Genomic DNA, 144179 nt, shown 5'->3' on the forward strand with positions numbered 1-144179 from the left:
ACCAATGAAGGCAAGTATACCAAAACTTTCTTCAAGGTAAAAACAATGACTGCAGATGCTGGAAACCAGATTCTGGATTAGTGGTGCTGGAAGAGCACAGCAGTTCAGGCAGCATCCAAAGTGCAGCGAAATCGATCTGATGAAGCGCTTTTGCCCGAAACGTCGATTTCGCTGCACTTTGGGTGCTGCCTGAACTGCTGTGCTCTTCCAGCACCACTAATCCAAAACTTTCTTCACCCTGTCTACCTGCAACTCCACTTTCAAGGAACTATGCACCTGCATCCTTAGGTCTCTTTGTTCAGCAACACTCTGCAGGGCCCTACGATTAACTGTATAATTTCTGCACTGGCTTACCTTAACAAAATGTAACACCTCACATTTATTTAAATTTAACTCTGTCTGCCATTCATCAGCCCATTGGCTTGACTGATCAAGGTTCCATTGTACTCTGAAATAACCTTCTTCACTGTCCACTACACTAAATTTTGGTGTCATCTGCAAACTTACCAAACATAACTCCTGTATTCACATCTAAATCATTTATATAAATGGCGAAAAGCAGTAGATCTTTGTGGCACACAGTTGATCACAGGCCTCTAGTCCGAAAAGCAACCTGGTTAAAATATGATAAAGAGAGCTGAATTCCAGAGGTGAGAGTGACTGTCTTTGCTATCAGTGCCACATTTGGCTGTGTGTGGCATCAAGGAACTCAGTCAAAACTGGAGTTGAAACTCTTCACTGGTTGGCCCATATCAGGAACAAAGGAAGATGATTGTGGTGTTTGAAGTTCTATCATCTTATCTCCAGGACATCTTTACAGGAGTTCCTCGAGGTAGTGCCCTGGGCCCAACCATTTTCAGCTGCTTCATCAACAACCTTCCCTCCATCATAAAGTCAGAAGTGGGAATGTTTGCTGATGACTGCACAATGTTCACCCCCATTTGCAGCTCCTCAGATGCTGAAAGATTCTATGCGTAAATGTAGCAAGACCTGAATAATATCCAAGTTTGGGTAGATAAGTGGCAAGAAACATTCATGCCACACAAGTGCCAGGAAATGGCCATCTCCAACAAGAGAGAATCCAACCATTGCCCATTTACATTCAATGACTTCACCATCATTGAGTCCCCCACTATCAATATCCAGAAGGTTGCATTGAGCAGAAACTGAGTTGCACTAGTCACTTAAGTACTACAGCTACTAAGATCAGTCAAGAGGCTTGGAATTGTGTTGCGCCTCATGGCTCCCAAATTCTAACCACCATTTTCAAGGCATGAGTCAGGAGTGTTGTGGAATATTTACCATATTACTGGAGGAATGCATCTCCAACAACACTCAAGAAGCTTAACACACATCCAGGACAAAGCAGCCCACTTGATTTGCACCATGTCCATAAAGGTTTGGTACCTCCACCATTGATGGTCAGTAGCATTTGTGTGTACTGTCTACAAGATGCACTGCATACATTTATCACAGCGCCCTGTAAAACACCTCCCAAATCCAAAATCACACATCTAAAAGGAAAAAGATAGCATTTACACGGGAGCACTGCCTATCGTTGAGTTCCACCTCCTAGTAATTCATCATCCTAATTTGGAAATATATCACTGTTCCTTCATTTTTGCTGGGTTAAAGTCTGGAACTCCCACACTGCCCCTCTCTCCCTATCAGCATTTGGAATATCTACACCAAGTAGACTGCAGCAGTTGAACAATGTGGCTCACTGCCACCTTCCCAAGGGCCATTTCCTATGGGCAATAAATGTTGGCCCAGCCAGTGACATCCACATGAATGAATAAATAATGAGTATGATATGAATGCCAGGTATGCAGCACTTTGCAAGAATCTCAGTGTCGATAATCTTGGCCTGACACCTGATGCTGAAAGTAACTGTCAGACACAGCGAAGATGAAATGCTTCCAGTTATTTTATGTGATGCCAGTTGGTTGTCCAAATCCCAAATCCATAAAGAAGTGATGGAAACACCACTGCCTGGCAGACTTTGATCTTTGTTCTGACACAAACACAATACTCTTTCCAAAGTCTGTGAGTGAGCCTGCTATACACTGAGTTTTCTTTTGACAAGTGATAATTGATTTTGTCATCCAGCATAGTGTTATTAGAGAGAATAGTGCCAAGACAGCAGAATGTCTGTAGAAACATGAGGGTGTGTTATTGATAGTGACAGTTGTGGGATTTTGGAATATGTGGCCAGGAGTGTGTTGATGCTATACCTCTGTCTTCTGCAGTCTTAGTTTCTAAAGTATTCAGACATTAAGTCGAAGTGATCAGCAAGCAACTGAAGTCCTCTGGAGAATATGCCAAAAGAATGCAGTAGTCCACACAAAAGAGAGCACCTAAGAACTATTCAAGAGCTCCTATGCAAGCTTTGAGTACTGTATTTGCAACTTGAAGAGAATGCCATCTCTCCTGAATTGATTATGTACTCTTGTGTCAAAAAATTCAATGCATACTATGGTGGAGATGTCTATGGCCAGAGCCAAGATGCAGCCTTGCTTGGTGCTGCTGGTAACTGGAAAGGCATCCAATGATATGCCACATTTGCATCATCTGGCCATTGGTGCCATAAGTGAGTGACACCAATCATCCTTTCAGGTCAGCTACAGTATCAAAAATTACACAGCACCAGGTTATAGTTCAGCAGGTTCACTTGGAAGTATTAGTTTTTGGAGTGCTGCTCCTTCATCAGGTAGCTGTGAAGCAGGATTACAAGACACAGAATTTATAGCAAAAGACCTTTGCTATTGATTCTGTGTCTCATGATCCTACTCCATAGCAACCTGATGAAGGGGCAGTGCTCTCAAAGCTAGTACTTCCAAATAAACCTGTTGGACTATAACCTGGTGTTGTGTGATTTTTAACTTTGTCCACCCCAGTCCAACACTGGCACTTCCACATCACAGTGCCAAAGGAATTGGTTACATCAATAAACAACATATGAGGTCTTTATTCTGTTCATGGGTCTTTTCTTGAATTTGACATGCTGCAAACATGTCTACTATTCTCACCCTATATTGAAGCCAAACTGTGATCACATAGAGTCAATGAGGTTAATGACCATCAAACTTACAATCCCCCTTGCAAGACCTTTCTTGCTGTTGGTAGAAATGATGTCCCATGATGTTTGTCACAGATGGACGCACTCCCTTTCCGTTGGTAGATAGATAACAGTTATGAAGACATCCTTGTATTCAACTTCCTGGTTCAAGATCAGAAGGAAGAGACAGTGAGCTCCTAACCTTGTGAATCTCTCTGCACTTGAATACTTCAGGTTGGAGGCCAGCAGCTTACTTGCAAAAAAATTGCTTTATGAGTAACTTTGTTCTTTAGTTTTTAAAATTTACCTGTTGTGGTGTCTTCCTTCATCTTGAGTCACTCTCACTTTGTTAGAAATAACGCTGCATGACTAAATTATCATCACGTTCTTGCAGAATTGGTAGAGCATTTCAGGATTAAACCAACCATTGTGCTTCTGTGAAAAACAGGCATTGTCACAATTTTTGAAAATCACCTCATTTATTAATTATTCTGCCGTTGCTGTGAGATGTGGCTGCATCTTGTGTTTCACTGCCTTGTGCTATCTTATTTCAGGGAAGATCAGTTGTGGTTTCCGAGCTAATATACCATGACATCTACAAATTAATGACTCCACTTATGATCTAACAAAATTACCTATTTAATTAATTTAGAAAACAATAACATAAGAACAATTTTTAACAAATTACCAGTTTTGAAGAAGGGTTATTCGATGTGAATGTTAACTCTGATTTCTCTTCACAGATGCTGGCAGACCTGCTGAGCTTTTCCAGCAAATTCTGTTTTTGTTCTCTTAACAAGTGACATCACTTTTCTTCATCTTCCAACACCGAACTGTAAAAAGAAGCATCGATAATTTTCATTACTATAGAATCTTAAAGAGTCTACTGCAAGAAACAGTGAAATGTATTTCAATAAAGGTAAGTATCAACCAAAAAAACTCTGACTTGCTATCGTTTTATACTGTCACCTCAACATTTGCCTTAATGTCAAGGGTATGGTGCTGGAAAAGCACAGCAGGTCAGGCGGCATCCGAGGAGCAGGCGAATCGACATTTCAGGCAAAAGCCCTTTCCTGATGAAGGGCTTTTGCCCGAAATATTGATTCTCCTGCTCTTTGGATGCTGCCTGACCTGCCGTGCTTTTCCAGCACCACACTCTCGACTCTAATCTCCAGCATCTGCAGTCCTCACTTTTGCCTTAATGTTCCAATTGCAAGAAAGTAGGTCTATCCCAAAGCAGTTTAAACTAGACAAATGCATTTATACCATGAGGATTGCTTTTAATTGCTAAGACATCAACCACACGTCATTGGTAGTATTCGCGTCCCTGAATTAGACAATTGTGAATTCAAGTCCCACTGCAGAGATTTGAATATGTAAGCTCGAAAAACATGAAAATATGACACTGAGGAAATTCTACATTTTAAATGAGACATTAAATGGGTGAAGGGTATGTCATGAAAATAACCCCTTTCAAATATTTCAGGGCAATGATTGGCAAGGTTGGTCACAAATGCATTAAAATGACCTGGACTGAAAATACAACTTTTATGCAATTTTTCTGAAATAATCTTAGCAGGACTTATACACTTAATGGTAAAGTCCTAGGGAGTGGTGCTAAACAAAGAGACCTTGGAGTGCAGGTTCATAGCTCCTTGAAAGTGGAGTCACAGGTAGATAGGATAGTGAAGAAGGCGTTTGGTATGCGTATTGAGTACAGGAGTTGGGAGGTCATGTACAGGACATTGGTTAGGCCACTGTTGGAATATTGCATGCAATTCTGGTCTCCTTCCTATCGGAAAAATGTTCTGAAACTTAAAAGGGTTCAGAAAAAATTTACAAGGATGTTGCCAGGTGTTTTCCGTGGAGCATCAGAGACTGAGGGGTGACCTTACAGAGGTTTACAAAATTATGAGGGGCATGGATAGGATAAATAGACAAAGTCTTTTCTGGATCGGGGAATCTAGAGCCAGAGGGCATAGGTTTAGGGTGAGAGGGGAAAGGTATAAAAGAGACCTAAGGAGAAACTTTTTCATGCAGGGGGTGGTACATGTATGGAATGAGCTGCCAGAGGAAGTGGTGGAGGCTGGTACAATTGCAACATTTAAGAGGCATTTGGATGGGTATATGAATAGGAAGAGTTTGGAGGGATATGGGGCAGGTGCTGGCAGGTGGGACTAGATTGGGTTGAGATATCTGGTCGGCATGGACAGGTTGGACCGAAGGGTCTGTTTCCATGCTGTACATCTCTATGACTCTAAACCTGACCAAAATCAGAGACTAAACAAATGCTATCAAGAAAACTACCAGGCCAGTCAGAAACATCAGTATTTTAGTGATGAAGACTGGGCCTGGTATTGAGATAAGGATATTCTGAGGAGAGGCAATCACAATTAGATTGCCACACCACTTATTTTTACAGTATTAGTACTGAGCTCCACATTTCTAGCCAAGAATTCTGATCACAGCTCCTTCAGAAATGTGAAACACAGCTGAAGTCAACACTGTTCTCCCACTGTTCTGATGTCAAAGTGAAGGCAAACAATGTCTCTGTTTGCAGCAGCGTGCTGTGTTTTGAGGTTTAAAACACATCCAGATACATTGAAAGGAAAAGTATCCATTGGATTCTTCAGTTTCCTGGCAATGCCCACAGAGCCTGCTGCAGCTAAGATTCTACAGGGTCTCGACATGCAACTACAGTCAACATCGCTTCAATGACTCCCTGTCCATTTGAATATAGAGGCTCAAATGTAAACACCCTGTACGAGAGGGCTGGGTTCAAGTCCCACCTACTCCAGAGATGTGTAACAACAACTCTGACCAGGTTGATATGAAAAATAGGTTAATAAAATAAAGGCATTTGACGTCCCAGAAGATTCACACTATTCAGAGGATAGTTCAACTTGTGGATGTGGAGAAGCAAGCTATAAAGGTTAAGATCGCTGTCAGAAACCAGAGGCTCACACAGGATTAATGCTTCTCGTCTGAGTGAGGATAACCAGAAGAATCCAGCAAAGTTATGGCTAGCATTGTAAAGTCAGTTTAATATCAAAGTGAATTTCAAGATACATTGGAATGTAGACAGAAAGGCAGTGAAAGACGATTAAACAATGCAGAGAAAAGACATATAAATTGATTTCCTTGATGCTGAACACTCAGGGCAAACTTTGGTATTATTTATCGCAATTGAAATGTTCCAGAAAGACCTTTTGGAAAAACCAAAAGGACAAGGCATGGCTAATGTGCTACAAGGTGAATACAGATGTGAGATCATTTTAACAGGGAGAGAGTGCTTTTGTGCTTCAAGGTCTGAAATGCTGTAGAATGTCTGATGAATGAGTCAACATGTTGTGTTCAGATGTTCTTACGTAGCACATATCTCAAAACCAATAGTACCACAGTTGTTGCCATGCAATCATCTGAAAATGGTCACTATCCATGAACTGACTCAGTCTAAGGACCACAGCACTCAAAATGAACGCGCACACTCACAGAATGGGCAACGCACAACAACCAACAGAGAGGAGGATTCCCTCCCAGTTGGGGAACACTTCAGTGGTCCAGGACATTCAGCCTCGGACCTTCGGGTGACCATCCTCCAAGGTGAACATCGGGACAGGCAACAGAGAAAAGTGGCCGAGCAGAGGCTGATAGCGAAGTTCAGTACCCATAGGGAGGGCCTCAACCGGGACCTTGGGTTCATGTCACATTACAGGTGACCACCTTTGCACTATACACACACACAGATATTCCTACACACACACACACTCTCACACACACACAGGCACTCCTATACACACAGACACCCACACACACCCTTACAGACACACACTCCCACACTCTCACATGCATCCCCTCACAGACTCAAGACACTCTGCACTCACTACACACACACATACACTTTCTCACACTCACAACCCCCGACCCAGACAGACACACACACAGATAGACAAAGACCCACATGCACACATCTATTTTGTGGGGTGAATTTGTACTTGCAGGGTTACATTGTTCTTTGCTCAAAAACTGATTGAATTTATGTAAAACTCCATTATCTCACGTTTTAGATTAGAATCAATCTAAACATCATGGCATAGACAGAGAACACAGGGGGCCAACACCTTCAACATATTGTCTAGCTATCACCATTATTGACAGCTAACCCGAGAATGCAACCTTTTTAAAAAAGGGTTTTGTGATTTACACATGAAAGAAGTGAAACTATCACTGTATTCTAACAGATGAAAGGCTTAACAATCAATTTTTCAATGTATAATTTCAGTTACATCACACTGTAAATTTTTGCTATAAATTCTGTGTTAGGATTGAGCCCTCCACTATCGCCTGGTGAAGGAGTGTCGCTCCGAAAGCTAGTGTGCTTCCAATTAAATCTGTTGGACTATAACCTGGTGTTGTGTGATTTTTAACTTTGTACACCCCAGTCCAACACTGGCATCTCCAAATTAGATTCAGCCCATATGCCTTTTGGTCTGTCAAAGAAATGTCAACTGGGAATTTCTCCTGCTGTCCAGCCAATAACCAGCAGCCAAATGGAATGGAAACAATAAATGATATGATTTGTGACAGATAGAGAAGATTAGACAACTTGCTCATAGTCAATGTTTGGATCTGACACCAGCAAGAACATTTACCAGGTGATGAGATCTTGCAATATGTGCCCAAACATCAAGCTATCCAACAGAAATGATTCAATTGTGAGACATACCATCATCACCATGGGTTTAGTTCAGTGGTGCTGGAAAAGCACAGCAGGTCAGGCAGCATCCAAGGAGCCGGAAAATTGATGTTTCGGGCAAAAGCCCTTCATCAGGAATAGATGAAGGGCTTTTGCCCGAAATATTGATTTTCCTGCTCCTCAGATGCTGCCTGGCCTGCTGTGCTTTTCCAGCACCACGCCAATCTAAACTCTGGTTTCCAACATCTGCAGTCCTCACTTTTGCCATCATCACCATGGAGCAAGACAGACACAGATCTTTCCACAGTGGGTAAAGAAGATTGTGCTTAAGATCGACTACCTCTCAAAGCAGAAAATTTGTGACAGGTCAAGATCAGCATTACCAGCACCATCCTCAGTCAATATTGTGCTCCAGTGGAAGCATTACCTGACAATACTCCACAACACAATGGAAAACAAATCCAATAGTGATGTTCTGTCAACCATATCACACCATTACCCTGATATCTTTATTCAAATGCATGCTTAGGATAGTCAAATCCATGATCAAAAAATGTTTGGAAATCAGACTAAATGTCCAAGGTTCATTGTTGCCATGCACACAAAGCTATTGAGCTCTGGATTATCACCAAATTACATTTTGTTTGGTCAGCTGGTAAGAAGGATATGATTAAGTTATAGTTTCACCAAATCGTGCAAGATTAAGGCTGTGTGCATCAAGCAGGATAAAAAGAGAAGCAGTCATGAATACATACAATTGCAGAATTGTATTCCTGATGAAGAGCTTTTGCCCGAAATGTCGATTTTATTGCTCCTTGGATGCTGCCTGAAATGCTGTGCTTTTCCTGCACCACTAATCCAGAATCTGGTTTCCAGCATCTGCAGGCATTGTTTTTACTTAAGTGCAGAATTGCTATGACTATCCAATGCCAGAAGATGAAGGACCAACTCTGCAGTGGTGTTCAAGTTATGCAAGGATCCCCATTCATACAAGGTGACAACAACAAATAATACAATGAAGGAATTAATCTCACGTCTGCAAAGTCTCCACTAGCTATGTATAAAATGAACAAACAACAAGCCTGTACATTTTGCAGACAGATAGTAAGCAACATGCTGATCATCACAAAGACTATGCACAGTTAGGTTGAAAGCAATTCTTAAAGTGAAGAAGTAAAGAACCACATGTTACAAGGTCTGGTTGAGTTAGCAAATGATGGGTATGATTCCAAGACTATGAAGGTATCTCCATGCTTCAGGCTCTCTGCCTTTATTCCTGATGAAGGGCTTTTGCCCAAAACGTCGATTTCGCTGCTCCTTGGATGCAGCCTGAACTGCTGTGCTCTTCCAGCACCACTAATCCTGAATCCAAGAATATGAAGCCTACGCACCACCACAAAAAGTAGTGTTCTAAATGTTAACACATGTTAATAGATCGCTTTGTTGCAGGAACACAGATAGTAAATATTGTTTGGTTACGAACTGACAGCACACATAGAGACTCAGCTGAGTCTGTGGGGGCAGTACTTAGGAGGCAGCAATCTGTTAATATAGTATCAATATATGGCAAGACTATCTGGATTCTTTAATAAAACAAACTGCATATACTGGAGATGTAAAGTTTAAAAAAAAGCAGGTATTGTTGGTGAAGCTCAGCAGGTCTGGCAGCAGTGAAGAAAAAATAGAGTTAATGTTTTGAGTCCAGTAACCCTTTTTCAGAACTGGAAACAGCTAGGAAAAGATGGCATTTACGCTGATGACAAAGAGTACAGAAAGAAAAGAAATGGATAAATGGAGAGGGATCCCTGAGCGAGAGAAAGGGAGAGAGAGAAGAAATGAATAGGTAGACAAAGGGATTGTTGATAGTAAGCTGAGGACAAAGAGAAGCTAGATAGGTGCTAATAGGGACTGTGAATTGTTAAAAATGGATTTTCTGTGCCGAAAACAAGTTATTTCAATACAGGGGTTGTGGGGGTAGGTAATAAGTATGGAGGAAAGTGTTCACAGTCTGAAATTGTTAAACTCAATGATTTAAAGTATGTAAGTGGAAAATGTGGTGGTGTTCCTCCACTTTGTGTGGAGCACTGAAGCAGGTCTGAGGCAGAAATGTTGGCATAGGATCACGGTAGTTGTTGAAGTGCAGATGACGGGAAGCTCGGGGTCATTTTCACATCCAATTGTGTGCGTGTTCCACAAACCGGTCACCCAATTTTGTCTCCCCATTGCTGAGGAGAACATGTTGTGAGCAGTGAATATAGTAGACTGAATTGAATGAAGTTGCAGGTAAATTGCTGCTTCACCTGGAAGGTGCACCTGGAATCCTGAATGGTTAGTAGGTAACTGGGCAAGTGTTACACCTTCTGTAACTGCATAGGAAGGTGCATAGGAGTGTGGGAAAGTATTGGGAATGGAGGAGGAATAGTCCAGAGTATTTCAGGGTCCCTGCAGAATGCTGACAAGAGAGGGGAGGGGAATATGTGTCTGGTTGTGGCATCCTGCTTGAGTGATAGAAATGGTGGCTTGTGATCCTTTGGATTTGGAGGGTGGTAAGTGAGGACTGGGGAAACTCTAACACTGTTGTGAGAAGAAAGGGAAGGGGTGAGAGCAGAAGTGTGAGATATGGATCAAATACAGCTAAGGGCCATATCCAGAACATTTGAGGAAAAAAGTACATATGTCTGAGGCCCTTCCGAGAAGGTGTATCATCAGAACAGATGTGACAGAGATGGAGAAACTGGGAGAATGGAATGGAGTCCTTCCAGGAAGCAGGGTGTAAGGATGTATAATGAAAGTAACTGTGGGAGTCAGTGGGTTTGTAATGGATTTCAGTAGCCAGCTTATCCCCAGAAATGGAAACACAATATCAAGGAAGGGATGGAGAAGTTGGAGGTGGAACAGGAACAGGTGAGGAAATTATGGAAACTGGAAGCAAAATTGACACATTCTTTCATTTATAGATGAGAGAAGGAAGCAGTGGCAATTATGTCATTGATGTACCAGGGAGAGAATTGTGGGAGGCTTTCTTTTTCTGTTACTGGTTAATGAGGTGAAGCTTTGTTTGTGTTGCTGGCCATAACAATTTTGTTGCTTGAGTGTATGAATTGAATTTGCCTGTAAATTCTTTAACAGCTGGTATAAGGTTGCCAACTTCCATTCTGGAGAGAGGAATTTGCTGATATTTATCTGCATGTATTTGGTCTCATATGTAAATCTCATGAAGTGCAGACAAAATCTTTGATTCCATGGGGCATTTTTGCCAATTCTTTTAATCTAACTTGAGACCACCAGTCTCTGTGAGAACTATGAGACCTAGTGTGCAATCTGAAAATCTCTCATAGGTCCACAAAATCAAGAGAGATTTCTTTTCAATAACTGCATATCAAGATTCCTTACCACATAACGCTTGGGATACTTACTTTACTGGTTTTCTGTATCCCTCTGGCTGTTCTTAGAAGAGAATTATTCCAATGTTAGCAGCCAAGGTATTTGCAGCAATAATAGTTGGGAGTTATGGGTTGTAGTGTGCCAAAATATCTGCAGGAGTCAGCATTTCTTTAATCTCCTGAAATGTCTCTCCTTAACGTCTGGCCCATACAATCCTCGAGAGTTTTGAGAAAATGTCTTAAAGTTTGGTGATGGTTGCCTAATGAAGTGAAAAAATTGCTAACTCCTTTACCATTTTGTAAAGACCGTTTTTTGTTTCTATATCTTTAAAATGTGTGGACTGCAATGAGAAAGGTCAGTTTTCAAAAACATTGATTTATGAGGATGGTTGCATAATTCCACTGCACAGCATTCAATATTTAGTTTGAACTATGTTTTTGAAGCTTAGGGTTCTGCAATGTGCAGATGATCAGGAACCAAAGAGTTGTTTACAAGTGAAGCTGATTGGTTCTCAACTAATTGAGCTGGTTGAAATTAGAACCAAGTTACAGAGACGTAAGTAGACAGAGAGGGAAAAAGATACTGTATTCAGTTGCTCTCCTCAGCAGAAGCTGCCTGTTCTCTGCAATAACAAACTCAGTTTACATTTGAAGAAACCAATTACCTTTTCTGCAGCATTTACTGTGTGCTGTGACATTTGAATTGATAAATCAGAGACATTTTCCAAATGAATCAGTTGTCCTGTACTTCTTACAATCCAGTGGAAGCTTCCAGAGAAAAACATCTGAACACTAAGTGCCTGAATAGCTAAAGTAGGATCATCGCAATATTAGAACTGGGAAGCAAGATCAATGAACTAACTTGCTAGTTTTTCTCTACCTCTGCCAATAATCTATTTTCCCCTATTTAATTGTGTGTGTATGTGTCTGTGTTTATTGAAGGGTTTACAAGAGATTAAAGTTTTAATAACTAGTGTTATTATGTCTGGGACTTATATCTGTTTACCTGTAGCTATAGTCTAATTGTTCATCATAAGCAATAATTTTGGATTATTCTCTATACATGCTTTCTATCAACTTTGATCTGAAAGTCAGGTTAAATGGGGTACTGTGTGTACTTCAAAAAAATAACTTTAGCATTTAGTATATCTCCAGGAATAGCAGAATACGAAGCACTAACTAAGTGGGTTTTAACAATTTTCAGGAAGCTTTGCAAGTCATTTACGAATTTGGAGTGGGGAATTCTTTAACTGCTATTGTTTTCAGATGGTCTGGTTTTATACAATCTTGTCAATGAGATGCCAGATATCAAATAGAGTTCTTGGAGATCTCACATTTCTCATTGAGGGTAAACCCTTCTGCTTGCAGTGGTATTAAGATTGGATGTACTCCTTGGATATGAATTTCTATCATTTTAGTTTGGATCAGGACATCAGCCATACAACATATAATGCCCACAATCTCTTGAAGAATGTTGGACATATTACATTGGAATATCTTTAGATCTGAGTCAATTAAAAAAGGATGCCTTTGAAATAATGTCTCCCATTGAAAGAACAAAGAAAATTACAGCATAGGAACAGGCCCTTCAACCGTCCAAGCCTGCGTCAATCCAGATCCTCTATCTAAAATTATCACCTGTTTTCTAAGGATCTGTATCCCTCTGCTCCCTGCCCATTCCTGTGTCTGTCTAGATACATCTTAAATGATGCTATTATTCTCGCCTCTACCTCCTCCACTAGCAACACGTTCCAGGCACCCACCACACTCTATGTAAAGAACTTTTCATGCATATCTCCCTTAAACTTTTCCTCTCTCACCTTGAACTTGTGACCCCTAGTAATTCAGTCCCCCACTCGGAAAAAATACTTCTTGCTATCTACCCTGTCTATATCTCTCATGATTTTGTAGATGTCAATCAGGGTCCCCTAAATCTCCACCTTTCTTATGAGATTAATCCTAATCTACTCAACCTTACTACATAGCTAGTGCCTTCCATACCAGATAACATCCTGGTGAACCTCCTCTTCACCCTTTTCAAAGCATCCACACATTTGGTAATGTGGCGACCAGAACTGTACGCAGTACTCCAAATATGGCTGAACCAAAGTCCTATACAACTGTAACATTACCTGCCAAGTCTTGTACACAATACCCCATCTGATGAAGGAAAGCATGCCATATGCCTTCTTGACCACTCTATCAATCTGAGTTGCCACCTTCAGGGTACACCCAGATCTCTCTAACAATCAATTTTCCCCAGGGCTTTTCCATTTACTGAAAATTTTGCAGAGTGATGAATATGGTAAAGCAGTCTATACTCTTCATCTGATGGAACCTACCAGGAAACATTGTTGACTTCAAGCTTAGATCTTGCTTTTGGAAAGTTTGGATAAATTTTCATCTATAGTAACCATGGAGTGGTTTTCTTCAGTCACTGGTATATTGAATTTTGTAAAGTCAGCACATATTTGAATAAAACTGTTCTAGTACAGTGACCATACTATTATACCGATCTGTTGGCCTTGTAATGAGTGAGATGGCATTCAGCTTGGTCATTTTATGTATCTGTCTTTTAACTTGCTCCATTAAAGGATGAGAAATCTTCCTAGGTCTGCACAAACACAATGGTAAAGCATCTAATTTTAGAAAATGAATGTATATTTTCTGTTAGATTTATCCAAACCTATGACCAGATTAGGGTATTTTTTTCTTGAATCTATCTTGTCTCTGGTTACAGTCCAACAAGCTTATTTGAAACCACAAGCGTTTGGACCCTTGCTCCTTCTTCAGCACCTGATGAAAAGGTCAGGCTCTAAAGCTTCTGTTTTCAAATAAACTTGTTGAACGATAACCTGGTGTCGTGTGATTTTTGACCTTGTCCAACCCTGTCCAACACCAGAACCTCCACATCATATTTTCTCCCTATTTAAGAGTTCTTTTATTCAGTGAAGGATGTTAAGAGCAAATCCTGGTAATTACGATGACTTACATCTTCAGATTCTGTTGATTACAATGACTTATGCCTTCTCTGCATACTAATTACTATTATACTTTAAGGCCACTTTTAATATCCCTTGGTGATTGTTTCATCACCCCAGGGAATAAAAAGTCAGCCAGCTGCAACTTAATTTTCATCAGTCGGGGTTTTTCTTTTGGATAACACAATGACATTTGCTCTGATGTCAAGTTTCAAATGAACTGGATTACCATTAACCTCTAGAATTTGTGTCATATCTGGTATTAATGAATCATCTATCACCCTATGGAAGGGTTGATTTGCAACTTTTAAAGGTGGCTTGGCAGTATGTCAGATTATATGTTCCAATAAAGGTATATCCTGGTATTCTGGGTTTTCTCCCAGTGATGCTTGCTGTAAGGTGTGAAAACTCTTTGAGTAAGTAAGTCCCATTGGTTTAGTTATTCAGTGGCTGTTTTTGACTTTTGTGCTATATTAAGACTATCCCATTTTCTTCAGGAAGTTTCATTTGAGTGATAAAGGTAGGTGTTGATTCTTTTTGTGTGCTTATTTCTAACTTCATCATTGGAACAGTGAGTTCTGGCAAAAAAGAAATAAAGAATTCACTTGTCATGTGCTGCTGCATTGGTGTTTTGATGCCTTAGAAAGTTGATGAAGTCTTCCCATATTCTTGAGCTGCATTTTCTTTTTGATCCCATCATTCTCCTGTGTTGTTTTTGGTCTTCAGCTTCTACCATCATCTAAAATGCTTTTGATTATAACATCTCAGAAAGAAATGCATCCAAAACTCAGACGACAATTCTGTTTTAAATTACTTCTGGTTGCAATTCACCGTAACATCAAAAATCTGACAATATTTTGTAGATCATAAATAAAGTTGTCAATATATCCTGGAAAGTAGTATTCTTCTGTTAAATATTTCTCTTTCCATTATCCGACTGGCACTTAATGTAAAGCAGTTGCCAAATGCTCTTACAGTTGTCAAATGTATCTGTCTGTTTGCTTACATTCTGTCATCTTAAAACATGATCTACTTTGGGATCTAAAGAAGAAAGAAATGCATTCACTTGTTTTCTGAACTTCTTCTGTGATCTTGAAGTAATTCTCTGTCCATGAATTTTCTCTTCCAAATTGTCCATTTTAATTCCATTTGTATTGTGATTTTAAATCTGCTTGGTAGTTTAATCCTTCTCAACTATCCTGTCATTTAACTACTATTGTTTCTCCTACTTAAATGATTTACTTGAAATCTATTGTCAGAATTTTTAATTGTTTGTTACGTTATGATCCTCTTTCCATACAAGTCAGATTCCAAACTAAAATCGGGCTTGATTGATCTGATAATTTTTATCTTTAAAATGTCGGCCTTTACTGAAACACAAGTATGCAAATATTGCAGATTTGGCTTAAACAATATAACAGAAGTTTATTAGACAAAATAAATAAAGACAAAATAGAAGAAGATGAATAAAGATATTGAGGCTCTGGTAAAGACAACTGGGATCAAGTAAATCTCTTGAAGAGTATAAAGGGTGTTGGGGCATTCTTAAGAGGGAAATCGGGGATAAGTGATAGCTTTGGCAGGTAAAGTTAAGGATAATCCAAAGAGATTCTACAAGTACATTCAGAGCAAAAGTGTAACCAAGGAGTGAATAGGAACCCTTAAAGATCAATGAGATTGTCAAAGTGTGGAACCATAGGAGCTGGGAAAGATACTAAATAAATATTTTGCATCAGTTTTTACTATGGAGAAAGGCATGGAGGCTAGGGAACTTGAGGAAATAAATATTGATATTTTATGAGTAATCCACATTACAGAAGAGGACATGCTGGAGGTCTTAATAAATATAAGGTGGATACATCTCTGGGACTTAATCAACTATATCCCAGGATGGTGTGGTAAATTAGGGAAGAAATTGCATGTACCCTGGCAGAGATATTTGTGGATGGTTTGCTCGATGAGCTGGAAGGTTCATTTCCAGACATATCATCACCCTACGAGATAACATCTTCAGTGGGCCTCAGGCAAAGCAGTGTACATGATTCCTGCTTTCTATGTTTGGGTTTCTTTAGGTTGGTGATATTATTTCATGTGGTGATGTCATTTCCTGTTCTTCTTCTCAGGGGGTGGTAGATGGGGTCTAACCTGATGTGTTTGTTGATAGAGTTCCTGTTGGAATGCCATGCTTCTCGAATTCTCGTGCATGTCTCTGTTTGGCTTATCCTAAGATGGAAGTGTTGACCCAGTTGAAGTGGTGTCCTTCCTTATCTGTAAGGATATTAGTGAGAGAAGGTCATATCGTTTTGTGACTAGTTGGTGTCCATGTATCCTGGTGGCTAGTTTTCTGCCTGTTTGTCCTATGTAGTGTTTGTTGCAGTTCTTGCACGGTATTTTGTAAATTACACTGGTTTTGCTTGTTGTCTGTATAGGGTCTTTCATGTTTAATAGCTGTTGTTTTAGTGTGTTGGTGGATTTGTGGGCTACCATGATGCCAAGGGCTCTGAGTAGTCTGGCAGTCATTTCCGAGATGTCTTTAATGTAGACGATCATTTCCGAGATGTCTGAGACACTAAAACAACAGCTAATGAACTTGAAAGACCCTATACAGACAACAAGTAAAATTGAACCTCCCAGCTCAGCAAGCAAACGTACATCCAGTACCTCAACCTGAGCTACAAATCTTCTCAAAACTCACTTAGAGATATTTGTATCATCTATAGTCTCAAGAGAGGTGCCAGAGAACTGGAAAATGTCTAATTTTGTGCTTTATTTAAGAAAGGCTGTGAGGAAACTGGTGAGACTGACATCAGTGGTGGGTAAGTTGTTAGAAGAGATTCTGAGAGATAGGATTTGCATTCATTTGGAGGGGCAGAAACTGACTATGGATAATCCATGTGGCTTTGTATATGGAGAATCATGTCTCACAAATTGATTGAGTCATTTGAAGACATAACCAAAAAGATTGATGAGGGCAGAGTGGTAGATGTTGTCTGTGTGGAAATTAATAAAGCTTTTGACAAGATTCTGCATGCGTGACTGATGGTAAAGTTTGATCATGTGGATTTAGGGGGACATTGTTAATTGACTAGATGGTAGGAGACAAAAGGTGATGGGGGAGGCCTGTGACCATTGGTGCTCCTCAGGGATCAGTGCTGAGTCCACTATTGTTTGTTATTTGCATAAACAATTTGGATAAGAATTTCAGAGGAATGATTAGTAAATTTGCTGATGACACCAAAACTGGTGGTATAGTCAACAGTGAAGAAAATTTTCTAAGAATACAAGCATTTTGATCAAGTGGGCCAATGGGCTGAGGAGTGGCAGATGGAGTTTAATTTGGATAAATATGAAGTGTTGCATTTTGGTAAAGTGCACAAGGACAGGATTTTTACAATTAATGGTACGGTCCTGGGTTGTTGTCAAACAGAAAGACCTAGGTATGTAGTTCTTTAAAAGTTATGTCGCAGATAGAGAAGGTGTTTAGCATATTTACCTTCATTGCTCAGACCACTGAGTATAGATGTTGAGGTTGTACAGGATGTTAGTGGGGCAACTTTGGAGTATTGTGTACAGTCCTGGTCACCCTGCTATAGGAAGGATGTTCTTAAATTGGAGAGGGTTCAGAAAAGATTTACAAGGATGTTGCCAGATTTAGAAGGTTTTAGATATAAGGAGAGGCTGGACAGACTGGGACTTTTTTTCACTGGAATACAGGAGATTGAGGGGTGACCTTATTGAGCTTGATAAAATCATGAGGGGCTTAGATAAAGTAAGCAGCAAAGGTCTTCTCTCCAGCATGTGGGATTTCAAAATCAGGGTTCATATTTTTAAGGTGAGAGGAGAAACATTTTCACACAGAGGATGGTTTGGAAGTGTAATGAATTGCCAGAGCAGGTTGTAAAAGCTATTTGGACAGGTACATGAATAAGAAAGATATACAGGGATATGGGCTGAGCATATACAAGTTTAGGTTAGGAAACTTGGTCGGTATGGACAAGTTTGATTGAAGGGTCTGTTTCCATGCTGTATGACTCTATAAGCGAAGCTGTTAACATATAACCACAATTTAAAAGATTACAAAACACGCAGCAAAACAAAATCCCATCTACCCGTACACCATTGCTTTACATCATTCAAATTCTAGAGTGAGGGTTCCCTTTTCTGCTACTTCGATAGGTTTGATTTAAACCTTTCAGTTTCCAGTCCTGAGAGCTTGATAGCTTTTTCCTTAACTATTCACACAATTGAGCTTCAACTTTCAATAATCCCTTCAGGTTTTTAACCAATCAGTTCTAGTCTGGAATTTTCGAACTGAAAAATCCTTACAGTGAAGTAACCTATTTCCTAACTGTTTTAAACTAACCCTTACATCTGACCCTATCCAGTCTTCTGTGAACTATCCAAAAGTTTTCCAATCTATAGACTTTTTCCTTTGCAATAAAATAATTCTTCATTTTTCCTAATCAGAAGCTAATTCATTTCAATGTTTTTTCTATCTAATCATAAAACTCTCACAGTACAATCTCACTTACATTATCACTACTATCTGACACATACTTGTTTAAAATCATGGTTCCAGAAAGACTGACAATTTAATTATTACCCCTTTGTAAAGACAGACCAAATATCATATGCCACTATTTCAAAATGCAAATGGTAAAATAAATGATATTAGTATATATATAAATTATAGATTCTGTCACATATCCATCTGGGTTTTGCTGTTTAGTATTTTAAATTGGATTATCATTTTAAATGTTGAATCTCTTGCAGAAGGCTTGTTTAAATAGTTATAATTTTCTGTAATAACTGGATATTGACAATGAATTGCTAATAAAGCATTGAAATTCATAAGTTTTGTTGTTTTAATGATCAGCTTTAACTTGCTTTGTTTCCTTTTCCTTTTCAGTGATTTTTCTTAAATTTCTACAAATAATGTTGAACAATTTCTAAATGTTTCAAAATTATCATCGTATTTATGCTGAAAACAATTTCAAATATTTAAAGATTTTTGACATGCTTTAAAATTTGTGCATTTTCTGCTTCTTCTCCGAGATATTTGGCCATTTCAAATAGGAATAAAATGGCATCATGCTGTTATCATGGCTTTAAGAATATATTTGGTTACATAATAAAAAATATTTTCACTTCAAAATAGGATCTTGCACGACTTTTTCTGCTTTTGACTTTCTTAATGAGGGTCTTTCTTTTCAAAGAGTTTTTTGACAGCAAATTCTCTACAATTTTAAGCAATAATAACAATGTTGTGGTTCTGTTCGCCGAACTGGGAATTTGTGTTGCAGATGTTTCGTCCCCTGTCTAGGTGACATCCTCAGTGCTTGGGAGCCTCCTGTGAAGCACTTCTGTGTTGTTTCCACCGGCATTTATAGTGGTTTGTCTCTGCTGCTTCCGGTTGTCAGTTCCAGCTGTCCACTGTAGTGGCCGATATATTGAATCCGGGTCGATGTGTTTGTTGATAGAATCTGTGGATGAGTGCCATGTCTCTACAAATTCCGTGGCTGTTCTCTGTTTGGCTTGTTCTATAATAGTAGTGTTGTCCCAGTCAAACTCATGTTGCTTGTCATCTGTGTGTGTGGCTACTAAGGATAGCTGGTCGTGTCGTTTCGTCGCTAGTTGGTGTTCATGGATGTGGATCGTTAACTGTCTTCCTGTTTGTCCTATGTAGTGTTTTGTGACTGGGGACAGTGCATGGGACTGATGGTACAGAGAACACTGAATGGAGAATTCACCACAGAAGTATACAGGAAAGCCACACACACAGACCAAGTCCTGAACTATGAAAGCAACCACCCCAACACACACAAAAGAAGTTGCATCAAGACACTGTTCAAAAGGGCCACAACACACTGCAGCACACCTGAACTGCAAAAAGAAGAAGAACACCTCTACAATGTATTCACCAAAAACGGATACCCCTGCAATTTCATCAACAGATGCCCAAGGGAAAGACAACGGAATGAGGACATGCTGCAACCCAAAGGACTAGCCACATTACCATACATCAAGAACATTTCTGAACTGACAGCCAGACTACTACGACCACTAGGACTCATAACAGCACACAAACCAACAGCCACTCTCAGACAACAACTCACCAGGACAAAGGACCCGATACCCAGCATGAGCAAAATCAACGTAGTGTACAAAATCCCATGCAAGGACTGCACAAAACACTACATAGGACAAACAGGAAGACAGCTAACGATCTAAATCCATGAACACCAACTAGCCACAAAACGACATGACCAGTTATCCTTAGTAGCCACACACACAGATGACAAGCAACATGAGTTCGACTGGGACAACACTACCATTTTTGGACAAGCCAAACAGGGAACAGCCAGGGAATTCCTAGAGGCATGGCACTCATCCACAGATTCTAACAACAAACACATCGACCTGGACCCAATATACCAGCCACTATAGCGGACAGCTGGAACTGACAACCGGAAGTGGCAGAGACAAACCACTTTAAATGCTGGAGGAAACAACACAGAAGCGCTTCACAGGAAGCTCCCAAGCACTGAGGATGTCAACTAGACAGGGGACGATATGTCAGCAACACAAATTCCCAGCTCGGCGAACAGAACCACAACAATGAGCACCCGAGCTACAAATCTTCTCACAAACTTTGAATTATAACAATGCTTGTGTCCTAAACATATCCTTCCTTTGACTTCTCAGACTAGAATTTTTCCTTAAAAGTAATAATTTTCACCCTTTCTCTAAGGGACTTGCCTGGCTTGGGATGTCTGATATCAACCACTGTATTGTGGTTTTTGTAATTTGGACGTTTCTCTTGGCACTTTGATTAGATTGGATTCCCTATAGCATGGAAACAGGCCCTTCCGGCTAACAAGTTCACACTGACCCTCTAAAGAGTAACCCACCCAGACCCATTCCTCTAATAATATGGGCAATTTAGCATGGCCAATTCACCTGGCCTGCACATCTTTGGATTGTGGGAGGAAACCTGAGCACCTGGTGGAAATCCACACAACACGGGGAGAATGTGCAAACTCCACACAATCGACCGAGGCGGGAATTGAACCCAGGTCCTGGTGCTGTGAGGAGGCAGTGCTAACCACTGAGCCACCGTGTCGCTCTTTGGTCAGATTCTGAGTGGGCTTCACAATCATTTTCAATATTTTTTGCTATTTGTAGCTGCTTTACATTTCCACAAAAAGGCTAAGCACTGCTATCATTTCTAAGCCATTTTAAACTGCTGTAATCACTGGAAGCTGGGTTCTTTTGATATACGAGTAAAAAGTGAGGTCTGCAGATGCTGGAGATCAGAGCTGAAAATGTGTTGCTGGTTAAAGCACAGCAGGTCAGGCAGCATCCAAGGAACAGGAAATTCGACGTTTCGGGCCAGAGCCCTTCATCAGGAATCCTGATTCCTGATGAAGGGCTCTGGCCCGAAACGTCGAATTTCCTGTTCCTTGGATGCTGCCTGACCTGCTGTGCTTTAACCAGCAACACATTTTCAGCTTCTTTTGATATACCCAGAGTTTTCTGACTGGAACCTTTTCCTCTTTTCTCTTTGGATGGCTTTAGCTTTTGTAGATCTGAAGATTTCTTCAAGCTAGCATTCTTTGGTTAAAATCCGCACCACTCTGTATCATACTGTATGCTGTGGTCATATTCATCAAAACCTTTAGAATGCCCAGGTCAATTAACTGTCACAATTCTTAGTAGTCTTAAGCTTGTCCACACAAAGTCTTCAACAGAAGATGGGCTCAGTTTTAATCATAGGTGAAGGGCATATTTGATTAAGGACTGAGTGAACCTATAAAGATATTCAGAATGTGGTACACCTAACTGTACCATGCAATAGAAGATGAAAGTAATTCATGGGCTCCAAGATTCCCTCTGTGGGTTTGAGAAGTCCCTGGTCCACGTATTCACAGGTTGCATCATATTATATCTTCTCATTCATGATTTGAAGGAATGGCTTCTAAAGTTTTCGTTTTTGCACTTCATTCCCACACTCATGATCATTAGCCACCCAGTATGAAAAGGAGTGGATAAGTCAGACAACCTAGTCGTGGATTTGCTCTAGGGCCTTGCCAGGTTGGCCATAAAAATCCAGTTTTTCATGAACACAATAAAAGAAATTAAAGTTGGCATTTTATATTTTAGCTTCTAATGTGTATGTCCCAATTTTTATTTCATCGCTTGAACTCTATTAACAAACAGCTTGCACACTAAAATCAGTCAGCCAGAAGAAGAATATTTACTGGTCTCAGTAAAACTGAACGTTGATACCTATTACTGAATATTTAGATGTTTTCTAGATTGATTCAATATAATTACCAATAAATCGTTCTACTGCTGTATTTCAATTGGATGAAATAACCTGATGCACAATTTTATAAATTTAGTGTTCATTGTAGGTGAAATTAACACTGGGACTGTTATAGTTATTGTGACCTAGAATGAAACAATTTGACAATGTAGAGTCAAGAAATCCCGTGTGTTACAGAATTTCGCTGAATTATAAAATAGAGCAATTTAACATTTCCGTATAAAGTATACTTATTATAAAGAGTAAATTACTTAAACTTACGGAAAGACATCAGAACATACAAACTAGAAACAGGAGAATGCTCCTTGGCCCAGTCAGCATGCTTTGCGATTCAATAACATCATGGCTGACTTGATTATGGTCATAACTCAATTTTTCCACATTAATTCCAAAATTCTCAATTCTCTCCTAAATCAAAAATCCTTCCAACTTTGAACATATTCAATGATATATTTTCCATAGGTCACTGGTTGGGGAATTCTAAAGACAATAATCTTCTGAGAGAAACTATTCCTTCTCATCTCTTAAATGCCCTAGTTTGAAACTGTGCAACCTTTTTCTAGACTGCCCCATGAGGGGAAACGTATATGCTGCATCAAGTCCTTTTGGAATCTTATTTTTAATAAGATCACCTCTCATCCTTCTCAGCTCCAATGAGTATAGGCACAACTTGCTCAACCTTTTCTCATACTTCCAAGTGATTCATCTCAGGGATCAACCTGTGAAGCTTCTCTGAATTGCCTCCTAGGCAAAATATGTCTCCTCAAATAAAGTGATCAAAACTGTACACAGTAGTATACTGTAGACATAGTCTCACTAACAACTCCACCCCATCCCTCCTCCTCACACCCCCTCCCACCTCCCCCTCCTCACCCCCCCCCACCCCACCCCCCCACTCCCCTTACTGGGCACTTACTGGGGGCAGTGGAAATGCCAAGGCTGTTAGAGGACAAGGTGGTGCCAAAGGGAACCCTTTTCTAGGAAGGGGAAGGAGTGAGGCCACATGTTTCAGAAATGGGTCGACAAGACAGAGGGCCCTGAGGGGAGAAATCCTCCAATGAGGATAAAGCAGGGTGTATTGGAAGACATTCATTACAGTCAGCTATTATGTACAAACATTTCTTTCACAGGCGCGTTACAATCTGTGGGGCTAAAGTTGTTATGAAGTCACAAAGAGCAGCATGCTTTCAATAACATGTCATGCTTCAAGTGATCCACCAAGTAAAATGACATTAGAGACCTCCTTACACTCAGGTCATATGCTATGACACAGTTACAGAGTATGTCTTTTAAAGGAATACAGATATGCTGTGTCTCTTAAAAGCATCCTTCCACACTGACTGTAAGACATAACACAACAAAAACACTTCTGGAATCAAAGAACCAATGAGATGACACCAACTCCAACCATCTCTAAGTAGGTGACGATCCTTTCAAATGTTCTGGCTGGTTTGGTTGGCTAGATGGCAGAGTAACACTAACAGCACAGACTTGTGCCTGCTGTCTTTCTTTTCTCAGTCATAAAATCACAGCAGAAATTGTGGTTTGATGGTACTCAAATAATTAAGGATGTACCTGGAGAAGAAAAGCCCTTTAAAAAAAGGGATAAGGAACAAGACTAGGTAAAACCATATGGTCAATTGGGCCTGCTCCACCATTCTATATGATCATGGCTCGTGGTGGGTTTCAGCTTCACTTTCTCTTCTGCTCACCATGGTCTCTCGGTTCCCTCAGAGATATGACAAATGTAAGCTCAACCTTAAATATATTCAATAACGGGGCTTTCACAGCCCTCTGGGATAGGGAACTCAAAAAAGTTCACAACCCTTTGTATGAAGATATTTTTCCTCTCCAAAATAGATGATCAGCTTCAAACTCTGAGACAGTGCCTCTGTATTGTACATTTTGCTGTCAGGAGAAACAGTGCTTTTTTTTCAAAAAAATGAGCACAGAAGATACCAATTTCTCCCTCTTCATATTCTGTATGCATTTAAATTGAGGTTAAACATATTTAAAGAGTAAGTAGTTTAAGTGAACCCATGGTTTTCTTTTGCAAATATAACTCTTAATAATGTTGCATTTACTGTCTGTGCAGTATCAAACCAGAGTGTGTGAATCAATCCCCTCTAAGGAGTCTTGCTGTTTACTTTCAGAAGCAATTTGGGTTGACTCCAGATCTATATGGAAAATAGAAAATTCTGGAAATACCAGCAGGACTGTCGAGAGAGGAACAGACTGGGCTATTTCACCTCCTGCCCTACAATGCTGACAGCTTTCTCTTGACACAAACTCTGCAGATTTGTGGGAATGTTGCATCTTGTAAACTTTTCTGTCGCACTACACAGTGATAATGTCTTTGAAACACCATATTTTCTTAATCCTAATTGAAAGCATTGCCAGAACGTTGCCTGCGCGGACGCAGTTCTAATGAAAGATCATCGACCAGCGTGTCCCTCTCTCCCTCTCCAAAGACTCAACCTGACCTGCTGAGCATTTGCAGCACCTTCGGTGAGCGAATACGTGATCCTATTTATGTTCAACAAAACAACTCAACTGAAGTAAAGATTTATCTGAAACGAGAATGCCTACTTTCCCAGTAAAGTGACAAAGCAAGCATTAAGTTCCTTTTTGAGACTGGCTTTCGTTAAATGCAGCAATGTCCCTTGTCCCTTCAATCTTTTCTCCTGTGTTATCTGTGCAAAGAGGCTTGGCTCAGCTTTCTGCGCTGTGTGGAGCCAAAACACAACGCTGATGTCAAGAGGAGCAAATCTTCCTGAAGGCAGGCGAGCATAGTTTACAAGTCAGTGGAGCTATTAATAGGCCTGAGTTCTTTTACAATGTCAACTGTAACCAAAGCCGTTGTGTTAAAGTGTGTTTGCCTGAAATATCTACAGCCAGTAGTTGAGAGGTCTTGCTTCGGTAAACTTTAGACACACTAATGGAGTCGGCGGATAAAGTCCCCAACCAGCATTTTGCAGTCAGTTTACTGGGTCTGCCAGCTGAAGATGATGTTTTTGCTGAGGACGAAGACGCGAATGAAATTTGGATCAAGCCAAAATCTTCCCCGCTTCCACGAAGACGGAGTTCTTCCTCAGACGAGGGCCCAGAACCTCCCCCGACCCCGAATCGAAAAGTTTCCTTTGCTGATGCATTTGGTCTCGAACTTGTGTCTGTCAGAGAATTTGACAAATGGGATTTGCCCACCGGCACACTGGGTGGGGAGCTGCCAGGTGATCGCTTGCCCCTTGAGGAATGTCTTTTACTCCCGCTGTTTGAACTCCCCTTCTCCCCTGACGACCTGATGCAGAAACTTTACAGTCAGAAAGTGGAACTGGAATCGACAGAGTTTCCTCCGGGAACAACCTGCATGAAGGGACTCATCCGTGTCTTGAACATATCGTATGAAAAGCTGGTGTATATCCGGATGACATTGAATCATTGGGAGAGTTACTATGACATTCTGGCTGATTATGTGGCTGATTCCTGTGATGGTGAGACTGACCAGTTTATATTCAAAATTTCACTGGTCCCCCCTTACCTGAAGGACGGGGCCAAAATCGAATTTGCAATTCGCTATGAAACGCCAGGTGCTGTTTACTGGGCAAACAACGATCATAAAAATTACGTGGTTTTATGCCACAAGAAAGGTGACCCCAACGCCAACGGAAAATCGCCAGAAGAACTCGATGATCGAAACTTAAAAAGCTGCCTAAAGACATCATACAGGTGAGGAGACTGGAAGTATGAGCCAGTGTACAGCCCTTAAATATTGCATCGCTTTGCAGACACTGGAAGGGTTAATCATGTTCACTGTTTCCGGGCTTTGTGGACTTTCAGATTCCAAACAACAGGAAAATGTTTTCTGTATATAAGCACATTCGAATTAACAAAATAATTCTTCCCAATTAAAATTGTTTCGTCCTAACTGGGGATGGGGATGCTCATTTAATTAATTTGAAAAATCACGCAGAAAATATTATTATTCCTCTCAATGATGATAGTTATACTTCCTGTGTTCTGACATGTCTTGCTGTGCTATCACTAATATGATGGAAACGTTCCTTTGGCATCATTGCTCTTTTTAACTCTTGCCCCGATCAGACACCACCTCAATTAGGTCACGTGTGTGTCACTGACGTAAACAGATTGGAGACAGCAATTCCAGTTTGACCTGTGATTGACACTGTGTTAGTTGATAGCAGTGACAGTGTTCAAATTGAGTTGGCCAGTGGCTGAAATTCTGCTCCTGATCACCATGGTCATTTCTGCTGGCTGTGTGAACACCCATAGAAATAGGGCAAAAGAAGCTTGAGGCTTTAGTACTGTCCCATCAAAATCTGTATTCAACTAACAATGTATACAAAGTAAAACAGGCTCCCTGGTCAACCAATTCATTTGCTGGTTTGGGGAAACTTACCATGCACAGACTGGGTTATGCTCCTTGCCTCCTATATTACCCTTTAACAAGTTATTCATAGAGTGTAAAGTGATTTGGACAATTCTGAACAATTTCAGAATAGAAGTGACAGAAAAGCAAATTGGGTGGAAGTTGAATTTTCTGGGATTTTCTGGAAGCTGGGATTTTCTGACAATCATAAATAAGTCTAATTTCTCTCTCAATGACACAGAACTGCTTGACTGAATAATTGCTTTGTAATTTTCAACCAGCCATCCGTCTTCTTCTCTGCACTGATTGGAGAGTAGTTTCTACTGGTGGCGGGCACGGTGGCACAGTGGTTAGCACTGCTGCCTCACAGCGCCTGAGACCCGGGTTCAGTTCCTGACTCAGGTGACTGACTGTGTGGAGTTTGCACGTTCTCCCCGTGTCTGCGTGGGTTTCCTCCGGGTGCTCCGGTTTCCTCCCACAGTCCAAAGATATGCAGGTCAGGTGAATTGGCCATGCTAAAATTGCCTGTAGTGTTAGGTAAGGGATAAATATAGGGGTATGGGTGGGTTGCGCTTCGGCAGGTCGGTGTGGATTTGTTGGGCCGAACGGCCTGTTTCCACACTGTAAGTAATCTAATCTAATCTACTATGATAACGCATGCTGACAAAAAAAATCTGTTGACAGTAAGAAGACATAAAAATCCATATTTCAAATTGTACCTTTCCTTATACTTGGTATTTGAATATTTATATATAGGTTATTTGCTTAGAACAAAGGACATTGCTCAAAGGGTTTGACCAATATACAGGATATCAGAGTATGCATTGGGTGGAAATGAAGTTATGTTGTCAGTGTCTTATTTACATTGGAGAAGCATGGACTGAGGATGGATACAATACAGGTTTTAAAATGATGAGACATTGGGATATATCTGATTTGTTTGGCTGTTTGAAACAGCAAGAGATGTTAACACTGGTAATCAAACATGCAGGATTACTATTAGCTCAGAGATGAGTGGGAAGGCACTTTTGTGGCCCAGGGCTTTGGGGAGAGGGATTTTTCTAAGTCATGCAGTTTTTAACATTACTGAATTCTTCCCTCTTTTCTCAGAGGACTGCAAGTCTTTGGAACTCGTTGCTACAAAGAGCAATGTAAACACCGTTCTTGTGTATATTTAAGGCTAAGATAGATTTTTGATCAGTAGGAGAATCAAGGGTTCCAGGGAAAGGGCAGGAAAGTGGACAGGAGGAATGTTGGATCAGCCATGATCTTGTTGAATAATGGAGCAGGCTCGAGTGGCTGAAAAGCCTACTCCTGTACATATTTCTTGTGGTCACATGCCTTGATTTAACGGAAGTTCTATTTTTAACCAGAGTTGACCAGGTTTCCCATTGTTCAACCATCAGACCAACACACAGCACCATCTGCTCATCTATTTTGCGAAAGCATGAACACAGATCACCAACCACCTCTCCCCCAACCCCAGTGATCAAATCCTTTCCATAATTGGACTCTTCCCCCTCCCCACTTAATCTGATTCCCTCTGCCATCAGCTCTCCTGACCACCATCATTTACCCAATGATCACTCCCACCACTCCCAATACCAATGTCCTCCCCTCCCACCCTAACACGCATTTGGTCTACCTGCAAATCACTCTCATCAGTTTATCCATTTTCCATTTGAAAGATCATAAATTAGTCTGCATATTCCAGGGAATATCATCTCAAGAAAACTTTTTCTGGCGTTGCATTTGCTTTGTCAGCCAATCATTGTAAATTGGTACCCTCTCATTCTCGATCCTTTGGAACCAATTTATTTTTATCCACAATGCATGTATCCCTCATGAGTCTGAGCATTTCAATTCAATTTCCTCTCAACCTCCAGCATGATGGTTCAGTGGTTAGCACCACAGCCTCACAGCGCCAGGAACCCGGGCTCAGTTCCAGCCTTGGGTGACTGTCTGTGTGGAGTTTGCACGTTCTCCCTGTGTCTGTGTGGGTTTCCTCCAGGTGCTCCGGTTTTCTCCCACAGTCCAAAGATGTGCAGGTCAGATGAATTGGCCATGCTAAATTGCCTATAATATTAGGTGCATTAGTCAGAGGGATATGGGCCTGGGTGGGTTATGCTTTAGAGAGTTGGTGTGGACTTGTTGGGCCGAAAGGCCTGCTTCCACATTGTAGGGAATCTAATCTAATCTAATCATATTCTCCCTTCTCCTGGGAAAATAATGCCAACTTCTCCAAACTGTCCACATAGTGGGAGTTCCTTATACATGGAACCATTCCTATGAGTCTTTCTGTACCATTTCTGAATACTGTCCATTCTTCCTAAAACAAGACACCTAGAATTGGACACTACCCAACTGAGGCTCAACCAGATGTTTTTAAAGATGCATTATAATTTCATTGTTTTCAAGCACAATGCTTCTATTTATTAAATCCAAAATCCTGTATGTTCTAACATTATAACCATTCTGTCAACTATAATGATTTGTGAACATATTCTCCCAAGTGTCTCTTGTTCAGCATCCATTTTAGTATCCTACTCTTTGGCTTATATTGCCTTTTAATTTTCTTATCAAAATGTATCACTTTACCTTATTTGTGTTAAATTTTATCAGTGACCGCAAGTCTATACATTACCTAGCCAACACCCTTTTTCATGCAAAAGTTATGTTCACAGTTCAGAATATTTCATGTCATGTGCAAATTTTGACAGATTGTGTCTCGTACACTATGTTTAAACAATTAAAATATACCAAGAGAAATAGAGGTCCAAGTACGAATACATGGGGGATTCAACTGTATACTTTTCTCTAGACAAACAATCATTAACCTCCTTTGTGTTTCTTGTCACTGTTCTGTTCAGCAAACTTTGCATCCACTCTGCCACTGTCTCTTTTACTCCATCAGACCTATCATTTGTCACTTTATCAAAGGTCTTTTGGAAGGTCATGTACATCACATTAAACGCTTCAGCCTTGTCAACCTTGCACCTCATAAAAAAAACTGAAAAATTGGTTAAATATGATTTGCTTTTAACAAATCCAGCTTTCTTTAATTAACCCACATATGTCCAAATGGCTGTTAGTTTTGTCCTGATCATTGTTTCTAATAGCTTTCCCACCATTGGTTAAATTAGCTGGTTTTTAGATGCTGGAAGTATCCCTACAAGCTCTTGTGAACTCGTGACATTCTTAATGATCTGAAACCACCTCTCTATTTCAGATATACCCTGTATTAGGATATTATGATCAGTACCTCCATAAGTCTCATCTTTATTTCCATCTGCATCCTCAGATGCATTCCTTCTGGTACTGGTGACTCATCAACTTCAAGGAAAGCTAAACTTTTTAATATCTCATCAAATACCTCAATCACTATCTGATTCTCTGTGATTAAAGCAATACCTTCTTTGCTAAATTTGCAAAGTATTCACTTAACAGTTCAGCTGTGGTCTCTGTATTTATCTGTAGATCCCATTTTGCATAGATTCTGTTTTTGTCTTCAGTCAGCCTTCTAACATCCTTTAACTTTTACTACTGACCTGCCTTTAAAATTTTGGATTCCCTTTAATGTTTGTGGCTGTTCTTTCCTCATTCACTTCCTTTTGTCTTTTAATTTATCTTCTCAAGTTCCCACTCAGCCAACAGTCTGTTAATCAGCTAGCTGTGGCTGGGAAACCAACTGAAAGAAAGTAAAACAAAGAACTGCGCATTCTAGAGGTCTGAAACAAATACTGAAATTGCTGGCAAAACTCAGCAGGTCTCTCAGCATCTGCGGAGAACAAGTAAAGTTAAACTTTCAAGTCTGGTGATTCTCCAGTTGTGATGAGGAGTTACCGGACTCAAAATGTTAACTTTGCTATCTTCCTACAAATGCTTCTGGAGCAACAAAGTTTTTGACATCAATTTTTGTTTTTGTTTGTGAAGAAAGTTAAAGATGGTGTCCAGATCTCAAAATAGCAATTGCTTTACCACTCCTGCCCCAATTTCTCCCTGCCTCAGAGCAAATATTTACTCATTTTGTGATTTAAAATTCCCTCCATCAAATTTATTTCCATCTGCATCCTCAGATGCATTCCTTCTGGTTCTGGTGACTCATCAACTTCAAGGAAAGCTAAACTTTTTAATATCTCATCTAATACCGCAATCACTATCTAATTCTCTGTGATTAAAGCAATACCTTTTGGTTGGTATTTCTAAGGTTAAATGCTATTAAGCATTCTTTTTAACAGCATTTTATCATCTTTGTAACAAACTTTAGAGAGATGTGATAGGAACAGTGATTAAAGTCATTTAAAAAGGGACCTTGACATGTTTCAGAATAGAGAAAATTGCTTCATTGCTTTAAGCAGTGGCAACATTATTGTTAAATGAATGTAAGAATAGAGGAAATAGGGCTACTGTTCGTATGGATGTTAAACACCAACACAAAATGGTTAGATTGAATGTCAATTTCCATGTTGTAACTTTTATATAATTCTATGATTTCGATAGAATTCTCATAGAATTCTTCTGAGCAGACAATTAGTTTTTATTCTCTTTAATTTTCAGCAGTGAGCATGATTAGAAGACTTATTTGAGTTAGGAAATTAAAAGACATGCAAATAAAAGAAAACATGTATGTGCTTTATATGTGATTCATACAGATCTGTGGCAGACAATAATACAATAACTGAAGACAAAACGTCTACTAAATATTAAAAGTATATCGAAGTGAAAAAAGCTTTCTTCAAAAGAAAGTAAAAACATTTCCAATGCTGAAAGCAATTAAAGACATTTAAAATATGTAGAGTGAGTAATTACAATTCAATCTTATTGATTACTGTAATGTGTGAATTAACTGGCAAAATCTAATATACATGTGTCAGTAAACCAGAAAAAAAATTGGCAAAATGGTCTAACATTTTTGGTAATCTGTTGATGTCTTTTTAGCCCAGCTTTTATCAGTAAAAGTCAAGTCTAACTCCTTGTGATTTGAAACAACTTGGTTTAAGTCTTTTCTACTTCCATTTCATGTTCACATTTTAAATGGTGCATGAATTCTCCTGTGCATAGAGTTAAAATGAGAAATTTAAACATGAGAATTAAAATCACATCAGGAGCTTAATAAACAGCTGGGTATTGCTTGTAATCAAATGCTAGTCTTGAATCATGTAAATGTAAATCACCAGATTTCTTTTAGAAAAAAGTGTTTTGGGATCCAGTTTATGGGTTACTGGATGTGTTTGAGGATTGTATATTTGTGAAGATAAGCTGTGTTTGAAGCTATGTTTCTCATAGCTCCCTACCAATGGAGTTTTCCTTGTGTCAACTCTCAGTGAATTATAGATTGATTACTTGATTAATCAGTAACTCCAATCTCACTGCATCATGCAATCAACAGCATGTGAGATGGTGGACTGGATTCACTTTGGTCTTTACATATAAGAATTGCTATGTTTGAAAGTTCCTAGTAAAAGTTGCATTGTAATTTACTGCGGATGTAAATTTCTATACAATATATTAAAGGCCATGCAAAAAGTGCAATCTTCCTGCAAGTGTAGCACTTTCTTAGAATCAAACATTTCTCATTACGTTATTATTATTTAATACTATTTTTATCTCAATTTCTTTTACGTGCCTATAGCTGACTCATTTTTCCTTCAAAGGTATTATAAGTTTATGCTAAATTATTTATAGTGTATTTACATTCCTTTCAGTGGATTGCTTGATATACAAATGAATTTCCTTTCAAGTAAATCTCTGTCATGTTTTTGGGTGAGGTAGAAATGTATTCACCTGGTATTCTAAAATCTCAAATTGTTTCTAAAAAAAATCCAATTCCTTTCTCCCACCATTCATTTCCTTAAAATTTATTAATTATTAACTGAGTTTTTTTCTTAATTAGTAACATTTAGAATATTAAAAACACGACTTACCTTTAATAGTGCCATAATGGCCTCAAAATGTTAATAATAGTGTTACAACAAGCTCCAATTTATAAGGGGCCTAATATTGGGTGTTAAAAGCATATGACTGTTTCCGGAGTCAGGTCACATTTGGGTGGAAAATAGGGTTCAAGGTGGAGAAATGAAACAGAAATTTGGCAGAGCCTGCAAATAATGACCTTCATTGTCCCGATGTTCAGTTAGAGCTACTTTTATGTATCACTGACTTGACATCAGAGTAGATGTGAAGACAAGTTGAAGTGAGATGATGGATAAGTTGGAGCTGGGAATAGAATTCCTTAGTGTATGCTGAGGTGCAAGTAGCAACATGGCCAATGGACTTTAAATGAAATCTGCTTTCATGACTAAAACAAATAATTTTTAGTAACCAAGCTTTTGGATGCCGTCTTAATTAAATACACAAATATTATCAATTGAAGGAGTGCAATAAGTAAGTTTTTTTTGTTTACTAAGTTGACAATATTTGCAAGGAATGTAGCAGAAAATATTCACTTTAATTTCAGTGGTTTGTTTTAAGGACTTGGATGTTAAATGTCATTTGTCAATTATAGAAGGATTTAATGAGATTCTCATACAGTAGTAATGTCCCCACCTCTGGCTCAGGAGAACTGAGTTCAGATATGAGCAGAGATATCTTTGAGTAAGTTAACTTTTTTTAAATCACAGACAAATTTCATATAGTCAGCTTGTTCCTCAGGTTTGCGTTGTAGCTTACATCAATTTGTAACTAAGATGAAAGAATATTTTTGCTATATGCTGATGTTAAGTCAAGGGATAAGCCCTCCTGCTTAATTGAAAACCAGAAACACGGAAAAGATTAATCTGTAAAACTTTGAGTGACCAAGAACTATTTAAAGTAAAAATTTACAACTTTATTTCTGAAAGTATAAGAGAGAATAATTAACTCAACTATTTACATCTCCTTTCTCTAATCTATCGTTATCTTCTCTTCTATAATACTAGCCTGATAAAACACCCAATTAAGATTTCCAGGAAAATTCAAATTTTTCTGTAAATTTGACCAGCCAGTGGTTGAATCTTCTCTTTATCTTCGTCCGTAGATTGGCTCTCTAGGTCAGTGTTGAGGTTTTTCTCTGTGCAAACTCCTTCTCTAGACAGGTACATCTCAGAGAGTTGTGACTAACAGTCTATAGCTGTTGGTTTGGTGGCAGTTCTTCTCCCAACTGTTCAATTTTCCCCAGTCTTATACCCAAAAAACATCGGATTGTGTCATTGGCTTTTAAAATTGTCAGTATGCTCAATTCAAACTTGATTGGAATTTGGTATTTTTCAGGGTATAATTTAAACTGACTGACCTAATTCAAATCTCTTTTGTCCTTCCCAGGCAACTCGCTACCACAGTAGCTAGAGCTCATGTTACTCTGTGTGCCTTATTGAGAACACTTGGTGCTGTCATTGCTAGCTTTTAGTCTTTTAAAGGTATAGTACGAGTAAAAAATGAGGTCTGCAGATGCTGGAGATCACAGCTGCAAATGTGTTGCTGGTCAAAGCACAGCAGGTTAGGCAGCATCTCAGGAATAGAGAATTCGACGTTTCGAGCATAAGCCCTTCATACACCCACATCTTCATAATACTGAATTAATAGGGCTTTCTCAATTTTTTTACGTTAAATGTAAGCATTAAGATCTTACAGTTTATTGGAAGGGATCATTTGGCTCAATTAGCTGGACAGCTGGTGTGCAATACAGAGTAAAGCTATCAGCGTGGGTTTAATTCCTATACCAGCTGTGGTGACCCTTGGGTAAAATCACCATTAGTTATCTCTCTCAGTGGAGCCCAGTGATTTGGAGGGACCATGGTGTCTTACCATTTAGGGACTAATTTGAAATGTTCAGTTCATTACTTTAATCATCCAAATTAAGTTCAGCATTTTAAAGGTATGGTAACCATTCTTCTTTTGGAATGTTAGATGGAACATAGAAATCTACAGCAAAGAAAGAGGCCATTTGGCTCATCATGTTTGTGCGAGCATTTTGAAAGAGCAGTTTTACTTAGACCTGCTTTTTTGTCTGCAAATCTGGCAATACCTCATGGTCAACCATCTATGCAACACCCTTCTAAAATTATTCAGGGAGCCAACCTCTAATACCTTTTCAGGTAGAGCATTCAGATCCTCACAACTCTCTAAATGAAAAGAAATTCTAATTTCCTTGCTAAATCTGTTGTCAATATTTATGAATCTATGACCTTAAGTTAATACCCATTACCCATTAACCATTTATTCACTATTTATTTCACCAAAATCTCTCACAATTTTGAAAGCATCTTTTAGTCCAGAGAACTCCACAGAATTGATTTCTGGGTTAGGGTTTACCTTATGGGGAGAATTTAGGCACTTTAAGCCAATATCCATTGGAGTCAGAAGAAACATAATATCTGAAGGGGACTTCACAGGATAAGTTCTGAAAGGATGCTTCACCTTGTAGGAGAAATTGGAACTGGGGACAGAGTTAAGAATAAGTGGTCTCCTATTTAAAGTGAAGTTGAAGGACCTTTTCTCCCTGAGAGCCATATGTCAGTGAAAGTCACTTTCCTGGAGAATGGTGGAGGCAGGATCATTGAGTGTCAGAGGGAGATTGATTCCTTTGTTAGTCAAAAACGTATGGATATTGAGTGTCAGCAGGAAAGTGGATTTGAGGGACAATCAGATCAGCCATGATCTTTTTTGAATGGTGGACCGACAATCTAGATTAGATTCCCTACAGTGTGGAAACAAGCCCTTCAGCCCAACCAGTCCACACCGACCCTCTGAAGAGTAACCCACCCAGATCCATTTCCTTCTGACTAATGCATCTAACCAAGGGCAATTTAGCATAGCCAATTCACCTGACTTACACATCTTAGGACTGTGGGAGGAAACTGGAGCACCCGGAGGAAACCCACGCAAAGAATGTGCAAACTCCACACAGACAGTCGCCCGAAGCTGGGATTGAACCGGATCCTGGTGCAGTGAGGCAGCGGTGCTAACCACTGAGCCACCATACCACCCCACTTCTGTTCCTATTTGGTGTGTATTCATTAAGCCACGTTGTAGCAGTCCCTGTTTCACAGAGATCAATCCTGACTTTTCCAAACCCTCCATATAACTTAAATCTTTATCGCATCTTGTTGGACAAAAAATAGAAAGTAGTAATACAGGGGTCATTTCTGATTTGACAATCTATAACTAGCAGCATCTGTGCTTGGATGTCTGCTACTTACCATTTATATCTATAACTTGAATGAGAGAGTAGGTGTAGCACATCCAGGTTTACAGACAATATAGAGTTGTGTGGGAAAGTTTGCTAAGAGGAGGATACAAAGGGACTGCGAAAGAATATACTCAATTGAAATTATTGAGCAAGAACATAGCAATTGGGATATCATTTGGGGCAATCGTGCAGTTATTCATTTTGGATAAAAAAATAGAAAAGCAGAATTTTGAGTTAGCTTTTATTACAAAAGGATTGAAGTATAGATGTAAAGAGTCTTACTACAATTGTTTAGAGCCATGGTGAGACCACATATTAAGAACTTATATTGTTGTGGTATCATCTTACCAAAAGAAGGATTAAACTTGTCTAAGAGGAAGCATTATAAGGATTCACTAGACTGATTACTAGAATGATGGAATAGTCATATAAGGTGAGATCACGTAGACTAGGCCTTGAGTTTCAAAGGTTGAGAGGTGATCTCATTATAAATCATAACATTTTAAAGGGGCACAAGCTAAATACTAGGGGTTTGTGTCCCCTAACATGAGGATGAAGAACAATGGGAACACAGTTTCAGAATAACATGTCAACCATTTAGGACTGACACAAAGAAATATATTTTAATACATTGATTGTACGTTTTTGCAATTTGTTACACTAGACACCTGTGAGTGCTTAGTTTTTGAGTGCATATACATGTCACCATTAAGAAAAATAAATTCTGGGACTCAGCAAGATGGCAGCGATTCTGTAGAGTTGCTGTGGACAGCTCTGCCTAACAGCCAAGGCACACCGGTGTTTTTTGCCATCCCTGGCCAACTTATGTGGTGAAACTATTAGTTTAAAACCTTACAGGACACATATTTGTTAATATTTGGAGTGGAAAGGATGCCAAAGGGAAAAGGAGCAAGCAAACAGCAGCAGGGAGGACACTCCCCTGCAGCACCTACAACACCAGAGCTGCAGCAGCAGCACCCTCTCCTGATCCCCCCCCCCCGGCCAGGGGACCTGACAGACTCTCAGGAATTGGCTGCGGTAATGGAGAGACTTACCTTGAAAGTTGCGGCTGCGATTGAGGAAATCTGTGGGGAGATTCGTGCCCAGGTCCAACCTATTGCATCCATGCTGCAGAAGCATGAACAGGAGATCCAGGGCCTCGGGGAGAGGCTGGAGGAGGTGGAGGGTCGAACTAAGGCCTCGGAAGCTGCGATGGAGTCTTCATCCAGTTGGATCCAGGTGATGGAGCGAGAGGTGCGGGCCTTGCGAGACCATATCGATGACCTCGAAAATCGAGGTCAGAGGATAAATCTCCCAATTGTCGGGCTCCCTGAAGGTGAGCACCCAGTCAGCTTCTTTAAAAACTGGCTGCTGAAGTTTTTGGGCCTTCACATCGAGTCCAGCCAGCTTCATATTGAAAGGGTATATTGGGTTACAGTGCACAGGTCAGGGCCAGTGCAGCGTCCCCGTCTGATCCTAGTGCACCTGCACTCATATAAGGACATGCAAAAAGACATAGAAGCCTCCAGATCCCTGGGAAAAGATCCACAGGCACTGCTGTACAAAGGGTCAAAAGTCATGTTTTTCCAGGATTTTTCAGCAGCTGTAATCCGAAAGAGGAAGTCCTTCGATGAAGTTAAAAAGATGCTGAGGAACCTGGGCATCCAGTACTCCATGAGATACCCTGCAGTATTTTGTTTCAGCCATGAGGAATCAGTTTATACATTTGACTCGGTGGATAAGGCTAAAACTTTGTGGACACTTTAAAATAGACGGATTGGCCTGAAGAATATGGTTAATGTTTGTTCTCTTTTCTATTTTTCCCCATGTTTTCCCTTCCTTTTTTTATATTCCTTTCTTTCTCCCTAATAATTTCCTTTTTGGAAAGGAGGGAAAAGACTTTGGAATAAGTTGTTTCTTTTTTTTAATAACTGGATTTTCTGATGGGAAATTTAGTGGATGTTCTTTGTTGTCTCTCTCCCTTTTTTTTGTTTGTTCTGCTTCTCTTTCAGTCACAAGTAGGGGTGTCATGAAGCCAGGGATGGGTGGAGTGCTCATCCTGATTTTGTCTTTTGATTTAAGGATCATCTCCTTGTTTTTTTCTGGCCTAAGGCTGGGGCACAGTCCAGGTTTGAAGGAGCTGTGAAAGAGAGGATGGGTAGGATGAATGCCCCCTATGGGCAGGGGAAAGAATCTTCCATTCAAGGTTCTATTGTTGATTTTCTTTGTAGTTTTTTGGTCGTAATAGTTGTTTATAGTTATGGTAGAGTAGTTTTTTATATATATAGTTTTTCGATTCTATGAATCTTTATTTAATTATGCTCGGTGCTTTGTAAGCAGGGTTCTCCCTCAGAGGGGTTCAAGGGTGTCTGAAAGAGGATATGGCGAAGTGTGTTATTAAATGGTGCACCTAGAACATTAAGGGAAGTCATTCACCTGTTAAACAGAAAAAAAAGTGCTTTCTAGCCTTAAGAGGGAAAGGGTTGATATAGCTTTGTTGCAGGAAACCCATCTTGATGATGGGGAAACCTGAACTACAGCAGGAGGGTTACGAGCGGGTATTCTTTTTATCCTTTACGACTAAAAGTAGGGGAGTGGTGGTACTTATCCAGAAAAATCTTCCGTTCACGTTATTAGAGCAGGTGAAGAATGAGCAGGGACGGCTTGTGATATTTAAAGCCATGATACATGGGGAGGAATATGGCATTTTAAACGTCTACTGTCCTCCGGCGCATCCCCTCAAATGTTTGATTAGTGCTTTCTCTAAGTTGAGTGCTTTGGAACATGACACATTATTATAGGTGGGGGGGGATTTTAATTGTCTTTTGGATCCGACAGTGGACAGGATGCCTTGTGGACCCCCAACTATTTCTTCGCAGGCCAAGCAGGTGATTGACTTATGCGAGGAGTTGGGGCTGGCAGATATTTGGGGATGTCTTCACCCTACCGGCAGGGACTTCACCTTTTTGTCAAACCCACATAAATGTCACACGAGGATTGACCACTTTTTGGCTCCCTCGGCCATTCTGGGTTCAATTATGAGTTGTAAAATTGGGAATATAGCTATCTCTGATCACGAGGCTGTTCGAATATGGGGATAGGCCAGGGAAGTATTTAGCATACCTGACTAGGAAAAAGCGTGCTCCCCAATCCATTACTGCAGAGACAGTGCCGGGGTCCTGAAATGCGATGCTAAAAAGTTCAATGAGGTTTTTCAGAGCTTTTACTCTGAATTATATCGGTGTGAACGTTGCGAAGACAGGAGTGCTAAAATGGAGACCTTTTTTTAAGAACCTGGACCTTCCAGGGGTAACCTTGGAACAGGCCTCTCTCCTTAATACAGGAAATACAGGAGACTGCTAGGCAACGTCAGAGTGGGAAAGCACCTGGCCCTGATGGTCTTTATAAGGAGTTTATAGGGATTCTGTCAGGACCAATGTTGGAGATGTACAATCACTCCTATACGCATGAATGCCTACCACCATCTTTGAGAGAAGCTAATATTTCCTTAATTCTTAAGAAGGGGAAGGTCCTGAGAAGTGTGCCTCATACAGGCCTATCTCTCTATTAACTTCAGACTTCAAGATCCTGTCCAAGATCCTGGCGCTGAGATTGGAAAGGGTGTTGCCCCATATTATTAAAGAGAACCAGATAGGCTTTATAAGGGGCCATAGGTCCTCTAATAATATTAGAAGGTTGCTGAATATGGTCCAAGTTTGTCAGCAATGATTGATTCAGGGTTTGGTGATTTCCTTAGATGCAGAGAAAGCATTTGACTGGGTGGAATGCCCGTATCTTTTTTATGTCTTAGAACAGTTTGGGTTGGGTGGGGTCTTTGCTCGATGGGTGGAGGTTTTATATCGCCACCCTCTGGCCACAGTCATCACCAATGGGGTGAAGTCTGGGAATTTTGCGATTGGCAAGGCTGCCCCCTCTCACCGTTGTTGTTTACATTGGTGATAGAACAGTTGGTAGAGGCTACTCGTCAGAGCATCCACATAACCGCTTCGGAAGTGGGATCGAGGGCACACAAGATTGTACTGTATGCGGATGATGTCCTTCTGTTTTTATCAAACCCAATCACCTCCCTACCCCTTAAATACAATATATCACTTCATCTGGGGCTATTTCAGGATATAAGATTAACTTTGCAAAATCGGAGGCTATGCCTTTGGGGAATCTTAACGATGTGCCAGAAGCTAAAGGTGGCTCTAAGTTCCCTTTTAAGTGGTCACGGGCAGGGTTCCGTACCTAGGCATTTTTATTACCCCCAAGTTTGATCTGTTATTTCAGATTAACGTTGCTCACTTGCTCGACAATATTAGGTGAGATCTCCAGAGATGGGAGGCTCTTCCAATTTCATGGCTGGGCCGAAAATCTCTCATTAAGATGAATGTTCTTCCTCGTTGCTTTATCCCATGCATATGCTCCCTATAATGTTTCCCAGGTCAATGTTGCGGAAGCTTATGGGGTGGTTTGGTTCCTTTGTCTGGCATCATGGGTGGCCCCTCATCAAACTTACTAAATTGCAGTTGCCTCATGGAGGGGGAGGAGTTGATTTCCCAGACATCAGAAGGTATCAGTTGAGTTCCCTGCTGTCCTTTGTCAGTGATTGGGTAGGTAATGATCCAAACTCAATATGGCTGGATATTAAGGCCTCCCAAGTAAAGTGACCTCTTATTAACCTTTTGTTCATGGATAAGATGAGGACAGTTATGGGCCACTGCCAGAACCCCATTGTCATTAGTACAGTGAGAGGAGTTTCTAGTTTGGGAGACTTGTTTGAGGGGGAGGTTATGATGTCTTTTGAGCAACTGAGCCACAAATTCGGGTTGCCCAGCAGAGACCTTTTCCATTTTTTTCAGGTTAGGGATTTCATCCCGAAGTAGAATAGGCTTCTCCCTAAGCCTTATAAGCCCCAGAGAGGTTGTTGCTATGCTCCACAAGCACCCTTTTGGTTAATGCCCTCTATCGCCTGCTGGGTGGCAGGGCCTGGCAGGATATTAACCGGTTATGTGAGGTCTGGGAGCAAGGGCTGGGAGTGGAGATCTCTTCTGAAACATGGGAGACATATGGGAGAATACTCAAAAGATCTCAATCTGTAACAGGGCATGTGCTATGCAATTAAAAGTTCTGCACAGGGCTCATCTGGTACCAGACCGTCTGGCGAAGTTTAAAAAAGGGGCATCTTCAGTGTGCTCCAAATGTAAAATAAATGTAGGTACTCTTACCCATTGCTTCTGGGCATGCCACAGGCTCCATGTGTATTGGAGCGCTGTAGCGGGAGAGATAGGGAGGGTATTGAGGACTGAAGTCAAAGTAGACCCGATATCTCTTCTCTTATGTCTACCGAATTTACCATCTTTAGACGGGCATGGGAAGAAACTATTTAATATTCTTGCATACTGTGCACGGAAGAATATTCTGATGAGTTGGTGTCTGAGAACCCGCCGGGCTTGCTGGGATGGCAGAAATTAATTATGGAGCACATCCCCTTGGACTTTTTCACAAACATGGTGCACCACACAACAGACAATTTTTATAAGACATGGCAGCCCTACTTGAGTTATTTGAGTATAGATTTATCGGTTAGCTTAACTAGGGCATTTGTTTAACCAGGATGATTAGATTTGTCAAGCCCTGGGCCCTGGAGGGGGTCTCCCGAGTTAATACGGATATGTATATAATGCTCCCGTTCCTTTGTTTGGGAGCCTTGCGGCAAACATAGCTGTTCTGTATCTTATGTTTTTTTTTCTTTTTTTTGGTGTTAGGGTTTGCTTTGTATTATAGAGTAGGTTAGTAGTTAGTAGATAGTAGTTGTATTGTAATTTGTGTTTTTTTTTCTTTTTATTATACTGATATTTGTGATTTATTGTTTTTTGCAATAATTTTATATGTTTGTAAAATTTAAAAAAAGCTAATAAATATATTTACAAAACAAAAGAGAAATAAGTTCTGGAAAGTGTGCAAGAAGGTAGAGCACTGGATTAGCCATGATCAACCGGGTAGTGGAGCTCCCTTGTAGGGCTGAATAGCCGATTCCTGCTGCCAAGTCTTCCTTTCTTTTGACCTTATTCCTGATGATATCCTGGCACACATCTTCTACATTTTGTGAATGCCTTTACATTTGTTCTGAAGTGGAATTACCAGAATTGGGCATGATACCTCCAGCTATGGTCTCATCAGTGATTTTTAAGGTCTTCCTGTAATGTTAGCATTTATATTGTATTCCTCTGTTTATAAACCAAAGTGCTCATATGCTTTTTTCACCTCAACACCAATCTGTTCTAATAATATTAAGGATGTGTATGGAATTAGCAGTGTCTCTTAGCTCATCTACACTTTTCAAAAACATACTGTTTCTAGTCTGTTGTGTTTCCATTTTAGTCCAAAGTGTATCACTTCACACTTGTCCACTTTGAACTCCATTGAACATACTTCTGCCCATTTTATCATTCTATGCCAGTCTAAAGTCTGTAACCATCCTCATTATGATTGATTTTGTTAAGTTTAATATCATCTACAAATTTTATAAAATTAATTTATACCTCAAACCCTGGGCTATTTACGAAAACGAGTAATGGGCCCAAAACTAATTGTTTGGAACACCATTGCAAACATCCTCTGGAAAAGATCTATCTACATCTTCCCTTTTCTTCCCTTTATTGAGCTAAATTTACATCAAAACCATGATTGCTCTCCTGAATTCCATCTGCTTCCATTTCTTAATAAGCCTTCTGTGTGGTACTTTATAAATGCCATCCAAAATTCTCGATCTACATCATCTTCCACATTGCTGTCAGAAACTTTGTCTGTCACTTCAAAGAATTCAGTCAAGTTAATTGATGAGAAATTACAGTTAACAAATCCGTGTTGGCTCTCCTTGATTAACACATGCCTTTCTAAATAGAAGTTAATTTCATTCCAGATAATGGTTTCAGTAACTTTCCCACCCAACCACCGAGGAATGAAGGATTCTAACCAATTCCGCTGCTATTTTTACCTTTGCTTCTTTCAGCAATTTATGATTAGAATGCATTCCAACTGCATCCTTTTGGTGTATCCTTACTATTAATATGCTGATCATAACTTCAGCCAAGAGTGTGATGCTGGAAAAGCACAGCCGGTCAGGCAGCATCCAAGGAGCAGGAAAGTGGTGTTTTGAGCAAAAGCCCTTCATTAGGAATGATCATAACTTCAGTCTCCTTTAGCATAACTTTCACATCATCTGCTCTCTCTGTATAGAACTAATTTAATACTTTTGTCGTGTCCTTTGCCTCTACATAACAACTTTTGTGCATTTTCCCTGGCAAAATAGCCTACGTTTTAAATGGTTACAAAAATGTTTTGCAGCTCAATTTAATGTTGTCTGCTAATTGTTTCTAATAGTGACCCTTTGTTTCCTCTAGACCCATCTACAATTTCCTCTTGTACTTTCATTTAAATTTCCTCCTGTATATTCTTACTTCATCTTCCTGGTTACTAATTGAATTTTGCTCACGACATTTGGAGCAAGCCTCACTTTTGCGTTTTAACTTTGGTTTTTATTTCCTTTGTCATCGGGGCTTATTATATTTGGATATTCTAGCATTTAATTTTCCAAGGAAGGTGCATTCTATCTGAATTGTTTATTTCCTGAATACTTTACCATGAAATTGTTTTTTCCGACCTATTTGTGCTAGGCTTCCTAACTTGAAAGTAGCATTTTTCCAGTTGAACACTTTGTATTAGATATAGCTGTCCATAATTACTTTATGTCAAATTATGTTGTGGACACCATTAGCTATATGATCTCTCATTTCAGCATTTCAACTTGATTTCACAGGATCCAACCAAAAATTCGTAAGCATTTATCAGAAATTCTTCTCCTTCGCTTCCCTTCACAATGTCTTTTCCCCAATCTAGATTAGGTCAAAGACTCATAAGATTACTACTCTACGTTTATTACATGCTTTTGAAATTTGCCAATTAATTTTCTCATCTATTTCCTCAATGTTCAAAGCTCTGTAGAAAACCCCAATTAATGTGACATTTTCACTTACATTCTTCAACTGGAGTCAAGTATACTCAGTTCTAGAGACATTTTGTAAAACCATATTTAGAGTTGTAACATTATTCTGAATTAAACATCGTCACTCCTCCCCATTCTCCTTTACCTTCTCTATTGTTCCTGAATGCTTGGTAATGAACAGAACTGTTACGAATTCATTCCTGGCCTTTACTTCATCCATTAATCCTCATCAGATCCCTATTCGCTAACTACATCGGATATGAAAACAAACAGCCTCTGTAACACTAATCTTTCATGTAGGGAGCAACTAATGTTATTGGTGAAATGCAATTTTGCCCTGAACCTTTTCGCATTTGATAATTTAGATTTCACCCCAACGACTTCTTTGTCACACTCTTAATTTTTATCATCACACTGCCAGCCACTGCTTCTTTCATCTCTAACATTCTCAACAATTTCAAAACCAATAGTTCCAGAAATCTCCAATGCCATGCATTTTTATGGATATCTTATTCTGGTTTTGTTTCTGCATTCTGCCACAAACTTGGGTATATTTGTTTTTTTTTAAATGTTATTATTTTGTCTCTCAAGAAATGATTAGCTCCAATAGAATTATAAACATTGTCTTCTCTGATTTTATCCAATTTATGTTTTCCTTCACATTCCTATATCATTGCCAAGATATATTCTTGGCTTTCGGCTAATTCACATCTAAATGCTGTTACTCGATGACGTTACCTGAAAGCTGGCAATTCCCAGGTCTACCTCAGCGCCACCTCTTTTGACCCCTCAACGTAATTGTCAGGTTGTTTATCTGACATCTATTAGTGGGTGAGCGTAAATTTCCTCCAACTAATTAGGAATACTGAAGCCACCATCTTTGTGCTTTGCCACAAAATCTGTTGACTTGCCTCTTACACCATCCTTCCTCCTGGTAAACCTCTGAGACTGAACTAGACTTTGGCAAATCTGGAGCCTTTTAGCTCAGGATGAGATTCAAATCCACACCATCTCTGGGAGCCTATAATGCCCTGCCTCAGCTCATTTGCTGCTGAAACCTTCATCTAAACCTCTGGTAAATCTAAACATGACAGTCCTGCTGCTCTCCTCTTCCTTAGTAAATTTAAGGTTCCTATGGCACTCGACTGACCGCTCCCAAGCTTCATAGCACATAGAGTTATTGTGACAATTGTGACAAGAATGTGCAGCAAAATCTGTACTGCTGACTGCAAGCTAACTTGAACCAAGTCCCAGTCACTATTTTTGCAAGTTGACACAGGCTCTTGCTTAAGCAATAGTCTCAATTCTGAAATTATCACCTTGGCCTTCAAAACCCTCAGTGACCTTTTTAAATCTGTGGACTACAGCCTGATCCCCCCTCTCCACAGTGAACACAATACTCTCGCCCCCATACCTGTTGATTGCACCCAGAAGCTCTCACCAGTATTCTCTGTTAGACAGTCTCAGATGGCCCATCCTTCTACTGTTTCCATGCCAACCATGTTCTGTCACTTCCACATGACATTCCGACACCACATGCTGCCTTAATAGTTTCCAAAAGACACTATTTCCTTGCAGTTGTCTTAAATCAGTGACGGAGGACAGTTAATGGATGATCCCTCAGCATGTCTGTGTGTAGCCAAATGAGTTTTATGTAATATAGTGATCAGGGCAAATAGGGAAGTTTAAATCTTGTCAAAATTAGAGTGGTGCTGGAAAAGCTTCGCAGGTCAGGCAGCATCTGAGGAGCAGGAAAATCGATGTTTCGGGCAAAAGCCCTGCATCAGGAATGAGGCTGGGAGCCTCAGGGGTGGTGAGATAAATGGGAGGGGGGCGCTGGGGGGAAGGTAGCTGAGAGTACAATAGGTGCATGGAGTTAGGGGTGCAGGTGAGAGGTCGGAGAGGAATAGGTGGTGGGAAGGACATGAGGACAGTGCTGAGCTGGAAGTTTGGAACTGAGGTAAGGTAGGGGAGGGGAAATGAGGAAACTGGTGAAGTCCACATTGATGCCGTGGGGTTGAAGGATCCCGAGGTGGAAGATGAGGCATTCTTCCTCCAGGCATCGGATGGTTAGGGAGTGGTGATGGAGGAGGCCCAGGACCTGCATATCCTCGACAGAATAGGAGGGAGGGTTGAAATGTTCAGCCACAGGGTGATGGTGTTGATTGGTGTGGGTGTCCAGGAGATGTTCTCTGAAGCGCTCTACGAGTAGGCATCCGGTCTCCCCAATGTAGAGGAGACCGCATTGGGAACAACGGATACAGTAAATGACATGTGGGTGTGCAGGTTAAACTTTGATGGATGTAGAAAGTTCTTTTGGGGCCTTGGATGGAGGTGAGCAGGGGAGGTGTGGGCGCAGGTTTTGTAATTCTTGCGGTGGCAGGGGAAGGTCCCAGGAGCTGGGGGGGGGGGGGGGGGGGTGGGGGGGCGGTGGTGTGGAGTTGTTAGGGAGCGTGGACCTGACCAGGTAGTTGTGGTGGAATGGACTTTATGGAAAGCGGATAGGGGTGGGGAGAGAAATATATCTCTGGTGGTGAGGTCCGTTTGTAGGTGGTGGAAATGGTGGATAGCTGTGGATAACACCTCCTCCCACACTGCCTCCTGCAAAAATGCTATCCCTTATTCACAATTGTTCTGTCTCCTCTGCATCTGCTCTCAGGAGGACCAGTTCCACCAGAGAACACACCATATGCCCTCCTTCTTTAAAGATCGCAATTTCTCCTCCAACGTGGCCAATGATGCCCTCCAGCGCATCTCATCCACTTCCCTCACCTCTGCCTTCCACCCCACCAACCTCCATATACATCACATCATCCTCCACCATTCCTGCCACTTTCTGTAAAGTCCATTTCCTTCACAACTATCTGGTCAGGTCCACGCTCCCTAATAACCCACCCTCCCCTCCCGGCACTTTCTCCTGCCACCTCAGGAATCGCAAAACCTGCACCCACACCTCCTCCATCATCTCCAACCAAGGCCTCAAAGGAGCCTTCAACATCCATTAAAGTTTCACCTGCACTTCCACTCCCATGTCATTTACTGTATCTGTTGCTCCCAATGCGGTCTCCTCCACACTGAGGAGATGGGACGCCTACTCGCAGAGCGCTTCAGAGAACATCTCCAGGACACCCGCACCAATCAACCCCACCATCCTATGGCTGAACATTTCAACTCCCCATCGCCAGTTCCTCATCACCCGACTCCTGGAGGTATAATGCCTCATCTTCTGCCTCAGGACGCTTCAACCCCATGGCCTCAATGTGGACTTCACTGGTTTCCTCATTTCCCCTCCCCCCACCTTATTCTAGTTCCAACCTTCCAGCTCAGCACCGTCCTCATGACCTGTCCCACCTGTCAATCTTCCTTCCCACCTATCCATTCCCCCCTCCTCACTGACCTACCACCTTCATCCCTACCTCCATTCACCTATTGCACTCTCAGCTACCTTCTCCCCAACCCCACCCCCCCTCCCATTTATTTCTTCACCTCAGAGTTTCCCAGCCTCATTCCCGATGAAGGGCTTTTGCCCGAAACTTTGACTTTCCTGCTTCTCAGATGCTGCCTGATCTGCTGTACTTTTCCAGTACCGTTCTAATCTTGAATTTGATCTCCAGCATCTGCAGTACTCACTTTCGCCAAGTTTAAATCTTTGTGCTAATTTTTGTCTGCCAAGAGAAAGGATTAAAATGCTTAAAGCTAATATTTTGCATGGATGTAATGGGGGAGACAGCAATGAAGTGATCATTTCCCTGGATGGTAAATCAGAATACCATGTTGAGGGTATGCGGAAAAGGGTTGAAATCCAATCATGGCAGATGGTGAAATTTGAATTTAATAAAATTCTAGAATACAAAGCCAAACTAACGGTGACCAATATATTGATTGTCATAAAAATCCACCTGACTCATTAATGTCCTTGGAGAATGGAGATCTGCTGCCCTATTTTTGACTCCAGACTCATAGCAATGTAATTTTTCTCACCGTTCTCTGGGGCAATTAGGGATGAGTGATAAATGCTGGCTTAGCCAACGATGCTCACTTCCCATGAATGAATGTCATGGCAATAACCTTGTTCTAAATCATAATTTTTTAAATTCTTGACACTTCGTCTTGATGCTTCTGAGAACACTTTAGAATGACATATGTATCTATGTTGCTGGAGGGATAAAAGAAAAACAATTTTGTGAGAACAGACTTAAATGGAAAAATTGCCTTTAAAATATTGATTGGACATATTTAAACCATTGGTACCTCAGCCTCTTTTATACCATCATCACCCATTCCCTCGTCAAAAGGACTGGCAAGTGGCCTTTTGTGATGACTTTACTGCTGAAACCCGGTAAGAGTCCCAACATGTCAAAAGGCAAGATCTTACAACATAATAATGAGGCTTCAAACCTGGCTCAAGTCTTCTCCCCCTCCCCAGGAGCCCCCTCCATGACAACACACAAATACAGACAAAGCACACATAAACATAGCACCCGGAACAAACATCTCTGAAAGACTGTTTTCTGTAGTATTAAATTGATGGTTTCTTGAGATCTGACATTTCTGAGCTAACATCGTTTAACATATATAAAATTAGTATATTTTGGAACTACCACTTTAAATGAAGACTCTGTGAAGAGACTGCGAAGTTTGCCTGACAGTAGGATGGCTGGTTTGTTCGATAGCATGGGGGGGGCTTGGATTGTTTTGCTGAGAAAATGGTGCAACAAATTTACACCAAGAGAACATTTCTGCAGGCTCTAGGCTTGCCATTGGTTCACTCAAGTTTCCCACAGTCCCAGAAAGGGGTTAGAGGTATTGAATTTTTAAAAGTTCCCTGCAGTCTGTCCATTTACTTCTAAACTGAAAGGGAGCCAGAATCAATGATAGCTAATTAGCACTTCCATTGAGATGCAAGGCTAATTCATTTTACATCACCGTGGGGACAAATTCAGGGAAAGTTATTTTTAAGATCAAGTGATCCATTTCCTTACAAACCAATTAATATCCCTGGCAGACACCTGAAATTCTGTATGGTCAGCAGTGAGAAAAGACTGCTTAACATTGAAGGATACCATGAACAGATGTAAAATGGAGTTAGTCTCAAGTTAAAGAGAAACACCCTGTAGCCTTTTGTGGATTCTGGAAGATTTTATCTAACATGGACAGAGGGAAAAGTAATTATCAGTTTTAAAAGTAATGATGGTTGATTGTGGATTTATGGAAGTCTCGGAAAACTGAGGAAAGCACCTGGAATAATGTCAGTTAAAATCATACTTAGCAAAATTGCGGCACAGGGATGTCAGTGGAAGCCAGAAACAACCGTCAACTGCCTGTGAAAAGGACTATAATTCCATGGAGAGTGCAAGGGGTGAGAAATATAAAAGGCTTTCCCCCTTTCTGCTGCATAAAGTATAACTTGCCTAAAGAAGTAATGTTTAATCAATAGTTTTTTTAAAGTCATTTGTTATAGCAAATGTTTAGAGATTTTGATCATGGTGGCTCAGTGGTTAGCACTGCTGCCTCACAGCACCAGGGTCCCAGGTGAGATTCCAGCCTTGGCTGACTGTGTGGAGTTTGCATATTCTCCCAGTGTCTGCGTGGGTTTCCTCCAGGTGCTCCGGTTTCCTCCCACAATCCAAAGATGTGCACGCCAGGTGAATTGGCCATTGTGTTAGGTACATTAGTCAGAGGAAAATGGGTCTGGGTGGGTTACTCTTCAGAGGGTTGGTGTGGACTGGTTGAGCCGAAGGGCCTGTTTCCACACTGTAGGGAATCTAATCTAATAATCATCATTCTTTCAGCTATTAACTCGAAGTTCAAATTTCTTTTTAAAAGGTGTCTGTCTACAATGGTTATAAAGCTCAATTAACTTCCAAATCTCTTCCCTGGGACATCTCCTCTGATGGCTCCAAGGCGATATTCCACTTACTTTCAATATATCTGTTGGCCCACTCAACATGACACAAAGATTCAGGCCTCAAAGTTACATTCAAAGAAAACACCCATCACAGCCATGTGTTTGAAACTGAAACCTGTATTAAGGTTAGGAAACATAAATTTAAAAATTCAAGTGGCAATGGTGACTCTTCTTTCTGTGGATATAATAAGTTATGTGTAAATATATATTTGGATCATTTTCCTTACGTGTGTTGCATGGTCAGTATGCTGCGAATTGTACAAAGTGATAAGTTATTTTAAAAGTCTAACATTTCATTGATGATCAATAATGGTGCCATTTATTGCATGGCCTGGAAAGGAGCAGCATCTCTGAAAGTCTTGCCATATGTAGCTTTTTAATTAAGGAATCTTTGTTAGGTTTTGAACCTGGTTGTCAAGGCAGTAAATGATGTTGAAACCCTTACCATCCACCAGAAGCTATTGTCTAAACAACATTCAAAGCTAGACCATTCATAGTGTGTGAACATAGAGCTCTGTGCAAGGCCTCACCAGCTTGTGGAGCATGTGTCACTGAGATATGTACAACTTGCTTACAAACCACAAATTTATATGGCTTTGACAAAACCATATGTGTAGGTTCGCATTCCAAGGATCTGCAGCCTTTATGTTATGGGTGTTAAGTTCATGGGAGTGTTGGCTGGCATGAATGGAGTGTGCTGTATCTCCTGGCAGTTCCAGTATTACATTTATTGGGAAGGACAGCACCTTGCAGGGAACTCAGCTTTGTTGGAAATATGTTTCAATGAGGGTGTCATTGGGTAACTTGGTGCATTGCTCCATCATCTTCGTATCTGCAGGTATAGCAGTGCTGGACATTCCCTTAGGTTCCCCACCAGGCTCCTCCTCTTCTTCATTTGGAGGTCTGAAGATCCTCCATTTCTTACTTGTAGATTGTTCACACCTTTGCTGCACAGGTTTGTTTAGGGCACAGTGGATCACAGTGATCCAGAGAATATCTGTGGTGCATCATGCAGCCCTCCACCCAAATATTCCAGACAGAGAATTGTCATCTTCAGCAGTCCATTGGTTTGACTGTTACCCTTGTTGAGGCAGGGGCAGTTTTGCACCTTTCCCTACTGGCCTTGGTGATTCCACATAGGTATTATGAGAAGGTCCTTTTTAGATACCCCCTTTCCCCTGTAGAGGTGAGACATCCCTGCAGTTGCTGAGGGGAAAGTAAACAGTTCCAGCACATGAGAATCCAGTGTACACTTGCAGGATTCAATTCCTGTGCTTGCAAACCAAATTAAGAAAGTAAAAATTATTTTAGTCAGTGAATATTCAGTGGAACTCATAGCTGAACGTATGGGCAATGATTTATCCCTTATAATTGTAGAAATTTATTGATGTTACCAAATCTCAAAACTCTGTCTGCCTGGATCTTAGGGTCTGTGATGAATCTTGTAAATTAATTTGGGCTGTTCCGTACAGGGCATTGGTGATCTCCCTGATGTATTTGTGAGTGGCTGACTGCAAGATGCTACACATGTCATCAGTGAAATCTTGGAATGATCCAGTGACACAGAAATTCAATGCTGCTGTTAATTTTAAAGCTAATGGCATCAAATTACCTCCCAGACCACGAGTACCCAGGTCTTCCTGAAGTAGCTGACATCGGCTAGTAACAGAATCCCTTGACATCATTAACCATCTCCCACATTGGCTCCACCTGCAGTATATTTGATTACATGCATTGCTTGACATCTCACTGGCCCCTGGTTTCCATCCTCCTATACAGCCCGGCCCTTTGCTGGCATCCCTTTTTCTATTCTAGTCATTATTAGCAGCTGGTCCTGGACTTCCAAATGCCATTTACTTTCCAGGTGGACCACAGCCTAGAGAAGCGCTTTGTTTACTTGATCCATCTTGTCTGCCTGAGTTGAACTGCAGATGCAAGGGAGGCAAAAATCTGGTCAGCACAGTCATTATGGACCTCCCTGCTGACTTAGGAGTTTTCAATTAGTGGAAAGCCATGTGGTTTGTTTCATCCACATGGATTATGTACATCTCTATCCTTGACCTACACTACAGACCTTCACATTATCTCAGCAATGACTCTGAATAGTCCTACCTTGATCCGAGAGGTGGAAACCAATCACCTTGCATACTCACTCAGTCACCTTTCACCTTTATTCTATCATACTTACCTTGGCTTTATTGACCTTTGGGTTAGCACCAACATGCTTGATTAACTTTCATTTACCATTGATTTGCCTCCCTCAGCCCATTTTTGGGTATCTGGATTGCAGCTCCCATGTCCTCTAGTGTCCTTGACCTGCCACCACAAATATCGAACCTTCCTCCATGACATATCACTTGTCCTCTGTTGCAATCAACTCTCAAGATCTAATCGTTCACCTTCCTTCTACACCGTAGGATCTCACCCACAATTATGCTTGGCCTCCTGTTAGTAGGAAATGACAGTCTGTGTAATTCAGCTTCTTCCCTCTACCAAAGTGACCACTGCAGGTGCATTGTGAACCCCAACCCTCACTTGGTCATCTCTGTCTTGCACCATTACCAACTGATATCAATCCACCATCTGTATGGCCTAACAAAGCTCCCATTGAAAGAAAAGGCCTCCTATACATTTCAGTATTACCAGAAAGATTATCTCACTTGCTAAACACAAAGTGTAGCCAGTTGTGCATCTAAAGACATGTTTCTCATTTGCTGCAGAGTTCATTGCAAAGGAAATATTTAATCTGACGAAATGCTATTTTAATAAAGTATTCATCAAATGCAGGTGCATTAAAATTAGCCACAAAATTCTGATCAACTGTAGCTTTAGTTCTCTGCTTTACAAACTCTAACTCTTGCCTCCTGCACCATTAAGTGCACTCACTAGTTGCAGGCAGCACAAACTTCTGGCTGCAGAATATGATGACAAACCCTGTTAAAACTAAGAGCAATTGTGGACCATTAAGCCATAGCCTTTATTTTTGTCATTCCCCTTTCACCAATAATCCTGAATTTAGTTTGGAAGAAAGTTTTCATATCGAGGACAAATAAACCCTTAATATGGTTCTGTTTCTTAAAAAAAGGTTTTCTTAAAGATAATCACCACTGCTATTTGTTCAAGCAGTTTCAGAATGATATTTACGTTTTACTAATATCTTAAATTAACTAAAACTAATATCTTAAATTAACTAAAATGCTGGAAATCTGAAACAAAAACAGAAATTTCTAGAGAAACTCAACAGATTATGTTGCAGCTGGTGAGGCCATACCTGGAGTATTGGATGCAGTAATACCTGGAGTATTACTTGAGAAAGGATTTGGGAGCACTAGAGGGGATGCAGAGGATGTTCACTAGATTGATTCCAGAGTTGTGGGGGTTGGCTTATGAGGAGCAACTGAATAGACTGGGATTATAATGTTTGGAATTTGGAAGAATAAGGGGTGATCTTATAGAAACATATACAATTATGAAGGAAATAGATAAGATAGAAGTAGAGAAGATGTTTTCACTGGCAGATGAAACTAGGACAAGAGGGCATAGCCTCAAAATTAGAGGGAGCAGATTTAAGACTGAATTGAGAAGGAACTTCTTCACACAGATGTTTGTGAACCTGCCCAGTGAAGTAGTTGAGGTTTCCTCAATACATGTTCTTAAAGCTAAGGTGGATAATTTTTTGAACAATAAAGGAATTAATGGTTATGGTGAGGGGGTGGGTAATTGGAGCTGAGGCCACAGGAAGATCGGCCATGATCTTATTGAATGGTGGGGCAGGCTTGAGGGATCAGATGGCCTACTCCTGCTCCTAGATCTTATGCTCTTGTTTTGATCATAAGTACTGTGGCCTGTTGTCAGAAAAGGATAATTAGGAATAATATTCATTGAATAGAATTTCTCATCATCACTGGTTATCCTTCAGTTTTATTTTAAATTCAAAAATTAACTTGAGCTTTAATTTAATTCACTTTGATATTCTAATTGGCCTAAGGATATTGCAGCATGTTACTTCTAAGAATTGAAAGATCAATTAAACTAATGCCTTAACAACCTATAAAATAACTTGGGATTATAGAGTCATAGAGATATATAGCGTGGAAACAGACCTTTCAGTCAAACTCGTCTATGCCAACCAGATATTCTAAATTAATCCAACCTCTTTTGCCAGCATTTGGCCCATATCCCTCTAAACCCTTCCTATTTGTATACCCATACAGGCGTCTTTTAAATGTTGTAATTGTACCAGCCTCCATTTCCTCTGGCAACTCATTCCACATATGCACCACCCTCTGCATGAAACATTGTCTCCTAGGTATCTCTTAAATCTTTCCCCTCTCACCTTAAACCTATGCCCTCTAGATTTGGACTCCCTTACCCTGGGAAAAAGACCTTGGCTATTTACCCTATCGATGCACTTTATAAACCTCTATCAGATCATTCCTCAGTCTCCAATGCTGCAGGAAAAACAGCTCCAACCTATCCAGCCTCTCCCTATAGCTCAGAACCTCCAATCCTGACAACATCCATGTAAATCTTTTCTGAAAACTTTCAAGTTCCACAACATCCTTCCTTTGTCACTGAGACCAAAATTGTCATGCACTATTCCAAAAGTGACCAAACCAATGTCTTGTACAGCTGTAATATGACTTCCCAACTCCGATACTCAATACACTGACCAATAAAAGCAAGCGTACCAAACACCTTTTTCATTATCCTGTCTACCTGGGACTCCACTTTCAAGGTACTATTGAACAGCAAGTGATAGTACAGGATACTGGAAAGTATATGGAAGTAGGAAAATTCAATTGAATTTTCTTTGCGCAAACCACTTTTACTAGTGTTATTAATGTACAACCTTCCAAAATAAATGACTTTGGACAGTTTTAAGTTAATAGACTACCAATACAGATGTGCCTTAAGGGAACCAATTGTATTGAATGCTCCTTATTTGTATGTACATGGGTCGAATGTGTGTTTATGTTATGACCAACATACTATTTTTTGGTGACTTTATCAAATTGACACTCAGAGTCATAGAGATGTACAGCACAGAAACAGACCCTTCGGTCCAATTTGTTCATGCCAACCAGATATCCCAACCCAATCTAGTCCCAACTGCCCGTATCCCTCCAAACCCTTCCTATTTATATCCCCTTCCAGATGCCTTTTAAATGTTGCAATTGTGCCAGCCTCCAGCACTTCCTCTGGCAGCTCATTCCATACACGTACCACCCTCTGTGTAAAAACATTGCCCCTTAGGTCTCTTTTATATTTTTCCCCTTTCACCCTAAATCTATGCCCTCTAGTTCTGGACTCCCCCACCCCAGGGAAAAGACCTTGTCTATTTACCCTATCCATGCCCCTCATGATTTTACAAACCTCTTTAAGGTCACCCCTCAGCCTCTGATGCTCCAGGGAAAGCAGTCCCAGCCTATTCAACCTCTCCCTATAGCTCAAATCTTCCAACCCTGGCAACATCCTTGTGAATCTTTTCTGAACCCTTTCAAGTTTCACAACATCCTTCCAATAGGAAGGAGACCAGAATTGCAAATGAGCCTCCTCTCCTGTCCAACATAATGGAGACTTGGGCAGGGGCCACTTTACACTGAAGCAGTAACTGTTATTGCAGCCTAATGTCTTAGCCTGCATGACAAATTAAAAATGTTTAAAGATACATTCTCATCTGTTCTAACTGCAGACCCTGTATTGCATTCGAAGTTAAATGATTTTCCTATCGATAGAATATATAATACAATTTATTTTAGGTTCCTTCTTTACTCTGGCAAAACAAAATGCAACCGAAAATGAAATTAGTAAAGCTATTGTATGGTATGTAAAACTTTAAAGACCAGGATGAAAGGGAACACTCCTGGATAGAATGTCAGAGGAAAGAATGTAGATGAAAGAGTTAAATATTTACATTCCAGTGTCCCAAGATGCTATTCGAGAAGTGTCCGAGAAAATAACTCGAACTCTGTGTTGGAGCTAGCATCTTTTCGAAGCAAATGGAAATAGTTCTTCATTTTCTATTAGTATGGGATAGTAAACAGAGTAAAAATGCTTGATGCCTCAAAACCTCAGATCTGAAATTACACACAAAGATGCTGGCAAAAATAAAATCAGCAGTATAGAGCAGCATGGTGGCTCAGTGGTTAGCACTGCTACCTCATTATACCAGGGACCTGGGTTTGACTCCAGCTTTGAGCCACTATCTGTTTGGAGTTTGCACATTCTCCCCATGTCTGAGCGCTCCAGTTTCCTCCCATAGTCCAAAGGTGTACAGGTTAGGTGAATTGGCCATGCTGAATTGTCATAGTCTTCAGAGATGTGTAGCTTAGGTGCATTAGTCAGGGATAAATGTGGAGTAATAGAATAGGGGAATGGGTCTGTGTGGCTTACTCTTTGGAGGGGTAGAGTGAACTTGTTGGACCCAATGGCCTGTTTTCCACACTGATGGGATTCTATTCTATACATTTTATACCCACCAGGAGCTGTTCCAACAGCTTTTAATGGAGGCTTATGGATGTAACCAACTCAAAATTTAATTGGCATGATATGTTTTTATGTACAAATAATTGTACCTTTTATATGGGGCTGTTTATCAGTCTTAATATATTATACATTAAAGTTGTTTTAGACTTATGAAAGGAGCATTCATATTTGTCAATACCACTGCATCTCATGCAAAGGTGACTAATCACAATAGTTCAACTCTAATTTTGTGATCTAATTATAATCAAAACAAACCTAGCTTATTCTCAGAAATTGAGAATAGGCATATATCACCTCTACTGATTATAAGCTTAATAATATTGAAAGTTAAAAATTATTAGCAGCACAGATAAATATCAAATTCATAAACACAGTTCTTCAATGCACATCTAAAATTTCTCAGGGATATTTCACAAGTCTGTTCCTTAAGAAAATAGGTCTTGCTTATAAAAATCATATGCGTGAATTCATTTTGGATAAATAAATCTGTTTGAAGCTCTGCATAAGCCTATTTGGAGTTTAATAATAACTATTCTAAGTGCAGTATGCTGATACTGAGAGGACAGCATGACAACAGAATTCATTTTATGCAAAATGACAGATGGCTAAAGATAAAGAGATAGCAGAAAATATTTGCTTTGGATTTAGCAGGGAGTTAGAACAGGTGAACATGACATTAAAGGATGAGTAATGAGGGAAGTGCATTTGATTTTTTAAAATAACATATTAACTAAACTATTCAGTCCCAAAAAAGATAAAACACTTGGTTTGAATGGATTACCTCTATACATTGTACATAATTTAGGACAGTCATAGTAGGGAAAATGTTAGAAAATAATTTTTGCACCTGAGGACTGGAGGATAGCTTTTTAAATATCCAGATTTGGATACTGAATCCCTACAGTGCAGAGGGAGGCCATTTGGCCCATTGAGTCTGCACTGCCCCTCCATAGAGTATCCCGGCACTGTGAGGCAACAATGCTAACCACTATGCCACCATGCTGCCCTATGTATCTCTAGATCTAAAAGAGAGAGGGAAGGAAACATGTCTAGAAAATTAGAGACCAGCCAGCTGCATATAAGCAGTAGGAAAAATAATGGAATCCCTACTTGGAATAGAAGAAGGTGTAGAAATGAAAAATTAAAAGGGAGAATCTTATGTGACCAACCTGCTGGAGCTGACAGAGAGAACATATGTGATATTGCAGTAAGTATAATTTGCCTTCAATAGGATCCCTCATAATTTACTGATTGTTATGATTAGTGAGTGTATCGCTAGAGACAAGTGGCAGAACAGGTTGCTAATTAGCTTAAAGATGGTGAGCATGGAAGGTTTGAGTGATAAAGAAAGGCTGGATAGGCTGGGACTTTTTTCACTGGAGCGTAGGAGGTAGATAGGTGACCTTATATCGGACCTTTATAAAAGCATGAGGGGTATAGAAGGGTTAATGGTAGGTGTCTTTTCCCTAGCATGGGGAATTTCAAGACACTAGGGGCATATTTTTATGCTGAGAGGAGGCAGATTTAAAAAAGACATAAAGGGCAAATTACTTTGGGTGGTTCACATGATTTTGAAACGTCTCCGGAAAACTGGTTCCCATTCAGCTGTCAAGAGGCTGCCTTTCTTCACAGGTTGTGTTTAGCTCACCACTGGGCAACTGCTATTCAGACTTGGAGAGAGCCCTTAATAAACCCCTTTATAAAAGGGTTCCCTTTTTATGTGATCTGCCATTATCCCAGCTTGCCATGGGATGGGGCCATTTTTGAATGCTGCAAAGCACTACAGCATACAAAGCCATACTCTAGTTCTAAGTTTTCACGGTATCAAGGCGAGAGACAGTTTCTGCTGACAAGGAGTCAAGGATGAGGAGGTAAAATCTAAAACTTAGAAGCAGACATAGTGGGCTGAATTTTCCCAGAAATCGGCTGAGTGTCATTTTTGGCAAGTAGCCCTTCCACTTCATGTACGCTGTGAAAAGCTGTTCCTGTCTGGCCGTTCCTGACTTGGTGAATGGCTCGTCTTTAAGAACGGCAGCAGGTAATCCTGGCACTGATGAGTACTTCAGCCACTGGCAAGAGGCAAGATAGAGTGAGTGGGGCACTATAGAGGCATGGTGCATAGCTAATAAGGCGGACTGTGGAGAATAGCATGAAGAAAACCACAAAATTTTCTCAAGGAGCGAGGGAAACTAAAAAAAATGGTTCTGAAGGCACATAAATGACATTTCATTGTAAATACAAGCTCACATTCATAAATGTAATGCTGTTTGAGAATCAAGCTTCAGGTTATAAATTCTCAGCATCATGCCATCAGAGAACACTGTCTAAGGGAGTGCTACTCTTTCTCTGATGCGCAGTGTAATTTAAAACTTTCTCATTGTTCAATGTGGGACCATCAGATACTGGGAAGTCTTCAAATAATTGAAAATGTTCACTTTTGCTCAACAACAACAAAAATGAAGAAAAGTCAAATAAACAAAAGTTGTATTTGATTTTGAGAATATGCAGAGACTGCTTGCCTTTCAAGCAGCAGCAATTTTATAGTCAATAATTAAGTGATCACTGCACCCTGCTCACATCTATTGGAAACGGAAGTCAATTAAGTCCTTTCAGACTTATTATATCTGACACCACAGTGCTTCATCATGTGGAAGGTGATGTTCTTCCTGCTCACTGTCCTCTTCAGAAGACTACTGCTAATCGCTGAACCCTTCAGAGTCTATCATATCCCCTCTGTGGCTGCTGTAGTTGTACACTGTGTTTGGAGAGTGCTGTGAGGCCTCTTGTCCCATTTCCAACAGCTCCCCCCCAGTCAATGAAGAAAGGCAATGTGGCAGATAGAAGTATCTTGGTGAGTACTTTCAGTTCAAGAGTAGAGAAAATCTGGGCCTTTGTGCAGGCTAAAAGATCTTGTATTGACACCTGTGATCAATTCCAATTCCCAGAGACAGCAATGATTAAGCTACAATGAGCAATGACATGTCAAGATTGATTGTAATTAGGCTTTGTTTCTCACACAGTTAGACACTACATGCATCTCATATGCAGAGTACTATGATTACTGATGACTTCAAGCTTCAAGTGAATGTGTCAGATCAATGCTGTTATCCTTTGAAATGCCTCACATCCAATACAAATTGAATCTGTGTGCTCAGAAAGAAAACAACAATTGACTCCATTCACTCTAAGCGCAGTTGCAGCTATTTTTCGTTTTCATTGCATATGTATGATTTGCAGGAGCGTGGAAGGCAGATCATGTTTGGCATAGTAAGTCACAGGCTCAGCCTAGTAATCACGAGGCCCTCCAAAGCCTCCATGTTTCTTTCTTCCTTGCACTCCCTGTCAAATCCCATGTTCGATATGTTCCTACATACCTCTCGGAATTACCACTTAATCTCCTAACATTAATTCTGGAGCACCGGCCCTACAACTTAGTCAAGTCAACCATCATTTTCAACTGCCCCTGTTGAGGCCAGAATGGCTGTGACTGATGACACCCCTTCCTGTATTAACCTGTGTCCTCCAGTGCACTATAGTCTCCCTTTTCTGTTGAGATTCCCCATTTGTCCCCTCTGTGACACAGTAAGCTGCCTCAAATCGCCATAATTGATTTCTCCAAATTTCCCTACCACAACCATAACTCCTGATAACCTGCCTTGGCTTTCATTGAGCTGACCCTCAGGACTGACCGTGGCTTGACCCCTGACCTATTTGGACAGACAGCCCCGACTATTTGATGACTGGACCCTTGACTGATCTCTGTGAAGCTCCCCAACTGACTGACCAATAATTCATGGATCTGTCATAAGGCACTCACCATGTGGGGTAATCACACAGCAAACTCCATTGGGTTTACACACAGATGCTCCCTTGTCCTCAGAGACACCGAATGACTTGATTTGAATGATTTATTATCGTTTGTACTTTGCAAAAGTGAAAAGTGTCGTATGTTGCCACACTCCGGCTAAATCACATGGAGGGATCTGGCACCATTAAGGATAGGCCCAGCAGGAAGGAATGTCTTTGCCCTTGATGAGAACTAGGTAAGGGTCACATTAGGTTTAATTTCTATCAGGCTACCTGAATATGGCCGTGGCAGGGTTGCCACTGGTTTTGGCCAGTGGGCAGGTAAACTGCTGCTGCAGTTATTAAATTCCACTCAATTAATAAGTTGGAAATGCACAGACTGTCATTATGTAAACTTACTGTGAAAGACAATAATGGATTGTTTTTGTCCACTACTGGGGAGATCAAAACAAGGATCTTGTTGAAGAACATTAGTTCAAATGATTGTTTTATCCTTAGTTCGGAATATAATGTATAAATTTATATCCATTATCACTAATTTCATATGTGACATTTTCACAGATCAACAATAATATAACAAAGGGAAAAATATATCAATCTGTTCATATTATTTGGCACTGCATGTGAATATGTTCCTTCCCTATGAAATAGAACAGCCTTTCGAAGATCTAAGCTAATATTTTGTCCCAAATGATTTGGCTAATTGAAAGTCTGTTATATTTTGACAAGCTGACTTGCAGGAAGCTTTAAAGTTAATATTGTCTCACCTGACAATTGGCAACAGGAAGTTGAAGAGACAATTGAGACTTGAGCAGTGGAAGGGTTTAACTGAAATTCAGAGAATATGTAGATGACAGTTTATCTCCTTGCTGGATACTTTTAATGTTAATATCGCCAGCATCAATTGCAGTCGTCTGCTTGGTATTCATGAGAGGTGGAAATCAGTTTAAAGTACTATAGGGAGTTTGTCATGTTGAATTTGGAGGCAATTAGACCTCCAGTACTTAGCATATGGTTTAAACTGCATTGAGACTTACAACTAAGGTATGGATTTAAACTTGTTGCTATTAGTATCTAAGGTTCAGGTAGTATTGTTAGGCATGATGACGATCTTTTCCTTTTGATGGCACTTTGTAGAAGCAGGACTAGACTTCTGTCTGCTCCTTTGAAGCTGACATAAACCCAGAGAATTTTCATGCATTGGGGAGATCTTTTTGCCTGCGGGGCAGAATCTTATTGGATTCTGTCATGAAGAAGGAGCATGCAAGTTCTGGAAACTGGAGCAAGGAAAGCTGTTGGTGGAATGGACGCGTGCTGCAGCCTCAAACCCAATGGCAAGCAAATGCAGAAAACATCTTCAAAGATAGAGAAACATAGTCCTTTTGTTGGCCTCATCCTTCACTGACACAATTCGGGACTTATCAACAGTAAAAATTAGTTGTCAGACATTTTCTAGCAAATAGTTTGTGGGAGCAGTGGAACTAAGGACAGATGGGAGAAAAATGGAGCAGAAAACTGGGGTCTGTCTCTTTAAATTCAGAGAAGGGAAAACGAAGAGTTGACTCAAAGGAATGGAAGGTTACTGACCTGATACCATATGGGATCACATAAGTCCAGATCTCTGGTTAAAATAACATTCCTAAAGTTTGGTCTGGTTAAATTTTAATCAAGAAACTTTATATGATATAACTCTAATATAAATTATGTTTTTTTTAAAGCAAAGAGAACCTGGAAACACCTGATGATGACGGCTATACCGTAGGACAAAGTACCAAAGGTATAAATTATTTCTTTTTAAGCTGCTTACATCTATGATTCAATAAAGCTAAAGAGCTGCCCATGGTAAATTACTGATATTGTTCTGAATTTACCCAGACACAGCCCAGCAGGAAAACATGGAGACACCTTTGGAAATGAACAAATTGATGCAATTGAATACCGAAAGCATATTTGATGATAATCCAGAACAAAAAGAGGAAAGAAGTAAACAACTACTGGACACACAGGTATGAAGTAGTCATTCACTGCTCTTTGTATATTTACACTTTGATCCAATTTTACCTTTTTCTCCTTCCTCCTGGGATGAAATGTTGATTTCAGCCAGGAAAGTTGACAAAGGAGTCATTCCCTCAACTACTCAGGCCTAGGTGTTCATGGCAAAATTGGTGGCCCCAGCATCAGCTGTTTTTGCTGGGGCAGGATAAGTGCACAGATAGTAATCCCACACCCTGTATCCAACGTGGCCAGCTCCATTGCATGGTTAGGCATATCATAGCACCACCATCCCAAACGCCACCCCATACACACTTATCAAGGAAATAGGCCAGTTTCTGGATGAATCGAAGTTCACCCCTTAGATGAGTCTAAATTTGGGAAACTTAGAAGGGCTATATTGGAAAGGTCTTACGTGTGTCCTTCTTTCATCATAATCAAAATGCCTGTCCAGCTGCTTCTACTGAAACAGTTCTCAGCCTCATTATGAATGTTTGGCTGATCTCCAAGACACTCAATTGCTTTAGCTCAGCAAGATATTCTGTTCTGGAAACCAAGTAAAATGTTTACTTTGCTTGATTGCAACCTTTATGTGGTTATAATAAGTTATTTTTATTGTGCTCTTTTATCAATGTTGAACATTTATTTGAATAATATTAAGGAATATGAAGTGCTTAAAACTTCTGTTACCGATACTGATTGACACATTGTTGAGGGTGCAGGGACAACAGTTTTTTCAAAGAAGATTTTCAAATGGATGTCTTGTTTCTCAGCATTTCAATACTTGCCATTGTTATTATGTGGACATTGATTCTCCACGTAGAACAACATTGGTGAATGAGCGTATAGGGAGCAGAGAGGACATGTTTGGAGCAATGTGAGTGGATGAGGCAGGAGTGGGGACTAGAGGACATAATCACTTTTAATGCAATTGGAACAAAGTCCCAGAGAACTGAGGAGCCCTTTCTAATCAATGTGCCTTGGCACCTGCTATCCACGTGGCTGCCTATGATTTACTTACTGGGTTGGTGGACTCGACTCTATCCTGTTCTAGCCTCTCCTGAATGAAGATTAGAAATAATGGAACCTTCTAAACTGAAATAAGTCTCCCAAGTCAGAAAACCTGGCCAGTCACTAACTTCAGTAGCAAAAGTATCGTCCCCAGTTTCTCCACAACAAAATGATATGCATCCTGTTTCACCTAATGTTATTACCGAATAAGTCAAATTTGGCTTGACAAATATTGTTTATAATTTGACAATGTGATCTTACAGTGAAGCACACGCATGCAATACTTCAGATCAGGTTTAATAATAAAACATAAGGTTATTACACAAGGTAAAATAGAATAAAACAAACCATTGATACAAAGTTAAAGATTTTGAAACAAACAGTGAAATATAATCCCATACATCCCGAAAAAATCACTCCTTTACTGTACTCACACTGGAAATTCATTTCCTTCTGTGTTTATATGGAAAGCTTTATTTAACAAACACAGAGAATGCTGAAGAAACTCAGCATGTCAGGCAGCATCTGTGGAGAGAGAGAGAAAAACAGAGTTGTAGAGTCATAGCGATGTGTAGCACTTTCAGTCCAACTCATCCATGCCAAACAGGTATCCTAAATTAATTTAGTGACATTTGTCAGCATTTGGTCCATATCCCTCTACATGCTTCCTATTCATATGCCCATTCAGATGCCTTTTAATTGTACCAGTCTCCATCACTTCCTCTGGCAGCTCATTCCATACACACACCACCCTTTGCGTGAAAAAGTTGTCCCTTTGGTCCCTTTTAAATCTTTTCCCTCTCACCTTAAATCTATACCCTCGAGTTCTGGACCCACCCAACCCAGGGGAAAGACCTTGTCTATTTACCTTATCCGCGCCTCTCATGATTTTATAAGCCACTATAAGGTCACCCCTCAGCCTCCAACGTTCCAGGGAAAACAGTCCCAGCCTATTCAGCCACTCTCTATAACTGAAACCCTCCAATCCTGGCAACCTGCGTGTGAATCTTTTCTGAACCCTTTCAAATTAATGTTTCAAGTCCACAATGACTCTCCTTATGAGTTTAATTTTACTGTGGCTTCAATTCTTTATTTTGAAAATCTGATTGTCTCTTCTTGGAACCTTCATAAAACTAATCGGTGACTTTCCCAGCTTGAAAAAGAAATTAGAATGAGAATTAGCTTTATTGTCATGTACTCAAATGAGTACAGTGAAAAGTTGACAAATTGTTGCCTCTTATGGTGCCATCTTAGGTACAAAGGTACATATTCATAGGAGGAGAACAATTAGAAGTATAAAGAAATAAAAAGTCCAGCATCATTTTTTCAGAGTTATAAACAAATACTTTTGGTACTGAACTGTTAAACTAAACATATTACACTAAGATAACCAATTTCTTAATAGTTCTCCTTCTTTGTTTTCTCCGGGCTAACATTCATCTTCAGCCTAGACTTCTGCAAACTGCCCAAGCTCTAACTGAAAAGCTCTGTGAGATCTCCCATAAAATCCAAAATAAATTCCAGAATCCTCTGTCTGACAACCTAATGTGCTACACGGTTTATTCAGTTTGCTTGTAAACTCTCCCAATGCAAACAAAACCAAATTATTCTCTGGGCGGTCTCTGTCCAATACTGCGTTTAAAAGAAATCACTGTGATTACAGAAGTATTGACAAATTAATAATTAAACTCCCTCAAAAAACAGACAAAATTTATATACCATTACTTTAAAGTTCAAAAATACAAAGTAACTTATATTAAAGTATATGTCAATCGCATAGCTTATAACAAGCTGGGAAACCCATGACTGTGAAATGTTACTATGAAATAGTGAACCGCATTCATTTGTCATTAATTTCCAGCTCTTTATTAAGGTGTTTCAAGTGACACACGACTGTGAGACTACTAAGTGTTCAAACAAAGTAAAGACTTTTATCTACTATAAGCACATGGAAATACAGCTTGTGAGAGACAGTTCCGTTAAAAAAGCTTTCTTTACATTCTTGCACACTCAGCAGCCTACCAGATGTCATAATGTTCTGTATTGTTTATGGTCATTACTGTTGATGTCTCATTTGAAGTTTGGACCAGTCCCAAGTTAAGTTCAATGCTTCAGTTCTGTTGAAGAGTCATCAGACTTGAAATTTAACTCAGCTTTCTTTGCACAGATACTGCCAGACTTGCTGTGTTTCTCCAGCAATATCTGTTTTTGTTTCAGATCTCCAGTATCCACAACTCTTTGTTTAGAGTTAAATGCTTTCTATTTAGATGCTAATCACGCTCCTACTGTCCATTGACCACAAACCTTGACGTTTGCAAATAGGTTCCCATTGACAATGGTTATCTATCTTTAATGTCAATGAGTTCCTATTTTGACATACATTGTACATCTATATATTTCTTTAATTGCCTAATTAATTCTAGTACCAAATAAGCACACAATTCCCTCCTTTTGGCTCTTAGCTGTGCTCACAAAAGCTATGACATACCATGACAATCAAACCTTGAGGTGGAACCTGAACGTAAAGCTTCTGGCCCAGAGATAGGGACACAACCACTGTGCCCCAAGACCTCCATATTAGTCATCATCCAGTACTAAAAACGGTGATGGTCAAGTGTCCAATTTTCTTTCCACACATCAGTCACATCTATCCTCTATTAATTTATATATTGGATGGAGTTAAAAGTTGATCCTCAGCTTGATTGATTGCATTATGAACGCACTTTTCCCTGGTTATCAATGGGAGTTGAACATGGAGTTTCTGGCTTAGAGGCAGAATTGCAACCGACTGTGCCACAAGTCCTCTTCAGATCTACAAGTTGTAGATACTGACAACTGTAAGGAGACCACAAATAAATTAGTATATCAATACAACTGAGTTTCTTTGACATATCTCACTGACAAAATGGACATTAACATGAATTAAATACTATAAACGTTTTCGAAGAATAAACATCATTATAAAATGGATAAGCCGTGGATGTTCCTAATATTGAAGCTTGTTTATGTTTTAAAGTTTCTACCAATAATATGGTTCCATAAGCATGTTTTCCTTTAGAAGAGCTAGTAAACAAACAATTGAGCAACCCCTTTAAATAGGTTTTATGTTATTGCAAATAAAACCAAAAACATTAAAGGAAACATATTAAAATATTGAAGCTGGGAGTGATGATGCACATCAGCTAGTGTGGTGCCCACTGGTCACATTAGGCTTCAAGTGTTGTACTGATTAATAGAAAATATGTCTTCAGAATTCTATCCATTCCCCTTATATAATGTGATCAAATATGCAACATTTGATGTTCCTGCTCACTTCAACCTTAGTCCAACAGCACCTTAGCAACAAAAATTCTTCAAATATGGGATCACATTTTTTTGTTTTCTAAAACCATATGAATAACTTTCTGTTTTGATGAAAAATGCTATTATGCATTCATCTGCACAAAATACAAAGTATTTATAGATTTATTTTTTAAAGTTACTCTATTTATCAGGCATATTGGTTATTCAAAGTTTTTATGTCTTTCTTTCATTTAGTTGGAATACTACAAGTATCTCATCAAAGGTATAACAATGAGAATCTAAGGCCTGATCATGGGGGTGCTTTGGTCATCACTACTTACCAGTTAGAATAATTATCAATGATAACTACCCTCTGTTTCCTATTATCTGGATAATTAAATTCTGAATTGCCTGATTTATAACAAATCTTATAATAAAGGCAATGACCCATTTGGAGTCCAGTGGGTAATAACAGCATGTGACAAAATGCAGGAAACTGCTGTGACTAATTAAATTATGGATAAAATAAACAAGATAAAATAGAAATTAATGAGAAGAATGTTATAAGATTTTGATACAAGCATTCGGAAATAAAACTTAATATTTTTAAACAAGGAATATATTCTGCTGGTAGCGTTTTGGACTGGAACTCATTATGTGTTGTATTACCTTGAAACTTCTTGATAAGTGATGTTATAAATCGGGGATAGGAAATGTGATATTGGAAATCAGCCCTCCACAATTTAAGATGTAGGAGCAGATAATTGTATATTGGAGATCAGATATTTCTGGGAACTTGTCATGATATACACAAGAAGATTTAAAGTAAGCTCATTATGTTGACGGATTATTTTCAAAACTCTTACGTTAATCTGCAGAACATGCACCAGAGATGGATAAGTTTATTGAGTCAGATCACTTGAGGTCTATTTATAGCATTATTTATATAACTATTTACAAGGCTACAATATCACGGACTTACACCTACTGTCTGGGTTCTATGCTTACTAATGTTACTGTACAATGCACAGAACCAACTAACTGCACTGACTCCATTAAACAAAAAGAATGACTGAAGATGCAACTGACATCTTAAAACTGGAGTGTTTCATGTCATACCATTGTGTGACTATCTTAAATATACAGGTCTGACGGGTCTGGAAGCTACGGCATTATACAATATTTCACTTTCCTCCCTTTAAAGAATGGGAATCCTTTCTTTATACGATGTACAAAAATGTTCATATTATATAAAAGTGTCCCTACACATTCAGATCAAGCTTTAGTAGATGTATGGTATGACCAGATCGAGGCCTTCTATAGTAAACCTGATTTGATGGTGCAGCTTTGCTCTTCAGTGTGCTAGAAGAAAGTGAGGACTGCAGATGCTGGAGAGTCAGAGTTGAAAAGTGTAGAGCTGGAAAGCACAGGAGGTCAAGCAACATCTGAGGAGCAGGAGAATCGACATTTTGGGCATAAGTCCTTCATCAGGAATATGGGGTTGGAGGGGGAGAAGGGGACTGGGAGCTAAATTGGAGGTGGGAGTGGGGCTGTGGGGAAGGTAAGTGGGAAAGTGATAGGTGGATACAGGTGGGTGATGGTGATAGATCAGAGGATGGAGGGTGGGAAGGAGGATGGGCAGGTAGGACAGTTCAAGAGAGTGCTGCCGAGTTCGAAGATCGGGTCTGGGATAAGATGGGGGAAAGGAGATGAGGAAACTGGTGAAATCACCGTTGATACGATGGTTGAAGGGTACCAATGAGGAAGATGAGATATTCTTCCTGCAGGGCATCAGATGGCTTGTGTTTGGTGGTGGAGGAGGCCCAGGACTTGAATGTCCTTGGCAGAGTGGGAGGGGGAGTTGAAGTAGTTGGCCATAGGGCAGTGAGGTTGTTTGGTGCATGTCCCAATGATGTTCCTTGAAAAGTTCTGCGAGTTGGCATCCTGTCTCCCCGACGTAGAGAAAATGACAGAGAGCAACAGATACACTAGGTGAGGTGTTTGACTGTGAAGTAAAATCTCTGCCGGATGTGGAAGGATCTTTGGGGCCTTGGATGGAGGTGAGTGTGGGGTGTTGGTGGTGGGGCGGGGGGGGGGGCGGGTTTGGGGGGTGGGGGGAGTGTTGGTGCAGGATTTGCATCTCCTCAGTGTGTTCTCTGTCATCGTGGATAATTGTGTATCATTTAATGTGGATGTTTGGTTACTTTCCAGCATGACATCTTCTGAACCAAGTCATCATCCTATAGTAAAAACAATGACTGCAGATGCTGGAAACCAGATTCTGGATTAGTGTTGCTGGAAGAGCACAGCAGTTCAGGCAGAATCCGAGGAGCAGCAAAATCGACGTTTCGGGCAAAAGCCCTTCATCAGGAATAAAGGCAGAGAGCCTGAAGCGTAGAGAGATAAGCTAGAGGAGGGTATGTGTGGGGAGAAAGTAGCATGGAGTACAATAGGTGAATGGGGGAGGGGATGAAGGTGATAGGTCAGGGAGGAGGATGGAGGGGATAGGTGGAAAAGAAGATAGGCAGGTAGGACAAGTCCTGGGGACAGTGGGGACGGAATGGGAACCAGCAGGCAGTGCAGGGATCTCCTGTGGCTGTTCCACTCAATAACAAGTATATCATTTTGGATACTGTTTAGATTAGATTACTTATAGTGTGGAAACAGGCCCTTTGGCCCAACATGTCCACACCGACCCTCTGAAGCACAACCCACCCAGATCCATACCCCAACATTTACCCCTTCACCTAACACTATGGGCAATTTAGCATGGCCAATTCACACAACCTGCACATCTTTGGACTGTGGGAGGAAACTGGAGAACCCGGAGGAAACCAAGCAGACATGGGAAAAATGTGCAAACTCCACACAGAGAGTCGCCTGAGGCGGGTCTCTGGTGCTGTGAGGCAGCAGTGCTAACCACTGTGCCACCATGCCGGCATTGTTGGAGGGGCCAACTTACCCGGGGTAAGCCATGGGGTACAGGTCTCTGTCCAGACTCTGTCTCTGTTGCTCAAAAGGGAAGGGAGAGATGAGCAGAGCATTAGTCATTGGGGACTCCATAGGGGGACAGATAGGTAGTTCTGTGAGAAGAAGAGAGATGCATGGTTGGTGTGTTGTCTCACAGGTGCCATGGTTTATGGTCTTGGATCATGTTTTCAGGATCCTTGAAGGGGACAGGGAGCAGACCCAAGTCATGTTCCACATAGACATCAATGACATAGGTAGGAAAACAGGTCGTGGAGATTTAAGGCAGAAATTCAGGGCGCTAGGTGGAAACTTAGTGCTAGAACAGAGTTGTTATCTCTGGTTTGTTGCCCGTGCCACTTGCAAGCGAGGTAAGGAATAGGGAGAGAGAGCGGATTGAACGCATGGCTACATGGATGGTGCAGGAGGAAGGTTTTCAGATACCTGGATAATTGGGGCTCTTTCTGGGGTAGGTGGGACCTCTTCAAACAGAATGGTCTACACCTGAACCAGAGGGGTACCAATATCCTGGGGGGACATTTGCTCATGCTCTTCAGGAGGGTTTAGACTACTTTAGCGGGGGATGGGAACTTAAATTGTAGTTCCAGTGTCTAGGAAGTTGAGGTAGTGAGGTCAGAAGCAAGGTTAAGTTTGCAAGAGGGCACCGGCAAGCATGAAAATGGTTTGAAGTGTGTTTGCTTCAATGCCAGAAGCATCTGAATAGGGTGGGTGAACTTGCAGCATGGGCTGGTACCTGAGATTTTGATGTTGTGGCCATTTTGAAGGCATGGATAGAACAGAGACAGGAATGTTTGTTGTAGGTTTCAGAATTTAGATGTTTCAGTAAGAACAGAGAAGTTGGTAAAAGTTGGGGGGGGTGGGGGTGGCATTGTTAGTCAAGGACAGTATTACGGTTGCAGAAAGGATATTTGAGGACTCATCTACTGAGGTAGTATGGACTAAGGTTAGAAACAGGAAAGGAGAGGTCACCCTGTTGGGAGTTTTCTATAAGCCACCGAATAGTTGCAGAGATGTCAAGAATAGGATAGCAAAGATGATTCTGGATAGGAGCGAGAGTAACAGGGTAATTGTTATGGGGGCCTTTAACTTTCCAAATATTGACTGCACCAACAACCCCACTGCCTGAAGTGGACCACTTCAACTCCCCCTCCCATTTTAGATGGATCAATTTTTGTCCAATGTGTGCAAGAGGGTTTCCTGGCACAGTATGGAGACAAGCCAAGAAGGGACAAGGCCACATTGGATTTGGTACTGGGTAATGAACTAGACTAGGTGTTAGATTTGGAGGAAGATGAGCACTTTGGTGATATTGATCATAATTCGGTTATGTTTACTTTAGCGATGGAAAAGGATCGGAATATAACACAGAGCAAGAGTTATTGCTGGGGGAAAGGTAATTATGACACGATTAGGCAAGATTTAGGATGCATAGGATGGGGAAGGAAACTGCAGGGGATGGGCACAATTAAAATGTGAAGCTTATTCAAGGAATAGCTACTGTGTGTCCTTGATAAGTACGTACCTGTCAGGCAGGGAGGAAGGAGTCGCGTGAGGGAGCCGTGGTTTACTAAAGAAGTTGAATCTCTTGTCAAGAGGAAAAAGGAGGCTTATGGTAAGATGAGATGTGAAGGTTCAGTTAGGGCCCTTGAGAGTTACATTTTAGCCAGGAATTACCTGAAGAGAGAGCTAAGAACAGCTAGGAGGCGGCATGAGAAACTATTGGCAGGTAGAATCAAGGAAAACCCTAAAGCTTTCTATAGGTATATCAGGAATAAAAGAACGACGAGATAAAGGTTGGGGCCAATCAAGGATAATAGTGGAAAGTTGTGCATGGAGTCTGAGGAGATAGGGGAAATGCTAAATAAATATATTCCTCAGTTTTCACACTGGAAAAAGACAGTGTTGTTGAGGCAAATACTGAGATACAACCTACTAAACTAGATGGGATTGAAGTTCACAAGGAGGAGGTGTTAGCAATTATGAAGAGCATGAAAATAGATACGTTCCCTGGGCCAGATGGGATTTATCCTATGATTCTCTGGGAAGCCAGGGAGAAGATTGCAGACCCTTTAGCTTTGATCTTTATGTTGTCATTGTCTAAAGGAATAATGCCTGAAGACTGAAGGATAGCAAATGTTGCCCCTTTGTTCAAGAAGGGGAGTAAAGACAACCCTGGTAATTATAGATCAGTGAGTCTTACTTTGTTTGGTTTTGGGTAAAGTGTTGGGAAAGTTTATAGCAGGTAGGATTTATAATCATCTAGAGAAGAATGAGTTGATTAGGGATAGTCAACATGGTTTTGTGAACGGTATGTCGTGCCTTACAAACCTTATTGAGTTCTTTGTGAAGGTGACCAAACAGGTGGAAGAGGGTAAAGTTGAATATGCTGGGATTTCTTTTGCCTGAAGCATTGGAGGCTGAATGGTGACCTTATTAATTGATTGATTTGTAGAGGTTTATAAAATCACATTGGGCGTAGATAAGGTGAATAGCTAAGGTATTTTCCTCAGGCTAGGGGAGTCTAAAACTAGATGGCACAAGTTAAAGGTGAGTGGGAAAAGATTTAAAAAGGACAACATTGTCGCACAGAGGGAGCTGCCAGAGGAAGTGATAAAGGCGAACACAATTACAACATTTAAGAGGCATTTGGACAAGTACATGAAAAGGAAAGGTTTAGAGGCATATGTACCAAATACAGGATTACTTGCATTTGGTTCCTGGTCGGTATGGACGAGTTGGACCAAAGGGTCTGCTTCTATGCTGTATGACTCTATTACTCTGTGATTGAATATGTCACCTATTTCTTGGCAGCAGGTGACCACTGTTTATTAATGTCAAGGCACCTGGGCTGGTCAAAATTTCATAATACCTATTGACAAACCCAACTGCTTTTATGAAAGTCTTAAACTCATAAGATTAATCATCATTCAAGTTAAGACAGCTGTCTGTACACCCATTGATTTATGCACATTCTTGTCTCATTTTCTGTTTTCTTTCCAGCAATGTCTCATGTTGGTGAGACTGGTGGGAGGGAAGAACATGTGAGCCTCTGGAGATGATAAACTAGTAACTACAGGAGCAGCATGTAGAATTAACATACTTATCTTAACCCTTTGGCAAGTTGCTTTACATTTAATGATCATGGAGTTTCCAGCATGAATTGCTCAGCACGACTGATTTACTATATGTAGTAAGTAGAAGGTGTAGTGTGGTGGACACATCTTGGAAGGCTGCACAAGTATACTGTGAAATATTGTCAGGCACAATTTATTGAAGTACATGGAACAAACTGAATATAATGGCCAATGTGCCGACAACTGTTGCATCAATTGCGTCTTTGATTTATCAATAAAAAGGAAATTTGATGAAATAGGCAGTCACCAGAATGTTATTGTGTTCTTTAACGTGGAAAATATCAGTCACAATCTTCTCCAATGGCTCAGAAGGTTCTCTTGATTGTTGAAGTTGATAGAACTGAAATATTTTATACAAATTTATTTGTAGACCAATGTCCTTATTGATGCTGGGCCACTGCATGGACTCATTGTTTTATTTCCTCTGTGGACCTATGTATATCTTGACATAATGCATATGAACTTATCACTTTTTTTGCCCTCAGAGATTATATTCTTGGAGAGTGGTAGCTCATCACTGAATGACCAGAATGAACCATTTCAGGGACCTGTTTTCTGTACTCATGCCATATGTTGATGATCCTTTTGAGCTGTTGCAGTTGCTTATCATCTGATGAATCTACTCTGTTTGTCTGTGACCAAAATGCATGTTCATAATCAATAAAACTACTTGGAGGTATAAAGGAACATCTTTGTTCCTGAGAGGGTTTGGAGTCGGCTAATAGCATCAGACATAGTCAATTGGGAACCTGGTTTGTATTGTATTTCTACATTGTACCATTGGATCTCTAAAATTGGACAGCGTAGTCATACAGGTGCATTTGTGAGAGCTTTTTGACAAATGATTACTAATGGTTTGTGATCAGTGTGAATGGTGAAGTACTTGCCAAACAGGTATGTGTGAAATGATTGCGTTCTGAACACGAGAGCAAGAGTCTCTCCTTTAACATTGGAATAGTTAGCCTGAGCTGTTGTAAGGACAATAGAACTAAATATAATAGGCTTCTCATGATGTCTTAGAATGTTATAAAGTCTTCCTGGGATGCATTTACTTTCAAAGTGGTAATTGCGGAGCAATCATAATATTGAAATGCACACTTACAGACAATAGACATAGACAATAGGTGCAGGAGTAGGCCATTCGGCCCTTTGAGCCAGCAGCACCATTCATTATGATCATGGTTGATCATCCACAATCAGTATCCTGTTCCTGCCTTATCCTCATAACCTTTAATTCCACTATTTTTAAGAGCTCTATCCATCTCTTTCTTGAAATAATCCAGAGACTTGGCCTCTACTGCCTTCTGGGGCAGAGCATTCCATATATCCACCACTCGCTGGGTGAAGAAGTTTCTCCTCAACTCTATTCTAAATGGCCTACCCCTTATTTTTAAACTGTGTCCTCTGGTTCTGGACTCACCAATCAGTGAAATTCTGCCTCCAGAGTGTCCAATCCTTTAATAGTTTGATACATCTCAATCAGATCCCCTCTCATCCTTCTAAACTCAAGTGTATACAAGCCCAGTCGCTCCAATCTTTCAACATATGATAGTCCCGCCATTCCGGGAATTGACTTCGTGAACCTACGCTGCATACCCTCAATAGCCAAAATGTCCTTCCTCAAATTTGGAGACCAAAACTGCCCACAGTACTCCAGGTGTGATCTCACCAGGGCCTTGTACAGCTGCAGAAGGACCTCTTTGCTCCTATACTTAATTCCTCTTGTTTTGAAGGCTAGCATGCCATTAGCTTTCTTCACTGCCTGCTGTACTTTCATGATTGCTTTCATTGACTGATGTACAAGAACACCTAGATCTCATTGTACTTTCCCATTACCTAACTTGGCTTCATTTAGATAGTAAGGATAGAGCATTTTTGAGAGATTAGTAAAAGTAAAATGTCTGGAATCATTGGAGTTACAGCTGACAAATTTGGCACCTCATGGGTCCTGATAATATGTAGATCTGGGAATCTTCGCAAACTTAATGGCTAATCCACCTGCTTTTACACTGTAAATACTGAAGTGCCCAACCTGGGAATCCATGTTAACATTCAAGATGGATAATACTAATACATGGGATGTTCAACCTGTGTAGACAGCACTATGCTATGGCAGTTTATTCAGGACATCTATTATCTCTGTGACAGAGACTTTCTTTCGTACCAGGACCCGGCTCCCCACTGCAGCCACCAGCCCATCCATGGAGGCAGCCATGTAAACATATATTGCCAATTTAGTGTAAATTATCCATCATGATGAACGATGAAGGTGGGGAAGAATGCATTGGTGGTACATTCTCTGAGAGACAAGGCTCTTATAGAGTCTTACAAAACAGAAACAGACTCTTCAGTCCAACCAGTTCATGTCGAGCATAATCCCGGTCTAAACTAGTCCCACCTGCCTGCCCTTGTTCATATCCCTCCAATTCTTGCCTATTCCTAACGTATTTTAAATGTTGCAATTGTGCCTACACCCACCACTTCCTAAGGAAGTTCATTCCACATATAAATCACCCTAAATGTTGTCCCTCATGACTTTTTAAAATATCTCTCCTCTCACCCGAAAAATGTGCCCCATTTTGAAATCCTAGGAAAAAACTCTTACCCTTAACCCTATCTAGACCCCTCATGATTTTATAAATTTCTATAACTCAAACGTTTCATACTCAGCAACATCCTGGTAAACCTTTTCTGAACCCTCACCAGCTTAATAATATGCTTCCTATAACTGGGCAACCAGAACTAAACATAATATTCCAGAAGAGGCCTCACCAATATCCTGCACAACCTCCCAACTTCTATACTCTAAGGATATTCTCGCTTACTTCCCACAATGTTCTGGGATACATTAGCTCAGGTCCCTGTGATTTATCCACCTTTATATTCTCCATGACCTCTAGAACTTCCCCTTCTGTAATCCTTCCTCTGAGGACTATTTGCTGGAGTTAGCCTGGGGACACATATGCTCCCAAAGAGCCTGGTCATTCCTCGTCTCTGTGTGGTGGAAGATGTGGAGAAAAAGTCAGAAGATTGGACATCGTAGCACCATCCATCCCCCAAACTTTAATTCAGATGTATCTCTTTCATAAGTGGCGCTTATTGTTTGTGTGGAGGTTATCTTATGGGATGGCTGAATATATCTAGATGTCCTCCAACAAACCCCACAGTTTAGCCCTGAAAGATCTCGAGATTCCTAATGTCAGACATCTCACCCTGAGTCAGTAATCTCTTATGCTGGTTTTGCACATTCTTCTCCTGCAGAGCAACAAATAAATTAAGAAACATTTGCATGGCCCCATGAGTACTCTCCCTGAATTCATAGATACAGACCGAGATATGAATCCTCGGGGAAACAAAGACATGTCTGCACTCACAAATGACCTGCAGCATCATGCCCAATAAGGCATTGTTAAAATGAGGAGCAGTCTTCTATCTTGTCTCAGATATGTCCAGGGTTCACTCAGCTTTGCTATGCAATATCCACAAGTAGTCTTTGATTGTAGAGAGTAACATTTTGCCAAAGTATCTTTCAAATATGATATGAAGAAATTGAGCTTGGCATGTCCTGGCAGGAGATATATGCTTGTACAGGAAAGGCAAGTTAAGTAATGAGCTAAAAATAACAAAAATTCCATAAAAGAACCCGATCCTGTTATAAACCCAGTTGATGCTAATACTAAGCAAGTCAGATCCCAGAGTCAAACCTAGAAATAATGATCTGAGTTTGTGGATTGCAGAAAAAGGGCCCTATCTAATTGGGTTGTCACCTCTAAGTGGACTAGATACTTAGATTACTTACAGTGTGGAAACAGGCCCTTCAGCCCAACAAGTCCACACCGACCCGCCGAAGCACAACCCACCCAGACCCATTCCCCTACATTTACCCCTTTACCTAACACTACGGGCAATTTAGCATGGCCAATTCACCTAACCTGCATGTTTTTGGACTGTGAGAGGAAACTGGAGCACCCGGAGGAAACCCACGCATACACGGGGAGAATGTACAAACTCTACACAATCAGTCGCCTGAGGTGAGAATTGAACCCAGGTCTCTGGTGCTGTGAGGCAGCAGTGCTAACCACTGTGCCGCCATGCTGCCAAACCTGTGCTCATTTTTCCCAAATTCTACATGTGAATCCTTCCAATCAAGTTCATGATTTGCCACATTTTTGAAATGACTCTTATCCAAGTCACATCCAATATAATGACAGAACTAAATTGTTTTTTTCTCCGTCTCAATCTACACACATCTCGGTCTACCACACAATCCTCCTACTACTCCTCTCCACTGGTATCTAGCTGGCAGCTCAGGGGCTGTTCTCATTTTGTCCTAATTCTATGGATATGTTTGCAGGCAAAGAAGCCAATGAATTTAACCTTTATTCCCACCTCCTCCCCTCCTCAACTATGACAGTTATTGAACAGCTCCTTCAAAAATAAAACCTTCCATCTAAAAGAACAAAGGCAAATATATGGGAACACTAATACCTGCAAATTCCCCTTCAAGCCACTCACCATCCTGACTTAGAAATATACTGACACTCCTTCACTATCACTGGTACAAAGTCTCACCAGCAGCAGAGTTTTGAATGAAATGATCAGTATGTGCCTTGGAACATTTTCATTGGCAAATTTTGGACATGAATGACCCAAATTTCAGTTTGCCCATTGAGTTTGCACGTTTTTTCCAGAACTAAAACCCAATCTGTAATTTAGTCAGAGTAACCATTTCTTTCATGTAAACAACAACCTGATATTTTCATAAATCGTACACTTTGTCGAACTGCCTTCTCCACCATCAATTCATAATCATTAACATTTCAAATTAGCTGTTCCAGCTTTTGGGTAATTTCTATAAACAGTCTGGGTTTCCTTGGAGTCAAAGCTCTGACCTTGCCTACATTATCTATTATAATTATGACTTATATTCAAAGCACCACTATCATTATAATTGTACATTCTTCTTGTAAAATAGTAAGCATTGTTTGTCAGATGTATGCTATTCAATGGAAGACAGAGTACAGAGTACATTAACATTGTAATTTAGCATCTTCACTATAAAGTATCTGTGGAAGTTTGATTCCAAATAAAAATGAGTGCAGTGTGTTGATTAAAGGTTTTTATTCTTAAGAGCCTGTCAAATAAATGGTACATCTTAGGTGAAATGGCCTTTTAAATCCTCTTTTCATACTGAAATTATAAATAATATATTAGCTATGCAAATTTTCATCTCTTTTAAATGTTACATTCAGTTAATACTAAATAATGCAATACGTTTATGCTTTGTTTTGTTCATTTTTGAAATATTTGCTGCAAATCAATAGGTTAATTTAGGTGAATAGAAGGTTTTTTTCTGTTTTGTGCTTTTATGAACATTCCAAATTTGAAATCTTTCAATGTCTATTAATTATCCATTTAAGTAACATGAAAGCATGCTTTAGCCTTTGTGCACAGTGGCAGAATCCTAACCTCTGAATCAGAATGGTATTGCTTCAAGTACCATTCCAGGACTTGAATGTTAATCACAGCTGACACTCTAGTGCAGCACTATGGGAATGCTTTACTGTCAGATATGCTTTTTAACAGATGAGATTTTATAAAGAAATCTCATCTTAACCGCTTTGGAAAAAAAAATCTCGTCACCATTTAAAAAAATGCAGGAAGCTTTCCCCAGTTTTATAGGTCAATATTTATCCTTGGCCTGATCTCACTAGAATTGATTAGCAGGGATCATCTCATAACTGTTAATGCATCCTTGCAGTACCTGAATTAACTGCTTACAGTTTTCCTGCATTACAACAATGGTTATTTCATAAGGGCTTAATTGTGAAATGCTTTGGATGTCTGTGATCATTAAAAGCACAATAGAAATGCAAGGTTTTCCTTTCTTCTCAAATATTGCACGAGGGAAGTGTACTTGAAAATACTAAATTGCTTCATTTAATATTCGGTATATTTAATTTTCAGTATGCATTGGATGCTATATATTAACTTCGACAAGTCATAAAATCAGATTTTTCAAAATATGGCAAGTAAAATGTTTTGAGTTAATGCTCAGTTGGACAGTTTGATTCAATTAAATTGAGACATAAATAATTGATCAATGAATGAATTATAGACCATTGATTCTAATCAGTTATTGAATAACCTTTTCAGTCTTTCCCTTGTTGAAATATATTCTTGAAGATCAATTTTAATCCTCTCCACCAGGCAGATACATGTCAGGTGTGAAGGTAAAACATTTACATGACCTTTTTAGACTACTTTGCCTTTTATTTTGTTGGGTTCAACAGCCAGGGAGAGGTGCTTTCTGAATTTTTCTTTATTCTCTTGTGGGATGTGGGTGCCACTGGCAGGCCAAACAAGAATCGATTAAGTCAATGATGCCGTGATAAGATTTTAATTGAGGTTTTGGTGGGGTAGTCAAGGGAAAGAGGTTGCTGGCTGGACTGCAAACAAAAGAAATTCTCCCGAGGTAAACCTTTATCTTGTGATGTCAGAAAGAGCAGTGGTTTTCTTCAGGGTCCACAGGAGAGCCACATCTTCCAGTCAAGACATTATTGCCACATCACCACCTCTGCCATGAGACCATACCAAACATCCTCCCACTATTTAACTGATCACTGACAAGGCTTCACTTTGTTCTGACCACCTGAACTTCCTTTCCCACCCGCTGACCAGCTGCTGTTTCCTGCTCAGGTTGACTAACATCTGATCAGTGGCTTGCAAATGCGGTGGACTCAGTAAGTTAGTTTTGCACTCACTCGACTCCCATCCACCAGAAACCAGCTTAGAATTAAATTCAACCTCTTGGTGTTCTGTTAACGCTAGTTAATGCTTCAAATCTTGCTCTACCTTTTTCATCATGTGTGGTACAAAGACATTTATAAAAGGAATTTATACATTATTTTGATATTTCCCAATGCACTTAAAAAAAATGTTCCTTTTAAATCCAATAACCACAGTTGTTCTTTTTTTACTGAAACAAACATCATCATCATCATAAATTAGATATCACAGTGAGAGAATGGTTTCTTGATGTATTTGCAGCTCTTCACAGAAGAAGCAGTCGTGATGTTTAAGGAACTCTTGGGTTGGACATTGTTGAATAAATTATACCTGACATGGAGCACAGAGTCATTCATGCTTTTAGATTGTAAAATGAGATATTGAAATATTTTGTATGCGCCTGTGGATTTAAACATCCCAAAACTGTTTATTTTTTAACATTGTTAACCCTCCATTATAAATTGATCCAACAATTGATTTTAATGACATTTATTTCAGAAGCATTGTATTTTCATGGCTGTGCTTGTAGGTTTTTTGGTTAGATTCCCTACTGTGTGGAAACAGGCCATTCAGTCCAGCAAATCCACACTGACCTTCCAAAGAGTAACCCACCCAGACCCATTCCCCTACCCTATATTTACACCAACTAATGCATCTAACACTATGGGCAATTTAGCATGGCCAATTCACCTAACCTGCTCATTTTTGGATTGTGAGATGAAACCGGAGCACCTGTAGGAAACCCACAAAGACATGGGAAGAATGTACAAACTCCACACAGAGTAGCACCCAAGGCTGGAATTGAACCCAGGTCCCTGACGCTGTGAGGCAGCAGTATTAACCACTGAGCCACCGTGCCGCCCCATGGTATTCATACATGTTACATATTATATGCATGGAAATTATTTGGATGAAGGCGTAACCATGTGCAGTTAGGTTTGTTAACATTTATCTATCGCCTAATTGTTCAAATTTATTTTCACAGATAAATTCTCCATTCCACATTTCATTGACCAGCCCAAGAGGTCAGGAAACTGATTTAACACTTGTGGAAGGATCACACACTCATGTTTTGGAAGAACGAGAGCAGAATTCCAGTAAAGCCAGTGAGTCACCAGTTAATCAGCAGAATGATTTAGAAGTTGAACATAAGTTTGCAGGTGTAAGTAATTTCATAGCAAACGAGGAAAAACAAGAGAAAGACCTTACGTGGGTCAGAATCCAATTGGACAGTAACAAAAATACATCCAGTTGGCCAACTCAGAGTCATGAGGAATGTTCAACACTACAAACAGAGAGTGGTAATTTTGCAGTAAGCAACGACAACAGAATGACCAAGTCTTCTATGTTGTTTTATGATGAAGCAGATTTACTATATGAAAGCTGCCTTCCTGTTTGTCAGGTAAGAGATGAACATGTTACGTCACATGAAAGTGATACATCAGCTAAATCTGGACCAGAATTGAATAGTTTCTCAGGAAACAGAGACAGTGTCTTTGCTAATAACATGCAGGATAATATAATCATTCAGGAGGCCATTGACAAATGTGATAAGCTCCTTAATAATACGCAAAATCCTACACAGTTTCAACGAGAGAGCATGGGTGCTGAAATTGGAAGTGATGAATATGATTATTTGACTGACAACACAGTAGCAATCAGTGAATCAGAGTCCACTTCTGTCTCTGCAGTATGCACCAACACTGATTTGGAATCTGAGTCAGGTAGAAAGAGTTCTCCCCCTCATGATTCAATCTCATCAAAGGAAAAAAAGGTTTGCAGAGTAAAAGCAAATGACACACAAGAGCCACCCCGATATTACAGTAAAGTTGAGAAGTTGGAAGATGTACAGCATGGTAATGACTTTTCTACAAAATCTAATTTAACAAACCAGGAAGCAGAAAGTATGCAAGAGCAAATTTCAATTATACACGATTTCAAGGTCAGTGGTCCTTTAGAAGTTACAAAACATTCAAAAATTGGAAAAGAAATGGTCATCAAATATGAAGTTGCTGCAAACGAAGGAAGTTCTTGTGATGTGTGTTCAAATAACAAGACGATCGATAAAAACACTGTAGGTGTCATGGAATCCATGCAACATACAGATACACACAGTAATTCTGATAATAGAAAATATCAAAATACAGGAAAGGAGTTTGGTGCTTGTCTCCAGACCATACCGAGTAAACAGCTAGAATTTGCACCTGTGCTAAATATTGAAACTGCAACAATACCTGCAGAAATCCCCAAGCAGCAGGGTTCTTTAGAAGAAGAAAAATACCAAGACTCTTGTGAAGTAGATGACATTCTGACACAATTTCAAGAGATTGATTCAACAAAAGAGGATATTGTAAATGAGCAAAATAAAAATAAAATTCCAGCTTCACAAATTGCAGAGCTGAGCACAAGTGCTCCATCGTGTGTGTTAGCGGATACAGTGGTTAAAGAAGCAATAGAAGCAGCTTTGTTTGAAATTAGTGGAGATGAAGGAAGAGGTACCACACTTGTATCACAAAAAGAGAAAGCCACTCAAAATGTGCTAAGTGAAGACCAATTTTCAACATCCACTCAGGAGGGGTCCACATCTTTTCATGAACAACCTTCAAAAATCCACAATGCTCATGAACAAATCGCAAAAGATGTTTCGCAGCTTGGTGAATATATAAGTGAAACAAATACAATATGTGTACAAATGGGAAAGGATGCACGTGATGCTTCTCAGAAAAATTCAGAAGTAGCAGCTTCTACAATAAATCTGCTAACAAAGACATCTGTACCAATTTCAGAAGACACTAAGTCTCCAGATGTATCTTTTAATTACAGCCAATCTTTAGAAGCCACACACAAATTGACTGCAGATTGTCAAGTGGAGAGTCAAAGTGAAGCCAAAATTGCAGAAGTTGGACAAGATGTTGCTGATTCAGTGAAGGCATTTCCTAATTTTCAGGAAGAAGCAGGTGGAAGAATTTCTAGCAAAATCACTGAAACAAGTGAGAAAATTCCTGGAAATATTTTTGAATCTTCAGATCTTAAAATAACAGACAATTATGAAGTTAAACAGACACATACAGAGGTTGTAAAGGAGTTGGCCAGTAATACGACTGAGCTCCCAGAAGAAAAAATGCATTACCACGAGAGGGAAAAGAATACAGACTTCATGCAGCGTTGTCATATTTCAGAATTGGGCTTTAAACAAAATTCCAGTGCACCAGCTCCTAAAGGGTCTACAGAGATGGGAAAAACAGAACATAAGGGAGAAGAAGCATTGAGCATAAACACCATTTTGCAACACTATGGTGGAACAAATGAACCTAGATCAATGGGATTTACTCAATCACATACGTTTACTATGTCTAAAGCTGTAAAGGAAGTTGTGCCTGTTCCTGGGCAGATTGTAGTAGAAAGGGCAGATGATGAAACCAATATCGAGAATGAGACAGTTGATAAGCAAAAATGTGAGGCAGTCAATGAAGTTATTATGGACATTGAAAGAGAAAGAGCTGATAGAGATTCTGAATCAGTAGGTGCCCATTATCTGAAAAATGTGGAAACGTGTCATGACACTCAACTGATGCAAATAAATGAGAGCAAAAGCCAAAATGCAGTAAGGCCTAAAAATATTGCAAAATTTGGCTCAAGTCCATACATTTCAAGTGATACAACAGAGAAGAAAAGTGGAACTGAAATGCCACCACAGAATCCTGAGCCATCTAGCCATCACAAATACATAGGTCCAGTCATATTGATTAGCAAACCAATTGAAGGGGATGAGGAAAAGATAACAAACAGTGATATCTCCAGTAATGTCCATCCATGTTCAGAAAGGTTAGAGTTTGAGGAACGTAACGAGAAAATATTTGAGAATGAGCATGCAAGTGAAGCTTATGATGGTGATGCTAAGAGTGAGGAATTACGGTTCCAGAGTGAGCCATTTGCAGGTGAAGTTAATTTGAAAAACACAGTATGGAAAGTTTGCTATTTTGTTTTATTCATTGTGTTTCTAGTTACTGTTTATCATTATGACTTTATAGGATGTTTTGCATTATACATTTTTTCATTGTATTGGTTGTATTGTGAAGGAGAAACCAATGATTCTGTCAAAAAGGAATGATATAAGTCATAGTATCTTAATGAATGATGCAAGGAAAGACAATGGTTGCATATATGAAGAACTGAAATTTGGTTTATGAATTATTAACCATTTGAGTATTGAAAGTAACATTGTTTTTCTGAATACATACATCATTTGTTTCACACATCAATAAAATGATTACCTACATGTCTACCAATATTACAAGGTAGCATTAATCACATTTTCATAACATATATTTTATAATTTACAACATTCTTGAACAGCTTTATTTTATTTGTATGATGCTAAACAATACTGGTTAAATAGTTAGTGTGACAACAATGTCAACAAAATGCCTTACAGTCAGTTTTTAAGAAGTGCCTAGTTGAGACAGCTTTACAGAAAATTGATTTTATGGCCTATTTTCTTTGTATCAAATAATGTGATTGACATTTACTTTTTAAAGAAACTTGGCTTTAAAAAATCTTTGTGAAGTTCATATGACCATTTTATCACTTACTTGAGTGCAGTTCAGATAATTTCAGACCAAATTTTTTTTGTGCTATAATAAATTTGTATAATAAACTAGTGCAACATCTACTAAATACTTCAAGTCATAGAACTTTAGCTTGTTTTATACCCGATGAGTAGAAATTTAGTTTGGTCTTCTAAAGGGTAAAGCATTAAAGTTGTTACAAATGATATATAAAACACGTCTTTTATTTCTCCTGCAATATCTAGACATGGTGTCGTCTAGTTAACTCAGAACTGTCTTTTTGCATGGTGCTGCTCAAAAGGCTTTCAGTTGTATGTATTCAAACAAAGTAGAAGGTACCCTCAGAAAAAGGAAGAAGTAAATCAGAAATAATAACTTTTTTTCATAATAACCATAAGGATATAAAAGATCATACTGAAGAACACCTTCAAAAATGTAATTGTTAAGTGTAAAAATTGGGACAATATAATATCACTTGCTAAGTTTTATGATTTTCATTTATTTAGCCTCCTCACAGAATTTGAAACTTTCCTCATCCAGGAGAAGTTAATCACCAACTGTCTCTGTCTCTAAGATTTTTGTGCTTTAATTGCTGTTTTGTTATTTTCTTCACTTTGTTGTATACTTGTTCTTTGGAGAAACACCTTTATTTTTAATTTCCTTATTCGCGGATTGTCTATGCTGTGTTGCACCCTCCAGAGAAGGTTTGTTATTTAGTATTTTTCTTCACTGCATCTGATGTATAATTTTGTTAATAAATATAGTTTCTTGCTGCACCTTCACCTATTATGTCTTCAGGCTTTATACCTTGTTCTGTAAAATCTTGCCTCTCAACTTCCCTACCATATCGTTTCTCTCCTTGCATTCCGAAATGCTCCTAATTTTTCTCCATTTTTTCTCTCTTTTTTAAATATTTGTGAATGATATGGAGCATGGTGTCAGGTATCATTATTTTTGCCAATTACATGTAAATTCGCATAGGCAGACAGAGCAAGCAATGAATAGAAAATTTTGAGATTTCCTTTTATTTGGTGCATCATTGGAAATGTGATAAATTGATTATGCTTTTTAGGAAGGGCATCTGTCATCTGCCTTATGCAGCAGTACACAGCAAATTGACTGAAGTTGCTAATGTCATCAGTTTCTTACTGAAATGCTCTGAAGGCTTTAAAAAAAGCAGCACCACAGTGACCTGTATAACAATATACATGCCCTGATGCCGTAACAAATGACATCCTACATTAACGTCATTAGAGAAGCAGAGTTCTTGACCACATTGCTTCTCATGAGGTAGGAAATTTGGTTACATACAATTGCATGGCATAAGATTACTTACATGTCCTCTCCTTCTACTAGTTGCACATAGCAGCATCTTCATTGCTGTTATGCTTGAACAATCACTCAAATTGCTGTGGTGATACTGAGCTGCTTTTACTTCCAGACCTTCTGGAATAAGACATTAAGGAATAACAAAGTAACAAAGAAAAGACAGCCTAAATACTACAGTGATAATTGTGTTATTGAGCAGTGGCTCCTTTGAAAATAATTGTCTCAAGGGTGAGGTTGGTTTATAGTTGCAAATTCAGTAACTGTAATAAAACTATAAAACCATAATACCTTTCATTAGTCAGGTGTTGGAAGGCATTTGAAAGGGTGGGGTGGTGCTAGATGTATCATAATCCCAACTGACAATAATGTTGGATAAATCAGACACTTGAGTGGAACTTGGCTTGATAGACCATAAGTTTTCATCTTCTTGTAATTTACTGTGGAAATCAGTCACTGATCAAATTCAGAAGAGGCTGCCAATGTACTTTTGACCAAAGAACAAAAGAACTATTTGAACAAACCCATTAAGAATATGGAAAACAAACTCAGCAATAACATTACAGACTCTGAGTCTCAGTGAATTGTGACCGAGCTAAAGCTTCTTGCTCAGTTGGCATGATAATAATTAGTTTCTTTCTTGATGATTTCTAGGCATAACTTGATTCTATTTTCTTCAATTGGTGTCTTTCCCTTTAAGTAAGTTGCTAACTTAATATACTATTATTACAATTGATCATGGGTTCCTTAAACTTAAATCTTCAACTGTCCTGTCAGATTTCTTCCTCTCTGACAAATCCACAGCCTCTTGCATCTGGATGTTTCTTCTTAGCAACTCAGGATTTCTCCCAAGAGAACTTACTGTTTCCTGTGCTGGGTAATGCAACTAACAGCACCTCTTATGTTATGGAATTCTTTCTAAATGAAACTTTTTCAGGCATCACTCTTCCCTTCACTATCCACCACCCAATGATTCTTTCCATGTTGTAGAACTCAAGTTAGCAAACACCTTAGCAATTAGCTCCCATGTAGCTTGCTAAAATCATATCATTTCTTGGAAATGCTATTTTTAACTCACTATTCAAAGTTACTTACTAAACTTTTTTTTAAAGAAATCAGATGTTTATGGTACTAGAAACTAAAATCCTTTTTCTTCCACTAAAGAAGTTTCCAAATAATTATATATCGTGAGCTTTCATCATGCAAGGTTGCCCTCCTCCAAGACATTGAGGAATTCACTTGAATACTTGGTGATCTCCCCATAGAAAAGAACCATGGGCCAGAAGGCCCTGATGTGGCCCTTCATTGGTGATTTAACGGCCACAATTGGCCAAATGGCCAGAAGACAAGCTGCCACTTTCCTGCCAAGAGTAAACACTAACACACTTCACTGTCATCCCACATTACTTTTCACCCTCCCACCCCACCAACTGCCAGTACACTTCATGGAGCTCATCAAGTGTCCAGGTTTATGCAAATGAAGTGTAAAATCAACTATATAAAGCAAGTCAAAAAAGTAACATTGCACCATTGTTACTTCCTGTATTGTCTTCCTGTATTGTTAGCATTTTTAGGTTAAAATACTAAACACAATATTGCAAATAAAGGTATTGTAAATCTCTTCCTCATGCATGAAACTGGTTCCTAATGTGGATTTTCTTATCTATCTTGGCAATGGCACTGTGTGTGAAGTAGTAACAACACACTTTAGAGCCACAGTTTGATATACAATTGGCAAGGTATTATTCGAATGATCACAATAAGTACAGGAGACTGAAATATTACTAAATGGCTCCAAGAGGCGTGGATTACAGTGTTTTTGTTGTTTCACTTTTTAGGAGAACAGGATAAAGATGTTAATGGATTAAGGTATTAACCACTTGTGCAACAAATTATTACATGTCACTTAAGAATCCATACTTTATATTCCTTAAGGTAATGTATCCTAAGGTATGTTTCCCATGCACAGTACACATGGAACAGGTCAAGTAGAGGATTATGGTTCCATCTGTATCTGAAATGCAGGGAAGAATTATCATTCTGGAGCACACAAGCTGTGGCAGCACAATACAATTTTTGCAACTTCACTTAAAGACTTCAAATTTTGTTGTTTGGTCTTCAATAAATATGTGTCAGGGACAGTGAAGCAATTAACATTTGGTAAAAACTGATGTTAATTAAATAAAAGGAGAATCTGAAGACCAAGAACAAAGGTAGTCATGGAAAAAAGCATGGAGCTGCTGCAGCTACTTTAATGTAATGTGTGGACATGGACGATCAATTGTTGAACTTGGAGGACATTTACGAGGAGCTGTGCTTGATTTATGCAAGGATATTTTTGCAGCAACGTTCAGAAGGTGAGCTTGTCATTGCTACACTTATTTTAGTTTTTTTGAGAATGACCACATTGCACAACTTTAATGCCACTGGCTTGTTATAGGCACTCACGGGGATTCTGCAAGCATCAGCTAGTTTGTCATGTGTAACACCATTAGTCAAGTCATGGCTACATTGATCAGTCAGGCTGATCATCAGTTTTTCTTCTGTTTGACCTCAGGAGCAAAAGTAACCCAAAAAGCAATTACATCCATTTTAGAATTTTTACAAGATCCTCAGAGCAATAGATTAAACTGTTAGAAACTTTGGATAATCTTAGCATGTGAAAGGGACTCACTCAATTGTATGGACAATTGGTTTTCAATGTAAATGCCACACTGCATGTATATTAGATTTGGATTGTGGATTCTGTCACGACACCCAGTTTATTATTAGAATCATTGTTTCAGATGTATTAAAGTGTAAACGAATTCCCAGTAAGCAACTATCGGTATGGCCTGAAACACGAGTTTATTGACTCTTCCAACTAAAGATTGCTGAAGACTACAATTGCACTCTGAGTACCAATTTAGTACGATGGACATTGTGACATTGTTGGCTGAGAAACTGATTGACATTGTGTATATTTTACAAGTATGACATGAGTACACAATCCAATTTATTCGATGGCAGATAAGCAGACATTTCTTTAAAAATTCACCACCTTTCATATTGGTGAATGCAGAAGAGACGGGACATCCAGGACCGAGCTGAAACTAATTGGTCTCCCAGAATTAATCTGCCTGATGACACAAATTTGAAATTGATTATGTCAACAGACTGCCTAACGCACCCCAGCAAATATCTGCAGCTCACCACTCACATATAAGTAAGGATGAAGGCCAATATAGGATCTGTCTCAGTTCTTCCCATTTCAGGGCAAGAAATAGGCAGATTAGAACCTGGGTGCATATAGTTGCCAGAGTCAAATGACCAGGAAAAGCACGGTTCCAAAGAAGGATCACTGGACCTGAAACATTAACTTTGCTTTCTCTGCACAGATGCTTCCAGAACTGCTGAGGCTTCTCCAGGAATCTCTGTTTTTTTGTGTGGAAAGCACTAACCTGTGTTGCCAGTAATCTCATAATTTTGAAAAATGGTTAATTAATTTCTCCATTGGATTTTACCTTGAAATATAAATGATGAAGTCTGGGGTCCTTGTTGCTGGATTTTCGAAGTTTCACTTGGCTTGTCAAATATACCATTTGCTTACTTCTTGGATGAGATGAGGATTTTGCTTTTAATCTTATTTTGGTGTTGATTTAATCCCCACTGAATCAACTTGCCTTGGCTACCAAGAAATCTGGAGCTCGATATGCTGGAGCTGCTCCAGAGGGTGGGACCGCCTGCCACTCTGCTTCAATTTGGCCCACCCACAGTAGATTTTGGCTGTGAAATGGATTTTCAACCAGCCAATCAACTGGCAACAAGCTTTTACTCCATTGGGGATAGTTGGGGGAGATGTTGGGAGGGGAGGGGAGAGGTTGTGAGGGGATAGGAGGGGAGAAGTTGGGGCGAGTAGAGAGGTTGGGAGGGGACAGGAGGGGAGAGTTTGGGAGGAGAGGGGTGGGTTGGGGATGTGGGTAGTTGGGGAGTGCGAGCCATTCAGATCCTCATAATCCTCTGGTTTGAAGAGGAGTTGGATTCCTTAGATTAGATTACTTACAGTGTGGAAACAGGCCCTTCGGCCCAACAAGTCCACACCGACCCGCCGCAGCGCAACCCACCCATACCCCTACATTTACCCCTTACCTAACACTACCGGCAATTTAGCATGGCTAATTCACCTGACCCGCACATCTTTGGACTGTGGGAGGAAACCGGAGCACCCGGAGGAAACTCACGCAGACACGAGGAGAACGTGCAAACTCCACACAGTCAGTCGCCTGAGTCAGGAATTGAACCCAGGTCTCAGTGCTAACCACTGTGCCACCGTGCCGCCCATTCCTTGCCTGTGTTCATTGACCTACACTGGTAAGTCATAGTTAAGCAAATTTAAATTTTAAAATTCTCATGTTTTCAGACCCATGCATTACATTGTGCCTTTCTACTTCCAGCCCCATCAAGATGACTGCATTCCTCCAAACACCTTCTGAATATTTCTGATTTTAATTGCTCAAGTATTGGTAACCAGCTTTGCTGTGTTGACGTTTTCATATCCTGGAGCAACCCCATGGTGATGCCATGGAGTTGCACTTTATGAGACCTATGTAGCACAATGTGGCAAAATCTGAACAGACCACACAACATTAGGCTAGCCTGCACTATAGAGTCCTGAGAGCACACTGACAAGATCACATGAAGATGATATTTTAGTCCTTACCTAATGTAACTTAAAGACTAAAGACTGATATATGTATGATTGCCGTGTTTAGGAGTATTTAGTATCAATGTATAATAAGTAGTATTATTTTGAAGTCAAGGCCTGAAGTCTTTTCATTGACCAGTCTGTCTTGATACCAGACTCATAATGTGACATCCAACCACATGATAAAAGAAGCTCTTCAGTTTCCAATGCTGCAAACTCTAGATCATCCCAACCTAAATATCTCTAACCCACTTGCAACCTTTAAGACTAGATTACTAAATTACTTACAGTGTGGAAACAGGCCCTTCAGCCCAACAAGTCCACACCAACCCGCCGAAGCGCAACCCACCCATACCCCACTGTGCCACCGTGCCACCCACAAGAACATAAGCTGCTTGACTGTCCATCAAGTCCTGGTGTGGGTCTTGAGCCTGGAGTTTCAGAATCAAAGGCAGGAACACTACCACTTCTAAGATGTGCCTAGAAGCATATCTCTTATAGCAAGTTTTTGACCATCAGTCCTAATACCTCCAATGCAGTTCAGTGTCAAATTTTACATGTTAGTGCTCCTTTGAAGTATCTTGGGGCATTTGATTACATTACAACAGCTTGAATTTATATAGCACTTTTATTGTTGAAATCTCTGAATCTAACAACAACACAATACAGTGTGTCCTGAAGAAACTTTTTTTACTGCGGTATCAAATAGTCTCATAATCGTATCAAACTGTTCTTGATAGTTTGGTCTGATGAAAATTTGTGCTGTGAACTTTACCTGTAAGTTATGGAATATGAGTTACTTTGGTTCTAACAGGTGGCTGAAAAATAAAGCCGATACATAGACTGATCAAAAATGCAATTTTGCTTTCACCTTCTGACTTGCACAAGGAATCAACTGACTCTTCCCTAATTGTATATCAAGAATAAGGATTAGATATTCTTTTTAAGATTGCAGCTTTCATATTTGCTGGTGTGGGATTTGAACCCATTTCACAGGAGAAAGGAGGAGTGCTTGGGACAACAAAGACCAAGACATTTCTTGTTTCCCATTTGCCTTCGAGACTGTCCTTCCTTGTCAGGCTTCCTGTGGCTCTGCCGAATGCCATTGAACCACATCAGTCCCTTATAAAAAGGGTCAATTAGGCAGATCTTAAATTGAGTGAGACAGTTTGACTTTGCACAGCTATTTTAACTATTAATTGTTGATCAATCAGCAGTGAATAATAATCACACTAATGTAACCGGTCAGTTCAGTCTGAGTACAAAACTGATTCAGATGCAGGAGTAAATGAAAATCCCAAAAACAGCTTTAATTAATACACAATGTATCTCCAATATCTGAACTGCCACTGCAAAATGTAGTTCCATAATCAGTTCAGAACTCTTAGTATGAGGAAGATTTGAGTTAGTTAGAAGCATTTTTTTAAAATATTGTGGTGGTAAATGATCTTCATTTTTAATAGACAATTTATTTTATTTATAACAATTGTGTCTATACTTCGGATTCAAGTCAGTTTGTTTGTGAATAGCCTCATACAGGGGAAAGGAGATACATCGTGTCAGAAAGTGGGCTAAGACTAAGGAACAAACTTTGATCTTAATTCAGGACTATGAAGTAGAAAGTGGAATCCAGATAATATTGAAGGTATAGTGTCAAACATTTCCACCACAAATCCTTGTATTTTGAGTAATTTATTTTGGAAATTGCTGTGTAATTTTTGCCTTTTAAAAAATTCTGAAGTCATTGTTCCATCATTGGAAGTTTAGCATATAAAGTGAAGACTACAAATGAAGAACCATCAATTGATCTGTGGGGAAGTGGAGCACTTGGGCAGACAGTAAATCCTGGACAGGGATCTGACTGGCAGAGATTAGATATAAACTCCCTAAGTGGATGTCGAGCTGGAGTTTTACAATGGCCAGTGTAGAAGAAATGCAGAAATTAACAGCATTTTGACAGGGAAGAATAATTTAGTTCATTCTCACTGCAGGTGAACAACTTCTGGGAGGATGACACATCCTCTGAGGGTAAACCATTACAGGATGCACAACTATACAAAAGCATCTGCACTTTGGTAGATCCAGCTTGATTTCCAACTACTGGTTCCTAACTTAAAGTGAGCACAAATAGACAGTGCAGTGACCATTGCGGAGAGTTCTATTTTGCAGGGCACAACCCTTTCCAAGTTGCACTGAGCTGAACATCGATGTTGAGGTCCATGGGCTTTTAATGAGAAGGGAAATGATTGAAGTGCATCAACCAAGATAAATCTGTCAAACACATATGCCCCACTGTAGGGAGAAGATAGAAGAATGAAATTGGGCAAGTAGTAAATTGTGAACTATCTGCTATGGAGAGTGGCATCCTCCATGCAACTTCAAACAAAGAAAGAACACTAGCAAACCCTTGCAGCATTTGGCTGCTAAAACGTCTGTTGCCTTAAACAGACTCACTATTACCTGAAAACATGTCACTAACATACACCAAACTGGTCTGCAGCAAATTTGTAAGAGTGATGTGCTGTTGGCCCAGGAGAAAGTTCACGGCATGTGGCAAGGTCACCAGACCACAGTACTCATTGTCCTCATTGGCCAGGGGGCATTAAAGAGTCAACCACATTGCTGTGGACATGGAGTCACATGTCGGTCTGACAAGGTAAGGTTGGCAGATTTCCTTCCCGTCCAGGGTGGGATTTAAATACACATCTCCACAATATTAATCTGCATTTATGAATTACTAATCCAATAACATAACAACTTCAGCACTACCTACCCTTCTCATCCATCATCCCACCTTTAGTCATTCCTTGCTATGCTGCCTCTTTTTCCGGTGTCTAAGTCTGCCTTTGAGCAGGGGGAGCAGTCATTGGCAGGGCCTTCAGTTTGAATACGTCTCAACAGTCTGTACCTCTGCATATGCTACTGGCAATATATGCTGGCAATATAAGCTATTGTAATGTACAAAGGAGATACACAAGCTTGATAAAATGTTAAGTTCTTTTTCCTCATTGGACACAACATTTATTAATTCATATTTTGTCCATAATTAGGGCTCAAGTGTAAGATCACACTTTCAATTTGTTAATGAATGCCAATCATTGAGCAGATATGTAATGCATGGGTGTGTTTTTGAAGGACTGCTGTGGGCAAAGGGAGGGTTTGGTGGTTTCGTGTCAATGTTGGAAGTGTACTGGGGGATTTTATGATACTTTCCTGTGAGTGTCACTGCAGGCTGTTATTAGGGTGGACCTGCCAGCAAATTGTGCAGGTGCTTTGGGGATGGATGCATAACCTTCATATGCCTCCCTTTTCTCTTCAATCTGCTCTTCATATGAAGATGAGTTCATTTGTCCTTGTCCACTTAAAATCCTTTCTGGTGTGCAATGTAGTGCAGGACACAGAAAACCACCACTATTCTGGATGCCTCAGTGGTGAGTATTGAAGGGCACCTATCATGGCAGCTGGAATCCAAAGCTGATTCGTTGATGCACCAGATAAATATATAGTCCTCATTGTAATTAATTAATATCTGGTTAATCACATTATCAAATTTATGTACTTTGGTAAATAAAACCAACTATCCAATTAAGGAACCATTGAATTAACAAATAGTTGACAAATAAAACAAAGAATTAATTAATTAATGCATGAGGTGCAGTGTGATTAAAAAATTAAAATTCAAAATGAGGGAAACAAGGGAGGGGGCACCACATCAAAGCTAGATTGACAATTATTTGTTTTTTAGCTTGCTAAACTTTTTTCACTAAATAAGATATACAAGGAGCCAAAGAAAATCCTCAGATTTTCTGATCTACAATGTAGGAATGAGATGGGAAAGCAAAAACAAACCTTTGCACAGTGCATACTTTGGCTCTATACTATAGCAAGTGTGAAGTTTTCAGATGCGAATCTTAAATGTAGGTTGAAGCATTTGCAACTTCAGAAGGTAAAATGATTTTCCTTTGAAGAAAAGGCAATAGTTTATGATCAAAACTGGCTATTCAAATAAACAGTCTTTACTTAAAGATTCTGTGAAGAGGGAGCAGGGGTGAGTGAAATGCTGATGACAGGGCAATGTATTAGTGAGGCAACTAACATTGGATACCGCGGAACAGTAATACTGCCATTATTATTGTTTCACAATATCTTTATTTGACGAGAAATACGTGATAGCTATCAAATGACTTAGCACATTTAAATATGGATTAGGCTCTGGGAATTGGATGGGAGGGGCTAACTTGAGGAAATCATTGAGCATTTCTCCATAAAAGATAGATACCTCAGGGGTCTTAGCTTCCATATCTCACCAACTGGCTTGGATTTTATTGATGCATGTGCCAGTACCTGATCAGTGACATTCCTCACATAAATCATGCAATTGAAACATGACTTTGATATTCTGATAATCAAATCCTCTTGTACGAAACTGAACATTCCATTAGCTTTCCTAATAGCTTGCTGTTGCCCTTTAGTAATTATATCGACAAGGATATCCTCATCCCATTGTATATTTACACTCGCCAGCCTCTTCCCATCTGCACAGCTATTTCTTCTACTAAAGTGGATAACCTCTCATTTTTCCATATTATATCCCATCTGCCATAATCTTGCCTACTCACTACATTTGTTCAAATCCTCCTGAAGCTGATTTACATCTTCCTCATAACGCATGTTCCTACTTAGCTTTGTATTATCTCAAAGTAGGAAATATTACATTTGGTTTCCATTTCCAAATAGTTGATATATTTTGTGAACACTTGGGGCCTAAGTACAGAGCCTTAGCGTACCCCACGAGTAACAGCCTGCTAACATGGGATTGAGCTGCAAATGTGTTGCTGGTCAAAGCACAGCAGGTTAGGCAGCATCTCAGGAATAGAGAATTCGACGTTTCGAGCATAAGCCCTTCATCAGGAACCACTTATTCATACTTTCTGTTTTTGAATGGTTAGCCAATCATTAATCCAAGCATCCTTTGCTGAGTGCTTTAATCTTTATAACCTGTTTCCTGCTGTGGAATTTCGCAAACGCTTTCTGAAAATTTAAATGTACCATGTTCATAGGGTTTCCTTTATTAATTTTGTTATTAACATGTTTTTATTTAGATTCCCTACAGTGTGAAAACAGGCCCTTCGGCCCAACACGTCCACACCGACCCTCTGAAGAGTAACCCACACAGACCCATTTTCCAGCATTTACCCTTGACTAATGCACCTAACACTACGGGTAATTTAGTATGGCCAATTCACCTAATCTGCACATCTTTGGACTGTGGGAGGAAACCGGAGCACCCGGAGGAAACCCATACAGACATGGGGAGAATGTGCAAACTCCACACAGACAGTTGCCCGAGGTGGGAATTGAACCCAGGTCCCTGGCGCAGTGAGGCACCATGCTGCCCCAAACACTAACAAATTTGTCAAACACAGTGACCCATTCACAGACCCATGCTGACTATGCCCAATCAGGTCATTTTTGATCCAAGTGTCTATTTGCAATAGATTCCAGCACTTTTCCTAATATTGATGTAAGGCTAACAGGTCTTCAGTTCCCTGTTTTGTCTCTCACTCATTTCTTGAATAATGGGTGACGTTTGCTATCTTCCAATCCTCAGGAATCATTCGAAAATCTATACAAGTTTGGAAGTTAATCACCAGCATAGCAAGTCCATGACTTCACATATGCTGCAGGATGTGCACTCCACTTGGCCATTATGATCTGCCATCCCAAAGCTCTAAAACTATCTGTTACTCTTTGAAGAAGTATAGACTTAACTGTGAAAAATTAACAAGATATTTGTCAGAAAAAAAGTGTGTAATGAAAACACAAACTAGATATCCAATGTTCACTTTAAAAGATTAAAAATACTGGCCATTCCTAACAAGTTGCTATTTTCCCTGCACTTATGATATCATGCTACCATTAGTCTCAGTGCAGGTAGGCCTCTCAATCAGTGCCCTATTTCTTGACCCCCTCACCTCTCGCTCTGGAGATTTTATTTCTTGCAGTAAATACCAATTAAAGCACTACTTTAACCTCTGCCCCAAATTCCCACTTGGACCCAATTCCCAGATACACACCCTTTGTCTCCGTCTCATTCAGGCAACCTGTCCCTCACTCTGACCATGTGGCTTACGCTGTCTGATCAACACTTGCAGGCATCTAAGAGATTTCTGAGGGAGTTAAGGAAATCCAATTTAATGGACACCCCCTGGAGGGGATTACGCAATAGAAGTAGCTGCCCTCACAGCTCCATTCCATTATTGCAATATACCCATTTGGCCCCAAATAACTGGGCCCAGTCTGTCTGATTGCAATTGCTCAAAACCACTTGACGTGCTGCCAAAGTGGTTGAGCTGCTGCCCTCTAATTGGTTTAGAAGTACTAGGATTGGATGACAGTCCTGACAGAAGTCTCTTAATTACTCATCAGTGGTAAAATGGAGCGCCTGGCATCCATATTCCCTCACGGTAGGGTCACCTGTCACTTTTGGTCCCCAGCAGCAGGATCTTTTACCATTTCAGCCTCAAATGTCGAAAAGGTTGAGGGTGGTGCGGACTTTAACAACCACTTTAATACTAGGCTGTGAGGTCAGGTAGGTAGCATGTTGTCTTCAAGGACGCTGCTGTTGTCTGCCACTGCCACAACCCATGTAGTAGTGCTCTTCCAGCAAATCAAAAAAGCTAACCCTACATACTGCCTTATGGATAGCACCTCCTGTCACACTGATGTCTCTCCTGTGATCAAACTGATTCTAACACAGTTTTTTTTTGTCACCCTGGATAGTGATCATCTTCTTCTGACATACTGTCAGAAACATCCACAGTAGTTCCCAGCCTGACTTGAGACTTCCAAAGTTCTCCAAATCTTCAAGAGTTCTCTATGAAACTGATAAAGTTGTCAGTCATGAATATATCTACAGTTGCAATTATCTGAAGTTGATGGAGCTATGTGGAGTGCATCTGCAACTTGCGTTCTTGTTCATTCGTCAGTTTCCTTTGCATTGGAATGAAAGTTAAGTTGTTATGAAAATGTGCTTATTTGCATATAGTCATAACCTTACAGTGTCACCAACACCTCTTACAGCAGTATTCTTGCTGATTCTATCAGATTCTTTGGATGTCAGTGGGTTGCATTCATAGTTACATCTCTGAATTTAACCTCGATCCAGCCATTCTTTCTAGTTAGAATCACCCCTTGTTTTTCACAACATCACAGGCTTTTCTCTGTGTACCATGGCAACACTATTTCTAACAGGATGCCTGGGTGTTGTTAATTGCTGTCAGAGGAATGTAAAATTGAAAAGGCCACTATCAACAATAAAATTGATCCCAGAGCAATCAATTGCATTTCTAAATTTAGCGAAACAAAAACAGAATGTAATCATATCAAAATCAATGTTCATTGGCTTTCTGCAGTTCAAAAAGACAACCTATCGCAACCTTCTCAAGGGTGAGCAGTTATTTAATTGTCTATCATGAGTCACATTTAGAAGTAGTGTAGTGTAAAGCTCTGTTGGATTCATTGGTTGTGGGATGGCTTAACTCATGCATTGAATGCTACGGCTGATGTTTGGCAAGTCGCCCTGTGTTGCAACTTCACCAAGCTGATACCTCATTTTAAATTAGAATAGCAAATTGCTGTGGCTGTTACAAATCTGAAACCTAGACTGAAAATGCTGGAGAAAGTCAGCAGGTCCGGGAGCATTTGTGGAGAGAGAAACAGAGTTAATGGTTCAAGTTCAATCTGACTGTTCCTCAGAACTGAAGGGGCGAGACTATTGGCTTTTATACTGTTGACATGGGGGAGGATGGTTAAGTGGAATAGATGGTGAGGTGTCCAAAGCAAAAGTCAAAGGGAGTGCTAATGGTAGTAAAAGTGGTAAATATAGGTGTGATTGATAGCTGTGAAAAGGAAAAAATAGGTCCATTCTGCCCGAGAGCATAGTAGGGGCCAGTGGGGTTGGGGGTGGAAAGGTTGGGGGGGGGGGGGGGGGAAAGCGGGATGGTGTAGTTGTGATGGCATTGCTGCAATACCCTGAGTGTTTATTATTTCACTATAAACTAACAGGAAGATGTGTCAGTAACTGGAGGTCACAATTTCAACATTGTCAGAAAGAGAGCTAGGAGTGAGATGAGAAGACCCTTTTTTATTCAGAATTGTTTGGTTTGGGAATGTGCTGCTTGGGAGAGTGGTGCATTTGGGTTCCATAGGAGGTTTCAAAAGACAGCTGGATATATATTTGAAAGTGATAAAGTTAGAGGGCTATGGAGATTGGACTGGAGAATAGACTGAGCAGAGTTGCTTTTATAGGAGCCAGTATAGACATGACAGGCCAAATGGCCTCCTTCTGCACTGTAAAATTCTATGATTCCTAATTTGTGGGCACCACTGGCAAGATAAAATTTACTGCACATCCTTTTTTTGTATAAAGACTTGAAAAGTCAATCATGTAGTATGAAGATTCCTTTATATAAAAAGATCAGACTAATTAGCATGGCCAGAAGTGCCCATGTAAGCTGTGTGCAAGCTGGTTCCAGGTGTGCAAATACACAAAAAGCGACTGCACACTTAAAGAACTCAGCAATCAGTGATCTGACAACTTTCAGGCTCTGTTTACTCAGATACCATCCCAAAGATGTGCGGGTCAGGTGAATTGGCCATGCTAAATTGCCCATAGTGTTAGGTAGGGGTAAAATGTAGGGGTATGGGTGGGTTGCGCTTCGGCGGGTCGGTGTGGACTTGTTGGGCCGAAGGGCCTGTTTCCACACTGTAAATCTAATCTAATCTAATCTAATCTTTACATCCATCCATTGAATTCAGTTTGACAGCTTAGTGTGGTGGACATTTAACTCATGACGTCTCTGAATTTCCATTTCAGCACCATTGGCACTGCTGCAATACCCTGAGTGTCTGCTATTTTACTATACGCTAACAAGAAGGTGCGACAGCAAAATACAATGGCAAACTCTGACAGGAAATGTATGACATTATGAATTGCAGAGTATAGAAAAATGCCTGCTAGACTCAAAACCTTTGGTATTTTAGAGAGATGCAAGCCTTGCTAAAAACCTGTTTGGAGCTGAAAACCTTAATCTATGCATATTTTTATGTAACTAACTGAGACCCATTTAGGCTAGCATTAGGCTTTGTCTTTTAGGACCTGCCAAAAAACCAACCTTTTCTTTCATTACGTGAATTCCAAACAGTTTGCTTGATAGTTTCATAGAAAAATATATAAATAAAAGATAAAGTAGGTTATTTAAATGAATATGGGAATTCAAATGATACATACAGGGATTCAGATTTAATCCCAAAGTGTCTCATTATATAGTTGCAAGTGCAGCGTTTTTTTTAAAAGAGATGAAGCTCTGTTCAGAACGTGTCAACTATGTGACTTTTACTGACACTATATCATATTTCTTCTGCTTACCTAAATTTCACTTTCAAAACAACTTAAATTAAACATAATGAAACTGCCATAGGATTATTTGAGGATCATAATGCAGTTTTTATTTCCCTGAATCATGGCTGAAGCAACGCTACAGTGGTAGTGGCAAAGCTATTTTTCAGATGAAGAATCTCTCACAGGGTGGACAAGAGTCAATGTCACGAATTGAAACAGAACAGATCAGTTCTTACATTATCTAAGTACTATTGTGAAAGTTTGCTGTCTCCCTGTCAGCTGTTAAATTTTCTGTATCACAAGTCATTACACTTCACAAAATCACATTCTGAGATTGTGAAAAATACAAATCATTTTTTTCTTTGCATTGGACTCTCCTTGAATTCATCTACCAAACAATACGGCACGGTTGCTCAGTGGTTAGCACTGCTGCCTCACAGCGCCAGGGATCCGGGTTTAATTCCCGCCTCAGGCAACTGTTTGTGTGGAGTTTGCACATTCTCTCTGTGTCTGCTTGTGTTTGCTCCAGTTTCCTCCCACAATCCAAAGATGTACAGGTTAGGTGAATTGACCATGCTAAATTGCCTGTAGTGTTAAGTGTAGGGGAATGGGTCTGGGTGGGTTACTCTTTGGAGGGTTGGTGTTGTTGGGCTGAAGGGAATCTAATCTAATGTAGCTAGAAGGCTATATTTCTCAAAACTATCAGCATTTCTGGAAATGCGGAATGAATTAACATTGCCTAAGTTGGAACTAGGCTCCCAAGATCCTTAGCCACTCATCCACAGGAATTAAAAATGTGTTTGATAAAAGATTAGTTACAAAATATTGCCATATCTTGGTCTCAAATAGCTATATGCCTATCTTCTTGATAGTTTTTAATGAGTGCAGTTCGAATTTAGCAGAATGTTATCCAGGCTCCAAGGGTTAGGAGATGAAATTACATGTATAAACTAGGTTTAATTTCCCTGAAATATAAGTTGCAGGTTCTATTGATAGAGCATTTTGAATTTTGAAAACATATTGAGAGAAACTTATTGTTCTAATGGGCAGGAGAAAGTGAGGACTGCAGATGCTGGAGATCAGAGCTGACCTGCTATGCTTTTCCAGCAACACATTTTCTGTTCTAATGGGCAGTCTAGAACAGGTAAACACAACCTTAAAGTCAGAGTCAGCCCATTGAATTGGGAGGTGAGGAATCACCTCTCCATGCAAAGAATGGTCAAATTGTGAAACTCTGTCCCCACAAAATGTTGGCTTGATTAATATTTTCAAATCGGAGATCAGTAGATTTTTGCTAGCTAAGCATGTTAAAGGATATGAAGCCAAAGCAGATGCGTGAACATCATCGGTTCTTCTTAGGCTGTCCCTTGAGACCAAAAAAATGACACTCTTCAATTTTGCACGGTAGGTCCTGAAGTGACTCAACAGCCCAATTCAAGTGAGCCAGGTGGTGTTTGAAGAGGCAGGTGGATGGGCATAAGTTGCAGATCAACCATGATGTCATTGAATTATGTCAAAGGTTGAGGGACTTAGACTTCTCTTGCTGCTATGCTTCTTTTTGAATTCATTAGCCTGATTGATATCCATATTCATGTGAGGGGATAGATACAACTCAAAGCCAATGTGAAATCACTATTTATCTGATAATGTTCTTGGGCATAGCAATGGATTCATTTAATTGAAAACTGTCCTTTAAAGATCAGTCAAGGTGGAAGTGGATGTATAAAATGTAAATGTTCACTGCTCCAATTCTGAAGTGAGTTTCTGATCACAATTTGACGTAGGTGGGCATTCTTATATAGTGAAAGATGGGAGGACATGTTTTCCTGAATTGGATTGTAAGGGGAACAGGACTTAAAATTGGCACATCAAACTTGCCAATGTGTGAACAGATTTTCCTGACTCATGGTGTACAGTGTGCAGGATGGGCCACCAGTGAAATTCCCACTCCCAAGGGGATTCTTGACATTTGCAGTGGTATCAAAAATGTTACTGAACCATAAAACGTGGAAGAACAATGAGGGAGGCAGAAGAAGTTTCAAGTAGAGAGTAATAAAGAGTTTTAAGTAAAGCTTTTGCAGGACCCAACAAGAGTCTGCAGAGATAGTAGTTTGGAAGGACAGAAGATTAATACTAGACCTTTACCAAAGTTTATCATCACTAGTTTAAGGTGCTAACAAGAGGATAACAAAGATGTAGACCAGAAACAAGGGCAAAATGTCCTTACCAGTGAGGGAGAGGTAGCTACAGGAGTCCAGTCAAGTGTAAGGTCATGCAGAAAAGATAGTACAAGAGTCCACTCACTAACCTTTCCATCTTTTGAATTAGGTTCCTGCCTCATTTTCAAGCGGAGTTATGGAGGAAAATCCAAATCTTTATGTGTCCCTTTTGTGCAGCTATTTGCAGGGCAGTATTGACAAGGACATCTAAGTAGGTTAACAAAAAAGTGTATTTGGTGCAGAAAGGCTCCAAGAAAAAGGAAGGTGTAAAATAATTTAGGAAACAATAATAAAGTGTCATGGTGCTGGTAATTGGTTGAGGGATGAGAAACAGCAAGTAGGAATAAATGGTTTGTTCTCTGATTGGTGGATGTGACAAGTGGTTTTCCCTGGGGATCTGTACTTGGACCTCAGCTATTCACCACATATATATTAATGTAAGATGGAAATGGCAATGCTCTTGATTTTGTGCAGATTAACATATTTCTACCTTACATGTAAGTTAATCAATTCATTCATTCACTGTCAGGTTTTAAAATCAGAATCTTGATGTCACTAGTTCTCTCCCTCTCAGATATCAGAAATATTTGCTTGCTAAATTGTATCCATAATGTAATCATATATTCACGCCTCTCACTAAAAAATGATTATTTTAAACTCACCTTTCTTATAATTACCAGGAACTTGCAATTACATTTGTAATATGCAATCATTTTGTAAATTGCCAAAGAAATGAACAATTTGGTTATATCATGGATTATGATAATCAGCAGTATATGACACCAGTACAGTGTGGCAGTGGGTAATATACAATCAGTAGATTGCAGCAACTCACTTAGTCTTCTTGTTTCCCCTTCCAAACCTGTGACCTCCTTGATCTGGAAGAATAGAAGCAGCTGATGCATGGGAACACATTAGTTGCACGCTCCCCCTCCAAATTACACTTCATCCTGACTTAGGACTAATGGTATGATTTTCGACTCCCTGAGGTGGGAAGAGTAATTTTGCAATGACTTAATTAATGAGAGTCCAAATATCAGATTCTCACCTTCGAGGTAGACTTTCATATTTAAATCCTCCATTCACAGTTCTTGGTTTTATCTTGATTATAAACATTATTGTTAAACATCTGTACCATTCAATTCTGATCTCATCTCGTGAAGGACTGAGTGAGAGTACACCTGAGAGTCAATTGAGCAAGTCACATTTACTCAATAACTCATCTTCCCCATTGGACAAGGCACACAGTCATGAAAACTTCAGCTGTCACATTGCAGTTTCCATATCGACACGCACATATACACAAGACAAGTCCACACTGACCATCCGCAGAGTAATTCATCCAAACCCATTCTCCTACCCGAATACTGTACATTTACCCCTGACTAATGCACCTAATCTAGGTGATCTCAATGGTCAATTTAGCATGTCCAATTAATCTAACCTGCACACCTTTGGATCATGGGAGGAAACCCACATAGACATGGGGAGAACGTGCAAACTCCACGCAGGCAGTCCCCCAAGGCTGGAATCGAACCCAGATCCCTGGTACTGTGAGGCAGCAGTGCTAACCACTGAGCCATTGTGCCACTCCAGACCTTTTGATCAGGTTTCAGGTAAGGGGTAAATGTAGGAGGTATGGGTGGGTTGCGCTTCGGCGGGTCGGTGTGGACTTGTTGGGCCGAAGGGCCTGTTTCCACACTGTAAGTCTAATCTAATCAATGTTTGCACCAGTCAGTTTATCTCAGAAATTCCAGTCAGGTTATCCAACATCATGTTGGAGTGCTGCACCCTACAAAAGCTCAGTTGCCAAAGAGTGAACATATTGGCTGAAGAGAAAGTGCAGGAGTGAGAGCAATCTTCTGAGCAGGAAGAAGAGGGTGAGAATAATGAAATGGACCAGTGTTACTATTAAAAGAGACAAAGACAGAGCAGTGATCCACCAAAGCAGAGAGGCCAGAAATAACCTTATCGTCACTCATTTCCAGTGTAACTGAACGAAATTGGAAATTTTTCAGTCCTGGTTCTTAGTTGCCTTTCGAAGTTGACTGCCAGTTTATGTCCCATTTCTCAAGGACTGAATGATTTTTCCATTTGATTTATCTACACAATGAAATGTTGATTTTTCCTTTCATATATGATTCTGATGTCGACACCTCTATGAAAGCTCAAGTGCATATATAAACTTTGCTCTAGACAAACATTAATGTTGAACTATCTCTATACTGAGAGTACTTCCATTACCTCATAAAATAGTCCTTGCATCAAATACTTACGAGTCACATCAGGAATCCTTTCCCTCTTGAATTCTATCAAGTAGTCACATATCCACAGACTACTTCTGATGTGCCTTGGACCCTTATTATTCCTGCAATGCTTCAGAATGAAATGACCCCTCTACCTACTCTTGCAACACTTGAGCACCCTCACAGACAATATTTCAGCAGCCATTTGCTGCAAATGGCCTCCTAGTGTCCAGGGATGTGCAGGCTATGTGGATTGACCATGGTAAATACAGGGTTATGGGGATAGTGCTAGGGGTTGGGGCGAGGGGGTGGGGGGGGGTGATGTAGGTATGCGTGTTGGGGGAGGTGGTGGTGGTTGTGGAAGTGGTTGTGGCGGTCTGGGTGGGATGCTATTCGCAAGGTCAGTGTGGACCAAATGACATGCTTCCACACTATAGGGATGAAAATATGGGGCTGTTCTCTCCATTTGGCTCCACAATATATTAAATTGATATCATTTGGCCATGAGAGATAATTGGGAGGAGGCGGGGTTGGAGAGGGGGAAGTTCATTGAGAATAGGATAGATAGATGAAGGTGGAGGAGAAGCTGATAGGTCGGAGAGGAGGGTGGAATGGATAGATGGGAAAGGTGATGGACAGGTCAAGAGGGTGGTGACGAGCTGGAGGCTTTAGACCGGGATAAAGTGGGGAGAAAAGAAATGAGGAAACTGTTGAAATCCACATTAATCCCATGTGGTTGCAGGGTTCCAAGATGGAAGATGAGGTATTCTTCCTCCAGGCATCGGGTGGTTAGGATTTGGCGATGGAGGAGGTCCAGGACCTGCATGTCCTTGGCGGAGTGGGAGGGGGAGTTGAAGTGTTCAGCCACGGGGCGGTGAGGTTGGTTGGTGCAGGTGTCCTAGAGATGTTCTCTGAAATGATCTGCAAGTTGGCATCCTGTCTCCCTGATATAGAGGAGACTACATTGTGTGCAACTGATACAGTGGATAACATTGGTGGAGGTACAGGTAAATTTCTATTAGATGTGGAAGGATCCTTTGAGGCCTTGGACGGAAGTGAGGGGGCAGATGTGAACACAAGTTTTGCTCTTCCTACGCTGATGGGGAAGGAGCTGGGAGTGGAGTGTGGGCTGGTGGGGGAGGGGGTGTGGATCTGATGAGGAAGTCCCAGAGGGAATTGTCTCTCTGGAACACAGATAGGGGTGGGGAGGGAATTATGTCCCTGGTGGTGGGGTCCATTTATACGTGGCAGAAGTGGCGGAGAATAATACGAGGTTGGTGAGGTGGAAGGTGAGGACCGGGAGGGTTCTGTTCTAGGGTGGAATTGGTCATCCTGGGAACAGATGCAGTGGAGGTGGAAGAATTGGTAATAAGGGATGGTGTTTTTACAGGAGGTAGGGTGGGAGGAGATGTAGTCCAGGTAGCTGTGGGAGTTGGAGGGTGCTTTTCAGTGCATCTCTACTACTTGCCGCACCTCTGCCCTTGAATACCACCCCTCTCAACACATGATGCCTTCCAGTACATCTCCTCCACTTCCCACACCTCCACCCTTGAACACCATCCCTCTCAACACACAATGGCCTCTAGCGCATCTCCTCCACTTCTCGCACCTCTACCCTTAAACACCACTCCTCCCAATGCAACAAAGACAGAAACCCCAGTCCTCACCTTCCATCCCACCAATCTCTGTATACATCGCATCATCCTCCATCACTTCCGCTATATACAAACAGACTCCACCACCAGAGGCATATTTCCCTTCCCACCTCTATCATTGTTTGAGAGAGACCATTTTCTCTGCGACTCCATCGTCAGATCTATGCCCTCCACCAGCGCCACGCCACTCCCGGCACCTTCCCTGCTACCACAGGAAATGCAAAACCTGCACCCACACCATTTCCCTCACCTCTGTCCAAGACCCCAAAGGATTCTTCTACATCTAATAGAAATTTACCTGTACTTCCACCAATGTCTCTACTGTATCCGTTGCACCCAATGTGGTCTCCTCTACATAGGGAGACAGGAGACCAACTTGCGCATCGTTTCAGAGAACATCTCTGGAACACCCGCACCAACCAACCTCACCAACCTGTGGCTGAACACTTCAACTCCCCCTTCCATTCTGCAAGGACATGCAGGTCCTGGGCCTCCTCCATCTCCTGGAGGAAGTACGCCTCATCTTCCGCCTTGGGATGCTGCAACCACACAGGATGTATGTGAATTTCACCAGTTTCCTCATTTCCCCTCCCCCCAACTTATCCTAGCCCCAAGCTTCCAACTCGCCCTCTTGACCTATCCATCACCTTTCCCATCTGTCCACTCCACCCTCCTCTCTGACCTATCGCCTTCTTCCCCCACCTTCATCAACCTACTGCATTCTCAGCTACCTTCCCCCCAAACCTCAAACCCCTCCCATTTATCTCTCAGCCCCCCCCCATCCCACAAGCCTCATTACTGATGAAGGGCTTATGCCCGAAACATCAATTCTCCTGCTCTCGGATGCTGCCTGACGTGCTGTACCTTTCCAGAAGCACACTCTCGACTACTGTTGTGGTTAGTCACTGAACGTATTCACAATATACGACCAACATCATTATAACATAAGAACACAAATTGAATACACAAAAGAAGAAAAAGGAACTATATGCTCATTAGACAATTGCAAATTAACTTAACAGAAACAGACAAAACCAAGATTCAGACTTTTTCCCAGCAATATCCTTCACAGATAATCAATCCTATTGTAGTGGCATTTATAGAGCCATAGAGATGCACTGAAACAGACTTTCCATCCAACTTGTCCATGTTGAACAGACAACCTAAATTAATCCATTTCCATTTGTCAGCATTTGGCTCATATCCCTGTGAATTCTTCCTAATCATATGACCACCTAGATGCTTTTTAAATGTTGTAATTGTATGAGCCTCCTCCACTGCCCTGACAGTTCAATTCATACATCCACCATCTGCTGCGTGAAAAAGTTACCCTTTAGCTCCCTTTTCAATTTCCTCCTCTGACCTTAACCCCATGCCCTCTAGTCCTGGACTCTCCTAACCCAGGAAAAACACTTTGGCGATTCACCCTATCCATCTCCCTTATGATTTTATAAACCGCGAAAAGGTCAACCCTCAGCCTCCGATCCTCCCAGGAAAATAGCCACAGCTTATTCAGCCTTTCCCTATAGCTCAAACCCTCCAACTCGGGCAACATCCTTGTAAATCTTTTCTGAACCATTTCAAGTTTCACAACATCCTTCCAATAGCAGGGAAACCTGAATTTAATGCAGTATTCCAAAAGTAGCCTAACCAATATCCTGTACAGCCGAAACATGACCTCCCAACTCCAATAATCAGTGCACTAATCAACAAAGACAAGAGTACTAAATGCCTTCTTCACCAACCTGTCTACCTGTAATTTCACTTTCAAGGACCAATGAACCTGTACTCCAAGGTCTCTTTGCAACACACCCCAACACTCCCCTACCCCAATTTACCATTAAGTTTGTAAGTCCTACCCTGATTTGCCTGACCAAAATATAGCACTTCACCTTTCTCTAGATTAAACTCCACCTGCCACTCCTCAGTACCATCAGCCCGTCTGATCAATGTCCCATTGTACTCAGAGATAACCTTCTTTGCTGTCCAATACACCTCCAATTTTGGTGTCATCTGCAAACTTACTATGCATACCTCCTATGTTCACATCCAAATCATTTATATAAATGACGAAAAATAGTGGATCCAGCACCAATCCTTGTGGCACTCCACTGATCACAGTTCTCCATCACTACCCTCTGTCGTCTACCTTTGAGCCAATTTTGTATCCAAATGGCCAGCTCTTCCTATATTTCATGTGATAAAAACAAGGACTGCAGATGCTGGAAACCAGATTCTAGAATAGAGTGGTGCTGGAAAAGCACAGCAGTTCAGGCAGCATCCGAGGAGCAGGAAAATCGATGTTTCGGGCAAAAGCCCTTCATCAGGAATACAGGCAGAGTGCCTGCAGGGTGGACAGATAAATGAGAGGAGCTCCTGATGAAGGGCTTTTGCCCGAAACGTTGATTTTTCTGCTCCTCCGATGCTGCCTGAACTGCTGTGCTTTTCTAGCACCACTCTAATCTATATTCCATGTGATCTAACCTTGTTAACCAGCCTTATTTAACACCTTACTGAAGTTCATACTAACAATGTCCACAGCTCTGCCTCCACCAATCGTCCTTGTTACTTCTTCAAAAAAAAACTCAAGTTAGTGAGACGCATGGCACAAAGCCAAGTTCACTATCCCTAATCAATCTTTGCTTTTCCAAATACCTGCAATTCCTGTCTGTCAGAATGCTTTCCAACAAATTGCCCACCACTGATGTCAGGCTCGGCGTCCTATAATTCCCTGCCTTTTCCTTATCACCTTTATTAAATAATTTCACCATGTTAGCCAACCTCCAGGCTTCTGGCACTTCACCCAGGGCTATCAATGATACAAATATCTCAGCAAGGGCTCCAGCAATCATTTCCTTAGCTTCTCACAAAGTTCTAGGGTATACATCATCTGGTCCCGGAGATTTATCCACCTTTATTCAGAGCACCTCCACCTCTGTAAAACAGACATTTTTCAAGATATCACTATTTATTTTTCCAAATTCTCTAGCTTCTATATCCTTCTCCACAGTGAATTCAGGTGCAAAATTATTGTTTCGTATCTCACCCATCTCCTGTGGTGCGACAAATAGATAACCTTGCTGATCGTTAAGGGCCCTTTCGTAATGCTTTAAATTCTTACATTACTGGCTGTTTCCTGTTATAAGGGCCTGCATTTTTGTGGTTCTAACATATTAAGAACTTTGATACAAACTCTCACAGTTTGGAGACTTTACCCTTCTGCTCAAATAAAACTGTTCTTCTGAGCTGAAAGCCAATTCAGAATTCAAACTGTTAGTGGTCCCTGACCATTTGTTTTGTATATCATTTTGGAGACCTTCTCAAGTTATATTGGAAAATAAGACTATAATAGGTACTAGAACAAAACAATTTAGTTGACAATTCACACAAGAGCAGATTATGATCAAGAACTGAATGTTTATGCGACTGATATGCCCACAATTTTCTTTTTGTGACTTCCGCTCACTGTATCTGAATGCAGGCCTGATATTCACAGCTAGGATGTTCAGACCCTGTTGGCTGCTACATGTTGGTGACCTGGAAGATCCTTCTGGCGCCTCTGGTATTCTGGAAGAGTATGCAGAGGGTGTCCTGTCCAACTGCTAGCCTCAGCAACTGGAGGTAATGGGGTGACTGGCAGAAGTAAGCTGGAGGAGTGAGGCACTTCGAGAGGGACCTGAGGAGGAGCTGCTTGGGTTCCTGTCTGTCACACCTTCTCCCTATGAGTACTGATTGTTACTACCCTGCCTCCTTGAGACAAAGGTACATCTGGAGACAGGTTGAGTGGCTTGTTCCTCCTTGCCATTGATGCTGACCACTCAAAGCTAGAACATTGAATGCAGGCTAGAGCACTTATCCAGCAGACATAAAGCATGCTGCTGGACCTGGGCCTCTTTTCATGGAGTCAGCCAAATGCTCCCATGCCAGAGCCACCTTAGTAGTAAGAACAAGGTTGGACTACTTCATCTTTCTTTCCAGCCTACTGAGAGCTTGGCACACCTCCCTGATGTTTCCCTGACTTTCTCTCTGTATGTTGACTATGTTTAGTACAAAATCGTATCTTCTGTATGAGTCTCAGCAAGTGCCTGATATCCAGCAATCCTGTAAATGTCAGATACCTCTGGTGTATCTTCCTCAATTGGTTGTGGGCAAGTGCCAATGTTGTGCTCGCCAAATTGTACTACCAAGTTTTAGCTATCTAGAATACCCATGAAGATGAATTCTCTTCTTGAGAGGTGGAACTGGTGCTGAAGTGCTCAGAATGTGGCCTCTGGTGCTGGATGTGCTAATGTCTAAAGAAGAGAAAGAATTAGTTGGTGAAAATGCAGAATAGCTAATGCAGTCTAATATGTTTACCTCCGTGCTCAACTCAGAAGAGCAAGTGCATTGTTGTTCACTGGGTTGCTGGTCCATTATTGTCTCCCCATTAGTACAGGAATGGTTCTGGTCTTCTCTGCCCATTTCAATGGTCCTCAAAGTAGCTAAAGATCTTTATATCCAGCATTCCCACAACTAGTCTTGATTCTCTGAGCACAGTTATCGGCCGGCTTCTCTTTTAGCGAGTTAAAGAGAATTATTGATTGAGAAAGGAATGAGGCCAGGCGCAGTTTGTGAGAATGCATAACTATGCCAGATAGTGAGTCATGCCGAGTAAACAGAAAGCACAGTGGTCAAGGAGGGGTTTAGTTTGCGAGCATCAGATGGGCGTGAGCTCCTAAACGCACATCGCTCATGCAAGGCCTCTATCACATTCCTTCACTATCACTGGATCACAAACTTGAACCTCCTTTCTGAGCAGCTGTTGGTATATCTATATCACATGGAATGCAGTAGTTTTAAAAGATGGCTCATTGCAATCTTTTTGAAGGCAAATTGGGATGAGCAAGAAATGCTAGCCTTGCAGTGACACTCACATTTCAAGAAAGAATTAAAGGCTGATATTATCTAGATGCAATGCTTAAAATAACTCATTTTAATTTTTCTGTGACGTCATGAAAGCACAAAAGGTTATGCCTGTTCACTGCAATAAAATATTGATAGATGTATTTTTGACAAAATAAAGATAATTTCCCAGCAAAGTATTTCCCTCCCACATGTTGGATGTTTGGATATTTCCCAATTGAGAAAACCATTTTCCTAACTATAAATGGTCATGTTGATCCATTGGAATGTTTTGGCTGAAGACCAACTCATAAAAAAAAGTCAAAAATCTAATTATGTAAACAGAACAGAACTGTGGGATCATACAGAATGCTAGGTTGTTGGTTGTAGTTCACAATTTTTCCACATAGAGAGTTTTCTAATACTAGCTATGATGCCAATAGTCGTGCTGATTGTTGACAAAGTACATCTCAACAGGGAAAAAGGAGGAAATTTATTTTGATCATATTTTAAGGGACGTTTGTAAAGCAACATTGATAGACTGCTTCAGGGAAAAATTACATCATTACTTTCTTTTAAAATGTCGTGGCTGTTTCAGAACCAAAATATTTGAGCATTGCTTTATTCTCTCAGATTTTGTCTATGGCTTTAAAATCTGTAAAACATTAAGTTAGGTGTTCATAAAATCACAACCGGAAGCCTAAGTTTCACAAGTTAATCCTAGACCACTGGGGAATATCAATACATTCCAATAATTTTGCACTTAGAAAATAAATTTGTACTCATCAATAAGCATGTGTTGATTAAAGACAACCTTATCTTGCGTAATCAGACTACCAGTTCAATGAAAAGTCGAAATTATGTTTTCTCTATTATATCATCAAGAAAAATGATTGCATATCCCATCAGTAAAATATTTTGATTATTGGACAAAGCATCTAAACAAAAATTATGGAGGTTAAATCTAATTTCTATATATCATATTTCCATTCTTACAATAGGTTTGCAAACTCTAATTATTGAGAAAAACAAATAAAACTGGAATAATTTGACGTTGAGAGAATGCTTTATATATCTAAGAAAATGTGATTATTCTAAATAAGGAATGACACTCACTGTAAAGGTGATTTAGGTGACAAATGTCATGAATTAGACTGTTGTGCTTCCCAATTATCCACTGGCAATTTTACACCTCAATTTACTGACAATAATATGCGTCATGTTGATTTGCAACTAATCCAAAGTGACAAAGATAATCACCAATGATGTGATTCTGATGTCAAAGTGACTCATGCCATAAAATAGCAGGACACAGAACAGCTTTACTAGCTTGTTTAACAAAATTAAAGGAATTATAGCTATGCTGTCAGGTTAGACTATGAAGGTGTAACTGTACTAACCATTTCATGTTAATTGCTATATTTTAATGGCAAATAATGTCATCTGACACAGCCGTTGACTTTTTGAACAGCACACGAGAATCCTAATTTTCTCCATATGCATTTGTAAGGAATTATGATTTTAAGCAGGCAGTATCTTCAGATCCAACCTAAGTAGAGGCCATCATTCATATGGAGTCTGTTCATTTATAATCAATTCAATAAAAATACAGTTACAATTGAGGTTATGAAAGTCTCCATTCTTCCCTTGGGACTCAAACAGCCACGTCCCATTGGAATTCTCCACTTTCTACATTCATTCAATTTTGTCATTTTCAGGTAGTTAAAGTTAGAATAAGTGGTCCTCCTCGGGTACATCTCCTTATAAAAGACACAGTTCACGATTTTGAAATACCAATTGCCATATCTAGCATAAGGGTAGAGCAAGAACTCAAGTTCACAAAATTAGCATTTTAAACATTAAATTATACTTTGCACAACAGAATCCTTTTGAAAGTTTGGAAATATCCAGACAAGTAATGGTTTAAGAAATAAAAATCTTTCTTGGTCAGATCATTATGACCAACAAAGATTTTTTCTCTCTTATAAATTTCAACCGAGGGAACAGTTCTAACTGGGATGTCATTGAGCGTCAAACAAAGGTGCTTTACATTGTATTAAATTATACCCCAAATGGGACTCCCTGGGTAGAATCTTCCAGGTTTACCTGGAAAATTTAAAAAAGATGAATGGAGAACTTAACTGGGTGAGAAGCAAAACTGTAGTTTTTTTTTAATTGCAAAATAAAGTTTTGGTATTAAGTTCTCAGAACCTTTCCGGTGGTTCAGTTTTCCAAGTCTTGATGACCAAGGATTTCTTTTGTGTTCAATTGCATGTTGTGAAAAGTCAACACCCCAGTTTACTGGGATTATGTTCACAAGTACAATCTTGTTTGGGCATGACAGCTTCAGTATCTGAGGAGTGGCAAATGCTGCTGAACATTGTGCAATCCTCAGGGAACATCCCACTTCTGATCCATTAGCTCAAAAATATCCAGATAGTCATTTCAGATTACAATTCTTTTCATCACTTAGCCTCAGTGCTGAAAAAACTTACAAATCTCTTCAAAAGGGTCATGATAGAGCACTGAGTTTTGTTTATCACCATGTCAATAGGTGTCTCAATATACTCTGGTCTCTCTTTTGTTTTGCATGATTCCTCAAAGTCTCCTGTCTTCACTCCTTAAGTCTCATGTCAGCCATTTAACAGCTTCAACTCTTTCCTTTGTGTCAGAAGCAATATTAGATCCAAGATTTGAGGATCTAATCTAAGATCATCACCAAACATCACTGCAGTTTGAGGGAGTGCTTCATTGTCAGAAATGCTGTGTCATTCAGAAGATATCTTAAACTACAGGGAAATGTACGTTTGTATAACATTGCTTCCGGCTATATTGAATCCCTGTGGGCAGACAGCTGTGCGGACCAATGGACAGATGCAGCCTGCATGGATTTTTGCAATTATATCAAAGGGGAAATCTGCACAGGCTGCACAGCACATGTGGGTAGTGGGTTATAGTGCAGTCTACCCTCAGGGAATCATTGTAAGTTTGCAATCGACTCCATTATAAATGTTTCTACCAGTGGCTCCATTCTGCCTGTTCAATAGCATTTAAAAGATTCCATGGCATGTCTTTGGAATCGTTCAAGGTGTTTCCTTATGGCCACTCAGCCTAATGCTGTTTGTGGCTCTTTACCACCTGCAAATAAATTGCCATGTATCCTCATAAAGCAACAGGAACTGGGCTTCAAAACTAATTCATTAACTGTGAAGTGCTTTGGGACTGTTTGAGGGTTTGAACAGTGCTATATAACTGCAACTATTTTATTACTTACAAACAATAAATTTAATTTAAATCAGATTACACCAAAACATGCCATTTAATTTTACTATTATTCAGTGCAATGTACAGAGTGATATTGCAATGGTTGGAAGAAATCACGATAGGTGAGATCGGTAGAACAGTTTAAGATTAGTGTGGTGCAGCATATTAATCATTTCATTGTAACCCAGTGCCTTCTAGCTGTTCTGAAGTCATTTTGAATTAAAATATACATTTGCTATGTGCACTTTTATTCCAAGTTAGGTTAGATTTTATTGTATTTGCTTTGCACCTACTAAATGTGATAGAGCCAAGCAATTCTGTTGAGAAAGCTGACAAAAAACATCTGATTTATGTCATTTTAAAAGCAAATTTATTCAATCCTATCTGTAATGCCAAGCAGTGGAAATGGTAGAATTCTAAAATAACAACACTGTCAGATCTGGAGCAAAACCTCTACGGAATAGACTTTTTCTGTTAATGAAGCACTCAGTAACATAACACAGGGTTGTTCTTTCTCCTTTCTTGTTACCATTTTTATAGTCTTTCTGTTACCATAGAGATGAATAAATGGCTTTCTATTTAACTCAGTCCAAATTCAAACTATTAATGTTGCCCCTACTTTCTCTAGCTAAATAGGGACATTTTTAACTGATTTAAATACTGGATTGTAGTTTACCACTGACAAGAAAAAATATGAGCCAGAAATTAACAAAGTTAAGATTTAAGCCAGTTCTCCAAACCAGCCAAACTTGAATGCTTGTTCAGATTTTATAGATTCCATTATAGCAATTTTTTCCCCCAAAATGCAAAGTCTTAAATAAAATGCACCATTCTTGCCAACACAGCAGTTTAATCCCAAGGCAAAATCTGGCTGTAGGTTTAGGAGAAGACATGTACGTTTTTATAATACCTTTCATAACCCCATGATAACAAAGTACATTTTTGAAATGTAGCCACAATTATCAGGAAGTGAATCAATGAGTGCTGTCAGGAGCCAGTAATAGTTCACTACAATTTAACCCCTAATCCAACAGTGAAACAATGCTGTATTAACCTGGAACCTAGTGCCATAACCCCAGAACTCAGGTTTGCAACATTGATTTGCTTATCATGAGATTATTTCATTAATGCAATTAGATTAGTTTGCCACACTGGTGGAAATCTACAAGAATATCAGCATTAGTAAGATTAATATATAAACTTATCAGGCACAGTGGTGAGCTTGGAAGTGGGAAGGACACAGAACATAGTGGGGTGGTGGCACATCTAAACCCCTCTGCTAGAATTAAGTTTGAGGTGGAAAGGTCCAATGTGGACTTCCTATTTCATTGCAAGTAAGAACTTTTGGCTAATTAAAGACTATTTAAAAGCCTCAGACTTCTGGCTGGTGGGATTAATTCTGCTTCAGATGGGCCTGTTGCCATGTAGTATAGAACATAGAACATAGAAAGACACAGCGCAGTACAGGCCCTTCGGCCCTCGATGTTGCACCATTCCAAGCCTACCTAACCTACACTAGCCCACTTTCCTCCATATGCCTATCCAATGCCCGTTTAAATGCCCATAAAGTGGGAGAGTCCACCACTGTTACTGGCAGGGCATTCCGTGAACTCACGACTCGCTGAGTAAAGAATCTACCCCTAACATCTGTCCTATACCTACCACCCCTTAATTTAAAGCTATGCCCCCTTGTAATAGCTGACTCCATACGTGGAAAAAGGTTCTCATGGTCAACCCTATCTAAACCCCTAATCATCTTGTACACCTCTATCAAGTCACCCCTAAACCTTCTTTTCTCCAATGAAAACAGCCCTAAGTGCCTCAGCCTTTCCTCATATGATCTTCCTACCATACCAGGCAACATCCTGGTAAACCTCCTTTGCACCCGTTCCAGTGCCTCCACATCCTTCCTACAGTATGGCGACCAAAACTGCACACAATACTCCAGATGCGGCCGCACCAGAGTCCTATACAACTGCAACATGACCTCAGGACTCCGGAACTCAATTCCTCTACCAATAAAAGCGAATACGCCATATGCCTTCTTCACAGCACTATTTACCTGGGTGGCAACTTTCAGAGATCTATGTACATGGACACCAAGATCCCTCTGCTATTCCACACTACCAAGTATCCGACCATTAGCCCAGTACTCCATCTTCTTGTTACTCTTACCAAAGTGAATCACTTCACACTTAACTACATTATGGGCGGCACGGTGGCACAGTGGTTAGCACTGCTGCCTCACAGCGCCTGTAGACTCGGGTTCAATTCCCGACTCAGGCGACTGACTGTGTGGAGTTTGCACGTTCTCCCCGTGTCTGCGTGGGTTTCCTCCGGGTGCTCCGGTTTCCTCCCACAGTCACAAAGATGTGCGGGTCAGGTGAATTGGCCAAGCTAAATTGCCCGTAGTGTTAGGTAAGGGGTAAATGTAGGGGTATGGGTGGGTTGCGCTTCGGCGGGTCGGTGTGGGCTTGTTGGGCCGAAGGGCCTGTTTCCACACTGTAAGTCTAATCTAGTCTAATCTACATTGAACTCCATTTGCCACCTTTCTGCCCAGCACTGCAGCTTATCTATATCCCGCTGTAACCTGCCACATCCTTCCTCACTGTCAACAACTCCACCGACTTTCGTATCATCCGAAAACTTGCTCACCCAACCTTCTAGCCCCTCCTCCAGTCATTTATAAAAATGACAAACAGCAATGGTCCCAAAACAGATCCTTGCGGAATACCGCTGGTAACTGCACTCCAAGATGAACCTTTACCATCAACTACTACCCTCTGTCTTCTTCCAGCCAGCCAATTCCTAATCCAAACCTCCAACTCACCCTCAATGCCATATCTCCGTATTTTTTGCAGTAGCCTACCATGGGGAACCTTATCAAACGCCTTACTAAAATCCATATACACCACATCTACCGCTTTACCCTCGTCCACCTCCTTAGTCACCTTCTCAAAGAATTCAATAAGGTTTGTGAGGCACGACCTGCCCTTCACAAAACCATGCTGACTATCCTTGATCACATCATTCCTATCCAGATGTCCATAAATCCTATCCCTTACAATTTTCTCTAAGACTTTGCCCACAACAGAGGTAAGACTCATCGGCCGATAGTTACTAGGGTTATCCCTACTCCCCTTCTTGAATAAGGGAACCACATTTGCTATCCTACAGTCTTCTGGCACTATTCCTGTAGACAACGAGGACATAAAAATCAAGGCCAATAGCTCTGCAATCTCCTCCCTTGCTTCCCAGAGAATCCTAGGATAAATGTCATCAGGCCCAGGGGACTTATCTATATTCACCCTTTCCAGAATTTCCAACACCTCTTCCCTACATACCTCAAAGCCATCCATTCTAATTAATTGTGACTCAATATTCACATCGACAACAATGCCCTGTTCCTGAGTGAATACTGACGAAAAGTATTCATTCAGTATCTCTCCAATTTCTTCAGCATCCACACGCAACTTCCCACTACTATCCTTGACTGGACCTATTCCTACCCTAGTCATTCTTTTATTCCTGCCATACCTATAGAAATCCTTTGGGTTTTCCCTAATCCTACAAACCAAGGACTTTTCATGTCCCCTCCTTGCTGCTCTTCGCTCTCTCTTTAGATCCTTCCTCGCTACCTTATAACTCTCAATTGCCCCAATCGAACCTTCACGCCTCATCTTTACATAGGCTGCCCTCTTCCCTTTAACACGGGATTCCAATTCCTTATTAAACAACGGCTCACTCACATGACCCTTTCCTCCCTGCCTGACAGGTACATACTTATCATGGACACTCAATAGTTGCTCCTTGAACAAGCTCCACATATCGATTGCACCCTTCCCTTGAAGCCTACTTTTCCAAGCCACACATCCTAAGTCATGCCTCACTGCATCATAATTTCCCTGCCCCCAGCTATAACTCTTGCCCTGTAGTGCACACTTATCCCTCTCCATCACTAAAGTAAAAGTCACCGAATTGTGGTCACTGTCCCCAAAGTGCTCACCTACCTCCAATTCTAACACCTGGCCTGGTTCGTTACCCAGAACCAAATCCAGTATGGCTACTGTTGCCTACTACGAGTCACTTCTCTGCCTGAAGTGTTATGTCTAATGGCCAGTATGTCACTATACCTTTAAAAGATATACTTGTGTTATAATCACTGTATCAAATTGTGAAACTCGAGGGAATCATAGTCTCATACTCTAATTTGTCTCAGAGATCATTCAAAGCATGACTCTATACAGGAAGCAGGCTTCTCTGTTGCAACTTAATATTAGCCCAGACACTGATGTACCTGAAGAATATAATGTTTGTATATAATAGCTAGCTATAATTAATATCTGTTGAATTCTACAATATACAAATACCCAAACTCAGTTTCTCATGTTATAAATGATAACATAAGCATTGCCACATTGGGTAAAATATCCTGCTGAAAGTAATATAATAGCTGGCAAACCTACCCTCAACATCACTTTGCTTTATCCTCGCTCTTGTGGCAACCTGGCACTCCACAGCCATTCTTCAAATAGTAACCATGGACTTTTCCCTAGAGCCATTGAACAGAAGAGCCACTGGCTCTGATTGGCCATCAACTATCTCGAAGCTGACTTCCAACCTCAGTGTTAAATTCCATGGTACAGCTTTCCAGCCATCTCTATACCAACCAATTTCCTTGAATTTGATAGGGCAATGCAGGCCGTGCCAGGTGACTGGTGAGACATCTGACAGCTGAACAAGATTTGACTTGCAGTTGATTTCCCTGTTGTTAAATTCAATAAAAGTGGAATCAGCGTAATGATGGAAATGTAGATTCACTTGTTTATTAAAAGGGTGGCCTTTATTAAAAGATTTTTTTTCTTTTTTTTTGAGTTTCCCTGCAACTTGTATTTGTTTTCTCTGAGAGAGCAACTAGAAGGATTCTCTCAAGCTTTTGGCAATACTATTCTGAAGCTCACCATGAAGACATGCAAAAGAAGAGAACAAGTATTTTGTTTTTCTTTTCTCTTGTGTTTTTTAAAGAAATCCATCACATTCAGTCCATTGCCTTTCTATGGTGACTTTGTTGAGATCAATAATTCATTGTCCTGATGGTTTTGTACTCAAATCTACATTCAGTATTTTTTGACGCAGAATGCTAAAGCTCCAAATGTTTGTACCACTAGAAGACATAAATATACTTAAAATAGGCATAAATTCAACAGAAATAAATATCTAGAAAACACATCCAAATTGAGCTGCAGAATTGTCTCAGAATGAAATTTTCAGTCTGAGCCTCATGAGTTTAAAGAATTTTACAATGTCGCTCCCCATACTGCATAATATCACAAATGACAAAATATATTAGTATTAAAGTAATTATTTCTGAATATTATACTTGTAGCAAGTCAGTAAGGGCTACGAGAGAGGGCTGGACAATGGGACCAGCTAGGTGGCTCTTACAGGAGTCAGTACAGACACTATGGGTCAAATGGCCTGTTTCTGTATTGTACATTTCTACAATTCTATCCTAAAAGTTTGGAGAGAACATTGACAGCAATGCCATAAATAAGTCTTTTTTCAGAGTAACAAAATCCTGCAAGATATGGGGAAGTTTCTGGTATTCACTTGTTAAAATTTAGCTACAGCTAATTTATCACATGAAAGGTTAAAATCTTTTCAGTACCATCAGGGAAAGTAATTGTTTACATAGGATAAGGGTAAAAAGGTAAGGTGACTATCCTTTTTATGATATCCCTGCTTATCCAGTGAAATTTATGATGTGTGTGTATGTGTGCATGTGTACAAAAATGTGTTTGTATGTCTGTGTGCTGAAGTAATGCTGGTGGAGGAGAGCCAACAGGCAAGACATGAATTCATTTACAAAATTATGTAATTGTGAGATTTATATATATTTTAATCTAACTGCAATCTATGCTTACACAAATCAAAACAGTGTCCAACATTAAGTGTAATTATGTGCTCAGGCGGAATTTGATAAATAATCTGAGTCCTGCATGTGTGTAGAATGATGAAGAAAACTAGTTCAGGATTGTAATCTAGGTTGCAGTGTGGTTGGCTTGCATATACTGGAAGCAACAGATTTTAATATAAGGGTCCCTGGTCTTTGCAGACAGAAAACCCATATACATACACCGCATCTGTTAAACTCAGAAAGAAAAGTTGCCCGCCAATTCCCTGGTCCATTTTTCAGGACAATGCCTTGATCAATTAGAGTCAATCTGCATGGTTAAAAATTGAGACAAAACTTGGTAGTTAACTGTCAGTCATCATCTAACTCGTCCTTTCTTCATGACAATGCCTCTCGCAATCAGAATCTATTTGCCAATCAGTAACCTCTCACACAGTAAAATGGTAATTGCCCTGATGAATGCAAGAAAAGTTTTACCAAAATGCATCTCTTTTCAGCAATACGCGGTTTTCTGCACAATCAAACAACTATGGTGCTAAGTGTTTGTTAAGGATTTCACTATGTTAACAAAAGCATTCTCGTTGATAAAAATCCATTCACTATACTTGACCTCCTTCAACAACTTCATCCTTCATAAAAAATTGTATTCATAGCCCAACATCAAAGACTTTTAGTGAAATTTTCCCAGCCCTGAACAATGTGGGCTGCGGTGAGAAATTTGAGAAAGTCGAGTAAGCTGTCAAGCAAGACACTTCCCAAATGTCAAGACCAAAAATTTGTATTTTCCAACAAAGTCCCATACATCAAGCCAAGATTATCTCTAGTAAGTGGTAGGAGGCCTGTGAACATAGATTATCATCCATTTTCACCCTTCACTGCGAACTTCATAATCATAATATTTCTTCATTAATCTTCAGGCACCCAACTCTCCACCTCCTGGATAGAAACTAGATACCAAAAATTCCCAACACAAAAGTTTGAGCAGGTACTTGCTAACTTCAGTTTGTTACTTGTTCTTCTGGATTTCCATCTTGGTCACCAATTTTCAACATCTCAGGACACAATACATGGGCAGCAACTGCACACAGTCCACATACGTAGGAGTTAGCATCTGACATACATCTGCCTCTCCACGTCATCATAGCACATGTCCGATCTGCTTATTGTATGGTTCTGTATTTCAGTGTAGAATCTTTCATTCAAATGCTAGATGACACTGAATATGCAGTGACAGGCTGCTTCACAGGGCTGTTTGTTCATTCCCTTAGCACCCATTCTCAATGCACCTATCTGTGAGAATAAAACTGGGGAACTTTCTTGTCGGAATTTGAAGCAGAATACTGGGATGCACAGATCATTACAATAGTGGGGGGTAAACTCAATATATGAGGAGATAGGTGATAGAGCATTGAAAGCAAGGAAAATACCGGACAGGGTGTCAACAGTCAGCAGCATTCTGGCTTTGATGGGGGACAGTGGTCTATTAGATCTGGCATGTTTACTTAAAATGCCTGGAATCTTAAGTGCAGATCAATATTTTGGTAAAAGGGCCTGTTGGATTCCTGCTGAACCTCAAAGTCTATAGAGTTGATGGACTCGCCTGCCAAGATAGGAATGGCTACATTTGAAGGTTCATGAAAACTAAACATTTGAGCCTAATACTCTGTGCTTGAGGAGCACCTCTGTTCACCTCCATTATATTGTAAATGAGGGAAAATAGAGATGAAAATGGCCATGACCACTTTTTATTGAGGTTGAAGACTTTTTTGTTTTTAAATTTAAGGATCAGTGATTTAAGTACTTTGACAGCTTGAAAGCTGTAATGAGCTTGACAGTCCCAATGAGTTTCACTGACCTTTAAATAAAGGTACCTTACCTCTTGCAAAGGGGTCCCTCGAACTGAGTTTCATAACCCTATCTCTCCAAAGAACTCTGATAAGTTTAGACAGCCTCTTCAAAAGTGCAAATCCAACAGGTTGATTTTTACATGTGCACCTATCCCCATGAGCAATGACTGAGAAAGCTAAAGCCTGCTATTCTTTCTTTCTCACTCATCCTCAGTTGCCAGTTTCATCTCCGCTCCTAACTGCCAGCAAAAATGGTAGGCTCCAGGTTTACAAGTAATTCTTCCAGAATCAGAACACTGGCATCACTTTGGATAATCTGAAGATCCAGCTTCCGTCCCCGCAAAGTTTCAGACCTCATGCTCCAGATCTAAGAGTTCAGGTACGTAACTCTTTGAAATTATCATCACGTATGGACAGGGTGGTTAAAAAGGCATTAGCATGCTTGCCTTCAATCCTCAGACCATTGACTGTAGGAGTTGGGACATTGGTGAGGCCTCTTCTGGAGTATTGCATGCAGTTCTGGTCTCCCTACTTTAGGAAAGGTATTATTAAATTGAAGACGATTCAGAAAAGATTTACCAGGATGTTCCCAGGAATGGAAGGTTTGAGTTATAAAGCTAGGCTGGATAGGCTGAGACTTTTTTCACTGGAGCATAGGAGGTTAAGGAATGACCTTTTGGAGGTCATGAGGAGCATAGGTGAATTACTGTCCTTTTCCAAAGGGTGGGGAGGTCAAAACTAGGGAGCATACTTGGAAGAGGAGAAAAGATTTTAAAATATGAGGGAGACAACTTTTTTTTTGCACAGAGGGTGGTTCGTATGTGGAATGAACTGCTAGAGGAATGGTGGATGCAAGTACATTTACAACATCTAAAAGAGATTTAGACAGGCACACAGCTAGGATGAGTTTGAAGTGATATGGGCCAAACGCAGACAAGTGGGATAATTTGGTTTGAGAACATGATCGACATGGACTAATTGGACAAAAGGGTCTGGTTCCTTGCTGTATGACTCTATAACTCTATTTTGCATCAAGAAAAGAAAGAGAGAAGTTTCCAAGGTAGACAAAGAAGCAGAGATAAAGCAACTGAAAATTCTTGCTAACTTTGGGGTGGCACAGTGGCTCAGTGGTTAGCACTGCTGCCTCGCAGCACCAGGGACCTGGATTCACTTCCAGTCTTGGGCAACTGTCTGTGTGGAGTTTGCACATTCTGTCCATGTCTGCGTGGGTTTCCTGCAGGTGCTCCAGTTTTCTCCCACAGTCCAAAGACATGCAGGTTAGGTGAATTGGCCATGCTAAATTGCCCGTAGAGTTAGGTACATTAGTTAGGGGGTATGGGTCTAGGTGGGTTACTCTTCGGAGGGTCGTGTGGATTAGTTGGGCCAAAGGGCCTGTTTCCACACTGTAGGGAATTGAATCTAAACTAATTGACAGATCTATGTAGGAAGGTTGGGTTGTGTTTGGATAATCTGAAGATTCGAGAAGATTGATAAGGCAAGTACAGATTCCAGTATCTGCAGTAATTTGCTTCTAAATTGCCAAAGTTGATCTGACTGCCGGTAATTGGTTTGGAAACCTTTTAATGACGACTTGACATTGTGACTAAGCTAAAGGTGGAAATGTGAGCCCATGGGAACTGGGAACAGTTGTGACCTGTTTCCCATCTATGCAGGATTTGTTTTAATGGATATGTATATGCTGTAGGTTATCAGTCATGTTAAAACATGAATGAATCTTATTGTTTCTATCTTAGAATTGCCTACTGAGAAATCTTTAGCTGATGTGGCTATCGTGAAAATCTTGTAACCTGAAATCATGTTGTGCAATTTCTTTTTGTTGACAATTGGAAATGCAAATTTATTGTTTAAAGTTATCAATCTCTACAGGGATCATAATAAAAGTAATGAAAACCACTTTTGATTGAAAACATTAAATAAATGTGTTGATCCAAAGTTCCCCATTGTTACTTTTAATGACATTCAGCATTCTGTGGTTATATTACTTATCCCACATGTACATTTTGAATGTTATAGTTAACTAAATTGTTTTGTTTTACATTCAACTACAATAAGAATAAATCACTTTAAACATAGTTTTTGACAATAACTTTTTTTAAAACCCTTTTTTCATTTTTTTGTTTTCATCATTCCAGAACGTATGGCCTGCATCATGGTAATCCCCAGAAGTAGACAAGCATGGCCAACAATTCTCCCAGAAGCACCTTCTCTCTCAAAAAAAGGGAATATTATGATACTTGAGAAGAAAGGGTGAAGCTGAGTTTTTCTAATCTTATTTTACAGTGAATCACAATGATAAATACTGTTGATTTGATATACTGTTGAATCTCAACCATCAGTAGAATAATGGAAGGTGTCATCTCAGGCCACTGGATTCCAGATCACATATATAGCCTTGGTTCAACATGGACAAAAGAGCTGAATTTCCAGGGCAGGATCTTTAATTGGCCATTGGGTTGAGGTGGAATGTGGATTGGTCCATAATCTTGTACTGGCCGGCAAGATGCTACATCGATACCACAGTTCAAACCCTGAACTATTTTCAAAGAAGTTGAGTTAGGATTGTAATGGTTGCCTGCCCACAAACAGCAGATTGCCAATTCAGAGCAATAGAAGGGATTAATAGGGAGCCTTTCCCACGGCAATTGGGATTTCCAGTGAATGTGTAGGCTTTACCCTTTGGCTTTTTTCTAGGCCAATACATCAAGAGGTAGCCTCAGTGGAACAAGAGAGAGTTCTGCAATTATTTCCTCAAGAGGTCCTCCCACCAATAACTGTAATATGGTTGTCACTATGGCCATCCCTTGGAGTACTTGAACTTTGCAATGATAGTCAGGCAGCTTTGACAATTTAAACTTTTTTTTTAAAAGTCTTATCGTTTTTTCAGGGGGATTCCCCCAGTGGAGGCAACCTCTGTCTTTCCATTAGAAATAAGCTCCCACCTCAGTAAGTGGGGCTGCTCACAGGTCAGTACTGGAGTGCTTCTAGTTTGCCCACTTACCTTCCCGAATTGAGCAGCATTAATTGGCTGACAATTTAAAAACTGTGCTGGAGCTGTTAGGAACATGCTATACAAGCTCAGGAACCAAAACTTATCCTGACATCTTGTTCCTGAATCTGGAATGGAAATCCTACCCAAGAATTGAGGCAAGAGTAACTCCTCTCAGTATCAAGGCAGGGTGTGAATGACGAAAGCATCAAGAGGGCATGGTAGAATGAAAATAACAGAAACCAAGTGAAAGCTCTCCAATCTCTGGAGTCATAACTAACACAAAGGAAGATGATTGTGGTTTGTTTAGGCCATGATTCAGCTGAACGAATTACACTCTAGGAGTTCTCTGGGGCAATATCCTCGGCCCAACCAAATTTACCTGCTTAGCAGGTTGGAAGTAGGGATGTTTGCTGACACTTCCGTAGCTTCAGTCCCATTTCCAACTTATCCAATAACGACACAGTATGTGCCATCTAAGTAGCAATAACTTGCTAACTTTGAGGCGTTTGCTGGCAAAGGGCAAGCAGCATTTACACCATACAAGTTTCCGATAATGACCACTTTCCATGAGAGAGTATATAACCATCCCTAATTGGCAGTCAGTAGAATTACTATGCCCGAATTCAGCATTGTCATGGATTTATCATTGGTGAGGAAGTTAACGGGACCAGCTGCATCAATCTTGTGGCGAGAAGAATGAATCAAAGTTGTGCTCCAGAGCCTTTACAGCATCCAAAAGGCACAAATCACAGTGAGTTTGAATTTGCTCAACTTAACTGCATGAGCAGTAGCTCCAGCATTATTCAAGAAGCTTGACACTATCCAGAACCAAGCAGCTCCTTGGTACATTATCCATCACCTTAAGCATTAGTTCCTTCCACTACTGGCATACAGTGTCAGCATTGTATACAGTTTAAATATGCACTGCAGCAACTGGCCAAGATTTATTCAATTATGTCTACACCATCTACCAGATGTACAGGAAACACATCCAATTTCCCCTCCAAGGTATACAGCATCATGATGTGGAAACATTTCCCCTTTCATTCATTGTGTCGATGTGAAAATCCTGGCATCCCTCTCAACCAGTGCTGTGGAATACATACAACACATAGGTTGAAGCAATTCAAGAAGGCAGTTCGCCAACACATTTTAAGGGCAACAAGGAATGGGAAATAAGTACTGACTTTGACAGTATTGTACACATCTTATGAATGAATTAAGAGAAACCATAATCAGGAGCTGAGAGGTGGCCTTAGACTCTCAAAACTTACTGTTCAGTCAGCCTAATTTGCATACTTTTACAGGATATAACTCTAACACTCAAAGATTACTGAGTTACGGAACGATATTTCCCACTACGGATACCTTACCACAATAGGAAATATAGATGCACCATGATTATTTGACTGGGAAAGAGGTGCATTATTGTCAGCAATAAAATCAACAATCAACATTCTCTACGACCCCAATTACCCTTCAATCAACAGTAACAATCTTGGCCATAACCTGCATCAGAAAGGATTATTCTTAACCCCTTAATATACTAAGATCCATTTGAAATTAGTGACTAGATATATCATGCATGCTAATGTTTGATTTTGCAGAAAATCTAATGTGACAGATCTCCTTGAAGCACATTTTAAACTAACCCAATGAAGACTATCCCTTATTTAGTAGAAAATGTTTTAGGTGGGTTTTAAAGCTACTTTTGGCAGAGAAATATTTTATACTAAAAGAAATTGCCATGTTTATATGTAAACATTATCAATTATCAAATATATAATTTCCATTTAAGACCTGTAGGGCAAGAGTAAGGGGCACAAGATATAAAATTTATTTTGTGTGGATTTCTGCCTTGGGAAGCTGCATATTCAATGAAGCGTCATAAAGTCACAAGACATTTAATATCAGCAGGAGTAGCTGTGACCTTCTCAGTTGCTTGATATAAGGCAGCTTCCACCTGTGATTTTCTATCAAGAGCCAAGTAAGTGCCAGTTAAGCCAAGCATAATTCACTCCATAATGCGAAGCAAAATATTTAAATCAAACAAGCATCATCAAAGGTTTTTGCAGTTGATGGGTATTGAGATGTTTCCTGTTATTTTCCATTGACACGGTGATGTTTGTACTTCACACAACAATTTGTAGAACTACAAAATACACATGCACCAATAAAACAACAATATGCAGACGCTGGAGATCTGAAACAAACAAAAATAGTTATTGAAGCACAGAATTCTTGTAGAATTCTAACATTAGTGTAAATTATTGCCACATTTCAACTTTTTGGAGAAACCCCTCAATCCAATCAACTCCGCAATATTACTGGTCTAATTTATCCTTTTTGCTGTCAACTTAGAAAGACAAAGATCAAAGTATTTAATGCCTTATAAAGTTATGTTAATATTAGCAGCATAGAAACATAGAAGATAGGAGCAGGAGTAGACCATCCCACCCTCAAGCCTGCTCCATCATTCATTATGGTCATGGCTGATCACTGAGCTCAACACACTAATCCTGCCCTCCTCCCATATGTTTTGATCCCTTTAGCCACAAGAGCTATTCTTACCTCCTTCTTGAAAACACAATGTTTGGCCTCAACCACTTTCTCTCTGGTAAATTCCACAGGCTCATCACTCTTTGAGTGAAGTACGTTCTCCTTGTCTCAGTCCTAAAAGGTTTACTGCTTGTCCTTAAACTATGATCCCTGGTTCTAGACTCCCTCACCATTAGAAACATCCTTCCTCCATTTAACCTGTTTAGTTCTAATCTGTTCTAACCTGTTTAAATTTAATCTATAAAATTTTATAGATTTCTAAACACCAATGAATACAATCCCAACTGACTCAATTTCTTCTCGTACATCAGTTCAGCCGTCCCAGGAATCAATTTGGTAAACTTTCACTGCACTGCCTCTATAGCAAGAGCAGCTTTCCTCAGATGAAGAGGCCAAAACTGCATACAATATTCTAGGACTGGCCTCACCAAAAATGCAGCAAGATGAACTTGTTCCTGTATTTCTTTCCTTAAATCATCTCACTATGAAGGCCAACATACAGTTTGCCTTTTTAATGTCTGCTGGACCTGACATGTTATGTGCTGTTTTGGCTTCAATTTGGTATCTGTGGCACACACACATACACTCATGCTTTGAACCTCACTTGTTGCCACTAAAGTGAGACAGTTATTGCATGTGTCTTGTGCGGGTAGTGGAATTGGTAGCATTGGTAGATGATGACATTAATCTGTACAATACTACATTGACATCAACCCTACCATTTTACAGCTAAACGCTTCAGTTAATGTTATCTCTTTGACACGCTCAGCCGAACACATTCAGCTGCAGAAAAGACCCACATCTAGAGCCATTTAAATGGATCATTGAGCAATTTCAGGTTGTTTGCAACAGTAAACATAGATGTGCCTGTAAGTTTTTTAAAAGCTATTTGAAGTTGTTAACGCAATGGAATAGTGTAGAAGCTGAATGAGATCACTTGTTCCAGCAGATTCCAGTCATAAAGCAACCCCTCTGCTCTTACAAAAGCAACTACTTGAAATATAAGCCATTTTATGCATTACTCCCAAACGTGATAATTTCACATTTTGTATTGCTTCCCAATATATTAAAGTTATCATACAGGTGATTATCTGTAATGGACAGGAGAGTTCTTCACTTCTGACTAGATGGACTAGTTTCAATGTTTTTTGGTAGAAATGTTAATTTCAGAACAGATAATATCATTTATTCCACGTTGGCTTCATGAAGGCTGAATACTATGGCTACTTTAACCACAAGTTTCCTCCTTTGTGAAAGTCTTCAGTCCATTAAAGTTCTAGGTATTAAAATTAGAGGGCAAAATTTGAAAATCAGTAGTCTACATTTTATCATTCATTACACAATTCACATGAAATTGCAAAATTGCCTATCTTTTCCTATTTGGACAAATCTTTATGAAGTCATTACAATACAAATGATACTCTTGTAATGATGTAACCTGTAACAAGGCTGATTTCACATTACTATTGCAGAACTTTGGCTCTAAATTTGAAATCTAGAAAAGTGCTGGGAGAAGCTCTATCTTACATGATGGTAAATAAATAAGTGATATCCAGCTCCATTCTGATATTGACCTAACCGTCAGAAGTATTTAGAAAAACAATGAAAAGAGATTCTCTGGTCACATGACAGAAGCTAAGTTTCTAATTTGATCAATATTTTCATCTTGCACTCATCAGGACAATGCATAAGAATTAAAAATGTAAAAGGAAAGTAATATTTATACTAGTTGAGAGGACAGTGCTGATAGACTCTGATTGTTAGAAGCATTACGATAGAAAGAAGCAGCAGTTAATGATGACTGACAGTTAACTGCCAAGCTTAGTTTAAATTTTAAGCACAGGCAGATTAACTCTGATTGGCCAAAGCATTGTCCTGAGAAGTGAACCAGAAAGTAGCTGTCAACAATTTTATTTAAATGGAATAGGTACAGATATGTAAGTGTTCATTTTATCTGCAAAGAGCAGGACTCTGTGAATAAATGCCTTAGCTTCTATTAACATGCAAGTGCTCCACATTGCAAGCCTGACTTGATCACCTTAAACTGGTTGTCAGCATTATTCTTTACACACTCAGGTTTATTTCACAAATGCTTTTCAATCACAGAATGATATGTAATGTTGGATACTGGATTCACAGTCTTGCAAGCACCGTTTAGTTGGGTAGGGTCAGTACCCTCTTGCCTTCTTGTTATGAACGCCAAATGCTTTATGATCTTTGATCCAGTCTCTGGGGATGTACAGCCTACAACCAAGAAACATGAAAAAATCTCTTTATTTTCTCAGCAGAACTCAAAGAATACTTGATTCTGGCAGAGACATGAAAGATCTATGCCAACAAAGGGAAAAGATGCTGCCTAGGATTTAAGCCATTTGTGGCTGACTGATGTGGGGGAATGAGTGAATGGACTTTCAGAGTGATCCAGGAACATATTCTCAGCTGTGAGAGTTGGATAGTGTGCCATTTTCCACCAAATTTCAACTGCCCAATCAGGATGAAGAATGACTGCCAATCCATTCACAGTGGATGGAGCAAGTTTCTTAACCTTTCTATGTCAACCAGGCTGAAGATGATTTCACTATGAGGCAGGGTTTGGGCATTGTGCTCAATAATTATGGCTCTATCTATCCCTAAAACAGTATGTACTCTTTTGTAAGGTGGGACAGTATGTAGCGAAGAAAATACAAGAAAGTATTCACAGGTTTGATAATTGAGTGGGCAAAAATCTGGCAGATGGAGTAGGAAAACGTGAAATTGCTCACGGTGGTTGGAAGAATTAAAAAAAACAGAGTATTACTTAAACTGTAGGGTTATGAGGTGTAGAGGGATGTAGGTGCTTAGGGATTTAGCCATGATCATATTCGATGGGCTCAAGGAGCTGAATTGCCTACTCCTGCTCCAAGGTCTATATGTTCTTGTGTAAAACCATTAAAACAAAAGTGGTTGCAAATTTTCAACACAACTTTATTTGCAAAACAAACTTTCTCTATAACATTGTACGATAAGCTATTTACGTCACATCATATGATGCCCAAACTATTTACAAGCTTTCCAGCCATTGCTCACACACACCATTAGTAGCCTTCTTTCCTCCTGTTTCCTCCTCTCCCTACCACTGCTTTTGCACATTGAGCTCTCCTCTCCATAATGGGGTGGAGGGAAAGTATGCCACAGTGGAGCCTGTTGGCTCTGTAGGTTTTGTTGGGTGACTCCCATTGAGTCCGACCAGGTCAGGCATGTTGAGAATCATCTTGCCAGGGGAAAGTTGATTGTCCTTGTATGGAGTTTCCAGTGGAGTCATGCAGGCAGGAAAGAGGTGCAGGACCTGTCCACCATTGCAATCTCAGACACTGTAGAGCACCCCCTCTGGCTGGATACCTGACGCACTGTCCTATTTCCTTGTGAGGTGGACATTCTTGAACAAAGCTAAAGGCTCAGTCAGTCCTATAACTGTCTGCCTCCATGGATAGGATGGAAGGATAAACACTCCATGGATAGGATGCCATGGATAAACATGCTGAACACCTCCAGGGACTGGTGGAGAATCAACTGTACTCCATCAACCCATTCATTGGTCCTCATGACCAAAAGAAGGATGAGAATGGGACAGGTTTGACAAGTCAATCAAAAACCATGTGTGTGTGTCACTCTCAGTTGCTCTTGGATAAAAACTTGATCATTTTGCCATTACTTGCTGTCACCCAGCATCAGTGAACAAGCACTTCCTTACTCTCCTAATGCATGGTTAGCATGTCGCTCACTGTTCATGCATCTCTTTCAGTCTCCTCTGTCTTTATAGAAGGATGTTCTATGTCTCCACATGGTTTGACAATTGGTTCCTGAGTAAAGTGACTCACACTTTGCCTTTGAACATAAGCTGTTGCTGGGGAGGGTAGTCCTTCTCTATTGGTTTTGCACAAAAATGTAGCAATGCAATGCAAACATCCTGATAGCACATACCATTCATTTTGCTGGATGGCTTGAGGCATGGATAGTGGGTTGACAATGTGCTATCAATCACTCCTCACTTAGCACATGTCTTAGCACAGTTTGCCAATGAACTGTAGTCCCTTGTAAAATTCTATCTACTCTGCTATGCTGACTAATTAGAAAATAATGATAATTGTTTCAGTAATTGTTGCACTCGTAATGTTGTGAATTCATCAAACAATGCAAAGGTTGGATAAATGATCTGTGTTGAGAACGTAACTGTCCCCAAGCCCTGTGAATATGTCCATTGCAATTTTTGTCCAAGAAGTGAAGGAATGTTTTTTGGCTGCAAAAGCTACCCCCACTGCTAGGATTAACATGCTTCATATACATTCATGAATAGTTGAATATCCTGATTTTTCACTGCCCAGTATGTCATGTGTTACCCTTTGGGCCTGTGTCTTTAATAAATAAAGCCTGTCTGGGCTCACGGTAATCAATTCACATGTAAACTGTTCTACGTTCTTCTCATTATGTCATGCTGCAACAGGACTCAACAAAATGGAGATCAAGAGTCAAAAAGCGTAGTGCTGGAAAAGCACAGCTGGTCAGACAGCATCTGAGGAGCAGGAGAGTTGACGTTACAAGCATAAGCTCTTCATCAGAAATGGAGACTAAGACTATCAGGTCATATGCCATGATGTGGTGACAATATCATGTGCACATCTCAAAGGTATATTGCATATGAGTTTTGAAACACAAGACAACATGCAGGTATGGTGTCACCATATTATGGCATTGGTGTGCTCATCCTATTGAAAACAAACATTTCAGCTTTGAAAACATTGTTGAATTAACCTGATGAGTTGCTCCAGTATCCTCTACCTACAGAGTAGATACTGCAATCACAGTGCATTAGTGATACAAAGGGATGGATACAAAGACTAATTTTCTTGTGAAAAGGTGATTCAGACCCAGACCGCTAGTATGATGCTGCACACGGTAAAGAACTCGAAGGCCTGATTTCATGTGAATGGAATAGTACTCTTCATGTGCTAATGAAGGTACATAATCAGGGACAGGAAGTTCAGATGCAAGACAGGACCAAAATGGAGTAAGGTGGTAAATAAGCAAATGCAGCAGGGCAATTGTTACTGAGTGCTCTCAAGTTAGTCGGCAGCAGCAGCCTTACCAGCATTCCTTAAATCCAGAGGACAAGTCAAAAAAATGAATGTAATGCTATTATCCTTAATTCTCTATATCATTAAATTAATTTGTTCGTGGTTCTGCTTTTATTAATTGAAGAAGAGTTTTCAGTGTTTTGAGATCTGCACCTCAGAGCTCTCACTAATCCACCCGGTCAAACAATTCAGCTCAATAATAGAACAGGCACATTCCATTTATACTTCAAAGAAGACTATATTCCCTCTTATTTTTAGAAAGCTGATTTAAATATGCAAAAAAATTAAGCGCAGCTTAAAGAATCTGTCAAGACTAAATTAAGTCAATATGTAACATTACTCAGATTCTTGACTAAATGGCACCAAAATGTCGGCCTGGAATTTTCTAGGTACTGCTGCCTCTGTCACTGTAACTTCACCATACATATGAACTATGTGAGCCTAATCCACCTACTCTGTGAGGGTCTCCTGCTGACGCAGCTGTGATAATCCTTCACCCACTGCTGAGAGATCGGAATATGCACTTCTGCACGCTTGTCAAAATCTGTTCTAAGATGTTCAACACTACTCAAATCCATACCAAGAAAGCTTTAGAGTATTGATCATCAGTGTTTTGAAAGCTGAGCCAGAAGGTAAGAACACCCTGAAAATATGTTTGAAGAGTATCTCAGGTTGCAAGTCTGGGCAACTATTTCCTTTCCTTCTGCTTCTACCATTTACTTCTCAGTTGTGACTTCAACTTCATCTTGTGCCAACTCTTTGAAGTCCGGACCTAAATTTCCCCAGGGTACTTGAATCTGTGATGGGGCTTATGCCAGGTGCAACTGAATAGTACAGCACAGGGATTACATGGCATTTTGGGAATTTTAAGAAAAAGGAAGCATTTTATAATGAATTGCTGACAAGGAACAGAGATTGATGAGGTAGATTGATATTTGCAATACATTATGTTCTAATATAGCTAATATTCTGAACACAATAATATTAATGGCATAAATCTCCTGAGAAGGCCAATGTTTTATTTCACTGTTATAACAGTAAGAACGTGAAAACATAAGAGTATGTCATGTAGCACTTCAGACCTGTTCTATCCTTCAAAGAGAGCATGACTCATATTTCATCTTAACAGCACCTCCCTTCAATATCCCTATATTCCTTAATATTGCAGGTCATTGTTTTTTTTTCCCCAAAAGTATGCTACTTGAGTTCATTGTCTTCCCATGTGAGAACACACTCCATTTACTTCCAGATTTTACATGCATTCTTCTGGATAGGAACATTCCAGTGAAGGTTCTCTGGCCCTCAAGCCTGCTCCACCATTAAGTAAGATCATGACTGATCCATTTAGGTTTAGAATTTCACATCCCAATCTTCTCCCAATCATCTTTCATTCCTTTGCCTGGCTATCTACCTCTGACTTACAAATATTCAATGTGCCTTACACACCAAATACCTTCTGAGGCAGAGTGTTCCAAAATCTGACATCTCTGAGTGAAATAACTTCTCCTCATCTATGTCCTAAAAGGGTAATCCTTAATTCTTAAGCAGACACACAAGAGGAAACATTTTTTTCTGCACGCACCTGATCTAGGCCATTCAGGATTTTATACAGTTCAATCAAACCATCCTAACTGTAAGTTCCAGTGTAAAGGGCCCAGTCTGTCCAAACTTTCCTCATAAGACAAATATAGAATTACCAAAAATACCAACAGGAGTAGGCCATGAGGACCTTCGAGCCTGCTCCACTGTTCAATATGATCATGGCTGATCATCCAACTAGTTACTCTGTTCCCGCTTTCTCCCCATACACTTTGATCCCTTTGGCCCTAAAAACCATATCTGAAATCTTCTTGAAAACATTCAATGTTTTGGTCTCAACCACTTTCTGTGGAAGAGAATTCCAGGGGTTCCTCACTCTCTGGGTGAACATGATATGGAGGGGTCTCTAGGTCAATCTTGAGTCAGACTGGTTCTATTTCCAAAGCTGGCTACAAGCTGGTGTTGTGCGATTTTTAACTCTCCGGGTGAAGAAATTTCTCCTCATTTGAACCCAAAATGGCCTATCTGTATCCTTAACATGCAATCCTGGTTCTAGACTGCTTGGTCATTGGGAAAATCTTCCCACATTTAGCCTGTCTAGTTCTGTTAGAATTTTGTTGATCCCTATGTGACTTCCACACCTCACTGTGCTCTCCCATTCTTCAAAAGTCTAGTGATTATATTGTCCGAACTGATCCAATCTCTCTTCCTATGTCAGTCCTGCCATCCCAGGAGTGAGTCTGGTAAAGTCTGTTCCTCTTCACACATGGTTCAAGTTTCTATTCCCTTCTAAATCTCTGTCTCTACCCAGAGATTGATGATCCTATGGAATTCTCTTCCACAAAGTGGTAGAGGCCAAAACATTGAATGTTTTCAAGAAGTAGTTAGATATGGCTTTTAGGCACAAAGGGATCAAAGTGTATGGGGAGAAAGCAGGAACAGAGTAACAAGTTGGATGATCAGCCTTGATCATATTGAATGGTGGAGCAGGTTTGAAGGGCCAACATCATTATTCTATCATCATGGTGTCTGTTTCTGATGTCAACCCCATTTATGTACTGTTGCCTCCAATAAAATTATCCAAACTGTCAAATCCTCTGACCCCATTAATAATGTATAATTTCATAGAGGCATGTTAGTAAATATTACTTCTAGTAAATAGAAGTTAAAGAACTAAATCTAGGAATGTGGAAAAGATAACAATAGTTTAACTGATTAGCCACTTACATGTCCTGATACACCTATTACTCCTAATGAACTGTAGACATTCAATCTTAGGAGCTATATTTTATACAACATTAAAATAAATAGATTAAGTGACCAGTTTCTCCCTTTGTGTGTGACACGTCTCACAGGAGTGAGATATTTCACTGCATACATTGCAGTCTTTTTTTATACTGAGCTATTTTAAACTGGCGTTCTATGTTCCACTTAATCAGGCGTTTTTTGACTTCAGATTTCTGTATACTTTAAATCAGTTCCATCAACAAAGACCCTTTCAATTGTCAGTTCAGAGTGTCATTAATTAAGTGTAGGTTCTCAAGACGATTGTGATACCAACTGGATTGTGAAAGTAGGTGAAGAATGGAAATTTTGTCTACAAGGCTGATTAACCTTTCTTAAGTGTAATGTTTAATGAAGCATTTTTTTTAAATGGACTATTTAGGTGGCAGCAGCCAAGAGCTAGAAATTTGACTGCACCTGGAACCTGTCACTGCAGGGCTGCCAGCTCAGTATTACAATCTTGGCATGTAGCCAGCATTATCCATTGGCTGCATTCCTGTTTTAATGAGAAATTACACTTCACTGACATGTTAAAGACAGACAAAACCTCCTAATGGGGAGATATATTGTGACTGCAGACAACAGGCAGTGTGTATGATGAAAGTAACTGCTTGATTGTCACCAGTTAGCCCCTAATTCAAGGATAATTCAGGGCAGTGGGTTAATGCCCTGGCTCTTCATGGAATTGAGCTGGTTGATTCTTGGCTTTCAGATATTGAGTACATTAGGCAGGACATTGCACGAGGTAGTGTGATCTGGAGTACAAGCTTAGCTTCCTTTTCTTTTCTTCTCTTCTTATACTCAGTCTCTTCATTAAGATATTGAACTTGATAGAGTTATTGTAATTTTAAATAATTGGTCTAACATTATAAACATCCAAAGTTTAGAGATTTCTTTCAGTCACAAAAATGGTGAGCCTGCTGAATGCCATTTCCAAGCAAACAGAAGGTGCCATATTTATCCAGGACACCTCTTCTAGACCTCTTCCCATTTGGGATGAGCAGAGACCATCTCGAAAAAGGCTCCTCAGTTTCAAAAGCTATTGACAAAGACTCCTCTATTCTAACAAAGGGACTCAATGATATGCAATTGTCACCTGTATGAAGATTCTTGACAATGGTCTCCTAGGTTCACAGCCCCATCCCTGTTGGCAATCCTGCATCACACAGGTAGACCCTGGTCCATGGCTTTGTGTAATTTGGCAGCCTTGGGCAGCATTGTCCATGTGATCTTGGTGGGCTGATGGTCAAATTCTGGCAAAAGAGAAAGTAAAGACTCAGATACTGGAGATCAGAGTCAAAACGTGTATTGCTGGAAAAGCACAGCTGGTCAGACAGCATCCGAGCAGCAGGACAGTTGATGTTTCAAGCATAAGCACTTCATCAGGAATATCAGCTTATGCTCGAAACATCTACTCTCCTGCTCCGGGGATGCTGCCTGACCAGCTGCGCTTTTCCAGCACCACACTTTTAGATTCTGGCGAAGCATGACCTGGCGAAAGTGAGGACTGCAGATGCTGGAGATTAGAGTTGAGAGTGGGTGCTGGAAAAGCACAGCAGGTCAAGCAGCATCTGAGGAGCAGGAGTATCGATGTTTTGATCCAAAGCCCTTCATCAGGAAGCCCGATGAAGGGCTTTTGCCCAAAATGTTGAAGCATGACCAGGACTACCTTGCAACTGCAACCTTCTTCATCCTTTGCAGCACAGTCTTCCTTCACATGTTCTGCCATTCTGTCACTTTTTGGGCTACCATTTGTCTCCTCACATTTGACTTTACCATATGGGTGACCCAAGGGTTTCTTATGACATCACTCAATGGATTATTCAATCATTGGTTGGAGATTGGAACTCTGGCCTGTTCCCACTTTGGAGTCTTTGCTCCAGGGGACCAACATGAGAAAAAAAAAACATTCATACCCCCATTCACACCCCATGGGCTAGAAATCTAGTCAGCAATATACCCAATTCCAATCGATCTAACAGTACTTCCAGTCAGGTCCTGAACTGGAGACAAGTCTGAGCTCTAAGAACAATAGTCTGGACCCAGATACAGTCAGAGATTTTAAAACATTGGGAAAATCTGTTCGATAGGAGCCTTAGAAAGGCATTCTGATGACTGAGCACACTCGGGTGTTCTGGCTCTGGAAGGGTTAACACCAAACTACAATAGCTATATCTGAAGATCCAGGAGGTGTTCTGTGGGGCTACCCTGCACTGGACCATAAGGGACCAACACAAGACTGGAAGCCAGTACCCCAAATGATATGAAGCATACCAACATCCATAAGTGTACAGGTAGGCCCAGTTGTGGGGTTTAGGTGGAGGGGGACAACATTGAAGTAATGTCCAGACCAAGAAAAAATGTTATACCTTTTTTTAAAATTAAAAATTCCATTCCTCTTTGCAGGCTTAGACCTGGTTCCCAGCCTAGTAGTGGTCTCCATTCCAAGCCAGAGTCAGTGAGGTATGCCTGATCTGTCCAGATGTACTTTGTACCTGAAAGTCAAGACAATAGAAGTTCTCTATTATTGATCCCAATTCTTCCTACAATAATAACAGAATATTGTAATTGAATCATAATATGCAGAGGAAGACAAAATTTCTAAATTCTTAAGCTCATCCAAACAGGTTAGCATATCTGGGCCCTGCCCTTACTTTCTGCCTTTCCAGCAAACTCCTGCCTGCATTATGGCAGGCATAAAGTTAGAAGAGCTGCTCATTTTTGATGCCACAATTCTTTATTAGCTCCGAGATGTGACCAGCTTTTTATGTATCTTCCAGATTATATAGTTAAAGACATCGAGTATCTGTAGACAGCTGATTCAAATTGAAGTCATGCAGGGAGAGAAAACATAAGCAAAGCTAATTTTAGCGAGTGGTGACATATTAGACATGCAGAACTTTATCAGCAAACTGCGAACCTGAATAAAGCCCAGCTGGTGAGTCAGTAATTTATTAAAGTTCTTTTTCTGTACAGCTCAGAACTTTGCAAGAAGCAAGCAGAAGGCTTAGATCAAAGATTTCTATTTACTAATTGAAGCAAATAACTGAGAACTTAGTGCTTATGTTATGTTGAACAGAAAGGACATAGTTGCCAAAAGGATTGTAAACCTAAATTTAATTAGATATGAAGTTCCATTACTGCAGGAATTTTGAAGCACACCAATGATACTGAATATTTTGTTCCAGAAAACTGCATAGAGAGAGAATTAGCAATATATTTATGCTTTGTGAGTTACACTGCGTTTAGTATTGCTTTGCTTAGAACTTCGTCATTATAAAATAGTTATGTTCTGACATCTAGGTGTACATATTAATGAAGGTGGCTATTGACACCAGTGGCAGGGTCAAAGTTGAAATGCTCCTCAAAAGTTTTTAAAAAGTCATTACTTCACTTCCTGTTTATGGTCTGGGTCACAATATTCCTGGTGCTCAAGTCCTCAGCCAGAAAGAAGCAGACATTCTCATTCGGAGCTACAGTGTTCTTCCTCCCAATAATGATTCCCCCTTTCAGGGCAGAGTTACAAAGACTATGTTTCCTCTCAGAAAGTTGCGCAACTTTGGAACTCTCTGCCTTAGGTGATGGTGGAAACAGGGTCTTTTGAATATTTTTATGACAGTGGTGGATAGATTCTTGTTAGGCAATGACATCAAAGCTATTGAGGGTGAGTGGAAAAGTGGAATTCAAAATGCAAACACATCCACCATGACCTTATTGAGTGGTGGAGCAGGCTCTTGGGGCTGAATGGTCTCCTTCTTCTCCTATTTCCTATTTCTCCAATATTTCATTTTCAGTAAAAAGATTATCCCTTCCTCCTCTTGGGTGCATCTTGCAGGAACTTCAATAAAATGGGATGACTTCCTTGCTGAAGGTCATGGTAGTGCATTGGAATTAGTAGTTGAATTGAAGAGCATGAAGAATAAGTTTTGATTTTAACTTTGTACACCAATGTGTGAACAGCCCCATGAAAATTCCTCCATTTTATTTGAAAGGGCAATGTAGAATTGGAATTTTTGGGAGCCAGGTATTCTTTGTGATTGATGCACAAAGGCAGCACCCAGATTCAAGGACCCTTTGAGATGCAAAGGCCTGTACACATTCTACACACCTGCAAGAGCTGTTTTTGTTTGCACAATAACTGCACGTGAATGTAATTATGTTCCTTGCTGTAGATTAAAAAAACACTGACTGCTGTGATTGTGCACAGATTGTCATGTGTATGCAATTGATCGCATCCTGTGTCTTTGGTAATCCAGTCTGTGATAGCACATTCTGGCTATCACAGTGGAAACTGATATAGCTCTTAATCCTGTAAGGCAGTCCATCCATCAGCTGCCTGAAGTACATTCACAGCAGACGTTGATATTCTAAAGATGGCTCAGTAGTACATAGCATGACACCAGAGGGGGGAAAAACATTGACAGCAGGACTTTAGCAGAACTTTTGACAAGCTTCTGCATGGTAGACTAATTAATAAAGTTAGATCACATGAAATTCAGGGTGAACTTGCCAATTGGATACAAAATTGCCTTTACAGTAGGAGACCGAGGGTGGTGGTGTAGGGTTGTGTTTTGGACTGGAGGCCTGTGACCAACAATATTCCACAGGGATGGAATCAAAATCGACTTTGGCTTGTCATTATGTAAGTGATTTGGATGAAAATATAAGAGGCATGTTTAGTAAGTTTGCAGATGACTCCAGAATTGGTGGTATAGTGGACATTGAAGGTTATTTAAGATTACAAAGAGATCTTGATCAGTTGGGTCAATGGGTTCACGGAGTTTAATTGGGAATAATATGAGATAATGCATTTTGGCTAAACAAATAAGGGGAGGACTCATTCCGTCAATGGTAGGATCCTGGGTAGTGTTGTAGAACAGAGATGCCTAGGGGTTCAGGTACATAACTCTTTGAAATTTGCATCATGTGTAGACAGGGTAGTTAAGAAGGTGTTTAGCACACTTGCCTTCATTGCTCAGATCTTTGAGTATAGGAGTGGGACTGAAAATGTGTTGCTGGAAAAGCGCAGCAGGTCAGGCAGCATCCAAGGAGCAGGAGAATCGATGTTTCGGGCATGAGCCCTTCTTCAGGAATGAGGAAAGTGTGTCCAGCAGGCTAAGATAAAAGGTAGGGAGGAGGGACTTGGGGGAGGGGCGTTGGAAATTCAATAGGTGGAAGGAGGTCAAGGTGAAGGTGATAGGCCAGAGTGGGGGTGGGGACGGAGAGGTCAGGAAGAAGATTGCAGGTTAGGAAGGCAGTGCTGAGTTCAAGGGATTTGACTGAGACAAGGTGGGGGGAGGGAAAATGAGGAAACTGGAGAAATCTGAGTTCATCACTTGTGGTTGGAGGGTTCCTAGGCAGAAGATGAGGCACTCTTCCTCCAGCCGTCATGTTGCTATGGTCTGGCGATGGAGGAGTCCAAGGACCTGCATGTCCTTGGTGGAGTGGAAGGGGGAATTGAAGTGTTGAGCCACGGGATGGTTGGGTTGGTTGGTCCGGGTGTCCCAGAGGTGTTCTCTGAAACGTTCTGCAAGTAGGCAGCCTGTCTCCCCAATATAGAGGAGGTCACATCGGGTGCAGCGGATGCAGTAAATGATGTGTGTGGAGATGCAGGTGAATTTGTGGCGGATATGGAAGGATCCCTTGGGGCCTTGGAGGGAAGTAAGGGGGGAGGTGTGGGTGCAAGTTTTGCATTTCTTGCGGTTGCAGGGGAAGGTGCCGGGAGTGGAGGTTGGGTTGGTGGGGGGTGTGGACCTGACAAGGGAGTCACGGAGGGAGTGGTCTTTTCAGAACGCTGATAGGAGAGGGGAGGGAAATATATCTCTGGTGGTGGGGTCCATTTGGGGGTGGTGGAAATGACGACGGATGATAGGAGTTGGGACACCATGTTGAGGTTGTACAGGACATTGGTGACACCTCTTTTGGAGAGCTGTGTGCAGTTCTGGTCACCTTGTCTTTGGAAGGTCATTACTAACAGGAAAGGGTTTAGAAAAAAATTACCAGGATGTTGCCAGGAATAGCAAGTTTGTGTTGTGAAGACTAGACTGGCTAGTCTGCGACATTTTTCCACTGGAGAGTAAGAGGTTGAGGGGTGATCTTATAGAGGGTGATAAAATCCTGTAAGGCATAGTTAAGGTGAATAGCAAAAGATTTTTCCCGAGGATAGGGGAGTTCAAACCTATGGGGCATTTTTTAATGTGAGAAGACAAAGACTTAAAAAGGACATGAGAAGCATTTAAAAAAAAGGAGAGTGGTTCATGCGTGAAATGGACTGCAAAAGAAAGTGGTGGATTCAAGTATAATTACAACATTTAAAAGGTGTTTGGATAAGTACATGAATAGGAAAGTTTGGGAGGGATATGGGCCAAACGCAGGCTAGTGGGAGTAGTATAGTTGGGAACATGTTCGGCCTGGACTAGTTGGTCCGAAGGGTCTGTTTCCGTGCTGAATGACTCTCTGAGTAACAATAGAGGCTGGTAGGAGGAGGAAGAGGAATAGGAAAATATTCCTCAGCAGCAGGTCATTTTGACGCAGGTCTTCAGAGAGCAATTCTCCTACCTCAACCTAATCAAGAAATTATTTGGAGGAGCTGGTGTTGGACTGGGTAGACAAAGTTAAAAATCACACAACATCAGGTTATAGTCCAAAAGGTTTATTTGGAGGTACTAGCTTTCAAAGCGCTGCTTCTTCATCACATAGTGAAGGAGGAGTTCTTCGAAAGCTGGTGCCTCCAAATAAACGTGTTGGACTATAACTTGGTGTTGTGTGATTTTTAACCTAATCAAGAAACATTGGGTATGCGATATCTGTACTTTACCAGGGAGGTGCACCCCAAACCTCCTACTCTTTGCAGTTGAACATTTAGCCTCTGAGCAGGATGGCCAGGGCATTGAACGTCCTGACATCAGGCTCCTTCCCGTCTGGAGTAGGGGCTACCTCCACCATCCCACAGTCTTCACTCCATTGATGTATAACACAGGCTACTGAGACACTGGATGTGAAGAGAAGGGATTGCTTTCTGTAGCACTGATTTCTGTAGACAGGGTCACCACTGTCTGAAGACATTTTTCCTTCTATCAGTCCTAAATAGCGTACTAAATGTATCCTTAGACTGTGACCCCATTGCGGACTCGACAGTCATTAGAAATATTCTTCCTGCATTTACCCTGTCTAATCTTGTTGGAATTTTACACATTTCAATGAGATCTCCCCTCATTCTTTTAAAATTCAGTGAATACAGGCCTAACTGGTCCGTTTTTGCGCTCAAATCCCTTCTTGATCAATTATGGCATTCTGTTAGCCTTCCTAGTTACTTATTATACTTCCATACTAACCCATTGCAATTCAACCATGAGGACTCCCAGATCTCTTTACATTTTTGAATTCTGCAATTTCTTACTATCTCATTAACATGCTTTTATTGTTCCTGCTAAAATGGATGAATTTCCATTTTCCTATATTATACTCTATTTGCCACAACTTTGGTCTTAATCTACCTTTTCTTGGCCTACCATCTACCATTTTGTCTTCTTCACAATCAACTTTCCAATCTACCTTTGTGTCCTTAGAAAATTTGGCATAAATTCCTTCCAAGTCCTTCATCTATGCATCTCATATAATTTGTAAACAATTGTGGTCCCAACACAGATCCTTAAGGCACATCACTTGTTAAATCTTGCAACATGAAAAATACCCACTAATATGTCTACTTTCTGCTTCCTGTTAGCCAGAAAACATCCATACAAATTTGTGAACTGCTACACCATCACATTTTATTTTCCATTATAAATTCTTGACTTACACCTTATCAAAGGTCTTCTGGAGATTAAATACATACAGCCACGGGTGCTTTTTTGTCCACAATACATCTTGCCTCCTTAAAAAAAAAACTCCAATACATTTGTCAAACATGATCTCCCTTTGACAAATCATGTTGACTCTGCCTGATCACCTTGAACTTATCCAAATGCCCTGCTATAACTTCTTAAATAATAACTCCTGACATTTTCTATCTGACAAATGTTAAGTTAACTGACCTAACTGGTGGTTTCATGTTTTCTGCATCCCTCCCTTTTTGAATAAAGCAATTAAATTATCTTCCAATCGAATGGGACTCACTGAAACAACAGTGTTTTGGAAAACTAAAACAGAAAATTAAATCAAATTGTCTGCACCTCCTGTTATCTACTTTCCCCACAGCATGTGAGCAGATTACGCAGCCCCAGCTTGTATTTCCGATAGGTCAAGAGAGCTGCAGAACAACTGCAGCAGCAATAGGAACAAAACCAGGGCAGTGGCAGCTGTTACCTTATCCTCAGCCACATGCTGCTTCACAGAGCAGAGCTGATGGACACTGACATCCAGTTGAGAGGAGGTGAGAACTCTAACAGCAGGGTCTACAAACTAACAGTCAGCTTTTTCAGCTTGTGAAAGCATCGGTTTTAAACAATTCAGCTTAATCAGTAGACTCAGCCTTTAATGGCAGGACATTGCTATAGTCTCCTAGATCAATGGATTATCTGGTCACACGTTGTCAGTGGTCATCAAATTCCTGTCACTGGGGAGCTATCCTAGTTTCTCTACTTCTCCATGCCTTACAGAGTCATCTACCTGAACTGTGCATTTAATTGAGGAACTGTACCAGGTTCATTTCTGCTCCTGGCTCCCTTGGCATCACTCCCTGCATGGAATACTTGAGAAATTCTTTACCAGCTGCCTTAAGTCTCAATTCTCTTCAAGTGAAAGATCGGTATTAGGTACCTTGCTGTTTGAGGTTATAGAGTCATAGAGCACGGAACTAGATCCTCTAGTCTAACTCATCTGTGCCAACAAGTTTTCCAAACTAAACTAGTCCCATTTGCCTGTGTTTGGCCCATTTCTCTTGAAACCTTTCCTATTCATGTACCTCTCCAAATGCCTTTTAAATGTTGTAACTGTACCTCCATGTACTACTTCCTCTGACAGTACATTCCATATATGCACCACTCTGTGTGCGATAAAGTTACCCATCAGGTTCCTTTTAAATCTTTGCCCTCTCACCTTAAAAATAAGCCCTCTAGTTTTGAATTCCCGTACCCAAGGGAAAAGGCCTTTGTCATTCACCTTATTTTGTGCCCATCATTATTTTCTAAAGAGACAAAGATCTATAGCACAGAAAAAGGTTCTTCAGCCCATTAAGTCTGTTCTAATCCCACTTTCCAGCACTTGGTTTATAGACTTCTATGTCTTGGCAACACAAGTGCACATCTAACTACTTGA

General features: G+C 40.3%; 1 protein-coding gene across 1 annotated transcript; it reads left to right on the top strand.

Moving 5' to 3' along the window:
• Positions 1 to 24721: 24721 nt before the first annotated feature.
• On the top strand, positions 24722 to 84085 carry ppp1r3ab (protein phosphatase 1, regulatory subunit 3Ab). The gene is made up of 4 exons (XM_060839813.1): positions 24722 to 26173; positions 61934 to 61992; positions 62091 to 62221; positions 80397 to 84085. Exons 1-4 carry the CDS (start codon positions 25386 to 25388, stop codon positions 83520 to 83522), a joined length of 4104 nt encoding a protein of 1367 aa, XP_060695796.1. The 5' UTR covers positions 24722 to 25385; the 3' UTR covers positions 83523 to 84085.
• The last annotated feature ends 60094 nt before the right edge of the window (positions 84086 to 144179 follow it).

This window comes from Hemiscyllium ocellatum, chromosome 19 (assembly GCF_020745735.1).
Source record: "Hemiscyllium ocellatum isolate sHemOce1 chromosome 19, sHemOce1.pat.X.cur, whole genome shotgun sequence".
Taxonomy (NCBI): Eukaryota; Metazoa; Chordata; class Chondrichthyes; order Orectolobiformes; family Hemiscylliidae; genus Hemiscyllium; species Hemiscyllium ocellatum.

Excerpts from the sequence above, each read along its gene's own strand:
- ppp1r3ab (XM_060839813.1), top strand. The coding sequence starts at position 25,386 with ATGGAGTCGGCGGATAAAGTCCCCAACCAGCATTTTGCAGTCAGTTTA. Across the intron at positions 26,174-61,933 it reads TGCCTAAAGACATCATACAG|CAAAGAGAACCTGGAAACAC; the intron begins GTGAGGAGACTG and ends TTTTTTTTAAAG. Across the intron at positions 61,993-62,090 it reads CGTAGGACAAAGTACCAAAG|ACACAGCCCAGCAGGAAAAC; the intron begins GTATAAATTATT and ends GAATTTACCCAG.